Below are 144,179 nucleotides of genomic sequence, written 5' to 3'. Positions count from 1 at the left end.
GTTTAAGGAATTTGGTCCTCATTTTCCGTAGTTATCGTGTTTCAGAGTTTGAAAAGTCCCAAAAGTTGTGTGTTCGAGTACACAAAGTACTGTATTTCTAGGAAATTCAACTAGATGCAAAGTTGATGTGTTATGAATCTTAAAGGCCTCGTAGTGCTGATTAATTTGACACTTTGTTTAAGGAATTTGGTCCTCATTTTCCGTAGTTATCGAGTTTCAGTATTTGAAAAGTCCCAAAAGTTGTGTGTTCGAGTACACAAAGTACTGTATTTCTAGGAAATTCAACTAGATGCAAAGTTGATGTGTTATGAATCTTAAAGGCCTCGTAGTGCTGATTAATTTGACACTTTGTTTAAGGAATTTGGTCCTCATTTTCCGTAGTTATCGAGTTTCAGTATTTGAAAAGTCCCAAAAGTTGTGTGTTCGAGTACACAAAGTACTATTTTTCTTGGAAGTTTATCAAGATGCAAAGATGATGTGTTGTGACATTTTAAAGGCCTCGAAGAGCTGATTAATTTGACACTTTGTTTAAGGAATTTGGTACTCATTTTCCGTAGTTATCGAGTTTCAGAGTTTGAAAAGTCATAAAAGTTGTGTGTTCGAGTACACAAAGTACTATTTTTCTTGGAAATTCAACTAGATGCAAAGATGATGTGTTGTGAATCTTAAAGGCCTCGTAGTGCTGATTAATTTGACACTTTGTTTAAGGAATTTGGTCCTCATTTTCCGTAGTTATCGAGTTTCAGTATTTGAAAAGTCCCAAAAGTTGTGTGTTCGAGTTCACAAAGTACTATTTTTCTTGGAAATTCAACTAGATGCAAAGTTGATGTGTTGTGAATCTTAAAGGCCTCGTAGTGCTGATTAATTTGACACTTTGTTTAAGGAATTTGGTACTCATTTTCCGTAGTTATAGAGTTTCAGAGTTTGAAAAGTCCCAAAAGTTGTGTGTTCGAGTACACAAAGTACTATTTTTCTTGGAAATTCAACTAGATGCAAAGTTGATGTGTTGTGAATCTTAAAGGCCTCGTAGTGCTGATTAATTTGACACTTTGTTTAAGGAATTTGGTACTCATTTTCCGTAGTTATCGAGTTTCAGTATTTGAAAAGTCATAAAAGTTGTGTGTTCGAGTACACAAAGTACTGTATTTCTAGGAAATTCAACTAGATGCAAAGTTGATGTGTTGTGAATCTTAAAGGCCTCGTAGTGCTGATTAATTTGACACTTTGTTTAAGGAATTTGGTCCTCATTTTCCGTAGTTATCGAGTTTCAGTATTTGAAAAGTCCCAAAAGTTGTGTGTTCGAGTACACAAAGTACTATTTTTCTTGGAAATTCATCAAGATGCAAAGATGATGTGTTGTGACATTTTAAAGGCCTCGAAGAGCTGATTAATTTGACACTTTGTTTAAGGAATTTGGTACTCATTTTCCGTAGTTATCGAGTTTCAGAGTTTGAAAAGTCATAAAAGTTGTGGGTTCGAGTACACAAAGTACTATTTTTCTTGGAAATTCAACTAGATGCAAAGTTGATGTGTTGTGAATCTTAAAGGCCTTCGTATAGCTGATTAATTTGACACATTGTTTAAGGAATTTGGTACTAATTGTCCGTAGTTATCGAGTTTCAGAGTTTGAAAAGTCATAAAAGTTGTGTGTTCGAGTACACAAAGTACTATTTTTCTTGGAAATTCAACTAGATGCAAAGTTGATGTGTTATGAATCTTAAAGGCCTCGTAGTGCTGATTAATTTGACACTTTGTTTAAGGAATTTGGTACTCATTTTCCTTAGTTATCGAGTTTCAGAGTTTGAAAAGTCATAAAAGTTGTGTGTTCGAGTACACAAAGTACTAATTTTCTTGGAAATTCAATTAGATCAAAAGTTGATGTGTTGTGAATCTTAAAGGCTTCGTAGTGCTGATTAATTTGACACTTTGTTTAAGGAATTTGGTACTAATTGTCCGTAGTTATCGAGTTTCAGAGTTTGAAAAGTCATAAAAGTTGTGTGTTCGAGTACACAAAGTACTATTTTTCTTGGAAATTCATCAAGATGCAAAGATGATGTGTTGTGAATCTTAAAGGCCTCGAAGAGCTGATTAATTTGACACTTTGTTCAAGGAATTTGGTACTCATTTTCCGTAGTTATCGAGTTTCAGAGTTTGAAAAGTCATAAAAGTTGTGTGTTCGAGTACACAAAGTACTATATTTCTTGGAAATTCATCAAGATACAAAGATGATGTGTTGTGACATTTTAAAGGCCTCGAAGAGCTGATTAATTTGACACTTTGTTCAAGGAATTTGGTACTCATTTTCCGTAGTTATCGAGTTTCAGAGTTTGAAAAGTCATAAAATTTGTGTGTTCGAGTACACAAAGTACTATATTTCTTGGAAATTCATCAAGATGCAAAGATGATGTGTTGTGACATTTTAAAGGCCTCGAAGAGCTGATTAATTTGACACTTTGTTTAAGGAATTTGGTACTCATTTTCCGTAGTTATCGAGTTTCAGAGTTTGAAAAGTCATAAAAGTTGTGGGTTCGAGTACACAAAGTACTATTTTTCTTGGAAATTCAACTAGATGCAAAGTTGATGTGTTGTGAATCTTAAAGGCCTCGTAGTGCTGATTAATTTGACACTTTGTTTAAGGAATTTGGACCTCATTTTCCGTAGTTATCGAGTTTCAGTATTTGAAAAGTCCCAAAAGTTGTGTGTTCGAGTACACAAAGTACTATTTTTCTTGGAAATTCATCAAGATGCAAAGATGATGTGTTGTGACATTTTAAAGGCCTCGAAGAGCTGATTAATTTGACACTTTGTTTAAGGAATTTGGTACTCATTTTCCGTAGTTATCGAGTTTCAGAGTTTGAAAAGTCATAAAAGTTGTGGGTTCGAGTACACAAAGTACTATTTTTCTTGGAAATTCAACTAGATGCAAAGTTGATGTGTTGTGAATCTTAAAGGCCTCGTAGTGCTGATTAATTTGACACTTTGTTTAAGGAATTTGGTACTCATTTTCCGTAGTTATCGAGTTTCAGTATTTGAAAAGTCCCAAAAGTTGTGTGTTCGAGTACACAAAGTACTATTTTTCCTGGAAATTCAACTAGATGCAAAGTTGATGCGTTGTGAATCTTAAAGGCCTCGTAGTGCTGATTAATTTGACACTTTGTTTAAGGAATTTGGTCCTCATTTTCCGTAGTTATCGAGTTTCAGTATTTGAAAAGGCCCAAAAGTTGTGTGTTCGAGTACACAAAGTACTATTTTTCTTGGAAATTCAACTAGATGCAAAGTTGATGTGTTGTGAATCTTAAAGGCCTCGTAGTGCTGATTAATTTGACACTTTGTTTAAGGAATTTGGTACTCATTTTCCGTAGTTATCGAGTTTCAGTATTTGAAAAGGCCCAAAAGTTGTGTGTTCGAGTACACAAAGTACTATTTTTCTTGGAAATTCATCAAGATGCAAAGATGATGTGTTGTGACATTTTAAAGGCCTCGAAGAGCTGATTAATTTGACACTTTGTTCAAGGAATTTGGTACTCATTTTCCGTAGTTATCGAGTTTCAGAGTTTGAAAAGTCATAAAAGTTGTGTGTTCCAGTACACAAAGTACTATATTTCTTGGAAATTCATCAAGATACAAAGATGATGTGTTGTGAATCTTAAAGGCCTCGTAGTGCTGATTAATTTGACACTTTGTTTAAGGAATTTGGTACTCATTTTCCGTAGTTATCGAGTTTCAGTATTTGAAAAGGCCCAAAAGTTGTGTGTTCGAGTACACAAAGTACTATTTTTCTTGGAAATTCAACTAGATGCAAAGTTGATGTGTTGTGCATCTTAATGGCCTCGTAGTGCTGATTAATTTGACACTTTGTTTAAGGAATTTGGTCCTCATTTTCCGTAGTTATCGAGTTTCAGTATTTGAAAAGTCCCAAAAGTTGTGTGTTCGAGTACACAAAGTACTATTTTTCTTGGAAATTCATCAAGATGCAAAGATGATGTGTTGTGACATTTTAAAGGCCTCGAAGAGCTGATTAATTTGACACTTTGTTTAAGGAATTTGGTACTCATTTTCCGTAGTTATCGAGTTTCAGAGTTTGAAAAGTCATAAAAGTTGTGGGTTCGAGTACACAAAGTACTATTTTTCTTGGAAATTCAACTAGATGCAAAGTTGATGTGTTGTGAATCTTAAAGGCCTTCGTATAGCTGATTAATTTGACACATTGTTTAAGGAATTTGGTACTAATTGTCCGTAGTTATCGAGTTTCAGAGTTTGAAAAGTCATAAAAGTTGTGTGTTCGAGTACACAAAGTACTATTTTTCTTGGAAATTCAACTAGATGCAAAGTTGATGTGTTATGAATCTTAAAGGCCTCGTAGTGCTGATTAATTTGACACTTTGTTTAAGGAATTTGGTACTCATTTTCCTTAGTTATCGAGTTTCAGAGTTTGAAAAGTCATAAAAGTTGTGTGTTCGAGTACACAAAGTACTAATTTTCTTGGAAATTCAATAAGATGCAAAGATGATGTGTTGTGAATCTTAAAGGCCTCGTAGTGCTGATTAATTTGACACTTTGTTTAAGGAATTTGGTCCTCATTTTCCGTAGTTATCGAGTTTCAGTATTTGAAAAGTCCCAAAAGTTGTGTGTTCGAGTACACAAAGTACTATTTTTCTTGGAAATTCAATTAGATGCAAAGTTGATGTGTTGTGAATCTTAAAGGCCTCGTAGTGCTGATTAATTTGACACTTTGTTTAAGGAATTTGGTCCTCATTTTCCGTAGTTATCGAGTTTCAGTATTTGAAAAGTCCCAAAAGTTGTGTGTTCGAGTACACAAAGTACTATTTTTCTTGGAAATTCAACTAGATGCAAAGTTGATGTGTTGTGAATCTTAAAGGCCTCGTAGTGCTGATTAATTTGACACTTTGTTTAAGGAATTTGGTCCTCATTTTCCGTAGTTATCGTGTTTCAGAGTTTGAAAAGTCCCAAAAGTTGTGTGTTCGAGTACACAAAGTACTGTATTTCTAGGAAATTCAACTAGATGCAAAGTTGATGTGTTATGAATCTTAAAGGCCTCGTAGTGCTGATTAATTTGACACTTTGTTTAAGGAATTTGGTCCTCATTTTCCGTAGTTATCGAGTTTCAGTATTTGAAAAGTCCCAAAAGTTGTGTGTTCGAGTACACAAAGTACTGTATTTCTAGGAAATTCAACTAGATGCAAAGTTGATGTGTTGTGAATCTTAAAGGCCTCGTAGTGCTGATTAATTTGACACTTTGTTTAAGGAATTTGGTCCTCATTTTCCGTAGTTATCGAGTTTCAGTATTTGAAAAGTCCCAAAAGTTGTGTGTTCGAGTACACAAAGTACTATTTTTCTTGGAAATTCAATTAGATGCAAAGTTGATGTGTTGTGAATCTTAAAGGCCTCGTAGTGCTGATTAATTTGACACTTTGTTTAAGGAATTTGGTCCTCATTTTCCGTAGTTATCGAGTTTCAGTATTTGAAAAGTCCCAAAAGTTGTGTGTTCGAGTACACAAAGTACTATTTTTCTTGGAAATTCAACTAGATGCAAAGTTGATGTGTTGTGAATCTTAAAGGCCTCGTAGTGCTGATTAATTTGACACTTTGTTTAAGGAATTTGGTCCTCATTTTCCGTAGTTATCGTGTTTCAGAGTTTGAAAAGTCCCAAAAGTTGTGTGTTCGAGTACACAAAGTACTGTATTTCTAGGAAATTCAACTAGATGCAAAGTTGATGTGTTATGAATCTTAAAGGCCTCGTAGTGCTGATTAATTTGACACTTTGTTTAAGGAATTTGGTCCTCATTTTCCGTAGTTATCGAGTTTCAGTATTTGAAAAGTCCCAAAAGTTGTGTGTTCGAGTACACAAAGTACTGTATTTCTAGGAAATTCAACTAGATGCAAAGTTGATGTGTTATGAATCTTAAAGGCCTCGTAGTGCTGATTAATTTGACACTTTGTTTAAGGAATTTGGTCCTCATTTTCCGTAGTTATCGAGTTTCAGTATTTGAAAAGTCCCAAAAGTTGTGTGTTCGAGTACACAAAGTACTATTTTTCTTGGAAGTTTATCAAGATGCAAAGATGATGTGTTGTGACATTTTAAAGGCCTCGAAGAGCTGATTAATTTGACACTTTGTTTAAGGAATTTGGTACTCATTTTCCGTAGTTATCGAGTTTCAGAGTTTGAAAAGTCATAAAAGTTGTGTGTTCGAGTACACAAAGTACTATTTTTCTTGGAAATTCAACTAGATGCAAAGATGATGTGTTGTGAATCTTAAAGGCCTCGTAGTGCTGATTAATTTGACACTTTGTTTAAGGAATTTGGTCCTCATTTTCCGTAGTTATCGAGTTTCAGTATTTGAAAAGTCCCAAAAGTTGTGTGTTCGAGTTCACAAAGTACTATTTTTCTTGGAAATTCAACTAGATGCAAAGTTGATGTGTTGTGAATCTTAAAGGCCTCGTAGTGCTGATTAATTTGACACTTTGTTTAAGGAATTTGGTACTCATTTTCCGTAGTTATAGAGTTTCAGAGTTTGAAAAGTCCCAAAAGTTGTGTGTTCGAGTACACAAAGTACTATTTTTCTTGGAAATTCAACTAGATGCAAAGTTGATGTGTTGTGAATCTTAAAGGCCTCGTAGTGCTGATTAATTTGACACTTTGTTTAAGGAATTTGGTACTCATTTTCCGTAGTTATCGAGTTTCAGTATTTGAAAAGTCCCAAAAGTTGTGTGTTCGAGTACACAAAGTACTGTATTTCTAGGAAATTCAACTAGATGCAAAGTTGATGTGTTATGAATCTTAAAGGCCTCGTAGTGCTGATTAATTTGACACTTTGTTTAAGGAATTTGGTACTCATTTTCCGTAGTTATCGAGTTTCAGAGTTTGAAAAGTCATAAAAGTTGTGTGTTCGAGTACACAAAGTACTGTATTTCTAGGAAATTCAACTAGATGCAAAGTTGATGTGTTGTGAATCTTAAAGGCCTCGTAGTGCTGATTAATTTGACACTTTGTTTAAGGAATTTGGTCCTCATTTTCCGTAGTTATCGAGTTTCAGTATTTGAAAAGTCCCAAAAGTTGTGTGTTCGAGTACACAAAGTACTATTTTTCTTGGAAATTCATCAAGATGCAAAGATGATGTGTTGTGACATTTTAAAGGCCTCGAAGAGCTGATTAATTTGACACTTTGTTTAAGGAATTTGGTACTCATTTTCCGTAGTTATCGAGTTTCAGAGTTTGAAAAGTCATAAAAGTTGTGGGTTCGAGTACACAAAGTACTATTTTTCTTGGAAATTCAACTAGATGCAAAGTTGATGTGTTGTGAATCTTAAAGGCCTTCGTATAGCTGATTAATTTGACACATTGTTTAAGGAATTTGGTACTAATTGTCCGTAGTTATCGAGTTTCAGAGTTTGAAAAGTCATAAAAGTTGTGTGTTCGAGTACACAAAGTACTATTTTTCTTGGAAATTCAACTAGATGCAAAGTTGATGTGTTATGAATCTTAAAGGCCTCGTAGTGCTGATTAATTTGACACTTTGTTTAAGGAATTTGGTACTCATTTTCCTTAGTTATCGAGTTTCAGAGTTTGAAAAGTCATAAAAGTTGTGTGTTCGAGTACACAAAGTACTAATTTTCTTGGAAATTCAATTAGATCAAAAGTTGATGTGTTGTGAATCTTAAAGGCTTCGTAGTGCTGATTAATTTGACACTTTGTTTAAGGAATTTGGTACTAATTGTCCGTAGTTATCGAGTTTCAGAGTTTGAAAAGTCATAAAAGTTGTGTGTTCGAGTACACAAAGTACTATTTTTCTTGGAAATTCATCAAGATGCAAAGATGATGTGTTGTGAATCTTAAAGGCCTCGAAGAGCTGATTAATTTGACACTTTGTTCAAGGAATTTGGTACTCATTTTCCGTAGTTATCGAGTTTCAGAGTTTGAAAAGTCATAAAAGTTGTGTGTTCGAGTACACAAAGTACTATATTTCTTGGAAATTCATCAAGATACAAAGATGATGTGTTGTGACATTTTAAAGGCCTCGAAGAGCTGATTAATTTGACACTTTGTTCAAGGAATTTGGTACTCATTTTCCGTAGTTATCGAGTTTCAGAGTTTGAAAAGTCATAAAATTTGTGTGTTCGAGTACACAAAGTACTATATTTCTTGGAAATTCATCAAGATGCAAAGATGATGTGTTGTGACATTTTAAAGGCCTCGAAGAGCTGATTAATTTGACACTTTGTTTAAGGAATTTGGTACTCATTTTCCGTAGTTATCGAGTTTCAGAGTTTGAAAAGTCATAAAAGTTGTGGGTTCGAGTACACAAAGTACTATTTTTCTTGGAAATTCAACTAGATGCAAAGTTGATGTGTTGTGAATCTTAAAGGCCTCGTAGTGCTGATTAATTTGACACTTTGTTTAAGGAATTTGGACCTCATTTTCCGTAGTTATCGAGTTTCAGTATTTGAAAAGTCCCAAAAGTTGTGTGTTCGAGTACACAAAGTACTATTTTTCTTGGAAATTCATCAAGATGCAAAGATGATGTGTTGTGACATTTTAAAGGCCTCGAAGAGCTGATTAATTTGACACTTTGTTTAAGGAATTTGGTACTCATTTTCCGTAGTTATCGAGTTTCAGAGTTTGAAAAGTCATAAAAGTTGTGGGTTCGAGTACACAAAGTACTATTTTTCTTGGAAATTCAACTAGATGCAAAGTTGATGTGTTGTGAATCTTAAAGGCCTCGTAGTGCTGATTAATTTGACACTTTGTTTAAGGAATTTGGTACTCATTTTCCGTAGTTATCGAGTTTCAGTATTTGAAAAGTCCCAAAAGTTGTGTGTTCGAGTACACAAAGTACTATTTTTCCTGGAAATTCAACTAGATGCAAAGTTGATGCGTTGTGAATCTTAAAGGCCTCGTAGTGCTGATTAATTTGACACTTTGTTTAAGGAATTTGGTCCTCATTTTCCGTAGTTATCGAGTTTCAGTATTTGAAAAGGCCCAAAAGTTGTGTGTTCGAGTACACAAAGTACTATTTTTCTTGGAAATTCAACTAGATGCAAAGTTGATGTGTTGTGAATCTTAAAGGCCTCGTAGTGCTGATTAATTTGACACTTTGTTTAAGGAATTTGGTACTCATTTTCCGTAGTTATCGAGTTTCAGTATTTGAAAAGGCCCAAAAGTTGTGTGTTCGAGTACACAAAGTACTATTTTTCTTGGAAATTCAACTAGATGCAAAGTTGATGTGTTGTGAATCTTAAAGGCCTCGTAGTGCTGATTAATTTGACACTTTGTTTAAGGAATTTGGTCCTCATTTTCCGTAGTTATCGAGTTTCAGTATTTGAAAAGTCCCAAAAGTTGTGTGTTCGAGTACACAAAGTACTATTTTTCTTGGAAGTTCATCAAGATGCAAAGATGATGTGTTGTGAATCTTAAAGGCCTCGAAGAGCTGATTAATTTGACACTTTGTTCAAGGAATTTGGTACTCATTTTCCGTAGTTATCGAGTTTCAGAGTTTGAAAAGTCATAAAAGTTGTGTGTTCGAGTACACAAAGTACTATTTTTCTTGGAAATTCATCAAGATGCAAAGATGATGTGTTGTGAATCTTAAAGGCCTCGAAGAGCTGATTAATTTGACACTTTGTTCAAGGAATTTGGTACTCATTTTCCGTAGTTATCGAGTTTCAGAGTTTGAAAAGTCATAAAAGTTGTGTGTTCGAGTACACAAAGTACTATATTTCTTGGAAATTCATCAAGATACAAAGATGATGTGTTGTGACATTTTAAAGGCCTCGAAGAGCTGATTAATTTGACACTTTGTTCAAGGAATTTGGTACTCATTTTCCGTAGTTATCGAGTTTCAGAGTTTGAAAAGTCATAAAAGTTGTGTGTTCGAGTACACAAAGTACTGTATTTCTAGGAAATTCAACTAGATGCAAAGTTGATGTGTTGTGACATTTTAAAGGCCTCGAAGAGCTGATTAATTTGACACTTTGTTTAAGGAATTTGGTACTCATTTTCCGTAGTTATCGAGTTTCAGTATTTGAAAAGGCCCAAAAGTTGTGTGTTCGAGTACACAAAGTACTATTTTTCTTGGAAATTCAACTAGATGCAAAGTTGATGTGTTGTGAATCTTAAAGGCCTCGTAGTGCTGATTAATTTGACACTTTGTTTAAGGAATTTGGACCTCATTTTCCGTAGTTATCGAGTTTCAGTATTTGAAAAGTCCCAAAAGTTGTGTGTTCGAGTACACAAAGTACTATTTTTCTTGGAAATTCATCAAGATGCAAAGATGATGTGTTGTGACATTTTAAAGGCCTCGAAGAGCTGATTAATTTGACACTTTGTTTAAGGAATTTGGTACTCATTTTCCGTAGTTATCGAGTTTCAGAGTTTGAAAAGTCATAAAAGTTGTGGGTTCGAGTACACAAAGTACTATTTTTCTTGGAAATTCAACTAGATGCAAAGTTGATGTGTTGTGAATCTTAAAGGCCTCGTAGTGCTGATTAATTTGACACTTTGTTTAAGGAATTTGGTACTCATTTTCCGTAGTTATCGAGTTTCAGTATTTGAAAAGTCCCAAAAGTTGTGTGTTCGAGTACACAAAGTACTATTTTTCCTGGAAATTCAACTAGATGCAAAGTTGATGCGTTGTGAATCTTAAAGGCCTCGTAGTGCTGATTAATTTGACACTTTGTTTAAGGAATTTGGTCCTCATTTTCCGTAGTTATCGAGTTTCAGTATTTGAAAAGGCCCAAAAGTTGTGTGTTCGAGTACACAAAGTACTATTTTTCTTGGAAATTCAACTAGATGCAAAGTTGATGTGTTGTGAATCTTAAAGGCCTCGTAGTGCTGATTAATTTGACACTTTGTTTAAGGAATTTGGTACTCATTTTCCGTAGTTATCGAGTTTCAGTATTTGAAAAGGCCCAAAAGTTGTGTGTTCGAGTACACAAAGTACTATTTTTCTTGGAAATTCAACTAGATGCAAAGTTGATGTGTTGTGAATCTTAAAGGCCTCGTAGTGCTGATTAATTTGACACTTTGTTTAAGGAATTTGGTCCTCATTTTCCGTAGTTATCGAGTTTCAGTATTTGAAAAGTCCCAAAAGTTGTGTGTTCGAGTACACAAAGTACTATTTTTCTTGGAAGTTCATCAAGATGCAAAGATGATGTGTTGTGACATTTTAAAGGCCTCGAAGAGCTGATTAATTTGACACTTTGTTTAAGGAATTTGGTACTCATTTTCCGTAGTTATCGAGTTTCAGAGTTTGAAAAGTCATAAAAGTTGTGTGTTCGAGTACACAAAGTACTATTTTTCTTGGAAATTCAACTAGATGCAAAGATGATGTGTTGTGAATCTTAAAGGCCTCGTAGTGCTGATTAATTTGACACTTTTTTTAAGGAATTTGGTCCTCATTTTCCGTAGTTATCGAGTTTCAGTATTTGAAAAGTCCCAAAAGTTGTGTGTTCGAGTACACAAAGTACTATTTTTCTTGGAAATTCAACTAGATGCAAAGTTGATGTGTTGTGAATCTTAAAGGCCTCGGAGTGCTGATTAATTTGACACTTTGTTTAAGGAATTTGGTACTCATTTTCCGTAGTTATCGAGTTTCAGTATTTGAAAAGTCCCAAAAGTTGTGTGTTCGAGTACACAAAGTACTGTATTTCTAGGAAATTCAACTAGATGCAAAGTTGATGTGTTGTGAATCTTAAAGGCCTCGTAGTGCTGATTAATTTGACACTTTGTTTAAGGAATTTGGTCCTCATTTTCCGTAGTTATCGAGTTTCAGTATTTGAAAAGTCCCAAAAGTTGTGTGTTCGAGTACACAAAGTACTATTTTTCTTGGAAGTTCATCAAGATGCAAAGATGATGTGTTGTGACATTTTAAAGGCCTCGAAGAGCTGATTAATTTGACACTTTGTTTAAGGAATTTGGTACTCATTTTCCGTAGTTATCGAGTTTCAGAGTTTGAAAAGTCATAAAAGTTGTGTGTTCGAGTACACAAAGTACTATTTTTCTTGGAAATTCAACTAGATGCAAAGATGATGTGTTGTGAATCTTAAAGGCCTCGTAGTGCTGATTAATTTGACACTTTGTATAAGGAATTTGGTCCTCATTTTCCGTAGTTATCGAGTTTCAGTATTTGAAAAGTCCCAAAAGTTGTGTGTTCGAGTTCACAAAGTATTATTTTTCTTGGAAATTCAACTAGATGCAAAGTTGATGTGTTGTGAATCTTAAAGGCCTCGTAGTGCTGATTAATTTGACACTTTGTTTAAGGAATTTGGTACTCATTTTCCGTAGTTATAGAGTTTCAGAGTTTGAAAAGTCCCAAAAGTTGTGTGTTCGAGTACACAAAGTACTATTTTTCTTGGAAATTCAACTAGATGCAAAGTTGATGTGTTGTGACATTTTAAAGGCCTCGAAGAGCTGATTAATTTGACACTTTGTTTAAGGAATTTGGTACTCATTTTCCGTAGTTATCGAGTTTCAGTATTTGAAAAGGCCCAAAAGTTGTGTGTTCGAGTACACAAAGTACTATTTTTCTTGGAAATTCATCAAGATGCAAAGTTGATGTGTTGTGAATCTTAAAGGCCTTCGTATAGCTGATTAATTTGACACATTGTTTAAGGAATTTGGTACTAATTGTCCGTAGTTATCGAGTTTCAGAGTTTGAAAAGTCATAAAAGTTGTGTGTTCGAGTACACAAAGTACTATTTTTCTTGGAAATTCAACTAGATGCAAAGTTGATGTGTTATGAATCTTAAAGGCCTCGTAGTGCTGATTAATTTGACACTTTGTTTAAGGAATTTGGTACTCATTTTCCTTAGTTATCGAGTTTCAGAGTTTGAAAAGTCATAAAAGTTGTGTGTTCGAGTACACAAAGTACTAATTTTCTTGGAAATTCAATTAGATCAAAAGTTGATGTGTTGTGAATCTTAAAGGCTTCGTAGTGCTGATTAATTTGACACTTTGTTTAAGGAATTTGGTACTAATTGTCCGTAGTTATCGAGTTTCAGAGTTTGAAAAGTCATAAAAGTTGTGTGTTCGAGTACACAAAGTACTATTTTTCTTGGAAATTCATCAAGATGCAAAGATGATGTGTTGTGAATCTTAAAGGCCTCGAAGAGCTGATTAATTTGACACTTTGTTCAAGGAATTTGGTACTCATTTTCCGTAGTTATCGAGTTTCAGAGTTTGAAAAGTCATAAAAGTTGTGTGTTCGAGTACACAAAGTACTATATTTCTTGGAAATTCATCAAGATACAAAGATGATGTGTTGTGACATTTTAAAGGCCTCGAAGAGCTGATTAATTTGACACTTTGTTCAAGGAATTTGGTACTCATTTTCCGTAGTTATCGAGTTTCAGAGTTTGAAAAGTCATAAAATTTGTGTGTTCGAGTACACAAAGTACTATATTTCTTGGAAATTCATCAAGATGCAAAGATGATGTGTTGTGACATTTTAAAGGCCTCGAAGAGCTGATTAATTTGACACTTTGTTTAAGGAATTTGGTACTCATTTTCCGTAGTTATCGAGTTTCAGAGTTTGAAAAGTCATAAAAGTTGTGGGTTCGAGTACACAAAGTACTATTTTTCTTGGAAATTCAACTAGATGCAATGTTGATGTGTTGTGAATCTTAAAGGCCTCGTAGTGCTGATTAATTTGACACTTTGTTTAAGGAATTTGGTACTAATTGTCCGTAGTTATCGAGTTTCAGAGTTTGAAAAGTCATAAAAGTTGTGTGTTCGAGTACACAAAGTACTATTTTTCTTGGAAATTCAACTAGATGCAAAGTTGATGTGTTATGAATCTTAAAGGCCTCGTAGTGCTGATTAATTTGACACTTTGTTTAAGGAATTTGGTACTCATTTTCCTTAGTTATCGAGTTTCAGAGTTTGAAAAGTCATAAAAGTTGTGTGTTCGAGTACACAAAGTACTAATTTTCTTGGAAATTCAATTAGATCAAAAGTTGATGTGTTGTGAATCTTAAAGGCTTCGTAGTGCTGATTAATTTGACACTTTGTTTAAGGAATTTAGTACTAATTGTCCGTAGTTATCGAGTTTCAGAGTTTGAAAAGTCATAAAAGTTGTGGGTTCGAGTACACAAAGTACTATTTTTCTTGGAAATTCAACTAGATGCAAAGTTGATGTGTTATGAATCTTAAAGGCCTCGTAGTGCTGATTAATTTGACACTTTGTTTAAGGAATTTGGTACTAATTGTCCGTAGTTATCGAGTTTCAGAGTTTGAAAAGTCATAAAAGTTGTGTGTTCGAGTACACAAAGTACTATTTTTCTTGGAAATTCATCAAGATGCAAAGATGATGTGTTGTGAATCTTAAAGGCCTCGAAGAGCTGATTAATTTGACACTTTGTTCAAGGAATTTGGTACTCATTTTCCGTAGTTATCGAGTTTCAGAGTTTGAAAAGTCATAAAAGTTGTGTGTTCGAGTACACAAAGTACTATATTTCTTGGAAATTCATCAAGATGCAAAGTTGATGTGTTGTGAATCTTAAAGGCCTCGTAGTGCTGATTAATTTGACACTTTGTTTAAGGAATTTGGTACTCATTTTCCGTAGTTATCGAGTTTCAGTATTTGAAAAGGCCCAAAAGTTGTGTGTTCGAGTACACAAAGTACTATTTTTCTTGGAAATTCAACTAGATGCAAAGTTGATGTGTTGTGAATCTTAAAGGCCTCGTATTGCTGATTAATTTGACACTTTGTTTAAGGAATTTGGTCCTCATTTTCCGTAGTTATCGAGTTTCAGTATTTGAAAAGTCCCAAAAGTTGTGTGTTCGAGTACACAAAGTACTATTTTTCTTGGAAATTCATCAAGATGCAAAGATGATGTGTTGTGACATTTTAAAGGCCTCGAAGAGCTGATTAATTTGACACTTTGTTTAAGGAATTTGGTACTCATTTTCCGTAGTTATCGAGTTTCAGAGTTTGAAAAGTCATAAAAGTTGTGGGTTCGAGTACACAAAGTACTATTTTTCTTGGAAATTCAACTAGATGCAAAGTTGATGCGTTGTGAATCTTAAAGGCCTCGTAGTGCTGATTAATTTGACACTTTGTTTAAGGAATTTGGTACTCATTTTCCGTAGTTATCGAATTTCAGTATTTGAAAAGTCCCAAAAGTTGTGTGTTCGAGTACACAAAGTACTATTTTTCTTGGAAATTCAACTAGATGCAAAGTTGATGTGTTGTGAATCTTAAAGGCCTCGTAGTGCTGATTAATTTGACACTTTGTTTAAGGAATTTGGTACTCATTTTCCGTAGTTATCGAGTTTCAGTATTTGAAAAGGCCCAAAAGTTGTGTGTTCGAGTACACAAAGTACTATTTTTCTTGGAAATTCAACTAGATGCAAAGTTGATGTGTTGTGAATCTTAAAGGCCTCGTAGTGCTGATTAATTTGACACTTTGTTTAAGGAATTTGGTCCTCATTTTCCGTACTTATCGAGTTTCAGTATTTGAAAAGTCCCAAAAGTTGTGTGTTCGAGTACACAAAGTACTATTTTTCTTGGAAATTCATCAAGATGCAAAGATGATGTGTTGTGACATTTTAAAGGCCTCGAAGAGCTGATTAATTTGACACTTTGTTTAAGGAATTTGGTACTCATTTTCCGTAGTTATCGAGTTTCAGAGTTTGAAAAGTCATAAAAGTTGTGGGTTCGAGTACACAAAGTACTATTTTTCTTGGAAATTCAACTAGATGCAAAGATGATGTGTTGTGAATCTTAAAGGCCTTCGTATAGCTGATTAATTTGACACATTGTTTAAGGAATTTGGTACTAATTGTCCGTAGTTATCGAGTTTCAGAGTTTGAAAAGTCATAAAAGTTGTGTGTTCGAGTACACAAAGTACTATTTTTCTTGGAAATTCAACTAGATGCAAAGTTGATGTGTTATGAATCTTAAAGGCCTCGTAGTGCTGATTAATTTGACACTTTGTTTAAGGAATTTGGTACTCATTTTCCTTAGTTATCGAGTTTCAGAGTTTGAAAGTCATAAAAGTTGTGTGTTCGAGTACACAAAGTACTAATTTTCTTGGAAATTCAATTAGATCAAAAGTTGATGTGTTGTGAATCTTAAAGGCTTCGTAGTGCTGATTAATTTGACACTTTGTTTAAGGAATTTGGTACTAATTGTCCGTAGTTATCGAGTTTCAGAGTTTGAAAAGTCATAAAAGTTGTGTGTTCGAGTACACAAAGTACTATTTTTCTTGGAAATTCATCAAGATGCAAAGATGATGTGTTGTGAATCTTAAAGGCCTCGAAGAGCTGATTAATTTGACACTTTGTTCAAGGAATTTGGTACTCATTTTCCGTAGTTATCGAGTTTCAGAGTTTGAAAAGTCATAAAAGTTGTGTGTTCGAGTACACAAAGTACTATATTTCTTGGAAATTCATCAAGATACAAAGATGATGTGTTGTGACATTTTAAAGGCCTCGAAGAGCTGATTAATTTGACACTTTGTTCAAGGAATTTGGTACTCATTTTCCGTAGTTATCGAGTTTCAGAGTTTGAAAAGTCATAAAAGTTGTGTGTTCGAGTACACAAAGTACTATATTTCTTGGAAATTCATCAAGATACAAAGATGATGTGTTGTGACATTTTAAAGGCCTCGAAGAGCTGATTAATTTGACACTTTGTTCAAGGAATTTGGTACTCATTTTCCGTAGTTATCGAGTTTCAGTATTTGAAAAGGCCCAAAAGTTGTGTGTTCGAGTACACAAAGTACTATTTTTCTTGGAAATTCAACTAGATGCAAAGTTGATGTGTTGTGAATCTTAAAGGCCTCGTAGTGCTGATTAATTTGACACTTTGTTTAAGGAATTTGGTCCTCATTTTCCGTAGTTATCGAGTTTCAGTATTTGAAAAGTCCCAAAAGTTGTGTGTTCGAGTACACAAAGTACTATTTTTCTTGGAAATTCATCAAGATGCAAAGATGATGTGTTGTGACATTTTAAAGGCCTCGAAGAGCTGATTAATTTGACACTTTGTTTAAGGAATTTGGTACTCATTTTCCGTAGTTATCGAGTTTCAGAGTTTGAAAAGTCATAAAAGTTGTGGGTTCGAGTACACAAAGTACTATTTTTCTTGGAAATTCAACTAGATGCAAAGTTGATGCGTTGTGAATCTTAAAGGCCTCGTAGTGCTGATTAATTTGACACTTTGTTTAAGGAATTTGGTACTCATTTTCCGTAGTTATCGAATTTCAGTATTTGAAAAGTCCCAAAAGTTGTGTGTTCGAGTACACAAAGTACTATTTTTCTTGGAAATTCAACTAGATGCAAAGTTGATGTGTTGTGAATCTTAAAGGCCTCGTAGTGCTGATTAATTTGACACTTTGTTTAAGGAATTTGGTACTCATTTTCCGTAGTTATCGAGTTTCAGTATTTGAAAAGGCCCAAAAGTTGTGTGTTCGAGTACACAAAGTACTATTTTTCTTGGAAATTCAACTAGATGCAAAGTTGATGTGTTGTGAATCTTAAAGGCCTCGTAGTGCTGATTAATTTGACACTTTGTTTAAGGAATTTGGTCCTCATTTTCCGTAGTTATCGAGTTTCAGTATTTGAAAAGTCCCAAAAGTTGTGTGTTCGAGTACACAAAGTACTATTTTTCTTGGAAATTCATCAAGATGCAAAGATGATGTGTTGTGACATTTTAAAGGCCTCGAAGAGCTGATTAATTTGACACTTTGTTTAAGGAATTTGGTACTCATTTTCCGTAGTTATCGAGTTTCAGAGTTTGAAAAGTCATAAAAGTTGTGGGTTCGAGTACACAAAGTACTATTTTTCTTGGAAATTCAACTAGATGCAAAGTTGATGTGTTGTGAATCTTAAAGGCCTCGTAGTGCTGATTAATTTGACACTTTGTTTAAGGAATTTGGTACTCATTTTCCGTAGTTATCGAGTTTCAGTATTTGAAAAGGCCCAAAAGTTGTGTGTTCGAGTACACAAAGTACTATTTTTCTTGGAAATTCAACTAGATGCAAAGTTGATGTGTTGTGAATCTTAAAGGCCTCGTAGTGCTGATTAATTTGACACTTTGTTTAAGGAATTTGGTCCTCATTTTCCGTACTTATCGAGTTTCAGTATTTGAAAAGTCCCAAAAGTTGTGTGTTCGAGTACACAAAGTACTATTTTTCTTGGAAATTCATCAAGATGCAAAGATGATGTGTTGTGACATTTTAAAGGCCTCGAAGAGCTGATTAATTTGACACTTTGTTTAAGGAATTTGGTACTCATTTTCCGTAGTTATCGAGTTTCAGAGTTTGAAAAGTCATAAAAGTTGTGGGTTCGAGTACACAAAGTACTATTTTTCTTGGAAATTCAACTAGATGCAAAGTTGATGCGTTGTGAATCTTAAAGGCCTCGTAGTGCTGATTAATTTGACACTTTGTTTAAGGAATTTGGTACTCATTTTCCGTAGTTATCGAATTTCAGTATTTGAAAAGTCCCAAAAGTTGTGTGTTCGAGTACACAAAGTACTATTTTTCTTGGAAATTCAACTAGATGCAAAGTTGATGTGTTGTGAATCTTAAAGGCCTCGTAGTGCTGATTAATTTGACACTTTGTTTAAGGAATTTGGTACTCATTTTCCGTAGTTATCGAGTTTCAGTATTTGAAAAGGCCCAAAAGTTGTGTGTTCGAGTACACAAAGTACTATTTTTCTTGGAAATTCAACTAGATGCAAAGTTGATGTGTTGTGAATCTTAAAGGCCTCGTAGTGCTGATTAATTTGACACTTTGTTTAAGGAATTTGGTCCTCATTTTCCGTACTTATCGAGTTTCAGTATTTGAAAAGTCCCAAAAGTTGTGTGTTCGAGTACACAAAGTACTATTTTTCTTGGAAATTCATCAAGATGCAAAGATGATGTGTTGTGACATTTTAAAGGCCTCGAAGAGCTGATTAATTTGACACTTTGTTTAAGGAATTTGGTACTCATTTTCCGTAGTTATCGAGTTTCAGAGTTTGAAAAGTCATAAAAGTTGTGGGTTCGAGTACACAAAGTACTATTTTTCTTGGAAATTCAACTAGATGCAAAGTTGATGTGTTGTGAATCTTAAAGGCCTTCGTATAGCTGATTAATTTGACACATTGTTTAAGGAATTTGGTACTAATTGTCCGTAGTTATCGAGTTTCAGAGTTTGAAAAGTCATAAAAGTTGTGTGTTCGAGTACACAAAGTACTATTTTTCTTGGAAATTCAACTAGATGCAAAGTTGATGTGTTATGAATCTTAAAGGCCTCGTAGTGCTGATTAATTTGACACTTTGTTTAAGGAATTTGGTACTCATTTTCCTTAGTTATCGAGTTTCAGAGTTTGAAAAGTCATAAAAGTTGTGTGTTCGAGTACACAAAGTACTAATTTTCTTGGAAATTCAAGTAGATCAAAAGTTGATGTGTTGTGAATCTTAAAGGCTTCGTAGTGCTGATTAATTTGACACTTTGTTTAAGGAATTTGGTACTAATTGTCCGTAGTTATCGAGTTTCAGAGTTTGAAAAGTCATAAAAGTTGTGTGTTCGAGTACACAAAGTACTATTTTTCTTGGAAATTCATCAAGATGCAAAGATGATGTGTTGTGAATCTTAAAGGCCTCGAAGAGCTGATTAATTTGACACTTTGTTCAAGGAATTTGGTACTCATTTTCCGTAGTTATCGAGTTTCAGAGTTTGAAAAGTCATAAAAGTTGTGTGTTCGAGTACACAAAGTACTATATTTCTTGGAAATTCATCAAGATACAAAGATGATGTGTTGTGACATTTTAAAGGCCTCGAAGAGCTGATTAATTTGACACTTTGTTCAAGGAATTTGGTACTCATTTTCCGTAGTTATCGAGTTTCAGAGTTTGAAAAGTCATAAAAGTTGTGTGTTCGAGTACACAAAGTACTATATTTCTTGGAAATTCATCAAGATACAAAGATGATGTGTTGTGACATTTTAAAGGCCTCGAAGAGCTGATTAATTTGACACTTTGTTCAAGGAATTTGGTACTCATTTTCCGTAGTTATCGAGTTTCAGTATTTGAAAAGGCCCAAAAGTTGTGTGTTCGAGTACACAAAGTACTATTTTTCTTGGAAATTCAACTAGATGCAAAGTTGATGTGTTGTGAATCTTAAAGGCCTCGTAGTGCTGATTAATTTGACACTTTGTTTAAGGAATTTGGTCCTCATTTTCCGTAGTTATCGAGTTTCAGTATTTGAAAAGTCCCAAAAGTTGTGTGTTCGAGTACACAAAGTACTATTTTTCTTGGAAATTCATCAAGATGCAAAGATGATGTGTTGTGACATTTTAAAGGCCTCGAAGAGCTGATTAATTTGACACTTTGTTTAAGGAATTTGGTACTCATTTTCCGTAGTTATCGAGTTTCAGAGTTTGAAAAGTCATAAAAGTTGTGGGTTCGAGTACACAAAGTACTATTTTTCTTGGAAATTCAACTAGATGCAAAGTTGATGCGTTGTGAATCTTAAAGGCCTCGTAGTGCTGATTAATTTGACACTTTGTTTAAGGAATTTGGTACTCATTTTCCGTAGTTATCGAATTTCAGTATTTGAAAAGTCCCAAAAGTTGTGTGTTCGAGTACACAAAGTACTATTTTTCTTGGAAATTCAACTAGATGCAAAGTTGATGTGTTGTGAATCTTAAAGGCCTCGTAGTGCTGATTAATTTGACACTTTGTTTAAGGAATTTGGTACTCATTTTCCGTAGTTATCGAGTTTCAGTATTTGAAAAGGCCCAAAAGTTGTGTGTTCGAGTACACAAAGTACTATTTTTCTTGGAAATTCAACTAGATGCAAAGTTGATGTGTTGTGAATCTTAAAGGCCTCGTAGTGCTGATTAATTTGACACTTTGTTTAAGGAATTTGGTCCTCATTTTCCGTAGTTATCGAGTTTCAGTATTTGAAAAGTCCCAAAAGTTGTGTGTTCGAGTACACAAAGTTCTATTTTTCTTGGAAATTCATCAAGATGCAAAGATGATGTGTTGTGACATTTTAAAGGCCTCGAAGAGCTGATTAATTTGACACTTTGTTTAAGGAATTTGGTACTCATTTTCCGTAGTTATCGAGTTTCAGAGTTTGAAAAGTCATAAAAGTTGTGGGTTCGAGTACACAAAGTACTATTTTTCTTGGAAATTCAACTAGATGCAAAGTTGATGTGTTGTGAATCTTAAAGGCCTCGTAGTGCTGATTAATTTGACACTTTGTTTAAGGAATTTGGTACTCATTTTCCGTAGTTATCGAGTTTCAGTATTTGAAAAGGCCCAAAAGTTGTGTGTTCGAGTACACAAAGTACTATTTTTCTTGGAAATTCAACTAGATGCAAAGTTGATGTGTTGTGAATCTTAAAGGCCTCGTAGTGCTGATTAATTTGACACTTTGTTTAAGTAATTTGGTCCTCATTTTCCGTACTTATCGAGTTTCAGTATTTGAAAAGTCCCAAAAGTTGTGTGTTCGAGTACACAAAGTACTATTTTTCTTGGAAATTCATCAAGATGCAAAGATGATGTGTTGTGACATTTTAAAGGCCTCGAAGAGCTGATTAATTTGACACTTTGTTTAAGGAATTTGGTACTCATTTTCCGTAGTTATCGAGTTTCAGAGTTTGAAAAGTCATAAAAGTTGTGGGTTCGAGTACACAAAGTACTATTTTTCTTGGAAATTCAACTAGATGCAAAGTTGATGTGTTGTGAATCTTAAAGGCCTTCGTATAGCTGATTAATTTGACACATTGTTTAAGGAATTTGGTACTAATTGTCCGTAGTTATCGAGTTTCAGAGTTTGAAAAGTCATAAAAGTTGTGTGTTCGAGTACACAAAGTACTATTTTTCTTGGAAATTCAACTAGATGCAAAGTTGATGTGTTATGAATCTTAAAGGCCTCGTAGTGCTGATTAATTTGACACTTTGTTTAAGGAATTTGGTACTCATTTTCCTTAGTTATCGAGTTTCAGAGTTTGAAAAGTCATAAAAGTTGTGTGTTCGAGTACACAAAGTACTAATTTTCTTGGAAATTCAATTAGATCAAAAGTTGATGTGTTGTGAATCTTAAAGGCTTCGTAGTGCTGATTAATTTGACACTTTGTTTAAGGAATTTGGTACTAATTGTCCGTAGTTATCGAGTTTCAGAGTTTGAAAAGTCATAAAAGTTGTGTGTTCGAGTACACAAAGTACTATTTTTCTTGGAAATTCATCAAGATGCAAAGATGATGTGTTGTGACATTTTAAAGGCCTCGAAGAGCTGATTAATTTGACACTTTGTTTAAGGAATTTGGTACTCATTTTCCGTAGTTATCGAGTTTCAGAGTTTGAAAAGTCATAAAAGTTGTGGGTTCGAGTACACAAAGTACTATTTTTCTTGGAAATTCAACTAGATGCAAAGTTGATGTGTTGTGAATCTTAAAGGCCTCGTAGTGCTGATTAATTTGACACTTTGTTTAAGGAATTTGGTACTCATTTTCCGTAGTTATCGAGTTTCAGTATTTGAAAAGGCCCAAAAGTTGTGTGTTCGAGTACACAAAGTACTATTTTTCTTGGAAATTCAACTAGATGCAAAGTTGATGTGTTGTGAATCTTAAAGGCCTCGTAGTGCTGATTAATTTGACACTTTGTTTAAGTAATTTGGTCCTCATTTTCCGTACTTATCGAGTTTCAGTATTTGAAAAGTCCCAAAAGTTGTGTGTTCGAGTACACAAAGTACTATTTTTCTTGGAAATTCATCAAGATGCAAAGATGATGTGTTGTGACATTTTAAAGGCCTCGAAGAGCTGATTAATTTGACACTTTGTTTAAGGAATTTGGTACTCATTTTCCGTAGTTATCGAGTTTCAGAGTTTGAAAAGTCATAAAAGTTGTGGGTTCGAGTACACAAAGTACTATTTTTCTTGGAAATTCAACTAGATGCAAAGTTGATGTGTTGTGAATCTTAAAGGCCTTCGTATAGCTGATTAATTTGACACATTGTTTAAGGAATTTGGTACTAATTGTCCGTAGTTATCGAGTTTCAGAGTTTGAAAAGTCATAAAAGTTGTGTGTTCGAGTACACAAAGTACTATTTTTCTTGGAAATTCAACTAGATGCAAAGTTGATGTGTTATGAATCTTAAAGGCCTCGTAGTGCTGATTAATTTGACACTTTGTTTAAGGAATTTGGTACTCATTTTCCTTAGTTATCGAGTTTCAGAGTTTGAAAAGTCATAAAAGTTGTGTGTTCGAGTACACAAAGTACTAATTTTCTTGGAAATTCAATTAGATCAAAAGTTGATGTGTTGTGAATCTTAAAGGCTTCGTAGTGCTGATTAATTTGACACTTTGTTTAAGGAATTTGGTACTAATTGTCCGTAGTTATCGAGTTTCAGAGTTTGAAAAGTCATAAAAGTTGTGTGTTCGAGTACACAAAGTACTATTTTTCTTGGAAATTCATCAAGATGCAAAGATGATGTGTTGTGAATCTTAAAGGCCTCGAACAGCTGATTAATTTGACACTTTGTTCAAGGAATTTGGTACTCATTTTCCGTAGTTATCGAGTTTCAGAGTTTGAAAAGTCATAAAAGTTGTGTGTTCGAGTACACAAAGTACTATATTTCTTGGAAATTCATCAAGATACAAAGATGATGTGTTGTGACATTTTAAAGGCCTCGAAGAGCTGATTAATTTGACACTTTGTTCAAGGAATTTGGTACTCATTTTCCGTAGTTATCGAGTTTCAGAGTTTGAAAAGTCATAAAAGTTGTGTGTTCGAGTACACAAAGTACTATATTTCTTGGAAATTCATCAAGATACAAAGATGATGTGTTGTGACATTTTAAAGGCCTCGAAGAGCTGATTAATTTGACACTTTGTTCAAGGAATTTGGTACTCATTTTCCGTAGTTATCGAGTTTCAGTATTTGAAAAGGCCCAAAAGTTGTGTGTTCGAGTACACAAAGTACTATTTTTCTTGGAAATTCAACTAGATGCAAAGTTGATGTGTTGTGAATCTTAAAGGCCTCGTAGTGCTGATTAATTTGACACTTTGTTTAAGGAATTTGGTCCTCATTTTCCGTAGTTATCGAGTTTCAGTATTTGAAAAGTCCCAAAAGTTGTGTGTTCGAGTACACAAAGTACTATTTTTCTTGGAAATTCATCAAGATGCAAAGATGATGTGTTGTGACATTTTAAAGGCCTCGAAGAGCTGATTAATTTGACACTTTGTTTAAGGAATTTGGTACTCATTTTCCGTAGTTATCGAGTTTCAGAGTTTGAAAAGTCATAAAAGTTGTGGGTTCGAGTACACAAAGTACTATTTTTCTTGGAAATTCAACTAGATGCAAAGTTGATGCGTTGTGAATCTTAAAGGCCTCGTAGTGCTGATTAATTTGACACTTTGTTTAAGGAATTTGGTACTCATTTTCCGTAGTTATCGAATTTCAGTATTTGAAAAGTCCCAAAAGTTGTGTGTTCGAGTACACAAAGTACTATTTTTCTTGGAAATTCAACTAGATGCAAAGTTGATGTGTTGTGAATCTTAAAGGCCTCGTAGTGCTGATTAATTTGACACTTTGTTTAAGGAATTTGGTACTCATTTTCCGTAGTTATCGAGTTTCAGTATTTGAAAAGGCCCAAAAGTTGTGTGTTCGAGTACACAAAGTACTATTTTTCTTGGAAATTCAACTAGATGCAAAGTTGATGTGTTGTGAATCTTAAAGGCCTCGTAGTGCTGATTAATTTGACACTTTGTTTAAGGAATTTGGTCCTCATTTTCCGTAGTTATCGAGTTTCAGTATTTGAAAAGTCCCAAAAGTTGTGTGTTCGAGTACACAAAGTACTATTTTTCTTGGAAATTCATCAAGATGCAAAGATGATGTGTTGTGACATTTTAAAGGCCTCGAAGAGCTGATTAATTTGACACTTTGTTTAAGGAATTTGGTACTCATTTTCCGTAGTTATCGAGTTTCAGAGTTTGAAAAGTCATAAAAGTTGTGTGTTCGAGTACACAAAGTACTATTTTTCTTGGAAATTCAACTAGATGCAAAGTTGATGTGTTATGAATCTTAAAGGCCTCGTAGTGCTGATTAATTTGACACTTTGTTTAAGGAATTTGGTACTCATTTTCCTTAGTTATCGAGTTTCAGAGTTTGAAAAGTCATAAAAGTTGTGTGTTCGAGTACACAAAGTACTAATTTTCTTGGAAATTCAATTAGATCAAAAGTTGATGTGTTGTGAATCTTAAAGGCTTCGTAGTGCTGATTAATTTGACACTTTGTTTAAGGAATTTGGTACTAATTGTCCGTAGTTATCGAGTTTCAGAGTTTGAAAAGTCATAAAAGTTGTGTGTTCGAGTACACAAAGTACTATTTTTCTTGGAAATTCATCAAGATGCAAAGATGATGTGTTGTGAATCTTAAAGGCCTCGAAGAGCTGATTAATTTGACACTTTGTTCAAGGAATTTGGTACTCATTTTCCGTAGTTATCGAGTTTCAGAGTTTGAAAAGTCATAAAAGTTGTGTGTTCGAGTACACAAAGTACTATATTTCTTGGAAATTCATCAAGATACAAAGATGATGTGTTGTGACATTTTAAAGGCCTCGAAGAGCTGATTAATTTGACACTTTGTTCAAGGAATTTGGTACTCATTTTCCGTAGTTATCGAGTTTCAGAGTTTGAAAAGTCATAAAAGTTGTGTGTTCGAGTACACAAAGTACTATATTTCTTGGAAATTCATCAAGATGCAAAGATGATGTGTTGTGACATTTTAAAGGCCTCGAAGAGCTGATTAATTTGACACTTTGTTTAAGGAATTTGGTACTCATTTTCCGTAGTTATCGAGTTTCAGAGTTTGAAAAGTCATAAAAGTTGTGGGTTCGAGTACACAAAGTACTATTTTTCTTGGAAATTCAACTAGATGCAAAGTTGATGTGTTGTGAATCTTAAAGGCCTTCGTATAGCTGATTAATTTGACACATTGTTTAAGGAATTTTGTACTAATTGTCCGTAGTTATCGAGTTTCAGAGTTTGAAAAGTCATAAAAGTTGTGTGTTCGAGTACACAAAGTACTATTTTTCTTGGAAATTCAACTAGATGCAAAGTTGATGTGTTATGAATCTTAAAGGCCTCGTAGTGCTGATTAATTTGACACTTTGTTTAAGGAATTTGGTACTCATTTTCCTTAGTTATCGAGTTTCAGAGTTTGAAAAGTCATAAAAGTTGTGTGTTCGAGTACACAAAGTACTAATTTTCTTGGAAATTCAATTAGATCAAAAGTTGATGTGTTGTGAATCTTAAAGGCTTCGTAGTGCTGATTAATTTGACACTTTGTTTAAGGAATTTGGTACTAATTGTCCGTAGTTATCGAGTTTCAGAGTTTGAAAAGTCATAAAAGTTGTGTGTTCGAGTACACAAAGTACTATTTTTCTTGGAAATTCATCAAGATGCAAAGATGATGTGTTGTGAATCTTAAAGGCCTCGAAGAGCTGATTAATTTGACACTTTGTTCAAGGAATTTGGTACTCATTTTCCGTAGTTATCGAGTTTCAGAGTTTGAAAAGTCATAAAAGTTGTGTGTTCGAGTACACAAAGTACTATATTTCTTGGAAATTCATCAAGATACAAAGATGATGTGTTGTGACATTTTAAAGGCCTCGAAGAGCTGATTAATTTGACACTTTGTTCAAGGAATTTGGTACTCATTTTCCGTAGTTATCGAGTTTCAGAGTTTGAAAAGTCATAAAAGTTGTGTGTTCGAGTACACAAAGTACTGTATTTCTAGGAAATTCAACTAGATGCAAAGTTGATGTGTTGTGACATTTTAAAGGCCTCGAAGAGCTGATTAATTTGACACTTTGTTTAAGGAATTTGGTACTCATTTTCCGTAGTTATCGAGTTTCAGTATTTGAAAAGGCCCAAAAGTTGTGTGTTCGAGTACACAAAGTACTATTTTTCTTGGAAATTCAACTAGATGCAAAGTTGATGTGTTGTGAATCTTAAAGGCCTCGTAGTGCTGATTAATTTGACACTTTGTTTAAGGAATTTGGTCCTCATTTTCCGTAGTTATCGAGTTTCAGTATTTGAAAAGTCCCAAAAGTTGTGTGTTCGAGTACACAAAGTACTATTTTTCTTGGAAATTCATCAAGATGCAAAGATGATGTGTTGTGACATTTTAAAGGCCTCGAAGAGCTGATTAATTTGACACTTTGTTTAAGGAATTTGGTACTCATTTTCCGTAGTTATCGAGTTTCAGAGTTTGAAAAGTCATAAAAGTTGTGGGTTCGAGTACACAAAGTACTATTTTTCTTGGAAATTCAACTAGATGCAAAGTTGATGTGTTGTGAATCTTAAAGGCCTCGTAGTGCTGATTAATTTGACACTTTGTTTAAGGAATTTGGTACTCATTTTCCTTAGTTATCGAGTTTCAGAGTTTGAAAAGTCATAAAAGTTGTGTGTTCGAGTACACAAAGTACTAATTTTCTTGGAAATTCAATTAGATCAAAAGTTGATGTGTTGTGAATCTTAAAGGCCTCGAAGAGCTGATTAATTTGACACTTTGTTCAAGGAATTTGGTACTCATTTTCCGTAGTTATCGAGTTTCAGAGTTTGAAAAGTCATAAAAGTTGTGTGTTCGAGTACACAAAGTACTATATTTCTTGGAAATTCATCAAGATGCAAAGTTGATGTGTTGTGACATTTTAAAGGCCTCGAAGAGCTGATTAATTTGACACTTTGTTCAAGGAATTTGGTACTCATTTTCCGTAGTTATCGAGTTTCAGTATTTGAAAAGGCCCAAAAGTTGTGTGTTCGAGTACACAAAGTACTATTTTTCTTGGAAATTCAACTAGATGCAAAGTTGATGTGTTGTGAATCTTAAAGGCCTCGTAGTGCTGATTAATTTGACACTTTGTTTAAGGAATTTGGTCCTCATTTTCCGTAGTTATCGAGTTTCAGTATTTGAAAAGTCCCAAAAGTTGTGTGTTCGAGTACACAAAGTACTATTTTTCTTGGAAATTCATCAAGATGCAAAGATGATGTGTTGTGACATTTTAAAGGCCTCGAAGAGCTGATTAATTTGACACTTTGTTAAAGGAATTTGGTACTCATTTTCCGTAGTTATCGAGTTTCAGAGTTTGAAAAGTCATAAAAGTTGTGGGTTCGAGTACACAAAGTACTATTTTTCTTGGAAATTCAACTAGATGCAAAGTTGATGCGTTGTGAATCTTAAAGGCCTCGTAGTGCTGATTAATTTGACACTTTGTTTAAGGAATTTGGTACTCATTTTCCGTAGTTATCGAATTTCAGTATTTGAAAAGTCCCAAAAGTTGTGTGTTCGAGTACACAAAGTACTATTTTTCTTGGAAATTCAACTAGATGCAAAGTTGATGTGTTGTGAATCTTAAAGGCCTCGTAGTGCTGATTAATTTGACACTTTGTTTAAGGAATTTGGTACTCATTTTCCGTAGTTATCGAGTTTCAGTATTTGAAAAGGCCCAAAAGTTGTGTGTTCGAGTACACAAAGTACTATTTTTCTTGGAAATTCAACTAGATGCAAAGTTGATGTGTTGTGAATCTTAAAGGCCTCGTAGTGCTGATTAATTTGACACTTTGTTTAAGGAATTTGGTCCTCATTTTCCGTAGTTATCGAGTTTCAGTATTTGAAAAGTCCCAAAAGTTGTGTGTTCGAGTACACAAAGTACTATTTTTCTTGGAAATTCATCAAGATGCAAAGATGATGTGTTGTGACATTTTAAAGGCCTCGAAGAGCTGATTAATTTGACACTTTGTTTAAGGAATTTGGTACTCATTTTCCGTAGTTATCGAGTTTCAGATTTTGAAAAGTCATAAAAGTTGTGGGTTCGAGTACACAAAGTACTATTTTTCTTGGAAATTCAACTAGATGCAAAGTTGATGTGTTGTGAATCTTAAAGGCCTTCGTATAGCTGATTAATTTGACACATTGTTTAAGGAATTTGGTACTAATTGTCCGTAGTTATCGAGTTTCAGAGTTTGAAAAGTCATAAAAGTTGTGTGTTCGAGTACACAAAGTACTATTTTTCTTGGAAATTCAACTAGATGCAAAGTTGATGTGTTATGAATCTTAAAGGCCTCGTAGTGCTGATTAATTTGACACTTTGTTTAAGGAATTTGGTACTCATTTTCCTTAGTTATCGAGTTTCAGAGTTTGAAAAGTCATAAAAGTTGTGTGTTCGAGTACACAAAGTACTAATTTTCTTGGAAATTCAATTAGATCAAAAGTTGATGTGTTGTGAATCTTAAAGGCTTCGTAGTGCTGATTAATTTGACACTTTGTTTAAGGAATTTGGTACTAATTGTCCGTAGTTATCGAGTTTCAGAGTTTGAAAAGTCATAAAAGTTGTGTGTTCGAGTACACAAAGTACTATTTTTCTTGGAAATTCATCAAGATGCAAAGATGATGTGTTGTGAATCTTAAAGGCCTCGAAGAGCTGATTAATTTGACACTTTGTTCAAGGAATTTGGTACTCATTTTCCGTAGTTATCGAGTTTCAGAGTTTGAAAAGTCATAAAAGTTGTGTGTTCGAGTACACAAAGTACTATATTTCTTGGAAATTCATCAAGATACAAAGATGATGTGTTGTGACATTTTAAAGGCCTCGAAGAGCTGATTAATTTGACACTTTGTTCAAGGAATTTGGTACTCATTTTCCGTAGTTATCGAGTTTCAGAGTTTGAAAAGTCATAAAAGTTGTGTGTTCGAGTACACAAAGTACTGTATTTCTAGGAAATTCAACTAGATGCAAAGTTGATGTGTTGTGACATTTTAAAGGCCTCGAAGAGCTGATTAATTTGACACTTTGTTTAAGGAATTTGGTACTCATTTTCCGTAGTTATCGAGTTTCAGTATTTGAAAAGGCCCAAAAGTTGTGTGTTCGAGTACACAAAGTACTATTTTTCTTGGAAATTCAACTAGATGCAAAGTTGATGTGTTGTGAATCTTAAAGGCCTCGTAGTGCTGATTAATTTGACACTTTGTTTAAGGAATTTGGTCCTCATTTTCCGTAGTTATCGAGTTTCAGTATTTGAAAAGTCCCAAAAGTTGTGTGTTCGAGTACACAAAGTACTATTTTTCTTGGAAATTCATCAAGATGCAAAGATGATGTGTTGTGACATTTTAAAGGCCTCGAAGAGCTGATTAATTTGACACTTTGTTTAAGGAATTTGGTACTCATTTTCCGTAGTTATCGAGTTTCAGAGTTTGAAAAGTCATAAAAGTTGTGGGTTCGAGTACACAAAGTACTATTTTTCTTGGAAATTCAACTAGATGCAAAGTTGATGTGTTGAGAATCTTAAAGGCCTCGTAGTGCTGATTAATTTGACACTTTGTTTAAGGAATTTGGTACTCATTTTCCTTAGTTATCGAGTTTCAGAGTTTGAAAAGTCATAAAAGTTGTGTGTTCGAGTACACAAAGTACTAATTTTCTTGGAAATTCAATTAGATCAAAAGTTGATGTGTTGTGAATCTTAAAGGCCTCGAAGAGCTGATTAATTTGACACTTTGTTTAAGGAATTTGGTACTCATTTTCCGTAGTTATCGAGTTTCAGATTTTGAAAAGTCATAAAAGTTGTGTGTTCGAGTACACAAAGTACTATATTTCTTGGAAATTCATCAAGATACAAAGATGATGTGTTGTGACATTTTAAAGGCCTCGAAGAGCTGATTAATTTGACACTTTGTTCAAGGAATTTGGTACTCATTTTCCGTAGTTATCGAGTTTCAGAGTTTGAAAAGTCATAAAAGTTGTGTGTTCGAGTACACAAAGTACTGTATTTCTAGGAAATTCAACTAGATGCAAAGTTGATGTGTTGTGACATTTTAAAGGCCTCGAAGAGCTGATTAATTTGACACTTTGTTTAAGGAATTTGGTACTCATTTTCCGTAGTTATCGAGTTTCAGAGTTTGAAAAGTCATAAAAGTTGTGTGTTCGAGTACACAAAGTACTATTTTTCTTGGAAATTCAACTAGATGCAAAGATGATGTGTTGTGAATCTTAAAGGCCTCGTAGTGCTGATTAATTTGACACTTTGTTTAAGGAATTTGGTACTCATTTTCCGTAGTTATCGAGTTTCAGTATTTGAAAAGTCCCAAAAGTTGTGTGTTCGAGTACACAAAGTACTATTTTTCTTGGAAATTCAACTAGATGCAAAGTTGATGTGTTGTGAATCTTAAAGGCCTCGTAGAGCTGATTAATTTGACACTTTCTTTAAGGAATTTGGTACTAATTGTCCGTAGTTTTCGAGTTTCAGAGTTTGAAAAGTCATAAAAGTTGTGGGTTCGAGTACACAAAGTACTATTTTTCTTGGAAATTCAACTAGATGCAAAGTTGATGTGTTGTGAATCTTAAAGGCCTCGTATAGCTGATTAATTTGACACTTTGTTTAAGGAATTTGGTCCTCATTTTCCGTAGTTATCGAGTTTCAGTATTTGAAAAGTCCCAAAAGTTGTGTGTTCGAGTACACAAAGTACTATTTTTCTTGGAAATTCAATTAGATGCAAAGTTGATGCGTTGTGAATCTTAAAGGCCTCGTAGTGCTGATTAATTTGACACTTTGTTTAAGGAATTTGGTACTCATTTTCCGTAGTTATCGAATTTCAGTATTTGAAAAGTCCCAAAAGTTGTGTGTTCGAGTACACAAAGTACTATTTTTCTTGGAAATTCAACTAGATGCAAAGTTGATGTGTTGTGAATCTTAAAGGCCTCGTAGTGCTGATTAATTTGACACTTTGTTTAAGGAATTTGGTACTCATTTTCCGTAGTTATCGAGTTTCAGTATTTGAAAAGGCCCAAAAGTTGTGTGTTCGAGTACACAAAGTACTATTTTTCTTGGAAATTCAACTAGATGCAAAGTTGATGTGTTGTGAATCTTAAAGGCCTCGTAGTGCTGATTAATTTGACACTTTGTTCAAGGAATTTGGTACTCATTTTCCGTAGTTATCGAGTTTCAGAGTTTGAAAAGTCATAAAAGTTGTGTGTTCGAGTACACAAAGTACTATATTTCTTGGAAATTCATCAAGATGCAAAGATGATGTGTTGTGACATTTTAAAGGCCTCGAAGAGCTGATTAATTTGACACTTTGTTTAAGGAATTTGGTACTCATTTTCCGTAGTTATCGAGTTTCAGAGTTTGAAAAGTCATAAAAGTTGTGTGTTCGAGTACACAAAGTACTATTTTTCTTGGAAATTCAACTAGATGCAAAGTTGATGTGTTATGAATCTTAAAGGCCTCGTAGTGCTGATTAATTTGACACTTTGTTTAAGGAATTTGGTACTCATTTTCCTTAGTTATCGAGTTTCAGAGTTTGAAAAGTCATAAAAGTTGTGTGTTCGAGTACACAAAGTACTAATTTTCTTGGAAATTCAATTAGATCAAAAGTTGATGTGTTGTGAATCTTAAAGGCTTCGTAGTGCTGATTAATTTGACACTTTGTTTAAGGAATTTGGTACTAATTGTCCGTAGTTATCGAGTTTCAGAGTTTGAAAAGTCATAAAAGTTGTGTGTTCGAGTACACAAAGTACTATTTTTCTTGGAAATTCATCAAGATGCAAAGATGATGTGTTGTGAATCTTAAAGGCCTCGAAGAGCTGATTAATTTGACACTTTGTTCAAGGAATTTGGTACTCATTTTCCGTAGTTATCGAGTTTCAGAGTTTGAAAAGTCATAAAAGTTGTGTGTTCGAGTACACAAAGTACTGTATTTCTAGGAAATTCAACTAGATGCAAAGTTGATGTGTTGTGACATTTTAAAGGCCTCGAAGAGCTGATTAATTTGACACTTTGTTTAAGGAATTTGGTACTCATTTTCCGTAGTTATCGAGTTTCAGTATTTGAAAAGGCCCAAAAGTTGTGTGTTCGAGTACACAAAGTACTATTTTTCTTGGAAATTCAACTAGATGCAAAGTTGATGTGTTGTGAATCTTAAAGGCCTCGTAGTGCTGATTAATTTGACACTTTGTTTAAGGAATTTGGTCCTCATTTTCCGTAGTTATCGAGTTTCAGTATTTGAAAAGTCCCAAAAGTTGTGTGTTCGAGTACACAAAGTACTATTTTTCTTGGAAATTCATCAAGATGCAAAGATGATGTGTTGTGACATTTTAAAGGCCTCGAAGAGCTGATTAATTTGACACTTTGTTTAAGGAATTTGGTACTCATTTTCCGTAGTTATCGAGTTTCAGAGTTTGAAAAGTCATAAAAGTTGTGGGTTCGAGTACACAAAGTACTATTTTTCTTGGAAATTCAACTAGATGCAAAGTTGATGTGTTGTGAATCTTAAAGGCCTCGTAGTGCTGATTAATTTGACACTTTGTTTAAGGAATTTGGTGCTCATTTTCCTTAGTTATCGAGTTTCAGAGTTTGAAAAGTCATAAAAGTTGTGTGTTCGAGTACACAAAGTACTAATTTTCTTGGAAATTCAATTAGATCAAAAGTTGATGTGTTGTGAATCTTAAAGGCCTCGAAGAGCTGATTAATTTGACACTTTGTTCAAGGAATTTGGTACTCATTTTCCGTAGTTATCGAGTTTCAGAGTTTGAAAAGTCATAAAAGTTGTGTGTTCGAGTACACAAAGTACTATATTTCTTGGAAATTCATCAAGATACAAAGATGATGTGTTGTGACATTTTAAAGGACTCGAAGAGCTGATTAATTTGACACTTTGTTCAAGGAATTTGGTACTCATTTTCCGTAGTTATCGAGTTTCAGAGTTTGAAAAGTCATAAAAGTTGTGTGTTCGAGTACACAAAGTACTGTATTTCTAGGAAATTCAACTAGATGCAAAGTTGATGTGTTGTGACATTTTAAAGGCCTCGAAGAGCTGATTAATTTGACACTTTGTTTAAGGAATTTGGTACTCATTTTCCGTAGTTATCGAGTTTCAGAGTTTGAAAAGTCATAAAAGTTGTGTGTTCGAGTACACAAAGTACTATTTTTCTTGGAAATTCAACTAGATGCAAAGATGATGTGTTGTGAATCTTAAAGGCCTCGTAGTGCTGATTAATTTGACACTTTGTTTAAGGAATTTGGTACTCATTTTCCGTAGTTATCGAGTTTCAGTATTTGAAAAGTCCCAAAAGTTGTGTGTTCGAGTACACAAAGTACTGTATTTCTAGGAAATTCAACTAGATGCAAAGTTGATGTGTTGTGAATCTTAAAGGCCTCGTAGAGCTGATTAATTTGACACTTTCTTTAAGGAATTTGGTACTAATTGTCCGTAGTTTTCGAGTTTCAGAGTTTGAAAAGTCATAAAAGTTGTGGGTTCGAGTACACAAAGTACTATTTTTCTTGGAAATTCAACTAGATGCAAAGATGATGTGTTGTGAATCTTAAAGGCCTCGTAGTGCTGATTAATTTGACACTTTGTTTAAGGAATTTGGTACTCATTTTCCGTAGTTATCGAGTTTCAGTATTTGAAAAGTCCCAAAAGTTGTGTGTTCGAGTACACAAAGTACTATTTTTCTTGGAAATTCAACTAGATGCAAAGTTGATGTGTTGTGAATCTTAAAGGCCTCGTAGTGCTGATTAATTTGACACTTTGTTTAAGGAATTTGGTCCTCATTTTCCGTAGTTATCGTGTTTCAGAGTTTGAAAAGTCCCAAAAGTTGTGTGTTCGAGTACACAAAGTACTGTATTTCTAGGAAATTCAACTAGATGCAAAGTTGATGTGTTGTGAATCTTAAAGGCCTCGTAGTGCTGATTAATTTGACACTTTGTTTAAGGAATTTGGTCCTCATTTTCCGTAGTTATCGAGTTTCAGAGTTTGAAAAGTCATAAAAGTTGTGTGTTCGAGTACACAAAGTACTGTATTTCTAGGAAATTCAACTAGATGCGAAGTTGATGTGTTGTGAATCTTAAAGGCCTCGTAGAGCTGATTAATTTGACACTTTCTTTAAGGAATTTGGTACTAATTGTCCGTAGTTTTCGAGTTTCAGAGTTTGAAAAGTCATAAAAGTTGTGGGTTCGAGTACACAAAGTACTATTTTTCTTGGAAATTCAACTAGATGCAAAGTTGATGTGTTGTGAATCTTAAAGGCCTCGTATAGCTGATTAATTTGACACTTTGTTTAAGGAATTTGGTCCTCATTTTCCGTAGTTATCGAGTTTCAGTATTTGAAAAGTCCCAAAAGTTGTGTGTTCGAGTACACAAAGTACTATTTTTCTTGGAAATTCAACTAGATGCAAAGTTGATGCGTTGTGAATCTTAAAGGCCTCGTAGTGCTGATTAATTTGACACTTTGTTTAAGGAATTTGGTACTCATTTTCCGTAGTTATCGAGTTTCAGTATTTGAAAAGTCCCAAAAGTTGTGTGTTCGAGTACACAAAGTACTATTTTTCTTGGAAATTCAACTAGATGCAAAGTTGATGTGTTGTGAATCTTAAAGGCCTCGTAGTGCTGATTAATTTGACACTTTGTTTAAGGAATTTGGTCCTCATTTTCCGTAGTTATCGAGTTTCAGTATTTGAAAAGTCCCAAAAGTTGTGTGTTCGAGTACACAAAGTACTATTTTTCTTGGAAATTCATCAAGATGCAAAGATGATGTGTTGTGACATTTTAAAGGCCTCGAAGAGCTGATTAATTTGACACTTTGTTTAAGGAATTTGGTACTCATTTTCCGTAGTTATCGAGTTTCAGAGTTTGAAAAGTCATAAAAGTTGTGTATTCGAGTACACAAAGTACTGTATTTCTAGGAAATTCAACTAGATGCAAAGTTGATGTGTTGTGAATCTTAAAGGCCTCGTAGTGCTGATTAATTTGACACTTTGTTTAAGGAATTTGGTCCTCATTTTCCGTAGTTATCGAGTTTCAGTATTTGAAAAGTCCCAAAAGTTGTGTGTTCGAGTACACAAAGTACTATTTTTCTTGGAAATTCATCAAGATGCAAAGTTGATGTGTTGTGAATCTTAAAGGCCTCGTAGTGCTGATTAATTTGACACTTTGTTTAAGGAATTTGGTACTCATTTTCCGTAGTTATCGAGTTTCAGTATTTGAAAAGGCCCAAAAGTTGTGTGTTCGAGTACACAAAGTACTATTTTTCTTGGAAATTCAACTAGATGCAAAGTTGATGTGTTGTGAATCTTAAAGGCCTCGTAGTGCTGATTAATTTGACACTTTGTTTAAGGAATTTGGTCCTCATTTTCCGTAGTTATCGTGTTTCAGAGTTTGAAAAGTCCCAAAAGTTGTGTGTTCGAGTACACAAAGTACTGTATTTCTAGGAAATTCAACTAGATGCAAAGTTGATGTGTTGTGAATCTTAAAGGCCTCGTAGTGCTGACTAATTTGACACTTTGTTTAAGGAATTTGGTCCTCATTTTCCGTAGTTATCGAGTTTCAGTATTTGAAAAGTCCCAAAAGTTGTGTGTTCGAGTACACAAAGTACTATTTTTCTTGGAAATTCATCAAGATGCAAAGATGATGTGTTGTGACATTTTAAAGGCCTCGAAGAGCTGATTAATTTGACACTTTGTTTAAGGAATTTGGTACTCATTTTCCGTAGTTATCGAGTTTCAGAGTTTGAAAAGTCATAAAAGTTGTGGGTTCGAGTACACAAAGTACTATTTTTCTTGGAAATTCAACTAGATGCAAAGTTGATGTGTTGTGAATCTTAAAGGCCTTCGTATAGCTGATTAATTTGACACATTGTTTAAGGAATTTGGTACTAATTGTCCGTAGTTATCGAGTTTCAGAGTTTGAAAAGTCATAAAAGTTGTGTGTTCGAGTACACAAAGTACTATTTTTCTTGGAAATTCAACTAGATGCAAAGTTGATGTGTTGTGACATTTTAAAGGCCTCGAAGAGCTGATTAATTTGACACTTTGTTCAAGGAATTTGGTACTCATTTTCCGTAGTTATCGAGTTTCAGAGTTTGAAAAGTCATAAAAGTTGTGTGTTCGAGTACACAAAGTACTGTATTTCTAGGAAATTCAACTAGATGCAAAGTTGATGTGTTGTGAATCTTAAAGGCCTCGTAGTGCTGATTAATTTGACACTTTGTTTAAGGAATTTGGTCCTCATTTTCCGTAGTTATCGAGTTTCAGTATTTGAAAAGTCCCAAAAGTTGTGTGTTCGAGTACACAAAGTACTATTTTTCTTGGAAATTCAATTAGATGCAAAGTTGATGTGTTGTGAATCTTAAAGGCCTCGTAGTGCTGATTAATTTGACACTTTGTTTAAGGAATTTGGTCCTCATTTTCCGTAGTTATCGAGTTTCAGTATATGAAAAGTCCCAAAAGATGTGTGTTCGAGTACACAAAGTACTATTTTTCTTGGAAATTCATCAAGATGCAAAGATGATGTGTTGTGACATTTTAAAGGCCTCGAAGAGCTGATTAATTTGACACTTTGTTTAAAGAATTTGGTACTCATTTTCCGTAGTTATCGAGTTTCAGAGTTTGAAAAGTCATAAAAGTTGTGTGTTCGAGTACACAAAGTACTATTTTTCTTGGAAATTCAACTAGATGCAAAGATGATGTGTTGTGAATCTTAAAGGCCTCGTAGTGCTGATTAATTTGACACTTTGTTTAAGGAATTTGGTACTCATTTTCCGTAGTTATCGAGTTTCAGTATTTGAAAAGTCCCAAAAGTTGTGTGTTCGAGTACACAAAGTACTATTTTTCTTGGAAATTCAACTAGATGCAAAGTTGATGTGTTGTGAATCTTAAAGGCCTCGTAGTGCTGATTAATTTGACACTTTGTTTAAGGAATTTGGTCCTCATTTTCCGTAGTTATCGTGTTTCAGAGTTTGAAAAGTCCCAAAAGTTGTGTGTTCGAGTACACAAAGTACTGTATTTCTAGGAAATTCAACTAGATGCAAAGTTGATGTGTTGTGAATCTTAAAGGCCTCGTAGTGCTGATTAATTTGACACTTTGTTTAAGGAATTTGGTCCTCATTTTCCGTAGTTATCGAGTTTCAGAGTTTGAAAAGTCATAAAAGTTGTGTGTTCGAGTACACAAAGTACTGTATTTCTAGGAAATTCAACTAGATGCAAAGTTGATGTGTTGTGAATCTTAAAGGCCTCGTAGAGCTGATTAATTTGACACTTTGTTTAAGGAATTTGGTACTAATTGTCCGTAGTTATCGAGTTTCAGAGTTTGAAAAGTCATAAAAGTTGTGTGTTCGAGTACACAAAGTACTATTTTTCTTGGAAATTCAACTAGATGCAAAGTTGATGTGTTGTGAATCTTAAAGGCCTCGTAGAGCTGATTAATTTGACACTTTGTTTAAGGAATTTGGTACTAATTGTCCGTAGTTATCGAGTTTCAGAGTTTGAAAAGTCATAAAAGTTGTGGGTTCGAGTACACAAAGTACTATTTTTCTTGGAAATTCAACTAGATGCAAAGTTGATGTGTTGTGAATCTTAAAGGCCTCGTATAGCTGATTAATTTGACACTTTGTTTAAGGAATTTGGTCCTCATTTTCCGTAGTTATCGAGTTTCAGTATTTGAAAAGTCCCAAAAGTTGTGTGTTCGAGTACACAAAGTACTATTTTTCTTGGAAATTCATCAAGATGCAAAGATGATGTGTTGTGACATTTTAAAGGCCTCGAAGAGCTGATTAATTTGACACTTTGTTTAAGGAATTTGGTCCTCATTTTCCGTAGTTATCGTGTTTCAGAGTTTGAAAAGTCCCAAAAGTTGTGTGTTCGAGTACAAAAAGTACTGTATTTCTAGGAAATTCAACTAGATGCAAAGTTGATGTGTTGTGAATCTTAAAGGCCTCGTAGTGCTGATTAATTTGACACTTTGTTTAAGGAATTTGGTCCTCATTTTCCGTAGTTATCGAGTTTCAGTATTTGAAAAGTCCCAAAAGTTGTGTGTTCGAGTTCACAAAGTACTATTTTTCTTGGAAATTCAACTAGATGCAAAGTTGATGTGTTGTGAATCTTAAAGGCCTCGTAGTGCTGATTAATTTGATACTTTGTTTAAGGAATTTGGTCCTCATTTTCCGTAGTTATCGAGTTTCAGAGTTTGAAAAGTCATAAAAGTTGTGTGTTCGAGTACACAAAGTACTATTTTTCTTGGAAATTCAACTAGATGCAAAGATGATGTGTTGTGAATCTTAAAGGCCTCGTAGTGCTGATTAATTTGACACTTTGTTTAAGGAATTTGGTCCTCATTTTCCGTAGTTATCGAGTTTCAGTATTTGAAAAGTCCCAAAAGTTGTGTGTTCGAGTACACAAAGTACTATTTTTCTTGGAAATTCAACTAGATGCAAAGTTGATGTGTTGTGAATCTTAAAGGCCTCGTAGTGCTGATTAATTTGACACTTTGTTTAAGGAATTTGGTCCTCATTTTCCGTAGTTATCGAGTTTCAGTATTTGAAAAGTCCCAAAAGTTGTGTGTTCGAGTTCACAAAGTACTATTTTTCTTGGAAATTCAACTAGATGCAAAGATGATGTGTTGTGAATCTTAAAGGCCTCGTAGTGCTGATTAATTTGACACTTTGTTTAAGGAATTTGGTCCTCATTTTCCGTAGTTATCGAGTTTCAGTATTTGAAAAGTCCCAAAAGTTGTGTGTTCGAGTACACAAAGTACTATTTTTCTTGGAAATTCAACTAGATGCAAAGTTGATGTGTTGTGAATCTTAAAGGCCTCGTAGTGCTGATTAATTTGACACTTTGTTTAAGGAATTTGGTCCTCATTTTCCGTAGTTATCGAGTTTCAGTATTTGAAAAGTCCCAAAAGTTGTGTGTTCGAGTACACAAAGTACTATTTTTCTTGGAAATTCAACTAGATGCAAAGTTGATGTGTTGTGAATCTTAAAGGCCTCGTAGTGCTGATTAATTTGACACTTTGTTTAAGGAATTTGGTCCTCATTTTCCGTAGTTATCGTGTTTCAGAGTTTGAAAAGTCCCAAAAGTTGTGTGTTCGAGTACACAAAGTACTATTTTTCTTGGAAATTCATCAAGATGCAAAGATGATGTGTTGTGACATTTTAAAGGCCTCGAAGAGCTGATTAATTTGACACTTTGTTCAAGGAATTTGGTACTCATTTTCCGTAGTTATCGAGTTTCAGAGTTTGAAAAGTCATAAAAGTTGTGTGTTCGAGTACACAAAGTACTATTTTTCTTGGAAATTCATCAAGATGCAAAGATGATGTGTTGTGACATTTTAAAGGCCTCGAAGAGCTGATTAATTTGACATTTTGTTTAAGGAATTTGGTACTCATTTTCCGTAGTTATCGTGTTTCAGAGTTTGAAAAGTCCCAAAAGTTGTGTGTTCGAGTACACAAAGTACTGTATTTCTAGGAAATTCATCAAGATGCAAAGATGATGTGTTGTGACATTTTAAAGGCCTCGAAGAGCTGATTAATTTGACACTTTGTTTAAGGAATTTGGTACTCATTTTCCGTAGTTATCGAGTTTCAGAGTTTGAAAAGTCATAAAAGTTGTGGGTTCGAGTACACAAAGTACTATTTTTCTTGGAAATTCAACTAGATGCAAAGTTGATGTGTTGCGAATCTTAAAGGCCTCGTAGAGCTGATTAATTTGACACTTTGTTTAAGGAATTTGGTACTAATTGTCCGTAGTTATCGAGTTTCAGAGTTTGAAAAGTCATAAAAGTTGTGGGTTCGAGTACACAAAGTACTATTTTTCTTGGAAATTCAACTAGATGCAAAGTTGATGTGTTGTGAATCTTAAAGGCCTCGTATAGCTGATTAATTTGACACTTTGTTTAAGGAATTTGGTCCTCATTTTCCGTAGTTATCGAGTTTCAGTATTTGAAAAGTCCCAAAAGTTGTGTGTTCGAGTACACAAAGTACTATTTTTCTTGGAAATTCATCAAGATGCAAAGATGATGTGTTGTGACATTTTAAAGGCCTCGAAGAGCTGATTAATTTGACACTTTGTTTAAGGAATTTGGTACTCATTTTCCGTAGTTATCGAGTTTCAGAGTTTGAAAAGTCATAAAAGTTGTGTGTTCGAGTACACAAAGTACTGTATTTCTAGGAAATTCAACTAGATGCAAAGTTGATGTGTTGTGAATCTTAAAGGCCTCGTAGTGCTGATTAATTTGACACTTTGTTTAAGGAATTTGGTCCTCATTTTCCGTAGTTATCGAGTTTCAGTATTTGAAAAGTCCCAAAAGTTGTGTGTTCGAGTACACAAAGTACTATTTTTCTTGGAAATTCATCAAGATGCAAAGATGATGTGTTGTGACATTTTAAAGGCCTCGAAGAGCTGATTAATTTGACACTTTGTTTAAGGAATTTGGTCCTCATTTTCCGTAGTTATCGTGTTTCAGAGTTTGAAAAGTCCCAAAAGTTGTGTGTTCGAGTACAAAAAGTACTGTATTTCTAGGAAATTCAACTAGATGCAAAGTTGATGTGTTGTGAATCTTAAAGGCCTCGTAGTGCTGATTAATTTGACACTTTGTTTAAGGAATTTGGTCCTCATTTTCCGTAGTTATCGAGTTTCAGTATTTGAAAAGTCCCAAAAGTTGTGTGTTCGAGTTCACAAAGTACTATTTTTCTTGGAAATTCAACTAGATGCAAAGTTGATGTGTTGTGAATCTTAAAGGCCTCGTAGTGCTGATTAATTTGATACTTTGTTTAAGGAATTTGGTCCTCATTTTCCGTAGTTATCGAGTTTCAGAGTTTGAAAAGTCATAAAAGTTGTGTGTTCGAGTACACAAAGTACTATTTTTCTTGGAAATTCAACTAGATGCAAAGATGATGTGTTGTGAATCTTAAAGGCCTCGTAGTGCTGATTAATTTGACACTTTGTTTAAGGAATTTGGTCCTCATTTTCCGTAGTTATCGAGTTTCAGTATTTGAAAAGTCCCAAAAGTTGTGTGTTCGAGTACACAAAGTACTATTTTTCTTGGAAATTCAACTAGATGCAAAGTTGATGTGTTGTGAATCTTAAAGGCCTCGTAGTGCTGATTAATTTGACACTTTGTTTAAGGAATTTGGTCCTCATTTTCCGTAGTTATCGAGTTTCAGTATTTGAAAAGTCCCAAAAGTTGTGTGTTCGAGTTCACAAAGTACTATTTTTCTTGGAAATTCAACTAGATGCAAAGATGATGTGTTGTGAATCTTAAAGGCCTCGTAGTGCTGATTAATTTGACACTTTGTTTAAGGAATTTGGTCCTCATTTTCCGTAGTTATCGAGTTTCAGTATTTGAAAAGTCCCAAAAGTTGTGTGTTCGAGTACACAAAGTACTATTTTTCTTGGAAATTCAACTAGATGCAAAGTTGATGTGTTGTGAATCTTAAAGGCCTCGTAGTGCTGATTAATTTGACACTTTGTTTAAGGAATTTGGTCCTCATTTTCCGTAGTTATCGAGTTTCAGTATTTGAAAAGTCCCAAAAGTTGTGTGTTCGAGTACACAAAGTACTATTTTTCTTGGAAATTCAACTAGATGCAAAGTTGATGTGTTGTGAATCTTAAAGGCCTCGTAGTGCTGATTAATTTGACACTTTGTTTAAGGAATTTGGTCCTCATTTTCCGTAGTTATCGTGTTTCAGAGTTTGAAAAGTCCCAAAAGTTGTGTGTTCGAGTACACAAAGTACTATTTTTCTTGGAAATTCATCAAGATGCAAAGATGATGTGTTGTGACATTTTAAAGGCCTCGAAGAGCTGATTAATTTGACACTTTGTTCAAGGAATTTGGTACTCATTTTCCGTAGTTATCGAGTTTCAGAGTTTGAAAAGTCATAAAAGTTGTGTGTTCGAGTACACAAAGTACTATTTTTCTTGGAAATTCATCAAGATGCAAAGATGATGTGTTGTGACATTTTAAAGGCCTCGAAGAGCTGATTAATTTGACATTTTGTTTAAGGAATTTGGTACTCATTTTCCGTAGTTATCGTGTTTCAGAGTTTGAAAAGTCCCAAAAGTTGTGTGTTCGAGTACACAAAGTACTGTATTTCTAGGAAATTCAACTAGATGCAAAGTTGATGTGTTGTGAATCTTAAAGGCCTCGTAGTGCTGATTAATTTGACACTTTGTTTAAGGAATTTGGTACTCATTTTCCGTAGTTATAGAGTTTCAGAGTTTGAAAAGTCATAAAATTTGTGTGTTCGAGTACACAAAGTACTATTTTTCTTGGAAATTCAACTAGATGCAAAGATGATGTGTTGTGAATCTTAAAGGCCTCGTAGTGCTGATTAATTTGACACTTTGTTTAAGGAATTTGGTACTCATTTTCCGTAGTTATCGAGTTTCAGAGTTTGAAAAGTCATAAAAGTTGTGTGTTCGAGTACACAAAGTACTATTTTTCTTGGAAATTCAACTAGATGCAAAGATGATGTGTTGTGAATCTTAAAGGCCTCGTAGTGCTGATTAATTTGACACTTTGTTTAAGGAATTTGGTACTCATTTTCCGTAGTTATCGAGTTTCAGTATTTGAAAAGTCCCAAAAGTTGTGTGTTCGAGTACACAAAGTACTATTTTTCTTGGAAATTCAACTAGATGCAAAGTTGATGTGTTGTGAATCTTAAAGGCCTCGTAGCGCTGATTAATTTGACACTTTGTTTAAGGAATTTGGTCCTCATTTTCCGTAGTTATCGTGTTTCAGAGTTTGAAAAGTCCCAAAAGTTGTGTGTTCGAGTACACAAAGTACTGTATTTCTAGGAAATTCAACTAGATGCAAAGTTGATGTGTTGTGAATCTTAAAGGCCTCGTAGTGCTGATTAATTTGACACTTTGTTTAAGGAATTTGGTCCTCATTTTCCGTAGTTATCGAGTTTCAGTATTTGAAAAGTCCCAAAAGTTGTGTGTTCGAGTACACAAAGTACTATTTTTCTTGGAAATTCATCAAGATGCAAAGATGATGTGTTGTGACATTTTAAAGGCCTCGAAGAGCTGATTAATTAGACACTTTGTTTAAGGAATTTGGTACTCATTTTCCGTGGTTATCGAGTTTCAGAGTTTGAAAAGTCATAAAAGTTGTGGGTTCGAGTACACAAAGTACTATTTTTCTTGGAAATTCAACTAGATGCAAAGTTGATGTGTTGTGAATCTTAAAGGCCTTCGTATAGCTGATTAATTTGACACATTGTTTAAGGAATTTGGTACTAATTGTCCGTAGTTATCGAGTTTCAGAGTTTGAAAAGTCATAAAAGTTGTGTGTTCGAGTACACAAAGTACTATTTTTCTTGGAAATTCAACTAGATGCAAAGTTGATGTGTTATGAATCTTAAAGGCCTCGTAGTGCTGATTAATTTGACACTTTGTTTAAGGAATTTGGTACTCATTTTCCTTAGTTATCGAGTTTCAGAGTTTGAAAAGTCATAAAAGTTGTGTGTTCGAGTACACAAAGTACTAATTTTCTTAGAAATTCAATTAGATGCAAAGTTGATGTGTTGTGAATCTTAAAGGCCTCGTAGTGCTGATTAATTTGACACTTTGTTTAAGGAATTTGGTACTCATTTTCCGTAGTTATCGAGTTTCAGTATTTGAAAAGTCCCAAAAGTTGTGTGTTCGAGTACACAAAGTACTAATTTTCTTGGAAATTCAATTAGATGCAAAGTTGATGTGTTGTGAATCTTAAAGGCCTCGTAGCGCTGATTAATTTGACACTTTGTTTAAGGAATTTGGTCCTCATTTTCCGTAGTTATCGTGTTTCAGAGTTTGAAAAGTCCCAAAAGTTGTGTGTTCGAGTACACAAAGTACTATTTTTCTTGGAAATTCAACTAGATGCAAAGATGATGTGTTGTGAATCTTAAAGGCCTCGTAGTGCTGATTAATTTGACACTTTGTTTAAGGAATTTGGTACTCATTTTCCGTAGTTATCGAGTTTCAGAGTTTGAAAAGTCATAAAAGTTGTGTGTTCGAGTACACAAAGTACTATTTTTCTTGGAAATTCAACTAGATGCAAAGATGATGTGTTGTGAATCTTAAAGGCCTCGTAGTGCTGATTAATTTGACACTTTGTTTAAGGAATTTGGTACTCATTTTCCGTAGTTATCGAGTTTCAGTATTTGAAAAGTCCCAAAAGTTGTGTGTTCGAGTTCACAAAGTACTATTTTTCTTGGAAATTCAACTAGATGCAAAGTTGATGTGTTGTGAATCTTAAAGGCCTCGTAGTGCTGATTAATTTGACACTTTGTTTAAGGAATTTGGTCCTCATTTTCCGTAGTTATCGAGTTTCAGTATTTGAAAAGTCCCAAAAGTTGTGTGTTCGAGTACACAAAGTACTATTTTTCTTGGAAATTCATCAAGATGCAAAGATGATGTGGTGTGACATTTTAAAGGCCTCGAAGAGCTGATTAATTTGACACTTTGTTTAAGGAATTTGGTACTCATTTTCCGTAGTTATCGAGTTTCAGAGTTTGAAAAGTCATAAAAGTTGTGTGTTCGAGTACACAAAGTACTATTTTTCTTGGAAATTCAACTAGATGCAAAGATGATGTGTTGTGAATCTTAAAGGCCTCGTAGTGCTGATTAATTTGACACTTTGTTTAAGGAATTTGGTCCTCATTTTCCGTAGTTATCGAGTTTCAGTATTTGAAAAGTCCCAAAAGTTGTGTGTTCGAGTTAACAAAGTACTATTTTTCTTGGAAATTCAACTAGATGCAAAGTTGATGTGTTGTGAATCTTAAAGGCCTCGTAGTGCTGATTAATTTGACACTTTGTTTAAGGAATTTGGTCCTCATTTTCCGTAGTTATCGAGTTTCAGAGTTTGAAAAGTCATAAAAGTTGTGTGTTCGAGTACACAAAGTACTATTTTTCTTGGAAATTCAACTAGATGCAAAGATGATGTGTTGTGAATCTTAAAGGCCTCGTAGTGCTGATTAATTTGACACTTTGTTTAAGGAATTTGGTCCTCATTTTCCGTAGTTATCGAGTTTCAGTATTTGAAAAGTCCCAAAAGTTGTGTGTTCGAGTACACAAAGTACTATTTTTCTTGGAAATTCAACTAGATGCAAAGATGATGTGTTGTGAATCTTAAAGGCCTCGTAGTGCTGATTAATTTGACACTTTGTTTAAGGAATTTGGTACTCATTTTCCGTAGTTATCGAGTTTCAGTATTTGAAAAGTCCCAAAAGTTGTGTGTTCGAGTACACAAAGTACTATTTTTCTTGGAAATTCAACTAGATGCAAAGTTGATGTGTTGTGAATCTTAAAGGCCTCGTAGCGCTGATTAATTTGACACTTTGTTTAAGGAATTTGGTCCTCATTTTCCGTAGTTATCGTGTTTCAGAGTTTGAAAAGTCCCAAAAGTTGTGTGTTCGAGTACACAAAGTACTGTATTTCTAGGAAATTCAACTAGATGCAAAGTTGATGTGTTGTGAATCTTAAAGGCCTCGTAGTGCTGATTAATTTGACACTTTGTTTAAGGAATTTGGTCCTCATTTTCCGTAGTTATCGAGTTTCAGTATTTGAAAAGTCCCAAAAGTTGTGTGTTCGAGTACACAAAGTACTATTTTTCTTGGAAATTCATCAAGATGCAAAGATGATGTGTTGTGACATTTTAAAGGCCTCGAAGAGCTGATTAATTAGACACTTTGTTTAAGGAATTTGGTACTCATTTTCCGTGGTTATCGAGTTTCAGAGTTTGAAAAGTCATAAAAGTTGTGGGTTCGAGTACACAAAGTACTATTTTTCTTGGAAATTCAACTAGATGCAAAGTTGATGTGTTGTGAATCTTAAAGGCCTTCGTATAGCTGATTAATTTGACACATTGTTTAAGGAATTTGGTACTAATTGTCCGTAGTTATCGAGTTTCAGAGTTTGAAAAGTCATAAAAGTTGTGTGTTCGAGTACACAAAGTACTATTTTTCTTGGAAATTCAACTAGATGCAAAGTTGATGTGTTATGAATCTTAAAGGCCTCGTAGTGCTGATTAATTTGACACTTTGTTTAAGGAATTTGGTACTCATTTTCCTTAGTTATCGAGTTTCAGAGTTTGAAAAGTCATAAAAGTTGTGTGTTCGAGTACACAAAGTACTAATTTTCTTAGAAATTCAATTAGATGCAAAGTTGATGTGTTGTGAATCTTAAAGGCCTCGTAGTGCTGATTAATTTGACACTTTGTTTAAGGAATTTGGTACTCATTTTCCGTAGTTATCGAGTTTCAGTATTTGAAAAGTCCCAAAAGTTGTGTGTTCGAGTACACAAAGTACTAATTTTCTTGGAAATTCAATTAGATGCAAAGTTGATGTGTTGTGAATCTTAAAGGCCTCGTAGCGCTGATTAATTTGACACTTTGTTTAAGGAATTTGGTCCTCATTTTCCGTAGTTATCGTGTTTCAGAGTTTGAAAAGTCCCAAAAGTTGTGTGTTCGAGTACACAAAGTACTATTTTTCTTGGAAATTCAACTAGATGCAAAGATGATGTGTTGTGAATCTTAAAGGCCTCGTAGTGCTGATTAATTTGACACTTTGTTTAAGGAATTTGGTACTCATTTTCCGTAGTTATCGAGTTTCAGAGTTTGAAAAGTCATAAAAGTTGTGTGTTCGAGTACACAAAGTACTATTTTTCTTGGAAATTCAACTAGATGCAAAGATGATGTGTTGTGAATCTTAAAGGCCTCGTAGTGCTGATTAATTTGACACTTTGTTTAAGGAATTTGGTACTCATTTTCCGTAGTTATCGAGTTTCAGTATTTGAAAAGTCCCAAAAGTTGTGTGTTCGAGTTCACAAAGTACTATTTTTCTTGGAAATTCAACTAGATGCAAAGTTGATGTGTTGTGAATCTTAAAGGCCTCGTAGTGCTGATTAATTTGACACTTTGTTTAAGGAATTTGGTCCTCATTTTCCGTAGTTATCGAGTTTCAGTATTTGAAAAGTCCCAAAAGTTGTGTGTTCGAGTACACAAAGTACTATTTTTCTTGGAAATTCATCAAGATGCAAAGATGATGTGGTGTGACATTTTAAAGGCCTCGAAGAGCTGATTAATTTGACACTTTGTTTAAGGAATTTGGTACTCATTTTCCGTAGTTATCGAGTTTCAGAGTTTGAAAAGTCATAAAAGTTGTGTGTTCGAGTACACAAAGTACTATTTTTCTTGGAAATTCAACTAGATGCAAAGATGATGTGTTGTGAATCTTAAAGGCCTCGTAGTGCTGATTAATTTGACACTTTGTTTAAGGAATTTGGTCCTCATTTTCCGTAGTTATCGAGTTTCAGTATTTGAAAAGTCCCAAAAGTTGTGTGTTCGAGTTAACAAAGTACTATTTTTCTTGGAAATTCAACTAGATGCAAAGTTGATGTGTTGTGAATCTTAAAGGCCTCGTAGTGCTGATTAATTTGACACTTTGTTTAAGGAATTTGGTCCTCATTTTCCGTAGTTATCGAGTTTCAGAGTTTGAAAAGTCATAAAAGTTGTGTGTTCGAGTACACAAAGTACTATTTTTCTTGGAAATTCAACTAGATGCAAAGATGATGTGTTGTGAATCTTAAAGGCCTCGTAGTACTGATTAATTTGACACTTTGTTTAAGGAATTTGGTCCTCATTTTCCGTAGTTATCGAGTTTCAGTATTTGAAAAGTCCCAAAAGTTGTGTGTTCGAGTACACAAAGTACTATTTTTCTTGGAAATTCAACTAGATGCAAAGATGATGTGTTGTGAATCTTAAAGGCCTCGTAGTGCTGATTAATTTGACACTTTGTTTAAGGAATTTGGTACTCATTTTCCGTAGTTATCGAGTTTCAGTATTTGAAAAGTCCCAAAAGTTGTGTGTTCGAGTACACAAAGTACTATTTTTCTTGGAAATTCAACTAGATGCAAAGTTGATGTGTTGTGAATCTTAAAGGCCTCGTAGTGCTGATTAATTTGACACTTTGTTTAAGGAATTTGGTACTCATTTTCCGTAGTTATCGAGTTTCAGTATTTGAAAAGTCCCAAAAGTTGTGTGTTCGAGTACACAAAGTACTGTATTTCTAGGAAATTCAACTAGATGCAAAGTTGATGTGTTGTGAATCTTAAAGGCCTCGTAGTGCTGATTAATTTGACACTTTGTTTAAGGAATTTGGTCCTCATTTTCCGTAGTTATCGAGTTTCAGTATTTGAAAAGTCCCAAAAGTTGTGTGTTCGAGTACACAAAGTACTATTTTTCTTGGAAATTCATCAAGATGCAAAGATGATGTGTTGTGACATTTTAAAGGCCTCGAAGAGCTGATTAATTTGACACTTTGTTTAAGGAATTTGGTACTCATTTTCCGTAGTTATCGAGTTTCAGAGTTTGAAAAGTCATAAAAGTTGTGTGTTCGAGTACACAAAGTACTATTTTTCTTGGAAATTCAACTAGATGCAAAGATGATGTGTTGTGAATCTTAAAGGCCTCGTAGTGCTGATTAATTTGACACTTTGTTTAAGGAATTTGGTCCTCATTTTCCGTAGTTATCGAGTTTCAGTATTTGAAAAGTCCCAAAAGTTGTGTGTTCGAGTTAACAAAGTACTATTTTTCTTGGAAATTCAACTAGATGCAAAGTTGATGTGTTGTGAATCTTAAAGGCCTCGTAGTGCTGATTAATTTGACACTTTGTTTAAGGAATTTGGTCCTCATTTTCCGTAGTTATCGAGTTTCAGAGTTTGAAAAGTCATAAAAGTTGTGTGTTCGAGTACACAAAGTACTATTTTTCTTGGAAATTCAACTAGATGCAAAGATGATGTGTTGTGAATCTTAAAGGCCTCGTAGTGCTGATTAATTTGACACTTTGTTTAAGGAATTTGGTCCTCATTTTCCGTAGTTATCGAGTTTCAGTATTTGAAAAGTCCCAAAAGTTGTGTGTTCGAGTACACAAAGTACTATTTTTCTTGGAAATTCAACTAGATGCAAAGATGATGTGTTGTGAATCTTAAAGGCCTCGTAGTGCTGATTAATTTGACACTTTGTTTAAGGAATTTGGTACTCATTTTCCGTAGTTATCGAGTTTCAGTATTTGAAAAGTCCCAAAAGTTGTGTGTTCGAGTACACAAAGTACTATTTTTCTTGGAAATTCAACTAGATGCAAAGTTGATGTGTTGTGAATCTTAAAGGCCTCGTAGTGCTGATTAATTTGACACTTTGTTTAAGGAATTTGGTACTCATTTTCCGTAGTTATCGAGTTTCAGTATTTGAAAAGTCCCAAAAGTTGTGTGTTCGAGTACACAAAGTACTGTATTTCTAGGAAATTCAACTAGATGCAAAGTTGATGTGTTGTGAATCTTAAAGGCCTCGTAGTGCTGATTAATTTGACACTTTGTTTAAGGAATTTGGTCCTCATTTTCCGTAGTTATCGAGTTTCAGTATTTGAAAAGTCCCAAAAGTTGTGTGTTCGAGTACACAAAGTACTGTATTTCTAGGAAATTCAACTAGATGCAAAGTTGATGTGTTGTGAATCTTAAAGGCCTCGTAGTGCTGATTAATTTGACACTTTGTTTAAGGAATTTGGTACTCATTTTCCGTAGTTATAGAGTTTCAGAGTTTGAAAAGTCATAAAATTTGTGTGTTCGAGTACACAAAGTACTATTTTTCTTGGAAATTCAACTAGATGCAAAGTTGATGTGTTGTGAATCTTAAAGGCCTCGTAGTGCTGATTAATTTGACACTTTGTTTAAGGAATTTGGTCCTCATTTTCCGTAGTTATCGAGTTTCAGTATTTGAAAAGTCCCAAAAGTTGTGTGTTCGAGTTCACAAAGTACTATTTTTCTTGGAAATTCAACTAGATGCAAAGTTGATGTGTTGTGAATCTTAAAGGCCTCGTAGTGCTGATTAATTTGACACTTTGTTTAAGGAATTTGGTCCTCATTTTCCGTAGTTATCGAGTTTCAGAGTTTGAAAAGTCATAAAAGTTGTGTGTTCGAGTACACAAAGTACTATTTTTCTTGGAAATTCAACTAGATGCAAAGATGATGTGTTGTGAATCTTAAAGGCCTCGTAGTGCTGATTAATTTGACACTTTGTTTAAGGAATTTGGTCCTCATTTTCCGTAGTTATCGAGTTTCAGTATTTGAAAAGTCCCAAAAGTTGTGTGTTCGAGTACACAAAGTACTATTTTTCTTGGAAATTCAACTAGATGCAAAGATGATGTGTTGTGAATCTTAAAGGCCTCGTAGTGCTGATTAATTTGACACTTTGTTTAAGGAATTTGGTACTCATTTTCCGTAGTTATCGAGTTTCAGTATTTGAAAAGTCCCAAAAGTTGTGTGTTCGAGTACACAAAGTACTATTTTTCTTGGAAATTCAACTAGATGCAAAGTTGATGTGTTGTGAATCTTAAAGGCCTCGTAGTGCTGATTAATTTGACACTTTGTTTAAGGAATTTGGTCCTCATTTTCCGTAGTTATCGAGTTTCAGAGTTTGAAAAGTCATAAAAGTTGTGTGTTCGAGTACACAAAGTACTATTTTTCTTGGAAATTCAACTAGATGCAAAGATGATGTGTTGTGAATCTTAAAGGCCTCGTAGTGCTGATTAATTTGACACTTTGTTTAAGGAATTTGGTCCTCATTTTCCGTAGTTATCGAGTTTCAGTATTTGAAAAGTCCCAAAAGTTGTGTGTTCGAGTACACAAAGTACTGTATTTCTAGGAAATTCAACTAGATGCAAAGTTGATGTGTTGTGAATCTTAAAGGCCTCGTAGTGCTGATTAATTTGACACTTTGTTTAAGGAATTTGGTCCTCATTTTCCGTAGTTATCGAGTTTCAGTATTTGAAAAGTCCCAAAAGTTGTGTGTTCGAGTACACAAAGTACTATTTTTCTTGGAAATTCATCAAGATGCAAAGATGATGTGTTGTGACATTTTAAAGGCCTCGAAGAGCTGATTAATTTGACACTTTGTTTAAGGAATTTGGTACTCATTTTCCGTAGTTATCGAGTTTCAGAGTTTGAAAAGTCATAAAAGTTGTGTGTTCGAGTACACAAAGTACTATTTTTCTTGGAAATTCAACTAGATGCAAAGATGATGTGTTGTGAATCTTAAAGGCCTCGTAGTGCTGATTAATTTGACACTTTGTTTAAGGAATTTGGTCCTCATTTTCCGTAGTTATCGAGTTTCAGAGTTTGAAAAGTCATAAAAGTTGTGTGTTCGAGTACACAAAGTACTATTTTTCTTGGAAATTCAACTAGATGCAAAGATGATGTGTTGTGAATCTTAAAGGCCTCGTAGTGCTGATTAATTTGACACTTTGTTTAAGGAATTTGGTCCTCATTTTCCGTAGTTATCGAGTTTCAGTATTTGAAAAGTCCCAAAAGTTGTGTGTTCGAGTTAACAAAGTACTATTTTTCTTGGAAATTCAACTAGATGCAAAGTTGATGTGTTGTGAATCTTAAAGGCCTCGTAGTGCTGATTAATTTGACACTTTGTTTAAGGAATTTGGTCCTCATTTTCCGTAGTTATCGAGTTTCAGAGTTTGAAAAGTCATAAAAGTTGTGTGTTCGAGTACACAAAGTACTATTTTTCTTGGAAATTCAACTAGATGCAAAGATGATGTGTTGTGAATCTTAAAGGCCTCGTAGTGCTGATTAATTTGACACTTTGTTTAAGGAATTTGGTCCTCATTTTCCGTAGTTATCGTGTTTCAGAGTTTGAAAAGTCCCAAAAGTTGTGTGTTCGAGTACACAAAGTACTGTATTTCTAGGAAATTCAACTAGATGCAAAGTTGATGTGTTGTGACATTTTAAAGGCCTCGAAGAGCTGATTAATTAGACACTTTGTTTAAGGAATTTGGTACTCATTTTCCGTGGTTATCGAGTTTCAGAGTTTGAAAAGTCATAAAAGTTGTGGGTTCGAGTACACAAAGTACTATTTTTCTTGGAAATTCAACTAGATGCAAAGTTGATGTGTTGTGAATCTTAAAGGCCTTCGTATAGCTGATTAATTTGACACATTGTTTAAGGAATTTGGTACTAATTGTCCGTAGTTATCGAGTTTCAGAGTTTGAAAAGTCATAAAAGTTGTGTGTTCGAGTACACAAAGTACTATTTTTCTTGGAAATTCAACTAGATGCAAAGTTGATGTGTTATGAATCTTAAAGGCCTCGTAGTGCTGATTAATTTGACACTTTGTTTAAGGAATTTGGTACTCATTTTCCTTAGTTATCGAGTTTCAGAGTTTGAAAAGTCATAAAAGTTGTGTGTTCGAGTACACAAAGTACTAATTTTCTTAGAAATTCAATTAGATGCAAAGTTGATGTGTTGTGAATCTTAAAGGCCTCGTAGTGCTGATTAATTTGACACTTTGTTTAAGGAATTTGGTACTCATTTTCCGTAGTTATCGAGTTTCAGTATTTGAAAAGTCCCAAAAGTTGTGTGTTCGAGTACACAAAGTACTAATTTTCTTGGAAATTCAATTAGATGCAAAGTTGATGTGTTGTGAATCTTAAAGGCCTCGTAGCGCTGATTAATTTGACACTTTGTTTAAGGAATTTGGTCCTCATTTTCCGTAGTTATCGTGTTTCAGAGTTTGAAAAGTCCCAAAAGTTGTGTGTTCGAGTACACAAAGTACTATTTTTCTTGGAAATTCAACTAGATGCAAAGATGATGTGTTGTGAATCTTAAAGGCCTCGTAGTGCTGATTAATTTGACACTTTGTTTAAGGAATTTGGTACTCATTTTCCGTAGTTATCGAGTTTCAGAGTTTGAAAAGTCATAAAAGTTGTGTGTTCGAGTACACAAAGTACTATTTTTCTTGGAAATTCAACTAGATGCAAAGATGATGTGTTGTGAATCTTAAAGGCCTCGTAGTGCTGATTAATTTGACACTTTGTTTAAGGAATTTGGTACTCATTTTCCGTAGTTATCGAGTTTCAGTATTTGAAAAGTCCCAAAAGTTGTGTGTTCGAGTTCACAAAGTACTATTTTTCTTGGAAATTCAACTAGATGCAAAGTTGATGTGTTGTGAATCTTAAAGGCCTCGTAGTGCTGATTAATTTGACACTTTGTTTAAGGAATTTGGTCCTCATTTTCCGTAGTTATCGAGTTTCAGTATTTGAAAAGTCCCAAAAGTTGTGTGTTCGAGTACACAAAGTACTATTTTTCTTGGAAATTCATCAAGATGCAAAGATGATGTGGTGTGACATTTTAAAGGCCTCGAAGAGCTGATTAATTTGACACTTTGTTTAAGGAATTTGGTACTCATTTTCCGTAGTTATCGAGTTTCAGAGTTTGAAAAGTCATAAAAGTTGTGTGTTCGAGTACACAAAGTACTATTTTTCTTGGAAATTCAACTAGATGCAAAGATGATGTGTTGTGAATCTTAAAGGCCTCGTAGTGCTGATTAATTTGACACTTTGTTTAAGGAATTTGGTCCTCATTTTCCGTAGTTATCGAGTTTCAGTATTTGAAAAGTCCCAAAAGTTGTGTGTTCGAGTTAACAAAGTACTATTTTTCTTGGAAATTCAACTAGATGCAAAGTTGATGTGTTGTGAATCTTAAAGGCCTCGTAGTGCTGATTAATTTGACACTTTGTTTAAGGAATTTGGTCCTCATTTTCCGTAGTTATCGAGTTTCAGAGTTTGAAAAGTCATAAAAGTTGTGTGTTCGAGTACACAAAGTACTATTTTTCTTGGAAATTCAACTAGATGCAAAGATGATGTGTTGTGAATCTTAAAGGCCTCGTAGTGCTGATTAATTTGACACTTTGTTTAAGGAATTTGGTCCTCATTTTCCGTAGTTATCGAGTTTCAGTATTTGAAAAGTCCCAAAAGTTGTGTGTTCGAGTACACAAAGTACTATTTTTCTTGGAAATTCAACTAGATGCAAAGATGATGTGTTGTGAATCTTAAAGGCCTCGTAGTGCTGATTAATTTGACACTTTGTTTAAGGAATTTGGTACTCATTTTCCGTAGTTATCGAGTTTCAGTATTTGAAAAGTCCCAAAAGTTGTGTGTTCGAGTACACAAAGTACTATTTTTCTTGGAAATTCAACTAGATGCAAAGTTGATGTGTTGTGAATCTTAAAGGCCTCGTAGTGCTGATTAATTTGACACTTTGTTTAAGGAATTTGGTACTCATTTTCCGTAGTTATCGAGTTTCAGTATTTGAAAAGTCCCAAAAGTTGTGTGTTCGAGTACACAAAGTACTGTATTTCTAGGAAATTCAACTAGATGCAAAGTTGATGTGTTGTGAATCTTAAAGGCCTCGTAGTGCTGATTAATTTGACACTTTGTTTAAGGAATTTGGTCCTCATTTTCCGTAGTTATCGAGTTTCAGTATTTGAAAAGTCCCAAAAGTTGTGTGTTCGAGTACACAAAGTACTATTTTTCTTGGAAATTCATCAAGATGCAAAGATGATGTGTTGTGACATTTTAAAGGCCTCGAAGAGCTGATTAATTTGACACTTTGTTTAAGGAATTTGGTACTCATTTTCCGTAGTTATCGAGTTTCAGAGTTTGAAAAGTCATAAAAGTTGTGTGTTCGAGTACACAAAGTACTATTTTTCTTGGAAATTCAACTAGATGCAAAGATGATGTGTTGTGAATCTTAAAGGCCTCGTAGTGCTGATTAATTTGACACTTTGTTTAAGGAATTTGGTCCTCATTTTCCGTAGTTATCGAGTTTCAGTATTTGAAAAGTCCCAAAAGTTGTGTGTTCGAGTTAACAAAGTACTATTTTTCTTGGAAATTCAACTAGATGCAAAGTTGATGTGTTGTGAATCTTAAAGGCCTCGTAGTGCTGATTAATTTGACACTTTGTTTAAGGAATTTGGTCCTCATTTTCCGTAGTTATCGAGTTTCAGAGTTTGAAAAGTCATAAAAGTTGTGTGTTCGAGTACACAAAGTACTATTTTTCTTGGAAATTCAACTAGATGCAAAGATGATGTGTTGTGAATCTTAAAGGCCTCGTAGTGCTGATTAATTTGACACTTTGTTTAAGGAATTTGGTCCTCATTTTCCGTAGTTATCGAGTTTCAGTATTTGAAAAGTCCCAAAAGTTGTGTGTTCGAGTACACAAAGTACTATTTTTCTTGGAAATTCAACTAGATGCAAAGATGATGTGTTGTGAATCTTAAAGGCCTCGTAGTGCTGATTAATTTGACACTTTGTTTAAGGAATTTGGTACTCATTTTCCGTAGTTATCGAGTTTCAGTATTTGAAAAGTCCCAAAAGTTGTGTGTTCGAGTACACAAAGTACTATTTTTCTTGGAAATTCAACTAGATGCAAAGTTGATGTGTTGTGAATCTTAAAGGCCTCGTAGTGCTGATTAATTTGACACTTTGTTTAAGGAATTTGGTACTCATTTTCCGTAGTTATCGAGTTTCAGTATTTGAAAAGTCCCAAAAGTTGTGTGTTCGAGTACACAAAGTACTGTATTTCTAGGAAATTCAACTAGATGCAAAGTTGATGTGTTGTGAATCTTAAAGGCCTCGTAGTGCTGATTAATTTGACACTTTGTTTAAGGAATTTGGTCCTCATTTTCCGTAGTTATCGAGTTTCAGTATTTGAAAAGTCCCAAAAGTTGTGTGTTCGAGTACACAAAGTACTGTATTTCTAGGAAATTCAACTAGATGCAAAGTTGATGTGTTGTGAATCTTAAAGGCCTCGTAGTGCTGATTAATTTGACACTTTGTTTAAGGAATTTGGTACTCATTTTCCGTAGTTATAGAGTTTCAGAGTTTGAAAAGTCATAAAATTTGTGTGTTCGAGTACACAAAGTACTATTTTTCTTGGAAATTCAACTAGATGCAAAGTTGATGTGTTGTGAATCTTAAAGGCCTCGTAGTGCTGATTAATTTGACACTTTGTTTAAGGAATTTGGTCCTCATTTTCCGTAGTTATCGAGTTTCAGTATTTGAAAAGTCCCAAAAGTTGTGTGTTCGAGGTCACAAAGTACTATTTTTCTTGGAAATTCAACTAGATGCAAAGTTGATGTGTTGTGAATCTTAAAGGCCTCGTAGTGCTGATTAATTTGACACTTTGTTTAAGGAATTTGGTCCTCATTTTCCGTAGTTATCGAGTTTCAGAGTTTGAAAAGTCATAAAAGTTGTGTGTTCGAGTACACAAAGTACTATTTTTCTTGGAAATTCAACTAGATGCAAAGATGATGTGTTGTGAATCTTAAAGGCCTCGTAGTGCTGATTAATTTGACACTTTGTTTAAGGAATTTGGTCCTCATTTTCCGTAGTTATCGAGTTTCAGTATTTGAAAAGTCCCAAAAGTTGTGTGTTCGAGTACACAAAGTACTATTTTTCTTGGAAATTCAACTAGATGCAAAGATGATGTGTTGTGAATCTTAAAGGCCTCGTAGTGCTGATTAATTTGACACTTTGTTTAAGGAATTTGGTACTCATTTTCCGTAGTTATCGAGTTTCAGTATTTGAAAAGTCCCAAAAGTTGTGTGTTCGAGTACACAAAGTACTATTTTTCTTGGAAATTCAACTAGATGCAAAGTTGATGTGTTGTGAATCTTAAAGGCCTCGTAGTGCTGATTAATTTGACACTTTGTTTAAGGAATTTGGTCCTCATTTTCCGTAGTTATCGAGTTTCAGAGTTTGAAAAGTCATAAAAGTTGTGTGTTCGAGTACACAAAGTACTATTTTTCTTGGAAATTCAACTAGATGCAAAGATGATGTGTTGTGAATCTTAAAGGCCTCGTAGTGCTGATTAATTTGACACTTTGTTTAAGGAATTTGGTCCTCATTTTCCGTAGTTATCGAGTTTCAGTATTTGAAAAGTCCCAAAAGTTGTGTGTTCGAGTACACAAAGTACTATTTTTCTTAGAAATTCATCAAGATGCAAAGATGATGTGTTGTGACATTTTAAAGGCCTCGTAGTGCTGATTAATTTGACACTTTGTTTAAGGAATTTGGTACTCATTTTCCGTAGTTATCGAGTTTCAGTATTTGAAAAGTCCCAAAAGTTGTGTGTTCGAATACACAAAGTACTATTTTTCTTGGAAATTCATCAAGATGCAAAGATGATGTGTTGTGACATTTTAAAGGCCTCGAAGAGCTGATTAATTTGACACTTTGTTTAAGGAATTTGGTACTCATTTTCCGTAGTTATCGAGTTTCAGAGTTTGAAAAGTCATAAAAGTTGTGTGTTCGAGTACACAAAGTACTATTTTTCTTGGAAATTCAACTAGATGCAAAGATGATGTGTTGTGAATCTTAAAGGCCTCGTAGTGCTGATTAATTTGACACTTTGTTTAAGGAATTTGGTCCTAATTTTCCGTAGTTATCGAGTTTCAGAGTTTGAAAAGTCATAAAAGTTGTGTGTTCGAGTACACAAAGTACTAATTTTCTTGGAAATTCATCAAGATGCAAAGTTGATGTGTTGTGAATCTTAAAGGCCTCGTAGTGCTGATTAATTTGACACTTTGTTTAAGGAATTTGGTCCTCATTTTCCGTAGTTATCGAGTTTCAGTATTTGAAAAGTCATAAAAGTTGTGTGTTCGAGTACACAAAGTACTAATTTTCTTGGAAATTCATCAAGATGCAAAGTTGATGTGTTGTGAATCTTAAAGGCCTCGTAGTGCTGATTAATTTGACACTTTGTTTAAGGAATTTGGTCCTCATTTTCCGTAGTTATCGAGTTTCAGTATTTGAAAAGTCCCAAAAGTTGTGTGTTCGAGTACACAAAGTACTATTTTTCTTGGAAATTCATCAAGATGCAAAGATGATGTGTTGTGTCATTTTAAAGGCCTCGTAGTGCTGATTAATTTGACACTTTGTTTAAGGAATTTGGTACTCATTTTCCGTAGTTATCGAGTTTCAGAGTTTGAAAAGTCATAAAAGTTGTGTGTTCGAGTACACAAAGTACTAATTTTCTTAGAAATTCATCAAGATGCAAAGTTGATGTGTTGTGAATCTTAAAGGCCTCGTAGTGCTGATTAATTTGACACTTTGTTTAAGGAATTTGGTCCTCATTTTCCGTAGTTATCGAGTTTCAGTATTTGAAAAGTCCCAAAAGTTGTGTGTTCGAGTACACAAAGTACTATTTTTCTTGGAAATTCATCAAGATGCAAAGATGATGTGTTGTGACATTTTAAAGGCCTCGAAGAGCTGATTAATTTGACACTTTGTTTAAGGAATTTGGTACTCATTTTCCGTAGTTATCGAGTTTCAGAGTTTGAAAAGTCATAAAAGTTGTGTGTTCGAGTACACAAAGTACTATTTTTCTTGGAAATTCAACTAGATGCAAAGATGATGTGTTGTGAATCTTAAAGGCCTCGTAGTGCTGATTAATTTGACACTTTGTTTAAGGAATTTGGTCCTAATTTTCCGTAGTTATCGAGTTTCAGAGTTTGAAAAGTCATAAAAGTTGTGTGTTCGAGTACACAAAGTACTATTTTTCTTGGAAAATCAACTAGATGCAAAGATGATGTGTTGTGAATCTTAAAGGCCTCGTAGTGCTGATTAATTTGACACTTTGTTTAAGGAATTTGGTCCTCATTTTCCGTAGTTATCGAGTTTCAGTATTTGAAAAGTCATAAAAGTTGTGTGTTCGAGTACACAAAGTACTAATTTTCTTGGAAATTCAATTAGATGCAAAGTTGATGTGTTGTGAATCTTAAAGGCCTCGTAGTGCTGATTAATTTGACACTTTGTTTAAGGAATTTGGTCCTCATTTTCCGTAGTTATCGAGTTTCAGTATTTGAAAAGTCCCAAAAGTTGTGTGTTCGAGTACACAAAGTACTATTTTTCTTGGAAATTCATCAAGATGCAAAAATGATGTGTTGTGACATTTTAAAGGCCTCGAAGAGCTGATTAATTTGACACTTTGTTTAAGGAATTTGGTACTCATTTTCCGTAGTTATCGAGTTTCAGAGTTTGAAAAGTCATAAAAGTTGTGTGTTCGAGTACACAAAGTACTATTTTTCTTGGAAATTCAACTAGATGCAAAGATGATGTGTTGTGAATCTTAAAGGCCTCGTAGTGCTGATTAATTTGACACTTTGTTTAAGGAATTTGGTACTCATTTTCCGTAGTTATCGAGTTTCAGTATTTGAAAAGTCTCAAAAGTTGTGTGTTCGAGTACACAAAGTACTGTATTTCTAGGAAATTCAACTAGATGCAAAGTTGATGTGTTATGAATCTTAAAGGCCTCGTAGTGCTGATTAATTTGACACTTTGTTTAAGGAATTTGGTCCTCATTTTCCGTAGTTATCGAGTTTCAGTATTTGAAAAGTCATAAAAGTTGTGTGTTCGAGTACACAAAGTACTAATTTTCTTGGAAATTCAATTAGATGCAAAGTTGATGTGTTGTGAATCTTAAAGGCCTCGTAGTGCTGATTAATTTGACACTTTGTTTAAGGAATTTGGTCCTCATTTTCCGTAGTTATCGAGTTTCAGTATTTGAAAAGTCCCAAAAGTTGTGTGTTCGAGTACACAAAGTACTATTTTTCTTGGAAATTCATCAAGATGCAAAAATGATGTGTTGTGACATTTTAAAGGCCTCGAAGAGCTGATTAATTTGACACTTTGTTTAAGGAATTTGGTACTCATTTTCCGTAGTTATCGAGTTTCAGAGTTTGAAAAGTCATAAAAGTTGTGTGTTCGAGTACACAAAGTACTATTTTTCTTGGAAATTCAACTAGATGCAAAGATGATGTGTTGTGAATCTTAAAGGCCTCGTAGTGCTGATTAATTTGACACTTTGTTTAAGGAATTTGGTCCTCATTTTCCGTAGTTATCGTGTTTCAGAGTTTGAAAAGTCTCAAAAGTTGTGTGTTCGAGTACACAAAGTACTGTATTTCTAGGAAATTCAACTAGATGCAAAGTTGATGTGTTATGAATCTTAAAGGCCTCGTAGTTCTGATTAATTTGACACTTTGTTTAAGGAATTTGGTACTCATTTTCCGTAGTTATCGAGTTTCAGAGTTTGAAAAGTCATAAAAGTTGTGTGTTCGAGTACACAAAGTACTAATTTTCTTGGAAATTCAATTAGATGCAAAGTTGATGTGTTGTGAATCTTAAAGGCCTCGTAGTGCTGATTAATTTGACACTTTGTTTAAGGAATTTGGTACTCATTTTCCGTAGTTATCGAGTTTCAGAATTTGAAAAGTCATAAAAGTTGTGTGTTCGAGTACACAAAGTACTAATTTTCTTGGAAATTCAATTAGATGCAAAGTTGATGTGTTATGAATCTTAAAGGCCTCGTAGTGCTGATTAATTTGACACTTTGTTTAAGGAATTTGGTCCTCATTTTCCGTAGTTATCGAGTTTCAGTATTTGAAAAGTCCCAAAAGTTGTGTGTTCGAGTACACAAAGTACTATTTTTCTTGGAAATTCATCAAGATGCAAAGATGATGTGTTGTGACATTTTAAAGGCCTCGAAGAGCTGATTAATTTAACACTTTGTTTAAGGAATTTGGTACTCATTTTCCGTAGTTATCGAGTTTCAGAGTTTGAAAAGTCATAAAAGTTGTGTGTTCGAGTACACAAAGTACTATATTTCTTGGAAATTCATCAAGATGCAAAGATGATGTGTTGTGACATTTTAAAGGCCTCGAAGAGCTGATTAATTTGACACTTTGTTTAAGGAATTTGGTACTCATTTTCCGTAGTTATCGAGTTTCAGAGTTTGAAAAGTCATAAAAGTTGTGTGTTCGAGTACACAAAGTACTATTTTTCTTGGAAATTCAACTAGATGCAAAGATGATGTGTTGTGAATCTTAAAGGCCTCGTAGTGCTGATTAATTTGACACTTTGTTTAAGGAATTTGGTACTCATTTTCCGTAGTTATCGAGTTTCAGTATTTGAAAAGTCTCAAAAGTTGTGTGTTCGAGTACACAAAGTACTGTATTTCTAGGAAATTCAACTAGATGCAAAGTTGATGTGTTATGAATCTTAAAGGCCTCGTAGTGCTGATTAATTTGACACTTTGTTTAAGGAATTTGGTCCTCATTTTCCGTAGTTATCGAGTTTCAGTATTTGAAAAGTCATAAAAGTTGTGTGTTCGAGTACACAAAGTACTAATTTTCTTGGAAATTCAATTAGATGCAAAGTTGATGTGTTGTGAATCTTAAAGGCCTCGTAGTGCTGATTAATTTGACACTTTGTTTAAGGAATTTGGTCCTCATTTTCCGTAGTTATCGAGTTTCAGTATTTGAAAAGTCCCAAAAGTTGTGTGTTCGAGTACACAAAGTACTATTTTTCTTGGAAATTCATCAAGATGCAAAGATGATGTGTTGTGACATTTTAAAGGCCTCGAAGAGCTGATTAATTTGACACTTTGTTTAAGGAATTTGGTACTCATTTTCCGTAGTTATCGAGTTTCAGAGTTTGAAAAGTCATAAAAGTTGTGTGTTCGAGTACACAAAGTACTATTTTTCTTGGAAATTCAACTAGATGCAAAGATGATGTGTTGTGAATCTTAAAGGCCTCGTAGTGCTGATTAATTTGACACTTTGTTTAAGGAATTTGGTCCTCATTTTCCGTAGTTATCGAGTTTCAGTATTTGAAAAGTCCCAAAAGTTGTGTGTTCGAGTACACAAAGTACTAATTTTCTTGGAAATTCAACTAGATGCAAAGATGATGTGTTGTGAATCTTAAAGGCCTCGTAGTGCTGATTAATTTGACACTTTGTTTAAGGAATTTGGTCCTCATTTTCCGTAGTTATCGAGTTTCAGTATTTGAAAAGTCCCAAAAGTTGTGTGTTCGAGTACACAAAGTACTGTATTTCTAGGAAATTCAACTAGATGCAAAGTTGATGTGTTATGAATCTTAAAGGCCTCGTAGTGCTGATTAATTTGACACTTTGTTTAAGGAATTTGGTCCTCATTTTCCGTAGTTATCGAGTTTCAGTATTTGAAAAGTCTCAAAAGTTGTGTGTTCGAGTACACAAAGTACTGTATTTCTAGGAAATTCAACTAGATGCAAAGTTGATGTGTTATGAATCTTAAAGGCCTCGTAGTGCTGATTAATTTGACACTTTGTTTAAGGAATTTGGTCCTCATTTTCCGTAGTTATCGAGTTTCAGTATTTGAAAAGTCTCAAAAGTTGTGTGTTCGAGTACACAAAGTACTGTATTTCTAGGAAATTCAACTAGATGCAAAGTTGATGTGTTATGAATCTTAAAGGCCTCGTAGTGCTGATTAATTTGACACTTTGTTTAAGGAATTTGGTCCTCATTTTCCGTAGTTATCGAGTTTCAGTATTTGAAAAGTCATAAAAGTTGTGTGTTCGAGTACACAAAGTACTAATTTTCTTGGAAATTCAATTAGATGCAAAGTTGATGTGTTGTGAATCTTAAAGGCCTCGTAGTGCTGATTAATTTGACACTTTGTTTAAGGAATTTGGTCCTCATTTTCCGTAGTTATCGAGTTTCAGTATTTGAAAAGTCCCAAAAGTTGTGTGTTCGAGTACACAAAGTACTATTTTTCTTGGAAATTCATCAAGATGCAAAGATGATGTGTTGTGACATTTTAAAGGCCTCGAAGAGCTGATTAATTTGACACTTTGTTTAAGGAATTTGGTACTCATTTTCCGTAGTTATCGAGTTTCAGAGTTTGAAAAGTCATAAAAGTTGTGTGTTCGAGTACACAAAGTACTATTTTTCTTGGAAATTCAACTAGATGCAAAGATGATGTGTTGTGAATCTTAAAGGCCTCGTAGTGCTGATTAATTTGACACTTTGTTTAAGGAATTTGGTACTCATTTTCCGTAGTTATCGAGTTTCAGTATTTGAAAAGTCTCAAAAGTTGTGTGTTCGAGTACACAAAGTACTGTATTTCTAGGAAATTCAACTAGATGCAAAGTTGATGTGTTATGAATCTTAAAGGCCTCGTAGTGCTGATTAATTTGACACTTTGTTTAAGGAATTTGGTCCTCATTTTCCGTAGTTATCGAGTTTCAGTATTTGAAAAGTCCCAAAAGTTGTGTGTTCGAGTACACAAAGTACTATTTTTCTTGGAAATTCATCAAGATGCAAAGATGATGTGTTGTGACATTTTAAAGGCCTCGAAGAGCTGATTAATTTAACACTTTGTTTAAGGAATTTGGTACTCATTTTCCGTAGTTATCGAGTTTCAGAGTTTGAAAAGTCATAAAAGTTGTGTGTTCGAGTACACAAAGTACTATATTTCTTGGAAATTCATCAAGATGCAAAGATGATGTGTTGTGACATTTTAAAGGCCTCGAAGAGCTGATTAATTTGACACTTTGTTTAAGGAATTTGGTACTCATTTTCCGTAGTTATCGAGTTTCAGAGTTTGAAAAGTCATAAAAGTTGTGTGTTCGAGTACACAAAGTACTATTTTTCTTGGAAATTCAACTAGATGCAAAGATGATGTGTTGTGAATCTTAAAGGCCTCGTAGTGCTGATTAATTTGACACTTTGTTTAAGGAATTTGGTACTCATTTTCCGTAGTTATCGAGTTTCAGTATTTGAAAAGTCTCAAAAGTTGTGTGTTCGAGTACACAAAGTACTGTATTTCTAGGAAATTCAACTAGATGCAAAGTTGATGTGTTATGAATCTTAAAGGCCTCGTAGTGCTGATTAATTTGACACTTTGTTTAAGGAATTTGGTCCTCATTTTCCGTAGTTATCGAGTTTCAGTATTTGAAAAGTCATAAAAGTTGTGTGTTCGAGTACACAAAGTACTAATTTTCTTGGAAATTCAATTAGATGCAAAGTTGATGTGTTGTGAATCTTAAAGGCCTCGTAGTGCTGATTAATTTGACACTTTGTTTAAGGAATTTGGTCCTCATTTTCCGTAGTTATCGAGTTTCAGTATTTGAAAAGTCCCAAAAGTTGTGTGTTCGAGTACACAAAGTACTATTTTTCTTGGAAATTCATCAAGATGCAAAGATGATGTGTTGTGACATTTTAAAGGCCTCGAAGAGCTGATTAATTTGACACTTTGTTTAAGGAATTTGGTACTCATTTTCCGTAGTTATCGAGTTTCAGAGTTTGAAAAGTCATAAAAGTTGTGTGTTCGAGTACACAAAGTACTATTTTTCTTGGAAATTCAACTAGATGCAAAGATGATGTGTTGTGAATCTTAAAGGCCTCGTAGTGCTGATTAATTTGACACTTTGTTTAAGGAATTTGGTCCTCATTTTCCGTAGTTATCGAGTTTCAGTATTTGAAAAGTCCCAAAAGTTGTGTGTTCGAGTACACAAAGTACTAATTTTCTTGGAAATTCAACTAGATGCAAAGATGATGTGTTGTGAATCTTAAAGGCCTCGTAGTGCTGATTAATTTGACACTTTGTTTAAGGAATTTGGTCCTCATTTTCCGTAGTTATCGAGTTTCAGTATTTGAAAAGTCCCAAAAGTTGTGTGTTCGAGTACACAAAGTACTATTTTTCTTGGAAATTCAACTAGATGCAAAGTTGATGTGTTGTGAATCTTAAAGGCCTCGTAGTGCTGATTAATTTGACACTTTGTTTAAGGAATTTGGTACTCATTTTCCGTAGTTATCGAGTTTCAGAGTTTGAAAAGTCATAAAAGTTGTGTGTTCGAGTACACAAAGTACTATTTTTCTTGGAAATTCAACTAGATGCAAAGATGATGTGTTGTGAATCTTAAAGACCTCGTAGTGCTGATTAATTTGACACTTTGTTTAAGGAATTTGGTCCTCATTTTCCGTAGTTATCGAGTTTCAGTATTTGAAAAGTCATAAAAGTTGTGTGTTCGAGTACACAAAGTACTATTTTTCTTGGAAATTCAACTAGATGCAAAGTTGATGTGTTGTGAATCTTAAAGGCCTCGTAGTGCTGATTAATTTGACACTTTGTTTAAGGAATTTGGTCCTCATTTTCCGTAGTTATCGAGTTTCAGTATTTGAAAAGTCATAAAAGTTGTGTGTTCGAGTACACAAAGTACTATTTTTCTTGGAAATTCAACTAGATGCAAAGTTGATGTGTTGTGAATCTTAAAGGCCTCGTAGTGCTGATTAATTTGACACTTTGTTTAAGGAATTTGGTCCTCATTTTCCGTAGTTATCGAGTTTCAGTATTTGAAAAGTCCCAAAAGTTGTGTGTTCGAGTACACAAAGTACTGTATTTCTAGGAAATTCAACTAGATGCAAAGTTGATGTGTTATGAATCTTAAAGGCCTCGTAGTGCTGATTAATTTGACACTTTGTTTAAGGAATTTGGTCCTCATTTTCCGTAGTTATCGAGTTTCAGTATTTGAAAAGTCATAAAAGTTGTGTGTTCGAGTACACAAAGTACTAATTTTCTTGGAAATTCAATTAGATGCAAAGTTGATGTGTTGTGAATCTTAAAGGCCTCGTAGTGCTGATTAATTTGACACTTTGTTTAAGGAATTTGGTCCTCATTTTCCGTAGTTATCGAGTTTCAGTATTTGAAAAGTCCCAAAAGTTGTGTGTTCGAGTACACAAAGTACTATTTTTCTTGGAAATTCATCAAGATGCAAAGATGATGTGTTGTGACATTTTAAAGGCCTCGAAGAGCTGATTAATTTGACACTTTGTTTAAGGAATTTGGTACTCATTTTCCGTAGTTATCGAGTTTCAGAGTTTGAAAAGTCATAAAAGTTGTGTGTTCGAGTACACAAAGTACTATTTTTCTTGGAAATTCAACTAGATGCAAAGATGATGTGTTGTGAATCTTAAAGGCCTCGTAGTGCTGATTAATTTGACACTTTGTTTAAGGAATTTGGTACTCATTTTCCGTAGTTATCGAGTTTCAGTATTTGAAAAGTCTCAAAAGTTGTGTGTTCGAGTACACAAAGTACTGTATTTCTAGGAAATTCAACTAGATGCAAAGTTGATGTGTTATGAATCTTAAAGGCCTCGTAGTGCTGATTAATTTGACACTTTGTTTAAGGAATTTGGTCCTCATTTTCCGTAGTTATCGAGTTTCAGTATTTGAAAAGTCATAAAAGTTGTGTGTTCGAGTACACAAAGTACTAATTTTCTTGGAAATTCAATTAGATGCAAAGTTGATGTGTGGTGAATCTTAAAGGCCTCGTAGTGCTGATTAATTTGACACTTTGTTTAAGGAATTTGGTCCTCATTTTCCGTAGTTATCGAGTTTCAGTATTTGAAAAGTCCCAAAAGTTGTGTGTTCGAGTACACAAAGTACTATTTTTCTTGGAAATTCATCAAGATGCAAAGATGATGTGTTGTGACATTTTAAAGGCCTCGAAGAGCTGATTAATTTGACACTTTGTTTAAGGAATTTGGTACTCATTTTCCGTAGTTATCGAGTTTCAGAGTTTGAAAAGTCATAAAAGTTGTGTGTTCGAGTACACTAAGTACTATTTTTCTTGGAAATTCAACTAGATGCAAAGATGATGTGTTGTGAATCTTAAAGGCCTCGTAGTGCTGATTAATTTGACACTTTGTTTAAGGAATTTGGTACTCATTTTCCGTAGTTATCGAGTTTCAGTATTTGAAAAGTCCCAAAAGTTGTGTGTTCGAGTACACAAAGTACTAATTTTCTTGGAAATTCAACTAGATGCAAAGATGATGTGTTGTGAATCTTAAAGGCCTCGTAGTGCTGATTAATTTGACACTTTGTTTAAGGAATTTGGTCCTCATTTTCCGTAGTTATCGAGTTTCAGTATTTGAAAAGTCCCAAAAGTTGTGTGTTCGAGTACACAAAGTACTATTTTTCTTGGAAATTCAACTAGATGCAAAGTTGATGTGTTGTGAATCTTAAAGGCCTCGTAGTGCTGATTAATTTGACACTTTGTTTAAGGAATTTGGTACTCATTTTCCGTAGTTATCGAGTTTCAGAGTTTGAAAAGTCATAAAAGTTGTGTGTTCGAGTACACAAAGTACTATTTTTCTTGGAAATTCAACTAGATGCAAAGATGATGTGTTGTGAATCTTAAAGACCTCGTAGTGCTGATTAATTTGACACTTTGTTTAAGGAATTTGGTCCTCATTTTCCGTAGTTATCGAGTTTCAGTATTTGAAAAGTCATAAAAGTTGTGTGTTCGAGTACACAAAGTACTATTTTTCTTGGAAATTCAACTAGATGCAAAGTTGATGTGTTGTGAATCTTAAAGGCCTCGTAGTGCTGATTAATTTGACACTTTGTTTAAGGAATTTGGTACTCATTTTCCGTAGTTATCGAGTTTCAGAGTTTGAAAAGTCATAAAAGTTGTGTGTTCGAGTACACAAAGTACTATTTTTCTTGGAAATTCAACTAGATGCAAAGTTGATGTGTTGTGAATCTTAAAGGCCTCGTAGTGCTGATTAATTTGACACTTTGTTTAAGGAATTTGGTCCTCATTTTCCGTAGTTATCGAGTTTCAGTATTTGAAAAGTCCCAAAAGTTGTGTGTTCGAGTACACAAAGTACTATTTTTCTTGGAAATTCATCAAGATGCAAAGATGATGTGTTGTGACATTTTAAAGGCCTCGAAGAGCTGATTAATTTAACACTTTGTTTAAGGAATTTGGTACTCATTTTCCGTAGTTATCGAGTTTCAGAGTTTGAAAGGTCATAAAAGTTGTGTGTTCGAGTACACAAAGTACTATATTTCTTGGAAATTCATCAAGATGCAAAGATGATGTGTTGTGACATTTTAAAGGCCTCGAAGAGCTGATTAATTTGACACTTTGTTTAAGGAATTTGGTACTCATTTTCCGTAGTTATCGAGTTTCAGAGTTTGAAAAGTCATAAAAGTTGTGTGTTCGAGTACACAAAGTACTATTTTTCTTGGAAATTCAACTAGATGCAAATTTGATGTGTTGTGAATCTTAAAGGCCTCGTAGTGCTGATTAATTTGACACTTTGTTTAAGGAATTTGGTCCTCATTTTCCGTAGTTATCGAGTTTCAGTATTTGAAATGCCCCAAAAGTTGTGTGTTCGAGTACACAAAGTACTGTATTTCTAGGAAATTCAACTAGATGCAAAGTTGATGTGTTGTGAATCTTAAAGGCCTCGTAGTGCTGATTAATTTGACACTTTGTTTAAGGAATTTGGTCCTCATTTTCCGTAGTTATCGAGTTTCAGTATTTGAAAAGTCATAAAAGTTGTGTGTTCGAGTACACAAAGTACTAATTTTCTTGGAAATTCAACTAGATGCAAAGTTGATGTGTTGTGAATCTTAAAGGCCTCGTAGTGCTGATTAATTTGACACTTTGTTTAAGGAATTTGGTCCTCATTTTCCGTAGTTATCGAGTTTCAGTATTTGAAAAGTCCCAAAAGTTGTGTGTTCGAGTACACAAAGTACTATTTTTCTTGGAAATTCATCAAGATGCAAAGATGATGTGTTGTGACATTTTAAAGGCCTCGAAGAGCTGATTAATTTGACACTTTGTTTAAGGAATTTGATACTCATTTTCCGTAGTTATCGAGTTTCAGTATTTGAAAAGTCCCAAAAGTTGTGTGTTCGAGTACACAAAGTACTATTTTTCTTGGAAATTCAACTAGATGCAAAGTTGATGTGTTGTGAATCTTAAAGGCCTCGTAGAGCTGATTAATTTGACACTTTGTTTAAGGAATTTGGTACTAATTGTCCGTAGTTATCGAGTTTCAGAGTTTGAAAAGTCATAAAAGTTGTAGGTTCGAGTACACAAAGTACTATTTTTCTTGGAAATTCAACTAGATGCAAATTTGATGTGTTGTGAATCTTAAAGGCCTCGTAGTGCTGATTAATTTGACACATTGTTTAAGGAATTTGGTACTAATTGTCCGTAGTTATCGAGTTTCAGAGTTTGAAAAGTCATAAAAGTTATGGGTTCGAGTACTCAAAGTACTATTTTTCTTGGAAACTCAACTAGATGCAAAGATGATGAGTTGTGAATCTTAAAGGCCTCGTATAGCTGATTAATTTGACACATTGTTTAAGGAATTTGGTACTAATTGTCCGTAGTTATCGAGTTTCAGTATTTGAAAAGCCCCAAAAGTTGTATGTTCGAGTACACAAAGTACTATTTTTCTTGGAAATTCAACTAGATGCAAAGTTGATGTGTTGTGAATCTTAAAGGCCTCGTAGAGCTGATTAATTTGACACTTTGTTTAAGGAATTTGGTACTAATTGTCCGTAGTTATCGAGTTTCAGAGTTTGAAAAGTCATAAAAGTTGTGGGTTCGAGTACACAAAGTACTATTTTTCTTGGAAATTCAACTAGATGCAAAGTTGATGTGTTGTGAATCTTAAAGGCCTCGTAGAGCTGATTAATTTGACACTTTGTTTAAGGAATTTGGTACTAATTGTCCGTAGTTATCGAGTTTCAGAGTTTGAAAAGTCATAAAAGTTATGGGTTCGAGTACTCAAAGTACTATTTTTCTTGGAAACTCAACTAGATGCAAAGATGATGAGTTGTGAATCTTAAAGGCCTCGTATAGCTGATTAATTTGACACATTGTTTAAGGAATTTGGTACTAATTGTCCGTAGTTATCGAGTTTCAGTATTTGAAAAGCCCCAAAAGTTGTATGTTCGAGTACACAAAGTACTATTTTTCTTGGAAATTCAACTAGATGCAAATTTGATGTGTTGTGAATCTTAAAGGCCTCGTAGTGCTGATTAATTTGACACTTTGTTTAAGGAATTTGGTCCTCATTTTCCGTAGTTATCGAGTTTCAGTATTTGAAAAGTCATAAAAGTTGTGTGTTCGAGTACACAAAGTACTAATTTTCTTGGAAATTCAACTAGATGCAAAGTTGATGTGTTGTGAATCTTAAAGGCCTCGTAGTGCTGATTAATTTGACACTTTGTTTAAGGAATTTGGTCCTCATTTTCCGTAGTTATCGAGTTTCAGTATTTGAAAAGTCCCAAAAGTTGTGTGTTCGAGTACACAAAGTACTATTTTTCTTGGAAATTCATCAAGATGCAAAGATGATGTGTTGTGACATTTTAAAGGCCTCGAAGAGCTGATTAATTTGACACTTTGTTTAAGGAATTTGATACTCATTTTCCGTAGTTATCGAGTTTCAGTATTTGAAAAGTCCCAAAAGTTGTGTGTTCGAGTACACAAAGTACTATTTTTCTTGGAAATTCAACTAGATGCAAAGTTGATGTGTTGTGAATCTTAAAGGCCTCGTAGAGCTGATTAATTTGACACTTTGTTTAAGGAATTTGGTACTAATTGTCCGTAGTTATCGAGTTTCAGAATTTGAAAAGTCATAAAAGTTGTAGGTTCGAGTACACAAAGTACTATTTTTCTTGGAAATTCAACTAGATGCAAATTTGATGTGTTGTGAATCTTAAAGGCCTCGTAGTGCTGATTAATTTGACACATTGTTTAAGGAATTTGGTACTAATTGTCCGTAGTTATCGAGTTTCAGAGTTTGAAAAGTCATAAAAGTTATGGGTTCGAGTACTCAAAGTACTATTTTTCTTGGAAACTCAACTAGATGCAAAGATGATGAGTTGTGAATCTTAAAGGCCTCGTATAGCTGATTAATTTGACACATTGTTTAAGGAATTTGGTACTAATTGTCCGTAGTTATCGAGTTTCAGTATTTGAAAAGGCCCAAAAGTTGTATGTTCGAGTACACAAAGTACTATTTTTCTTGGAAATTCAACTAGATGCAAATTTGATGTGTTGTGAATCTTAAAGGCCTCGTATAGTTGATTAATTTGACACATTGTTTAAGGAATTTGGTACTCATTTTCCGTAGTTATCGAGTTTCAGAGTTTGAAAAGTCATAAAAGTTGTGTGTTCGAGTACACAAAGTACTAATTTTCTTGGAAATTCAACTAGATGCAAAGTTGATGTGTTGTGAATCTTAAAGGCCTCGTAGTGCTGATTAATTTGACACTTTGTTTAAGGAATTTGGTCCTCATTTTCCGTAGTTATCGAGTTTCAGTATTTGAAAAGTCCCAAAAGTTGTGGGTTCGAGTACACAAAGTACTATTTTTCTTGGAAATTCAACTAGATGCAAATTTGATGTGTTGTGAATCTTAAAGGCCTCGTATAGCTGATTAATTTGACACATTGTTTAAGGAATTTGGTACTAATTGTCCGTAGTTATCGAGTTTCAGAGTTTGAAAAGTCATAAAAGTTATGAGTTCGAGTACTCAAAGTACTATTTTTCTTGGAAATTCAACTAGATGCAAATTTGATGTGTTGTGAATCTTAAAGGCCTCGTATAGCTGATTAATTTGACACATTGTTTAAGGAATTTGGTACTAATTGTCCGTAGTTATCGAGTTTCAGTATTTGAAAAGCCCCAAAAGTTGTGTGTTCGAGTACACAAAGTACTATTTTTCTTGGAAATTCAACTAGATGCAAATTTGATGTGTTGTGAATCTTAAAGGCCTCGTAGTGCTGATTAATTTGACACTTTGTTTAAGGAATTTGGTCCTCATTTTCCGTAGTTATCGAGTTTCAGTATTTGAAAAGCCCCAAAAGTTGTGTGTTCGAGTACACAAAGTACTAATTTTCTTGGAAATTCAACTAGATGCAAAGTTGATGTGTTGTGAATCTTAAAGGCCTCGTAGTGCTGATTAATTTGACACTTTGTTTAAGGAATTTGGTCCTCATTTTCCGTAGTTATCGAGTTTCAGTATTTGAAAAGTCATAAAAGTTGTGTGTTCGAGTACACAAAGTACTATTTTTCTTGGAAAGTCATCAAGATGCAAAGATGATGTGTTGTGACATTTTAAAGGCCTCGAAGAGCTGATTAATTTGACACTTTGTTTAAGGAATTTGATACTCATTTTCCGTAGTTATCGAGTTTCAGTATTTGAAAAGTCCCAAAAGTTGTGTGTTCGAGTACACAAAGTACTATTTTTCTTGGAAATTCAACTAGATGCAAAGTTGATGTGTTGTGAATCTTAAAGGCCTCGTAGAGCTGATTAATTTGACACTTTGTTTAAGGAATTTGGTACTAATTGTCCGTAGTTATCGAGTTTCAGAGTTTGAAAAGTCATAAAAGTTGTGGGTTCGAGTACACAAAGTACTATTTTTCTTGAAAATTCAACTAGATGCAAATTTGATGTGTTGTGAATCTTAAAGGCCTCGTAGTGCTGATTAATTTGACACTTTGTTTAAGGAATTTGGTCCTCATTTTCCGTAGTTATCGAGTTTCAGTATTTGAAAAGTCATAAAAGTTGTGTGTTCGAGTACACAAAGTACTATTTTTCTTGGAAATTCAACCAGATGCAAATTTGATGTGTTGTGAATCTTAAAGGCCTCGTAGTGCTGATTAATTTGACACTTTGTTTAAGGAATTTGGTCCTCATTTTCCGTAGTTATCGAGTTTCAGTATTTGAAAAGTCCCAAAAGTTGTGTGTTCGAGTACACAAAGTACTAATTTTCTTGGAAATTCAACTAGATGCAAAGTTGATGTGTTGTGAATCTTAAAGGCCTCGTAGTGCTGATTAATTTGACACTTTGTTTAAGGAATTTGGTCCTCATTTTCCGTAGTTATCGAGTTTCAGTATTTGAAAAGTCATAAAAGTTGTGTGTTCGAGTACACAAAGTACTAATTTTCTTGGAAATTCAACTAGATGCAAAGTTGATGTGTTGTGAATCTTAAAGGCCTCGTAGTGCTGATTAATTTGACACTTTGTTTAAGGAATTTGGTCCTCATTTTCCGTAGTTATCGAGTTTCAGTATTTGAAAAGTCCCAAAAGTTGTGTGTTCGAGTACACAAAGTACTAATTTTCTTGGAAATTCAACTAGATGCAAAGTTGATGTGTTGTGAATCTTAAAGGCCTCGTAGTGCTGATTAATTTGACACTTTGTTTAAGGAATTTGGTACTAATTGTCCGTAGTTATCGAGTTTCAGTATTTGAAAAGCCCCAAAAGTTGTGTGTTCGAGTACACAAAGTACTAATTTTCTTGGAAATTCAACTAGATGCAAAGTTGATGTGTTGTGAATCTTAAAGGCCTCGTAGTGCTGATTAATTTGACACTTTGTTTAAGGAATTTGGTACTCATTTTCCGTAGTTATCGAGTTTCAGTATTTGAAAAGTCCCAAAAGTTGTGTGTTCGAGTACACAAAGTACTAATTTTCTTGGAAATTCAACTAGATGCAATGTTGATGTGTTGTGAATCTTAAAGGCCTCGTAGTGCTGATTAATTTGACACTTTGTTTAAGGAATTTGGTCCTCATTTTCCGTAGTTATCGAGTTTCAGTATTTGAAAAGTCCCAAAAGTTGTGTGTTCGAGTACACAAAGTACTATTTTTCTTGGAAATTCAACTAGATGCAAAGTTGATGTGTTGTGAATCTTAAAGGCCTCGTAGAGCTGATTAATTTGACACTTTGTTTAAGGAATTTGGTACTAATTGTCCGTAGTTATCGAGTTTCAGAGTTTGAAAAGTCATAAAAGTTGTGGGTTCGAGTACACAAAGTACTATTTTTCTTGGAAATTCAACTAGATGCAAAGTTGATGTGTTGTGACATTTTAAAGGCCTCGAAGAGCTGATTAATTTGACACTTTGTTTAAGGAATTTGGTACTCATTTTCCGTAGTTATCGAGTTTCAGAGTTTGAAAAGTCATAAAAGTTGTGTGTTCGAGTACACAAAGTACTAATTTTCTTGGAAATTCAACTAGATGCAAAGATGATGTGTTGTGAATCTTAAAGGCCTCGAAGAGCTGATTAATTTGACACTTTGTTTAAGGAATTTGATACTCATTTTCCGTAGTTATCGAGTTTCAGTATTTGAAAAGTCCCAAAAGTTGTGTGTTCGAGTACACAAAGTACTATTTTTCTTGGAAACTCAACTAGATGCAAAGATGATGAGTTGTGAATCTTAAAGGCCTCGTATAGCTGATTAATTTGACACATTGTTTAAGGAATTTGGTACTAATTGTCCGTAGTTATCGAGTTTCAGTATTTGAAAAGCCCCAAAAGTTGTGTGTTCGAGTACACAAAGTACTAATTTTCTTGGAAATTCAACTAGATGCAAAGTTGATGTGTTGTGAATCTTAAAGGCCTCGTAGTGCTGATTAATTTGACACTTTGTTTAAGGAATTTGGTACTCATTTTCCGTAGTTATCGAGTTTCAGTATTTGAAAAGTCCCAAAAGTTGTGTGTTCGAGTACACAAAGTACTATTTTTCTTGGAAATTCATCAAGATGCAAAGATGATGTGTTGTGACATTTTAAAGGCCTCGAAGAGCTGATTAATTTGACACTTTGTTTAAGGAATTTGGTCCTCATTTTCCGTAGTTATCGAGTTTCAGTATTTGAAAAGTCATAAAAGTTGTGTGTTCGAGTACACAAAGTACTATTTTTCTTGGAAATTCAACCAGATGCAAATTTGATGTGTTGTGAATCTTAAAGGCCTCGTAGTGCTGATTAATTTGACACTTTGTTTAAGGAATTTGGTCCTCATTTTCCGTAGTTATGGAGTTTCAGTATTTGAAAAGTCCCAAAAGTTGTGTGTTCGAGTACACAAAGTACTATTTTTCTTGGAAATTCAACTAGATGCAAAGTTGATGTGTTGTGAATCTTAAAGGCCTCGTAGAGCTGATTAATTTGACACTTTGTTTAAGGAATTCGGTACTAATTGTCCGTAGTTATCGAGTTTCAGAGTTTGAAAAGTCATAAAAGTTGTGGGTTCGAGTACACAAAGTACTATTTTTCTTGGAAATTCAACTAGATGCAAATTTGATGTGTTGTGAATCTTAAAGGCCTCGTAGTGCTGATTAATTTGACACTTTGATTAAGGAATTTGGTACTCATTTTCCGTAGTTATCGAGTTTCAGTATTTGAAAAGCCCCAAAAGTTGTGAGTTCGAGTACTCAAAGTACTATTTTTCTTGGAAATTCAACTAGATGCAAATTTGATGTGTTGTGAATCTTAAAGGCCTCGTAGTGCTGATTAATTTGACACATTGTTTAAGGAATTTGGTACTAATTGTCCGTAGTTATCGAGTTTCAGTATTTGAAAAGCCCCAAAAGTTGTGTGTTCGAGTACACAAAGTACTATTTTTCTTGGAAATTCAACTAGATGCAAATTTGATGTGTTGTGAATCTTAAAGGCCTCGTAGTGCTGATTAATTTGACACATTGTTTAAGGAATTTGGTACTAATTGTCCGTAGTTATCGAGTTTCAGTATTTGAAAAGCCCCAAAAGTTGTGTGTTCGAGTACACAAAGTACTATTTTTCTTGGAAATTCAACCAGATGCAAATTTGATGTGTTGTGAATCTTAAAGGCCTCGTAGTGCTGATTAATTTGACACTTTGTTTAAGGAATTTGGTCCTCATTTTCCGTAGTTATCGAGTTTCAGTATTTGAAAAGTCCCAAAATTTGTGTGTTCGAGTACACAAAGTACTATTTTTCTTAGAAATTCATCAAGATGCAAAGATGATGTGTTGTGACATTTTAAAGGCCTCGAAGAGCTGATTAATTTGACACTTTGTTTAAGGAATTTGGTCCTCATTTTCCGTAGTTATCGTGTTTCAGAGTTTGAAAAGTCCCAAAAGTTGTGTGTTCGAGTACACAAAGTACTGTATTTCTAGGAAATTCAACTAGATGCAAAGTTGATGTGTTGTGAATCTTAAAGGCCTCGAAGAGCTGATTAATTTGACACTTTGTTTAAGGAATTTGGTCCTCATTTTCCGTAGTTATCGAGTTTCAGTATTTGAAAAGTCCCAAAAGTTGTGGGTTCGAGTACACAAAGTACTATTTTTCTTGGAAATTCAACTAGATGCAAAGATGATGTATTGTGACATTTTAAAGGCCTCGCAGAGCTGATTAATTTGACACATTGTTTAAGTTATTTGGTCCTCATTTTCCGTAGTTATCGAGTTTCAGTATTTGAAAAGCCCCAAAAGTTGTGAGTTCGAGTACACAAAGTACTATTTTTCTTGGAAATTCAACCAGATGCAAATTTGATGTATTGTGACATTTTAAAGGCCTCGTAGTGCTGATTAATTTGACACTTTGTTTAAGGAATTTGGTACTCATTTTCCGTAGTTATCGAGTTTCAGAGTTTGAAAAGTCATAAAAGTGGTGTGTTCGAGTACACAAAGTACTAATTTTCTTGGAAATTCAACTAGATGCAAAGTTGATGTGTTGTGAATCTTAAAGGCCTCGCAGAGCTGATTAATTTGACACATTGTTTAAGTTATTTGGTCCTCATTTTCCGTAGTTATCGAGTTTCAGTATTTGAAAAGCCCCAAAAGTTGTGAGTTCGAGTACACAAAGTACTATTTTTCTTGGAAATTCAACTAGATGCAAATTTGATGTGTTGTGAATCTTAAAGGCCTCGTAGTGCTGATTAATTTGACACATTGTTTAAGGAATTTGGTACTAATTGTCCGTAGTTATCGAGTTTCAGTATTTGAAAAGCCCCAAAAGTTGTGTGTTCGAGTACACAAAGTACTATTTTTTTGGAAATTCAACTAGATGCAAATTTGATGTGTTGTGAATCTTAAAGGCCTCGTAGTGCTGATTAATTTGACACATTGTTTAAGGAATTTGGTACTAATTGTCCGTAGTTATCGAGTTTCAGTATTTGAAAAGCCCCAAAAGTTGTGTGTTCGAGTACACAAAGTACTATTTTTCTTGGAAATTCAACTAGATGCAAATTTGATGTGTTGTGAATCTTAAAGGCTTCGTAGTGCTGATTAATTTGACACTTTGTTTAAGGAATTTGGTCCTCATTTTCCGTAGTTATCGAGTTTCAGTATTTGAAAAGTCCCAAAATTTGTGTGTTCGAGTACACAAAGTACTGTATTTCTAGGAAATTCAACTAGATGCAAAGTTGATGTGTTGTGAATCTTAAAGGCCTCGTAGTGCTGATTAATTTGACACTTTGTTTAAGGAATTTGGTCCTCATTTTCCGTAGTTATCGAGTTTCAGTATTTGAAAAGTCCCAAAATTTGTGTGTTCGAGTACACAAAGTACTATTTTTCTTGGAAATTCATCAAGATGCAAAGATGATGTGTTGTGACATTTTAAAGGCCTCGAAGAGCTGATTAATTTGACACTTTGTTTAAGGAATTTGGTCCTCATTTTCCGTAGTTATCGTGTTTCAGAGTTTGAAAAGTCCCAAAAGTTGTGTGTTCGAGTACACAAAGTACTGTATTTCTAGGAAATTCAACTAGATGCAAAGTTGATGTGTTGTGAATCTTAAAGGCCTCGTAGTGCTGATTAATTTGACACATTGTTTAAGGAATTTGGTACTAATTGTCCGTAGTTATCGAGTTTCAGTATTTGAAAAGCCCCAAAAGTTGTGTGTTCGAGTACACAAAGTACTATTTTTCTTGGAAATTCAACTAGATGCAAAGTTGATGTGTTGTGAATCTTAAAGGCCTCGTAGTGCTGATTAATTTGACACTTTGTTTAAGGAATTTGGTCCTCATTTTCCGTAGTTATCGAGTTTCAGTATTTGAAAAGTCCCAAAAGTTGTGTGTTCGAGTACACAAAGTACTATTTTTCTTGGAAATTCAACTAGATGCAAAGTTGATGTGTTGTGAATCTTAAAGGCCTCGAAGAGCTGATTAATTTGACACTTTGTTTAAGGAATTTGATACTCATTTTCCGTAGTTATCGAGTTTCAGTATTTGAAAAGTCCCAAAAGTTGTGTGTTCGAGTACACAAAGTACTATTTTTCTTGGAAATTCAACTAGATGCAAAGTTGATGTGTTGTGAATCTTAAAGGCCTCGTAGAGCTGATTAATTTGACACTTTGTTTAAGGAATTTGGTACTAATTGTCCGTAGTTATCGAGTTTCAGAGTTTGAAAAGTCATAAAAGTTGTGGGTTCGAGTACACAAAGTACTATTTTTCTTGGAAATTCAACTAGATGCAAAGTTGATGTGTTGTGAATCTTAAAGGCCTCGTAGAGCTGATTAATTTGACACTTTGTTTAAGGAATTTGGTACTAATTGTCCGTAGTTATCGAGTTTCAGTATTTGAAAAGCCCCAAAAGTTGTGTGTTCGAGTACACAAAGTACTATTTTTCTTGGAAATTCAACCAGATGCAAATTTGATGTGTTGTGAATCTTAAAGGCCTCGTAGTGCTGATTAATTTGACACTTTGATTAAGGAATTTGGTACTCATTTTCCGTAGTTATCGAGTTTCAGTATTTGAAAAGCCCCAAAAGTTGTGAGTTCGAGTACTCAAAGTACTATTTTTCTTGGAAATTCAACTAGATGCAAATTTGATGTGTTGTGAATCTTAAAGGCCTCGTAGTGCTGATTAATTTGACACATTGTTTAAGGAATTTGGTACTAATTGTCCGTAGTTATCGAGTTTCAGAGTTTGAAAAGTCATAAAAGTTATGGGTTCGAGTACTCAAAGTACTATTTTTCTTGGAAACTCAACTAGATGCAAAGATGATGAGTTGTGAATCTTAAAGGCCTCGTAGTGCTGATTAATTTGACACTTTGTTTAAGGAATTTGGTCCTCATTTTCCGTAGTTATCGTGTTTCAGAGTTTGAAAAGTCCCAAAAGTTGTGTGTTCGAGTACACAAAGTACTGTATTTCTAGGAAATTCAACTAGATGCAAAGTTGATGTGTTGTGAATCTTAAAGGCCTCGTAGTGCTGATTAATTTCACACTTTGTTTAAGGAATTTGGTACTCATTTTCCGTAGTTATCGAGTTTCAGAGTTTGAAAAGTCATAAAAGTTGTGTGTTCGAGTACACAAAGTACTAATTTTCTTGGAAACTCAACTAGATGCAAAGATGATGTGTTGTGACATTTTAAAGGCCTCGAAGAGCTGATTAATTTGACACATTGTTTAAGGAATTTGGTACTAATTGTCCGTAGTTATCGAGTTTCAGTATTTGAAAAGCCCCAAAAGTTGTGTGTTCGAGTACACAAAGTACTATTTTTCTTGGAAATTCAACTAGATGCAAATTTGATGTGTTGTGAATCTTAAAGGCCTCGTAGTGCTGATTAATTTGACACATTGTTTAAGGAATTTGGTACTAATTGTCCGTAGTTATCGAGTTTCAGAGTTTGAAAAGTCATAAAAGTTATGGGTTCGAGTACTCAAAGTACTATTTTTCTTGGAAACTCAACTAGATGCAAAGATGATGAGTTGTGAATCTTAAAGGCCTCGTAGTGCTGATTAATTTGACACTTTGTTTAAGGAATTTGGTCCTCATTTTCCGTAGTTATCGTGTTTCAGAGTTTGAAAAGTCCCAAAAGTTGTGTGTTCGAGTACACAAAGTACTGTATTTCTAGGAAATTCAACTAGATGCAAAGTTGATGTGTTGTGAATCTTAAAGGCCTCGTAGTGCTGATTACTTTCACACTTTGTTTAAGGAATTTGGTACTCATTTTCCGTAGTTATCGAGTTTCAGAGTTTGAAAAGTCATAAAAGTTGTGTGTTCGAGTACACAAAGTACTAATTTTCTTGGAAATTCAACTAGATGCAAAGTTGATGTGTTGTGAATCTTAAAGGCCTCGTAGTGCTGATTAATTTGACACTTTGTTTAAGGAATTTGGTCCTCATTTTCCGTAGTTATCGAGTTTCAGTATTTGAAAAGTCATAAAAGTTGTGTGTTCGAGTACACAAAGTACTATTTTTCTTGGAAATTAAACCAGATGCAAATTTGATGTGTTGTGAATCTTAAAGGCCTCGTGGTGCTGATTAATTTGACACTTTGTTTAAGGAATTTGGTCCTCATTTTCCGTAGTTATCGAGTTTCAGTATTTGAAAAGTCATTAAAGTTGTGTGTTCGAGTACACAAAGTACTATTTTTCTTGGAAATTCAACCAGATGCAAATTTGATGTGTTGTGAATCTTAAAGGCCTCGTAGTGCTGATTAATTTGACACTTTGTTTAAGGAATTTGGTCCTCATTTTCCGTAGTTATGGAGTTTCAGTATTTGAAAAGTCCCAAAAGTTGTGTGTTCGAGTACACAAAGTACTATTTTTCTTGGAAATACAACTAGATGCAAATTTGATGTGTTGTGAATCTTAAAGGCCTCGTAGTGCTGATTAATTTGACACTTTGTTTAAGGAATTTGGTCCTCATTTTCCGTAGTTATCGAGTTTCAGTATTTGAAAAGTCATAAAAGTTGTGTGTTCGAGTACACAAAGTACTATTTTTCTTGGAAATTCAACCAGATGCAAATTTGATGTGTTGTGAATCTTAAAGGCCTCGTAGTGCTGATTAATTTGACACTTTGTTTAAGGAATTTGGTCCTCATTTTCCGTAGTTATGGAGTTTCAGTATTTGAAAAGTCCCAAAAGTTGTGTGTTCGAGTACACAAAGTACTATTTTTCTTGGAAATTCAACTAGATGCAAAGTTGATGTGTTGTGAATCTTAAAGGCCTCGTAGTGCTGATTAATTTCACACTTTGTTTAAGGAATTTGGTACTCATTTTCCGTAGTTATCGAGTTTCAGAGTTTGAAAAGTCATAAAAGTTGTGTGTTCGAGTACACAAAGTACTAATTTTCTTGGAAATTCAACTAGATGCAAAGTTGATGTGTTGTGAATCTTAAAGGCCTCGTAGTGCTGATTAATTTGACACTTTGTTTAAGGAATTTGGTCCTCATTTTCCGTAGTTATCGAGTTTCAGTATTTGAAAAGTCATAAAAGTTGTGTGTTCGAGTACACAAAGTACTATTTTTCTTGGAAATTCAACCAGATGCAAATTTGATGTGTTGTGAATCTTAAAGGCCTCGTAGTGCTGATTAATTTGACACTTTGTTTAAGGAATTTGGTCCTCATTTTCCGTAGTTATCGAGTTTCAGTATTTGAAAAGTCATAAAAGTTGTGTGTTCGAGTACACAAAGTACTATTTTTCTTGGAAATTCATCAAGATGCAAAGATGATGTGTTGTGACATTTTAAAGGCCTCGAAGAGCTGATTAATTTGACACTTTGTTTAAGGAATTTGGTCCTCATTTTCCGTAGTTATCGTGTTTCAGAGTTTGAAAAGTCCCAAAAGTTGTGTGTTCGAGTACACAAAGTACTGTATTTCTAGGAAATTCAACTAGATGCAAAGTTGATGTGTTGTGAATCTTAAAGGCCTCGAAGAGCTGATTAATTTGACACTTTGTTTAAGGAATTTGATACTCATTTTCCGTAGTTATCGAGTTTCAGTATTTGAAAAGTCCCAAAAGTTGTGTGTTCGAGTACACAAAGTACTATTTTTCTTGGAAATTCAACTAGATGCAAAGTTGATGTGTTGTGAATCTTAAAGGCCTCGTAGAGCTGATTAATTTGACACTTTGTTTAAGGAATTTGGTACTAATTGTCCGTAGTTATCGAGTTTCAGAGTTTGAAAAGTCATAAAAGTTGTGGGTTCGAGTACACAAAGTACTATTTTTCTTGGAAATTCAACTAGATGCAAAGTAGATGTGTTGTGAATCTTAAAGGCCTCGTAGAGCTGATTAATTTGACACTTTGTTTAAGGAATTTGGTACTAATTGTCCGTAGTTATCGAGTTTCAGTATTTGAAAAGCCCCAAAAGTTGTGTGTTCGAGTACACAAAGTACTATTTTTCTTGGAAATTCAACCAGATGCAAATTTGATGTGTTGTGAATCTTAAAGGCCTCGTAGTGCTGATTAATTTGACACTTTGATTAAGGAATTTGGTACTCATTTTCCGTAGTTATCGAGTTTCAGTATTTGAAAAGCCCCAAAAGTTGTGAGTTCGAGTACTCAAAGTACTATTTTTCTTGGAAATTCAACTAGATGCAAATTTGATGTGTTGTGAATCTTAAAGGCCTCGTAGTGCTGATTAATTTGACACATTGTTTAAGGAATTTGGTACTAATTGTCCGTAGTTATCGAGTTTCAGAGTTTGAAAAGTCATAAAAGTTATGGGTTCGAGTACTCAAAGTACTATTTTTCTTGGAAACTCAACTAGATGCAAAGATGATGAGTTGTGAATCTTAAAGGCCTCGTAGTGCTGATTAATTTGACACTTTGTTTAAGGAATTTGGTCCTCATTTTCCGTAGTTATCGTGTTTCAGAGTTTGAAAAGTCCCAAAAGTTGTGTGTTCGAGTACACAAAGTACTGTATTTCTAGGAAATTCAACTAGATGCAAAGTTGATGTGTTGTGAATCTTAAAGGCCTCGTAGTGCTGATTAATTTCACACTTTGTTTAAGGAATTTGGTACTCATTTTCCGTAGTTATCGAGTTTCAGAGTTTGAAAAGTCATAAAAGTTGTGTGTTCGAGTACACAAAGTACTAATTTTCTTGGAAACTCAACTAGATGCAAAGATGATGTGTTGTGACATTTTAAAGGCCTCGAAGAGCTCATTAATTTGACACATTGTTTAAGGAATTTGGTACTAATTGTCCGTAGTTATCGAGTTTCAGTATTTGAAAAGCCCCAAAAGTTGTGTGTTCGAGTACACAAAGTACTATTTTTCTTGGAAATTCAACTAGATGCAAATTTGATGTGTTGTGAATCTTAAAGGCCTCGTATTGCTGATTAATTTGACACATTGTTTAAGGAATTTGGTACTAATTGTCCGTAGTTATCGAGTTTCAGAGTTTGAAAAGTCATAAAAGTTATGGGTTCGAGTACTCAAAGTACTATTTTTCTTGGAAACTCAACTAGATGCAAAGATGATGAGTTGTGAATCTTAAAGGCCTCGTAGTGCTGATTAATTTGACACTTTGTTTAAGGAATTTGGTCCTCATTTTCCGTAGTTATCGTGTTTCAGAGTTTGAAAAGTCCCAAAAGTTGTGTGTTCGAGTACACAAAGTACTGTATTTCTAGGAAATTCAACTAGATGCAAAGTTGATGTGTTGTGAATCTTAAAGGCCTCGTAGTGCTGATTAATTTCACACTTTGTTTAAGGAATTTGGTACTCATTTTCCGTAGTTATCGAGTTTCAGAGTTTGAAAAGTCATAAAAGTTGTGTGTTCGAGTACACAAAGTACTAATTTTCTTGGAAATTCAACTAGATGCAAAGTTGATGTGTTGTGAATCTTAAAGGCCTCGTAGTGCTGATTAATTTGACACTTTGTTTAAGGAATTTGGTCCTCATTTTCCGTAGTTATCGAGTTTCAGTATTTGAAAAGTCATAAAAGTTGTGTGTTCGAGTACACAAAGTACTATTTTTCTTGGAAATTCAACCAGATGCAAATTTGATGTGTTGTGAATCTTAAAGGCCTCGTAGTGCTGATTAATTTGACACTTTGTTTAAGGAATTTGGTCCTCATTTTCCGTAGTTATGGAGTTTCAGTATTTGAAAAGTCCCAAAAGTTGTGTGTTCGAGTACACAAAGTACTATTTTTCTTGGAAATTCAACCAGATGCAAATTTGATGTGTTGTGAATCTTAAAGGCCTCGTAGTGCTGATTAATTTGACACTTTGTTTAAGGAATTTGGTCCTCATTTTCCGTAGTTATCGAGTTTCAGTATTTGAAAAGTCATTAAAGTTGTGTGTTCGAGTACACAAAGTACTATTTTTCTTGGAAATTCAACCAGATGCAAATTTGATGTGTTGTGAATCTTAAAGGCCTCGTAGTGCTGATTAATTTGACACTTTGTTTAAGGAATTTGGTCCTCATTTTCCGTAGTTATGGAGTTTCAGTATTTGAAAAGTCCCAAAAGTTGTGTGTTCGAGTACACAAAGTACTATTTTTCTTGGAAATACAACTAGATGCAAATTTGATGTGTTGTGAATCTTAAAGGCCTCGTAGTGCTGATTAATTTGACACTTTGTTTAAGGAATTTGGTCCTCATTTTCCGTAGTTATCGAGTTTCAGTATTTGAAAAGTCATAAAAGTTGTGTGTTCGAGTACACAAAGTACTATTTTTCTTGGAAATTCAACCAGATGCAAATTTGATGTGTTGTGAATCTTAAAGGCCTCGTAGTGCTGATTAATTTGACACTTTGTTTAAGGAATTTGGTCCTCATTTTCCGTAGTTATGGAGTTTCAGTATTTGAAAAGTCCCAAAAGTTGTGTGTTCGAGTACACAAAGTACTATTTTTCTTGGAAATTCAACTAGATGCAAAGTTGATGTGTTGTGAATCTTAAAGGCCTCGTAGTGCTGATTAATTTCACACTTTGTTTAAGGAATTTGGTACTCATTTTCCGTAGTTATCGAGTTTCAGAGTTTGAAAAGTCATAAAAGTTGTGTGTTCGAGTACACAAAGTACTAATTTTCTTGGAAATTCAACTAGATGCAAAGTTGATGTGTTGTGAATCTTAAAGGCCTCGTAGTGCTGATTAATTTGACACTTTGTTTAAGGAATTTGGTCCTCATTTTCCGTAGTTATCGAGTTTCAGTATTTGAAAAGTCATAAAAGTTGTGTGTTCGAGTACACAAAGTACTATTTTTCTTGGAAATTCAACCAGATGCAAATTTGATGTGTTGTGAATCTTAAAGGCCTCGTAGTGCTGATTAATTTGACACTTTGTTTAAGGAATTTGGTCCTCATTTTCCGTAGTTATGGAGTTTCAGTATTTGAAAAGTCCCAAAAGTTGTGTGTTCGAGTACACAAAGTACTATTTTTCTTGGAAATTCAACTAGATGCAAATTTGATGTGTTGTGAATCTTAAAGGCCTCGTAGTGCTGATTAATTTGACACTTTGTTTAAGGAATTTGGTCCTCATTTTCCGTAGTTATCGAGTTTCAGTATTTGAAAAGTCATAAAAGTTGTGTGTTCGAGTACACAAAGTACTATTTTTCTTGGAAATTCAACCAGATGCAAATTTGATGTGTTGTGAATCTTAAAGGCCTCGTAGTGCTGATTAATTTGACACTTTGTTTAAGGAATTTGGTCCTCATTTTCCGTAGTTATCGTGTTTCAGAGTTTGAAAAGTCCCAAAAGTTGTGTGTTCGAGTACACAAAGTACTGTATTTCTAGGAAATTCAACTAGATGCAAAGTTGATGTGTTGTGAATCTTAAAGGCCTCGTAGTGCTGATTAATTTCACACTTTGTTTAAGGAATTTGGTACTCATTTTCCGTAGTTATCGAGTTTCAGAGTTTGAAAAGTCATAAAAGTTGTGTGTTCGAGTACACAAAGTACTAATTTTCTTGGAAATTCAACTAGATGCAAAGTTGATGTGTTGTGAATCTTAAAGGCCTCGTAGTGCTGATTAATTTGACACTTTGTTTAAGGAATTTGGTCCTCATTTTCCGTAGTTATCGAGTTTCAGTATTTGAAAAGTCATAAAAGTTGTGTGTTCGAGTACACAAAGTACTATTTTTCTTGGAAATTCAACCAGATGCAAATTTGATGTGTTGTGAATCTTAAAGGCCTCGTAGTGCTGATTAATTTGACACTTTGTTTAAGGAATTTGGTCCTCATTTTCCGTAGTTATGGAGTTTCAGTATTTGAAAAGTCCCAAAAGTTGTGTGTTCGAGTACACAAAGTACTATTTTTCTTGGAAATTCAACCAGATGCAAATTTGATGTGTTGTGAATCTTAAAGGCCTCGTAGTGCTGATTAATTTGACACTTTGTTTAAGGAATTTGGTCCTCATTTTCCGTAGTTATCGAGTTTCAGTATTTGAAAAGTCATTAAAGTTGTGTGTTCGAGTACACAAAGTACTATTTTTCTTGGAAATTCAACCAGATGCAAATTTGATGTGTTGTGAATCTTAAAGGCCTCGTAGTGCTGATTAATTTGACACTTTGTTTAAGGAATTTGGTCCTCATTTTCCGTAGTTATGGAGTTTCAGTATTTGAAAAGTCCCAAAAGTTGTGTGTTCGAGTACACAAAGTACTATTTTTCTTGGAAATACAACTAGATGCAAATTTGATGTGTTGTGAATCTTAAAGGCCTCGTAGTGCTGATTAATTTGACACTTTGTTTAAGGAATTTGGTCCTCATTTTCCGTAGTTATCGAGTTTCAGTATTTGAAAAGTCATAAAAGTTGTGTGTTCGAGTACACAAAGTACTATTTTTCTTGGAAATTCAACCAGATGCAAATTTGATGTGTTGTGAATCTTAAAGGCCTCGTAGTGCTGATTAATTTGACACTTTGTTTAAGGAATTTGGTCCTCATTTTCCGTAGTTATGGAGTTTCAGTATTTGAAAAGTCCCAAAAGTTGTGTGTTCGAGTACACAAAGTACTATTTTTCTTGGAAATTCAACTAGATGCAAAGTTGATGTGTTGTGAATCTTAAAGGCCTCGTAGAGCTGATTAATTTGACACTTTGTTTAAGGAATTTGGTACTAATTGTCCGTAGTTATCGAGTTTCAGAGTTTGAAAAGTCATAAAAGTTGTGGGTTCGAGTACACAAAGTACTATTTTTCTTGGAAATTCAACTAGATGCAAAGTTGATGTGTTGTGAATCTTAAAGGCCTCGTAGAGCTGATTAATTTGACACTTTGTTTAAGGAATTTGGTACTAATTGTCCGTAGTTATCGAGTTTCAGTATTTGAAAAGTCCCAAAAGTTGTGGGTTCGAGTACACAAAGTACTATTTTTCTTGGAAATTCAACTAGATGCAAAGATGATGTATTGTGACATTTTAAAGGCCTCGCAGAGCTGATTAATTTGACACATTGTTTAAGTTATTTGGTCCTCATTTTCCGTAGTTATCGAGTTTCAGTATTTGAAAAGCCCCAAAAGTTGTGAGTTCGAGTACACAAAGTACTATTTTTCTTGGAAATTCAACCAGATGCAAATTTGATGTGTTGTGACATTTTAAAGGCCTCGAAGAGCTGATTAATTTGACACTTTGTTTAAGGAATTTGGTACTCATTTTCCGTAGTTATCGAGTTTCAGAGTTTGAAAAGTCATAAAAGTTGTGTGTTCGAGTACACAAAGTACTAATTTTCTTGGAAATTCAACTAGATGCAAAGTTGATGTGTTGTGAATCTTAAAGGCCTCGTAGTGCTGATTAATTTGACACTTTGTTTAAGGAATTTGGTCCTCATTTTCCGTAGTTATCGAGTTTCAGTATTTGAAAAGTCCCAAAAGTTGTGGGTTCGAGTACACAAAGTACTATTTTTCTTGGAAATTCAACTAGATGCAAAGATGATGTATTGTGACATTTTAAAGGCCTCGTAGTGCTGATTAATTTGACACTTTGTTTAAGGAATTTGGTACTCATTTTCCGTAGTTATCGAGTTTCAGAGTTTGAAAAGTCATAAAAGTGGTGTGTTCGAGTACACAAAGTACTAATTTTCTTGGAAATTCAACTAGATGCAAAGTTGATGTGTTGTGAATCTTAAAGGCCTCGCAGAGCTGATTAATTTGACACATTGTTTAAGTTATTTGGTCCTCATTTTCCGTAGTTATCGAGTTTCAGTATTTGAAAAGCCCCAAAAGTTGTGAGTTCGAGTACACAAAGTACTATTTTTCTTGGAAATTCAACTAGATGCAAATTTGATGTGTTGTGAATCTTAAAGGCCTCGTAGTGCTGATTAATTTGACACATTGTTTAAGGAATTTGGTACTAATTGTCCGTAGTTATCGAGTTTCAGTATTTGAAAAGCCCCAAAAGTTGTGTGTTCGAGTACACAAAGTACTATTTTTTTGGAAATTCAACTAGATGCAAATTTGATGTGTTGTGAATCTTAAAGGCCTCGTAGTGCTGATTAATTTGACACATTGTTTAAGGAATTTGGTCCTCATTTTCCGTAGTTATCGAGTTTCAGTATTTGAAAAGTCCCAAAATTTGTGTGTTCGAGTACACAAAGTACTATTTTTCTTGGAAATTCATCAAGATGCAAAGATGATGTGTTGTGACATTTTAAAGGCCTCGAAGAGCTGATTAATTTGACACTTTGTTTAAGGAATTTGGTCCTCATTTTCCGTAGTTATCGTGTTTCAGAGTTTGAAAAGTCCCAAAATTTGTGTGTTCGAGTACACAAAGTACTATTTTTCTTGGAAATTCATCAAGATGCAAAGATGATGTGTTGTGACATTTTAAAGGCCTCGAAGAGCTGATTAATTTGACACTTTGTTTAAGGAATTTGGTACTCATTTTCCGTAGTTATCGAGTTTCAGAGTTTGAAAAGTCCCAAAATTTGTGTGTTCGAGTACACAAAGTACTATTTTTCTTGGAAATTCAACTAGATGCAAATTTGATGTGTTGTGAATCTTAAAGGCCTCGTAGTGCTGATTAATTTGACACTTTGTTTAAGGAATTTGGTCCTCATTTTCCGTAGTTATCGAGTTTCAGTATTTGAAAAGTCATAAAAGTTGTGTGTTCGAGTACACAAAGTACTATTTTTCTTGGAAATTCAACCAGATGCAAATTTGATGTGTTGTGAATCTTAAAGGCCTCGTAGTGCTGATTAATTTGACACTTTGTTTAAGGAATTTGGTCCTCATTTTCCGTAGTTATGGAGTTTCAGTATTTGAAAAGTCCCAAAAGTTGTGTGTTCGAGTACACAAAGTACTATTTTTCTTGGAAATTCAACCAGATGCAAATTTGATGTGTTGTGAATCTTAAAGGCCTCGTAGTGCTGATTAATTTGACACTTTGTTTAAGGAATTTGGTCCTCATTTTCCGTAGTTATCGAGTTTCAGTATTTGAAAAGTCCCAAAAGTTGTGGGTTCGAGTACACAAAGTACTATTTTTCTTGGAAATTCAACTAGATGCAAAGATGATGTATTGTGACATTTTAAAGGCCTCGCAGAGCTGATTAATTTGACACATTGTTTAAGTTATTTGGTCCTCATTTTCCGTAGTTATCGAGTTTCAGTATTTGAAAAGCCCCAAAAGTTGTGAGTTCGAGTACACAAAGTACTATTTTTCTTGGAAATTCAACCAGATGCAAATTTGATGTGTTGTGACATTTTAAAGGCCTCGAAGAGCTGATTAATTTGACACTTTGTTTAAGGAATTTGGTACTCATTTTCCGTAGTTATCGAGTTTCAGAGTTTGAAAAGTCATAAAAGTTGTGTGTTCGAGTACACAAAGTACTAATTTTCTTGGAAATTCAACTAGATGCAAAGTTGATGTGTTGTGAATCTTAAAGGCCTCGTAGTGCTGATTAATTTGACACTTTGTTTAAGGAATTTGGTCCTCATTTTCCGTAGTTATCGAGTTTCAGTATTTGAAAAGTCCCAAAAGTTGTGGGTTCGAGTACACAAAGTACTATTTTTTTGGAAATTCAACTAGATGCAAATTTGATGTGTTGTGAATCTTAAAGGCCTCGCAGAGCTGATTAATTTGACACATTGTTTAAGGAATTTGGTACTAATTGTCCGTAGTTATCGAGTTTCAGTATTTGAAAAGCCCCAAAAGTTGTGAGTTCGAGTACACAAAGTACTATTTTTCTTGGAAATTCAACTAGATGCAAATTTGATGTGTTGTGAATCTTAAAGGCCTCGTAGTGCTGATTAATTTGACACATTGTTTAAGGAATTTGGTACTAATTGTCCGTAGTTATCGAGTTTCAGTATTTGAAAAGCCCCAAAAGTTGTGTGTTCGAGTACACAAAGTACTATTTTTTTGGAAATTCAACTAGATGCAAATTTGATGTGTTGTGAATCTTAAAGGCCTCGTAGTGCTGATTAATTTGACACATTGTTTAAGGAATTTGGTACTAATTGTCCGTAGTTATCGAGTTTCAGTATTTGAAAAGCCCCAAAAGTTGTGTGTTCGAGTACACAAAGTACTATTTTTCTTGGAAATTCAACTAGATGCAAATTTGATGTGTTGTGAATCTTAAAGGCCTCGTAGTGCTGATTAATTTGACACATTGTTTAAGGAATTTGGTACTAATTGTCCGTAGTTATCGAGTTTCAGTATTTGAAAAGCCCCAAAAGTTGTGTGTTCGAGTACACAAAGTACTATTTTTTTGGAAATTCAACTAGATGCAAATTTGATGTGTTGTGAATCTTAAAGGCCTCGTAGTGCTGATTAATTTGACACATTGTTTAAGGAATTTGGTACTAATTGTCCGTAGTTATCGAGTTTCAGTATTTGAAAAGCCCCAAAAGTTGTGTGTTCGAGTACACAAAGTACTATTTTTCTTGGAAATTCAACTAGATGCAAATTTGATGTGTTGTGAATCTTAAAGGCTTCGTAGTGCTGATTAATTTGACACTTTGTTTAAGGAATTTGGTCCTCATTTTCCGTAGTTATCGAGTTTCAGTATTTGAAAAGTCATAAAAGTTGTGTGTTCGAGTACACAAAGTACTATTTTTCTTGGAAATTCAACCAGATGCAAATTTGATGTGTTGTGAATCTTAAAGGCCTCGTAGTGCTGATTAATTTGACACTTTGTTTAAGGAATTTGGTCCTCATTTTCCGTAGTTATCGAGTTTCAGTATTTGAAAAGTCCCAAAATTTGTGTGTTCGAGTACACAAAGTACTATTTTTCTTGGAAATTCATCAAGATGCAAAGATGATGTGTTGTGACATTTTAAAGGCCTCGAAGAGCTGATTAATTTGACACATTGTTTAAGGAATTTGGTACTAATTGTCCGTAGTTATCGAGTTTCAGTATTTGAAAAGCCCCAAAAGTTGTGTGTTCGAGTACACAAAGTACTATTTTTCTTGGAAATTCAACTAGATGCAAATTTGATGTGTTGTGAATCTTAAAGGCCTCGTAGAGCTGATTAATTTGACACTTTGTTTAAGGAATTTGGTACTAATTGTCCGTAGTTATCGAGTTTCAGAGTTTGAAAAGTCATAAAAGTTGTGGGTTCGAGTACACAAAGTACTATTTTTCTTGGAAATTCAACTAGATGCAAAGTTGATGTGTTGTGAATCTTAAAGGCCTCGTAGTGCTGATTAATTTGACACTTTGTTTAAGGAATTTGGTCCTCATTTTCCGTAGTTATCGAGTTTCAGTATTTGAAAAGTCCCAAAAGTTGTGTGTTCGAGTACACAAAGTACTATTTTTCTTGGAAATTCATCAAGATGCAAAGATGATGTGTTGTGACATTTTAAAGGCCTCGAAGAGCTGATTAATTTGACACTTTGTTTAAGGAATTTGATACTCATTTTCCGTAGTTATCGAGTTTCAGTATTTGAAAAGTCCCAAAAGTTGTGTGTTCGAGTACACAAAGTACTATTTTTCTTGGAAATTCAACTAGATGCAAAGTTGATGTGTTGTGAATCTTAAAGGCCTCGTAGAGCTGATTAATTTGACACTTTGTTTAAGGAATTTGGTACTAATTGTCCGTAGTTATCGAGTTTCAGAGTTTGAAAAGTCATAAAAGTTGTGGGTTCGAGTACACAAAGTACTATTTTTCTTGGAAATTCAACTAGATGCAAAGTTGATGTGTTGTGAATCTTAAAGGCCTCGTAGTGCTGATTAATTTGACACTTTGTTTAAGGAATTTGGTCCTCATTTTCCGTAGTTATCGTGTTTCAGAGTTTGAAAAGTCCCAAAAGTTGTGTGTTCGAGTACACAAAGTACTGTATTTCTAGGAAATTCAACTAGATGCAAAGTTGATGTGTTGTGAATCTTAAAGGCCTCGTAGTGCTGATTAATTTGACACATTGTTTAAGGAATTTGGTCCTCATTTTCCGTAGTTATCGAGTTTCAGTATTTGAAAAGTCCCAAAATTTGTGTGTTCGAGTACACAAAGTACTATTTTTCTTGGAAATTCATCAAGATGCAAAGATGATGTGTTGTGACATTTTAAAGGCCTCGAAGAGCTGATTAATTTGACACTTTGTTTAAGGAATTTGGTCCTCATTTTCCGTAGTTATCGTGTTTCAGAGTTTGAAAAGTCCCAAAATTTGTGTGTTCGAGTACACAAAGTACTATTTTTCTTGGAAATTCATCAAGATGCAAAGATGATGTGTTGTGACATTTTAAAGGCCTCGAAGAGCTGATTAATTTGACACTTTGTTTAAGGAATTTGGTACTCATTTTCCGTAGTTATCGAGTTTCAGAGTTTGAAAAGTCCCAAAATTTGTGTGTTCGAGTACACAAAGTACTATTTTTCTTGGAAATTCAACTAGATGCACATTTGATGTGTTGTGAATCTTAAAGGCCTCGTAGTGCTGATTAATTTGACACTTTGTTTAAGGAATTTGGTCCTCATTTTCCGTAGTTATCGAGTTTCAGTATTTGAAAAGTCATAAAAGATGTGTGTTCGAGTACACAAAGTACTATTTTTCTTGGAAATTCAACCAGATGCAAATTTGATGTGTTGTGAATCTTAAAGGCCTCGTAGTGCTGATTAATTTGACACTTTGTTTAAGGAATTTGGTCCTCATTTTCCGTAGTTATGGAGTTTCAGTATTTGAAAAGTCCCAAAAGTTGTGTGTTCGAGTACACAAAGTACTATTTTTCTTGGAAATTCAACCAGATGCAAATTTGATGTGTTGTGAATCTTAAAGGCCTCGTAGTGCTGATTAATTTGACACTTTGTTTAAGGAATTTGGTCCTCATTTTCCGTAGTTATCGAGTTTCAGTATTTGAAAAGTCCCAAAAGTTGTGGGTTCGAGTACACAAAGTACTATTTTTCTTGGAAATTCAACTAGATGCAAAGATGATGTATTGTGACATTTTAAAGGCCTCGCAGAGCTGATTAATTTGACACATTGTTTAAGTTATTTGGTCCTCATTTTCCGTAGTTATCGAGTTTCAGTATTTGAAAAGCCCCAAAAGTTGTGAGTTCGAGTACACAAAGTACTATTTTTCTTGGAAATTCAACCAGATGCAAATTTGATGTGTTGTGACATTTTAAAGGCCTCGAAGAGCTGATTAATTTGACACTTTGTTTAAGGAATTTGGTACTCATTTTCCGTAGTTATCGAGTTTCAGAGTTTGAAAAGTCATAAAAGTTGTGTGTTCGAGTACACAAAGTACTAATTTTCTTGGAAATTCAACTAGATGCAAAGTTGATGTGTTGTGAATCTTAAAGGCCTCGTAGTGCTGATTAATTTGACACTTTGTTTAAGGAATTTGGTCCTCATTTTCCGTAGTTATCGAGTTTCAGTATTTGAAAAGTCCCAAAAGTTGTGGGTTCGAGTACACAAAGTACTATTTTTTTGGAAATTCAACTAGATGCAAATTTGATGTGTTGTGAATCTTAAAGGCCTCGCAGAGCTGATTAATTTGACACATTGTTTAAGGAATTTGGTACTAATTGTCCGTAGTTATCGAGTTTCAGTATTTGAAAAGCCCCAAAAGTTGTGAGTTCGAGTACACAAAGTACTATTTTTCTTGGAAATTCAACTAGATGCAAATTTGATGTGTTGTGAATCTTAAAGGCCTCGTAGTGCTGATTAATTTGACACATTGTTTAAGGAGTTTGGTACTAATTGTCCGTAGTTATCGAGTTTCAGTATTTGAAAAGCCCCAAAAGTTGTGTGTTCGAGTACACAAAGTACTATTTTTTTGGAAATTCAACTAGATGCAAATTTGATGTGTTGTGAATCTTAAAGGCTTCGTAGTGCTGATTAATTTGACACTTTGTTTAAGGAATTTGGTCCTCATTTTCCGTAGTTATCGAGTTTCAGTATTTGAAAAGTCATAAAAGTTGTGTGTTCGAGTACACAAAGTACTATTTTTCTTGGAAATTCAACCAGATGCAAATTTGATGTGTTGTGAATCTTAAAGGCCTCGTAGTGCTGATTAATTTGACACTTTGTTTAAGGAATTTGGTCCTCATTTTCCGTAGTTATCGAGTTTCAGTATTTGAAAAGTCCCAAAATTTGTGTGTTCGAGTACACAAAGTACTATTTTTCTTGGAAATTCATCAAGATGCAAAGATGATGTGTTGTGACATTTTAAAGGCCTCGAAGAGCTGATTAATTTGACACTTTGTTTAAGGAATTTGGTCCTCATTTTCCGTAGTTATCGTGTTTCAGAGTTTGCAAAGTCCCAAAAGTTGTGTGTTCGAGTACACAAAGTACTGTATTTCTAGGAAATTCAACTAGATGCAAAGTTGATGTGTTGTGAATCTTAAAGGCCTCGTAGTGCTGATTAATTTGACACATTGTTTAAGGAATTTGGTACTAATTGTCCGTAGTTATCGAGTTTCAGTATTTGAAAAGCCCCAAAAGTTGTGTGTTCGAGTACACAAAGTACTATTTTTCTTGGAAATTCAACTAGATGCAAATTTGATGTGTTGTGAATCTTAAAGGCCTCGTAGAGCTGATTAATTTGACACTTTGTTTAAGGAATTTGGTACTAATTGTCCGTAGTTATCGAGTTTCAGAGTTTGAAAAGTCATAAAAGTTGTGTGTTCGAGTACACAAAGTACTATTTTTCTTGGAAATTCAACTAGATGCAAATTTGATGTGTTGTGAATCTTAAAGGCCTCGTAGAGCTGATTAATTTGACACATTGTTTAAGGAATTTGGTACTAATTGTCCGTAGTTATCGAGTTTCAGTATTTGAAAAGCCCCAAAAGTTGTGTGTTCGAGTACACAAAGTACTATTTTTCTTGGAAATTCAACTAGATGCAAAGTTGATGTGTTGTGAATCTTAAAGGCCTCGTAGTGCTGATTAATTTGACACTTTGTTTAAGGAATTTGGTCCTCATTTTCCGTAGTTATCGAGTTTCAGTATTTGAAAAGTCCCAAAAGTTGTGTGTTCGAGTACACAAAGTACTATTTTTCTTGGAAATTCATCAAGATGCAAAGATGATGTGTTGTGACATTTTAAAGGCCTCGAAGAGCTGATTAATTTGACACATTGTTTAAGGAATTTGGTACTAATTGTCCGTAGTTATCGAGTTTCAGTATTTGAAAAGCCCCAAAAGTTGTGTGTTCGAGTACACAAAGTACTATTTTTCTTGGAAATTCAACTAGATGCAAATTTGATGTGTTGTGAATCTTAAAGGCCTCGTAGAGCTGATTAATTTGACACTTTGTTTAAGGAATTTGGTACTAATTGTCCGTAGTTATCGAGTTTCAGAGTTTGAAAAGTCATAAAAGTTGTGTGTTCGAGTACACAAAGTACTATTTTTCTTGGAAATTCAACTAGATGCAAATTTGATGTGTTGTGAATCTTAAAGGCCTCGTAGAGCTGATTAATTTGACACATTGTTTAAGGAATTTGGTACTAATTGTCCGTAGTTATCGAGTTTCAGTATTTGAAAAGCCCCAAAAGTTGTGTGTTCGAGTACACAAAGTACTATTTTTCTTGGAAATTCAACTAGATGCAAAGTTGATGTGTTGTGAATCTTAAAGGCCTCGTAGTGCTGATTAATTTGACACTTTGTTTAAGGAATTTGGTCCTCATTTTCCGTAGTTATCGAGTTTCAGTATTTGAAAAGTCCCAAAAGTTGTGTGTTCGAGTACACAAAGTACTATTTTTCTTGGAAATTCATCAAGATGCAAAGATGATGTGTTGTGACATTTTAAAGGCCTCGAAGAGCTGATTAATTTGACACTTTGTTTAAGGAATTTGATACTCATTTTCCGTAGTTATCGAGTTTCAGTATTTGAAAAGTCCCAAAAGTTGTGTGTTCGAGTACACAAAGTACTATTTTTCTTGGAAATTCAACTAGATGCAAAGTTGATGTGTTGTGAATCTTAAAGGCCTCGTAGAGCTGATTAATTTGACACTTTGTTTAAGGAATTTGGTACTAATTGTCCGTAGTTATCGAGTTTCAGAGTTTGAAAAGTCATAAAAGTTGTGGGTTCGAGTACACAAAGTACTATTTTTCTTGGAAATTCAACTAGATGCAAAGTTGATGTGTTGTGAATCTTAAAGGCCTCGTAGTGCTGATTAATTTGACACTTTGTTTAAGGAATTTGGTCCTCATTTTCCGTAGTTATCGTGTTTCAGAGTTTGAAAAGTCCCAAAAGTTGTGTGTTCGAGTACACAAAGTACTGTATTTCTAGGAAATTCAACTAGATGCAAAGTTGATGTGTTGTGAATCTTAAAGGCCTCGTAGTGCTGATTAATTTGACACTTTGTTTAAGGAATTTGGTCCTCATTTTCCGTAGTTATCGTGTTTCAGAGTTTGAAAAGTCCCAAAAGTTGTGTGTTCGAGTACACAAAGTACTGTATTTCTAGGAAATTCAACTAGATGCAAAGTTGATGTGTTGTGAATCTTAAAGGCCTCGTAGTGCTGATTAATTTGACACTTTGTTTAAGGAATTTGGTCCTCATTTTCCGTAGTTATCGTGTTTCAGAGTTTGAAAAGTCCCAAAAGTTGTGTGTTCGAGTACACAAAGTACTGTATTTCTAGGAAATTCAACTAGATGCAAAGTTGATGTGTTGTGAATCTTAAAGGCCTCGTAGTGCTGATTAATTTGACACTTTGTTTAAGGAATTTGGTCCTCATTTTCCGTAGTTATCGTGTTTCAGAGTTTGAAAAGTCCCAAAAGTTGTGTGTTCGAGTACACAAAGTACTGTATTTCTAGGAAATTCAACTAGATGCAAAGTTGATGTGTTGTGAATCTTAAAGGCCTCGTAGTGCTGATTAATTTGACACTTTGTTTAAGGAATTTGGTCCTCATTTTCCGTAGTTATCGAGTTTCAGTATTTGAAAAGTCCCAAAATTTGTGTGTTCGAGTACACAAAGTACTATTTTTCTTGGAAATTCATCAAGATGCAAAGATGATGTGTTGTGACATTTTAAAGGCCTCGAAGAGCTGATTAATTTGACACTTTGTTTAAGGAATTTGGTCCTCATTTTCCGTAGTTATCTAGTTTCAGTATTTGAAAAGTCCCAAAAGTTGTGTGTTCGAGTACACAAAGTACTATTTTTCTTGGAAATTCAACTAGATGCAAATTTGATGTGTTGTGAATCTTAAAGGCCTCGTAGTGCTGATTAATTTGACACTTTGTTTAAGGAATTTGGTCCTCATTTTCCGTAGTTATCGAGTTTCAGTATTTGAAAAGTCCCAAAAGTTGTGTGTTCGAGTACACAAAGTACTATTTTTCTTGGAAATTCAACCAGATGCAAATTTGATGTGTTGTGAATCTTAAAGGCCTCGTAGTGCTGATTAATTTGACACTTTGTTTAAGGAATTTGGTCCTCATTTTCCGTAGTTATGGAGTTTCAGTATTTGAAAAGTCCCAAAAGTTGTGTGTTCGAGTACACAAAGTACTATTTTTCTTGGAAATTCAACCAGATGCAAATTTGATGTGTTGTGAATCTTAAAGGCCTCGTAGTGCTGATTAATTTGACACTTTGTTTAAGGAATTTGGTCCTCATTTTGCGTAGTTATCGAGTTTCAGTATTTGAAAAGTCCCAAAAGTTGTGGGTTCGAGTACACAAAGTACTATTTTTCTTGGAAATTCAACCAGATGCAAATTTGATGTGTTGTGACATTTTAAAGGCCTCGAAGAGCTGATTAATTTGACACTTTGTTTAAGGAATTTGGTCCTCATTTTCCGTAGTTATCGAGTTTCAGTATTTGAAAAGCCCCAAAAGTTGTGAGTTCGAGTACACAAAGTACTATTTTTCTTGGAAATTCAACCAGATGCAAATTTGATGTGTTGTGACATTTTAAAGGCCTCGAAGAGCTGATTAATTTGACACTTTGTTTAAGGAATTTGGTCCTCATTTTCCGTAGTTATCTAGTTTCAGTATTTGAAAAGTCCCAAAAGTTGTGTGTTCGAGTACACAAAGTACTATTTTTCTTGGAAATTCAACTAGATGCAAATTTGATGTGTTGTGAATCTTAAAGGCCTCGTAGTGCTGATTAATTTGACACTTTGTTTAAGGAATTTGGTCCTCATTTTCCGTAGTTATCGAGTTTCAGTATTTGAAAAGTCCCAAAAGTTGTGTGTTCGAGTACACAAAGTACTATTTTTCTTGGAAATTCAACCAGATGCAAATTTGATGTGTTGTGAATCTTAAAGGCCTCGTAGTGCTGATTAATTTGACACTTTGTTTAAGGAATTTGGTCCTCATTTTCCGTAGTTATCGAGTTTCAGAGTTTGAAAAGTCCCAAAATTTGTGAGTTCGAGTACACAAAGTACTATTTTTCTTGGAAATTCAACTAGATGCAAATTTGATGTGTTGTGAATCTTAAAGGCCTCGTAGTGCTGATTAATTTGACACTTTGTTTAAGGAATTTGGTCCTCATTTTCCGTAGTTATCGAGTTTCAGTATTTGAAAAGTCCCAAAAGTTGTGTGTTCGAGTAAACAAAGTACTATTTTTCTTGGAAATTCAACCAGATGCAAATTTGATGTGTTGTGAATCTTAAAGGCCTCGTAGTGCTGATTAATTTGACACTTTGTTTAAGGAATTTGGTCCTCATTTTCCGTAGTTATCGAGTTTCAGTATTTGAAAAGTCCCAAAAGTTGTGGGTTCGAGTACACAAAGTACTATTTTTCTTGGAAATTCAACTAGATGCAAAGATGATGTATTGTGACATTTTAAAGGCCTCGCAGAGCTGATTAATTTGACACATTGTTTAAGTTATTTGGTCCTCATTTTCCGTAGTTATCGAGTTTCAGTATTTGAAAAGCCCCAAAAGTTGTGAGTTCGAGTACTCAAAGTACTATTTTTCTTGGAAATTCAACTAGATGCAAATTTGATGTGTTGTGAATCTTAAAGGCCTCGTAGTGCTGATTAATTTGACACATTGTTTAAGGAATTTGGTACTAATTGTCCGTAGTTATCGAGTTTCAGTATTTGAAAAGCCCCAAAAGTTGTGTGTTCGAGTACACAAAGTACTATTTTTCTTGGAAATTCATCAAGATGCAAAGATGATGTGTTGTGACATTTTAAAGGCCTCGAAGAGCTGATTAATTTGACACTTTGTTTAAGGAATTTGGTACTAATTGTCCGTAGTTATCGAGTTTCAGAGTTTGAAAAGTCATAAAAGTTGTGGGTTCGAGTACACAAAGTACTATTTTTCTTGGAAATTCAACTAGATGCAAAGTTGATGTGTTGTGAATCTTAAAGGCCTCGTAGAGCTGATTAATTTGACACTTTGTTTAAGGAATTTGGTACTCATTTTCCGTAGTTATCGAGTTTCAGTATTTGAAAAGCCCCAAAAGTTGTGAGTTCGAGTACTCAAAGTACTATTTTTCTTGGAAATTCAACTAGATGCAAATTTGATGTGTTGTGAATCTTAAAGGCCTCGTAGTGCTGATTAATTTGACACATTGTTTAAGGAATTTGGTACTCATTTTCCGTAGTTATCGAGTTTCAGTATTTGAAAAGCCCCAAAAGTTGTGAGTTCGAGTACTCAAAGTACTATTTTTCTTGGAAATTCAACTAGATGCAAATTTGATGTGTTGTGAATCTTAAAGGCCTCGTAGTGCTGATTAATTTGACACATTGTTTAAGGAATTTGGTACTAATTGTCCGTAGTTATCGAGTTTCAGAGTTTGAAAAGTCATAAAAGTTATGGGTTCGAGTACTCAAAGTACTATTTTTCTTGGAAACTCAACTAGATGCAAAGATGATGAGTTGTGAATCTTAAAGGCCTCGTATAGCTGATTAATTTGACACATTGTTTAAGGAATTTGGTACTAATTGTCCGTAGTTATCGAGTTTCAGTATTTGAAAAGCCCCAAAAGTTGTGTGTTCGAGTACACAAAGTACTATTTTTCTTGGAAATTCATCAAGATGCAAAGATGATGTGTTGTGACATTTTAAAGGCCTCGAAGAGCTGATTAATTTGACACTTTGTTTAAGGAATTTGGTACTAATTGTCCGTAGTTATCGAGTTTCAGAGTTTGAAAAGTCATAAAAGTTGTGGGTTCGAGTACACAAAGTACTATTTTTCTTGGAAATTCAACTAGATGCAAAGTTGATGTGTTGTGAATCTTAAAGGCCTCGTAGAGCTGATTAATTTGACACTTTGTTTAAGGAATTTGGTACTAATTGTCCGTAGTTATCGAGTTTCAGTATTTGAAAAGCCCCAAAAGTTGTGAGTTCGAGTACTCAAAGTACTATTTTTCTTGGAAATTCAACTAGATGCAAATTTGATGTGTTGTGAATCTTAAAGGCCTCGTAGTGCTGATTAATTTGACACATTGTTTAAGGAATTTGGTACTAATTGTCCGTAGTTATCGAGTTTCAGAGTTTGAAAAGTCAAAAAGTTATGGGTTCGAGTACTCAAAGTACTATTTTTCTTGGAAATTCAACTAGATGCAAATTTGATGTGTTGTGAATCTTAAAGGCCTCGTAGTGCTGATTAATTTGACACTTTGATTAAGGAATTTGGTACTCATTTTCCGTAGTTATCGAGTTTCAGTATTTGAAAAGCCCCAAAAGTTGTGAGTTCGAGTACTCAAAGTACTATTTTTCTTGGAAATTCAACTAGATGCAAATTTGATGTGTTGTGAATCTTAAAGGCCTCGTAGTGCTGATTAATTTGACACTTTGATTAAGGAATTTGGTACTCATTTTCCGTAGTTATCGAGTTTCAGTATTTGAAAAGCCCCAAAAGTTGTGAGTTCGAGTACTCAAAGTACTATTTTTCTTGGAAATTCAACTAGATGCAAATTTGATGTGTTGTGAATCTTAAAGGCCTCGTAGTGCTGATTAATTTGACACATTGTTTAAGGAATTTGGTACTAATTGTCCGTAGTTATCGAGTTTCAGAGTTTGAAAAGTCAAAAAGTTATGGGTTCGAGTACTCAAAGTACTATTTTTCTTGGAAATTCAACTAGATGCAAATTTGATGTGTTGTGAATCTTAAAGGCCTCGTAGTGCTGATTAATTTGACACTTTGATTAAGGAATTTGGTACTCATTTTCCGTAGTTATCGAGTTTCAGTATTTGAAAAGCCCCAAAAGTTGTGAGTTCGAGTACTCAAAGTACTATTTTTCTTGGAAATTCAACTAGATGCAAATTTGATGTGTTGTGAATCTTAAAGGCCTCGTAGTGCTGATTAATTTGACACTTTGATTAAGGAATTTGGTACTCATTTTCCGTAGTTATCGAGTTTCAGTATTTGAAAAGCCCCAAAAGTTGTGAGTTCGAGTACTCAAAGTACTATTTTTCTTGGAAATTCAACTAGATGCAAATTTGATGTGTTGTGAATCTTAAAGGCCTCGTAGTGCTGATTAATTTGACACATTGTTTAAGGAATTTGGTACTAATTGTCCGTAGTTATCGAGTTTCAGTATTTGAAAAGTCCCAAAAGTTGTGTGTTCGAGTACACAAAGTACTATTTTTCTTGGAAATTCAACTAGATGCAAATTTGATGTGTTGTGAATCTTAAAGGCCTCGTAGTGCTGATTAATTTGACACTTTGTTTAAGGAATTTGGTCCTCATTTTCCGTAGTTATCGAGTTTCAGTATTTGAAAAGTCCCAAAAGTTGTGTGTTCGAGTACACAAAGTACTATTTTTCTTGGAAATTCAACCAGATGCAAATTTGATGTGTTGTGAATCTTAAAGGCCTCGTAGTGCTGATTAATTTGACACTTTGTTTAAGGAATTTGGTCCTCATTTTCCGTAGTTATCGAGTTTCAGTATTTGAAAAGTCCCAAAAGTTGTGGGTTCGAGTACACAAAGTACTATTTTTCTTGGAAATTCAACTAGATGCAAAGATGATGTATTGTGACATTTTAAAGGCCTCGCAGAGCTGATTAATTTGACACATTGTTTAAGTTATTTGGTCCTCATTTTCCGTAGTTATCGAGTTTCAGTATTTGAAAAGCCCCAAAAGTTGTGAGTTCGAGTACACAAAGTACTATTTTTCTTGGAAATTCAACTAGATGCAAATTTGATGTGTTGTGAATCTTAAAGGCCTCGTATAGTTGATTAATTTGACACATTGTTTAAGGAATTTGGTCCTCATTTTCCGTAGTTATCGAGTTTCAGTATTTGAAAAGTCCCAAAAGTTGTGTGTTCGAGTACACAAAGTACTGTATTTCTAGGAAATTCAACTAGATGCAAAGTTGATGTGTTATGAATCTTAAAGGCCTCGTAGTGCTGATTAATTTGACACTTTGTTTAAGGAATTTGGTCCTCATTTTCCGTAGTTATCGAGTTTCAGTATTTGAAAAGTCATAAAAGTTGTGTGTTCGAGTACACAAAGTACTAATTTTCTTGGAAATTCAATTAGATGCAAAGTTGATGTGTTGTGAATCTTAAAGGCCTCGTAGTGCTGATTAATTTGACACTTTGTTTAAGGAATTTGGTCCTCATTTTCCGTAGTTATCGAGTTTCAGTATTTGAAAAGTCCCAAAAGTTGTGTGTTCGAGTACACAAAGTACTATTTTTCTTGGAAATTCATCAAGATGCAAAGATGATGTGTTGTGACATTTTAAAGGCCTCGAAGAGCTGATTAATTTAACACTTTGTTTAAGGAATTTGGTACTCATTTTCCGTAGTTATCGAGTTTCAGAGTTTGAAAAGTCATAAAAGTTGTGTGTTCGAGTACACAAAGTACTATATTTCTTGGAAATTCATCAAGATGCAAAGATGATGTGTTGTGACATTTTAAAGGCCTCGAAGAGCTGATTAATTTGACACTTTGTTTAAGGAATTTGGTACTCATTTTCCGTAGTTATCGAGTTTCAGAGTTTGAAAAGTCATAAAAGTTGTGTGTTCGAGTACACAAAGTACTATTTTTCTTGGAAATTCAACTAGATGCAAAGATGATGTGTTGTGAATCTTAAAGGCCTCGTAGTGCTGATTAATTTGACACTTTGTTTAAGGAATTTGGTACTCATTTTCCGTAGTTATCGAGTTTCAGTATTTGAAAAGTCTCAAAAGTTGTGTGTTCGAGTACACAAAGTACTGTATTTCTAGGAAATTCAACTAGATGCAAAGTTGATGTGTTATGAATCTTAAAGGCCTCGTAGTGCTGATTAATTTGACACTTTGTTTAAGGAATTTGGTCCTCATTTTCCGTAGTTATCGAGTTTCAGTATTTGAAAAGTCATAAAAGTTGTGTGTTCGAGTACACAAAGTACTAATTTTCTTGGAAATTCAATTAGATGCAAAGTTGATGTGTTGTGAATCTTAAAGGCCTCGTAGTGCTGATTAATTTGACACTTTGTTTAAGGAATTTGGTCCTCATTTTCCGTAGTTATCGAGTTTCAGTATTTGAAAAGTCCCAAAAGTTGTGTGTTCGAGTACACAAAGTACTATTTTTCTTGGAAATTCATCAAGATGCAAAGATGATGTGTTGTGACATTTTAAAGGCCTCGAAGAGCTGATTAATTTGACACTTTGTTTAAGGAATTTGGTACTCATTTTCCGTAGTTATCGAGTTTCAGAGTTTGAAAAGTCATAAAAGTTGTGTGTTCGAGTACACAAAGTACTATTTTTCTTGGAAATTCAACTAGATGCAAAGATGATGTGTTGTGAATCTTAAAGGCCTCGTAGTGCTGATTAATTTGACACTTTGTTTAAGGAATTTGGTCCTCATTTTCCGTAGTTATCGAGTTTCAGTATTTGAAAAGTCCCAAAAGTTGTGTGTTCGAGTACACAAAGTACTAATTTTCTTGGAAATTCAACTAGATGCAAAGATGATGTGTTGTGAATCTTAAAGGCCTCGTAGTGCTGATTAATTTGACACTTTGTTTAAGGAATTTGGTCCTCATTTTCCGTAGTTATCGAGTTTCAGTATTTGAAAAGTCCCAAAAGTTGTGTGTTCGAGTACACAAAGTACTATTTTTCTTGGAAATTCAACTAGATGCAAAGTTGATGTGTTGTGAATCTTAAAGGCCTCGTAGTGCTGATTAATTTGACACTTTGTTTAAGGAATTTGGTACTCATTTTCCGTAGTTATCGAGTTTCAGAGTTTGAAAAGTCATAAAAGTTGTGTGTTCGAGTACACAAAGTACTATTTTTCTTGGAAATTCAACTAGATGCAAATTTGATGTGTTGTGAATCTTAAAGGCTTCGTAGTGCTGATTAATTTGACACTTTGTTTAAGGAATTTGGTACTCATTTTCCGTAGTTATCGAGTTTCAGAGTTTGAAAAGTCATAAAAGTTGTGTGTTCGAGTACACAAAGTAGTAATTTTCTTGGAAATTCAACTAGATGCAAAGATGATGTGTTGTGAATCTTAAAGGCCTCGTAGTGCTGATTAATTTGACACTTTGTTTAAGGAATTTGGTCCTCATTTTCCGTAGTTATCGAGTTTCAGTATTTGAAAAGTCATAAAAGTTGTGTGTTCGAGTACACAAAGTACTATTTTTCTTGGAAATTCAACTAGATGCAAAGATGATGTGTTGTGAATCTTAAAGGCCTCGTAGTGCTGATTAATTTGACACTTTGTTTAAGGAATTTGGTCCTCATTTTCCGTAGTTATCGAGTTTCAGTATTTGAAAAGTCCCAAAAGTTGTGGGTTCGAGTACACAAAGTACTATTTTTCTTGGAAATTCAACTAGATGCAAATTTGATGTGTTGTGAATCTTAAAGGCCTCGTAGTGCTGATTAATTTGACACTTTGTTTAAGGAATTTGGTACTCATTTTCCGTAGTTATCGAGTTTCAGTATTGGAAAAGCCCCAAAAGTTGTGAGTTCGAGTACACAAAGTACTATTTTTCTTGGAAATTCAACTAGATGCAAAGTTGATGTGTTGTGAATCTTAAAGGCCTCGTAGTGCTGATTAATTTGACACTTTGTTTAAGGAATTTGGTACTCATTTTCCGTAGTTATCGAGTTTCAGAGTTTGAAAAGTCATAAAAGTTGTGTGTTCGAGTACACAAAGTACTATTTTTCTTGGAAATTCAACTAGATGCAAAGATGATGTGTTGTGAATCTTAAAGACCTCGTAGTGCTGATTAATTTGACACTTTGTTTAAGGAATTTGGTCCTCATTTTCCGTAGTTATCGAGTTTCAGTATTTGAAAAGTCATAAAAGTTGTGTGTTCGAGTACACAAAGTACTATTTTTCTTGGAAATTCAACTAGATGCAAAGTTGATGTGTTGTGAATCTTAAAGGCCTCGTAGTGCTGATTAATTTGACACTTTGTTTAAGGAATTTGGTACTCATTTTCCGTAGTTATCGAGTTTCAGAGTTTGAAAAGTCATAAAAGTTGTGTGTTCGAGTACACAAAGTACTATTTTTCTTGGAAATTCAACTAGATGCAAATTTGATGTGTTGTGACATTTTAAAGGCCTCGAAGAGCTGATTAATTTGACACTTTGTTTAAGGAATTTGGTCCTCATTTTCCGTAGTTATCGAGTTTCAGTATTTGAAAAGTCCCAAAAGTTGTGTGTTCGAGTACACAAAGTACTATTTTTCTTGGAAATTCAACTAGATGCAAATTTGATGTGTTGTGAATCTTAAAGGCCTCGTAGTGCTGATTAATTTGACACTTTGTTTAAGGAATTTGGTCCTCATTTTCCGTAGTTATCGAGTTTCAGTATTTGAAATGCCCCAAAAGTTGTGTGTTCGAGTACACAAAGTACTGTATTTCTAGGAAATTCAACTAGATGCAAAGTTGATGTGTTGTGAATCTTAAAGGCCTCGTAGTGCTGATTAATTTGACACTTTGTTTAAGGAATTTGGTCCTCATTTTCCGTAGTTATCGAGTTTCAGTATTTGAAAAGCCCCAAAAGTTGTGTGTTCGAGTACACAAAGTACTATTTTTCTTGGAAATTCAACTAGATGCAAATTTGATGTGTTGTGAATCTTAAAGGCCTCGTAGTGCTGATTAATTTGACACATTGTTTAAGGAATTTGGTACTAATTGTCCGTAGTTATCGAGTTTCAGAGTTTGAAAAGCCCCAAAAGTTGTGTGTTCGAGTACACAAAGTACTATTTTTCTTGGAAATTCAACTAGATGCAAAGTTGATGTGTTGTGAATCTTAAAGGCCTCGTAGTGCTGATTAATTTAACACTTTGTTTAAGGAATTTGGTACTCATTTTCCGTAGTTATCGAGTTTCAGTATTTGAAAAGTCCCAAAAGTTGTGTGTTCGAGTTCACAAAGTACTATTTTTCTTGGAAATTCAACTAGATGCAAATTTGATGTGTTGTGAATCTTAAAGGCCTCGTAGTGCTGATTAATTTGACACTTTGTTTAAGGAATTTGGTCCTCATTTTCCGTAGTTATCGAGTTTCAGAGTTTGAAAAGCCCCAAAAGTTGTGGGTTCGAGTACTCAAAGTACTATTTTTCTTGGAAATTCAACTAGATGCAAATTTGATGTGTTGTGAATCTTAAAGGCCTCGTAGTGCTGATTAATTTGACACTTTGTTTAAGGAATTTGGTACTCATTTTCCGTAGTTATCGAGTTTCAGTATTTGAAAAGCCCCAAAAGTTGTGTGTTCGAGTACACAAAGTACTGTATTTCTAGGAAATTCAACTAGATGCAAAGTTGATGTGTTGTGAATCTTAAAGGCCTCGTAGTGCTGATTAATTTGACACATTGTTTAAGGAATTTGGTACTAATTGTCCGTAGTTATCGAGTTTCAGTATTTGAAAAGTCCCAAAAGTTGTGTGTTCCAGTACACAAAGTACTATTTTTCTTGGAAATTCAACTAGATGCAAATTTGATGTGTTGTGAATCTTAAAGGCCTCGTAGTGCTGATTAATTTGACACATTGTTTAAGGAATTTGGTACTAATTGTCCGTAGTTATCGAGTTTCAGAGTTTGAAAAGCCCCAAAAGTTGTGTGTTCGAGTACACAAAGTACTATTTTTCTTGGAAATTCAACTAGATGCAAATTTGATGTGTTGTGAATCTTAAAGGCCTCGTAGTGCTGATTAATTTGACACTTTGTTTAAGGAATTTGGTCCTCATTTTCCGTAGTTATCGAGTTTCAGTATTTGAAAAGCCCCAAAAGTTGTGAGTTCGAGTACTCAAAGTACTATTTTTCTTGGAAACTCAACTAGATGGAAAGATGATGAGTTGTGAATCTTAAAGGCCTCGTATAGTTGATTAATTTGACACATTGTTTAAGGAATTTGGTACTCATTTTCCGTAGTTATCGAGTTTCAGAGTTTGAAAAGTCATAAAAGTTGTGTGTTCGAGTACACAAAGTAGTAATTTTCATGGAAATTCAACTAGATGCAAAGATGATGTGTTGTGAATCTTAAAGGCCTCGTAGTGCTGATTAATTTGACACTTTGTTTAAGGAATTTGGTCCTCATTTTCCGTAGTTATCGAGTTTCAGTATTTGAAAAGTCATAAAAGTTGTGTGTTCGAGTACACAAAGTACTATTTTTCTTGGAAATTCAACTAGATGCAAAGATGATGTGTTGTGAATCTTAAAGGCCTCGTAGTGCTGATTAATTTGACACTTTGTTTAAGGAATTTGGTCCTCATTTTCCGTAGTTATCGAGTTTCAGTATTTGAAAAGTCCCAAAAGTTGTGGGTTCGAGTACACAAAGTACTATTTTTCTTGGAAATTCAACTAGATGCAAAGATGATGTGTTGTGAATCTTAAAGGCCTCGTAGTGCTGATTAATTTGACACTTTGTTTAAGGAATTTGGTCCTCATTTTCCGTAGTTATCGAGTTTCAGTATTTGAAAAGTCCCAAAAGTTGTGTGTTCGAGTACACAAAGTACTAATTTTCTTGGAAATTCAACTAGATGCAAAGATGATGTGTTGTGAATCTTAAAGGCCTCGTAGTGCTGATTAATTTGACACTTTGTTTAAGGAATTTGGTCCTCATTTTCCGTAGTTATCGAGTTTCAGTATTTGAAAAGTCCCAAAAGTTGTGTGTTCGAGTACACAAAGTACTATTTTTCTTGGAAATTCAACTAGATGCAAAGTTGATGTGTTGTGAATCTTAAAGGCCTCGTAGTGCTGATTAATTTGACACTTTGTTTAAGGAATTTGGTACTCATTTTCCGTAGTTATCGAGTTTCAGTATTTGAAAAGTCCCAAAAGTTGTGTGTTCGAGTACACAAAGTACTAATTTTCTTGGAAATTCAACTAGATGCAAAGATGATGTGTTGTGAATCTTAAAGGCCTCGTAGTGCTGATTAATTTGACACTTTGTTTAAGGAATTTGGTACTCATTTTCCGTAGTTATCGAGTTTCAGTATTTGAAAAGTCATAAAAGTTGTGTGTTCGAGTACACAAAGTACTATTTTTCTTGGAAATTCAACTAGATGCAAAGATGATGTGTTGTGAATCTTAAAGGCCTCGTAGTGCTGATTAATTTGACACTTTGTTTAAGGAATTTGGTACTCATTTTCCGTAGTTATCGAGTTTCAGAGTTTGAAAAGTCATAAAAGTTGTGTGTTCGAGTACACAAAGTAGTAATTTTCTTGGAAATTCAACTAGATGCAAAGATGATGTGTTGTGAATCTTAAAGGCCTCGTAGTGCTGATTAATTTGACACTTTGTTTAAGGAATTTGGTCCTCATTTTCCGTAGTTATCGAGTTTCAGTATTTGAAAAGTCATAAAAGTTGTGTGTTCGAGTACACAAAGTACTATTTTTCTTGGAAATTCAACTAGATGCAAAGATGATGTGTTGTGAATCTTAAAGGCCTCGTAGTGCTGATTAATTTGACACTTTGTTTAAGGAATTTGGTCCTCATTTTCCGTAGTTATCGAGTTTCAGTATTTGAAAAGTCCCAAAAGTTGTGGGTTCGAGTACACAAAGTACTATTTTTCTTGGAAATTCAACTAGATGCAAAGATGATGTGTTGTGAATCTTAAAGGCCTCGTAGTGCTGATTAATTTGACACTTTGTTTAAGGAATTTGGTCCTCATTTTCCGTAGTTATCGAGTTTCAGTATTTGAAAAGTCATAAAAGTTGTGTGTTCGAGTACACAAAGTACTATTTTTCTTGGAAATTCAACTAGATGCAAAGATGATGTGTTGTGAATCTTAAAGGCCTCGTAGTGCTGATTAATTTGACACTTTGTTTAAGGAATTTGGTCCTCATTTTCCGTAGTTATCGAGTTTCAGTATTTGAAAAGTCATAAAAGTTGTGTGTTCGAGTACACAAAGTACTATTTTTCTTGGAAATTCAACTAGATGCAAAGATGATGTGTTGTGAATCTTAAAGGCCTCGTAGTGCTGATTAATTTGACACTTTGTTTAAGGAATTTGGTCCTCATTTTCCGTAGTTATCGAGTTTCAGTATTTGAAAAGTCCCAAAAGTTGTGGGTTCGAGTACACAAAGTACTATTTTTCTTGGAAATTCAACTAGATGCAAAGATGATGTGTTGTGAATCTTAAAGGCCTCGTAGTGCTGATTAATTTGACACTTTGTTTAAGGAATTTGGTCCTCATTTTCCGTAGTTATCGAGTTTCAGTATTTGAAAAGTCATAAAAGTTGTGTGTTCGAGTACACAAAGTACTATTTTTCTTGGAAATTCAACTAGATGCAAAGATGATGTGTTGTGAATCTTAAAGGCCTCGTAGTGCTGATTAATTTGACACTTTGTTTAAGGAATTTGGTCCTCATTTTCCGTAGTTATCGAGTTTCACTATTTGAAAAGTCCCAAAAGTTGTGGGTTCGAGTACACAAAGTACTATTTTTCTTGGAAATTCAACTAGATGCAAAGATGATGTGTTGTGAATCTTAAAGGCCTCGTAGTGCTGATTAATTTGACACTTTGTTTAAGGAATTTGGTACTCATTTTCCGTAGTTATCGAGTTTCAGAGTTTGAAAAGTCATAAAAGTTGTGTGTTCGAGTACACAAAGTAGTAATTTTCTTGGAAATTCAACAAGATGCAAAGATGATGTGTTGTGAATCTGAAAGGCCTCGTAGTGCTGATTAATTTGACACTTTGTTTAAGGAATTTGGTCCTCATTTTCCGTAGTTATCGAGTTTCAGTATTTGAAAAGTCCCAAAAGTTGTGTGTTCGAGTACACAAAGTACTATTTTTCTTGGAAATTCAACTAGATGCAAAGTTGATGTGTTGTGAATCTTAAAGGCCTCGTAGTGCTGATAAATTTGACACTTTGTTTAAGGAATTTGGTACTCATTTTCCGTAGTTATCGAGTTTCAGAGTTTGAAAAGTCATAAAAGTTGTGTGTTCGAGTACACAAAGTACTATTTTTCTTGGAAATTCAACTAGATGCAAAGATGATGTGTTGTGAATCTTAAAGACCTCGTAGTGCTGATTAATTTGACACTTTGTTTAAGGAATTTGGTCCTCATTTTCCGTAGTTATCGAGTTTCAGTATTTGAAAAGTCATAAAAGTTGTGTGTTCGAGTACACAAAGTACTATTTTTCTTGGAAATTCAACTAGATGCAAAGTTGATGTGTTGTGAATCTTAAAGACCTCGTAGTGCTGATTAATTTGACACTTTGTTTAAGGAATTTGGTCCTCATTTTCCGTAGTTATCGAGTTTCAGTATTTGAAAAGTCCCAAAAGTTGTGGGTTCGAGTACACAAAGTACTATTTTTCTTGGAAATTCAACTAGATGCAAAGATGATGTGTTGTGAATCTTAAAGGCCTCGTAGTGCTGATTAATTTGACACTTTGTTTAAGGAATTTGGTCCTCATTTTCCGTAGTTATCGAGTTTCAGTATTTGAAAAGTCCCAAAAGTTGTGTGTTCGAGTACACAAAGTACTAATTTTCTTGGAAATTCAACTAGATGCAAAGATGATGTGTTGTGAATCTTAAAGGCCTCGTAGTGCTGATTAATTTGACACTTTGTTTAAGGAATTTGGTACTCATTTTCCGTAGTTATCGAGTTTCAGTATTTGAAAAGTCATAAAAGTTGTGTGTTCGAGTACACAAAGTACTATTTTTCTTGGAAATTCAACTAGATGCAAAGATGATGTGTTGTGAATCTTAAAGGCCTCGTAGTGCTGATTAATTTGACACTTTGTTTAAGGAATTTGGTACTCATTTTCCGTAGTTATCGAGTTTCAGAGTTTGAAAAGTCATAAAAGTTGTGTGTTCGAGTACACAAAGTAGTAATTTTCTTGGAAATTCAACTAGATGCAAAGATGATGTGTTGTGAATCTTAAAGGCCTCGTAGTGCTGATTAATTTGACACTTTGTTTAAGGAATTTGGTCCTCATTTTCCGTAGTTATCGAGTTTCAGTATTTGAAAAGTCATAAAAGTTGTGTGTTCGAGTACACAAAGTACTATTTTTCTTGGAAATTCAACTAGATGCAAAGATGATGTGTTGTGAATCTTAAAGGCCTCGTAGTGCTGATTAATTTGACACTTTGTTTAAGGAATTTGGTCCTCATTTTCCGTAGTTATCGAGTTTCAGTATTTGAAAAGTCCCAAAAGTTGTGGGTTCGAGTACACAAAGTACTATTTTTCTTGGAAATTCAACTAGATGCAAAGATGATGTGTTGTGAATCTTAAAGGCCTCGTAGTGCTGATTAATTTGACACTTTGTTTAAGGAATTTGGTCCTCATTTTCCGTAGTTATCGAGTTTCAGTATTTGAAAAGTCATAAAAGTTGTGTGTTCGAGTACACAAAGTACTATTTTTCTTGGAAATTCAACTAGATGCAAAGATGATGTGTTGTGAATCTTAAAGGCCTCGTAGTGCTGATTAATTTGACACTTTGTTTAAGGAATTTGGTCCTCATTTTCCGTAGTTATCGAGTTTCAGTATTTGAAAAGTCATAAAAGTTGTGTGTTCGAGTACACAAAGTACTATTTTTCTTGGAAATTCAACTAGATGCAAAGATGATGTGTTGTGAATCTTAAAGGCCTCGTAGTGCTGATTAATTTGACACTTTGTTTAAGGAATTTGGTCCTCATTTTCCGTAGTTATCGAGTTTCAGTATTTGAAAAGTCCCAAAAGTTGTGGGTTCGAGTACACAAAGTACTATTTTTCTTGGAAATTCAACTAGATGCAAAGATGATGTGTTGTGAATCTTAAAGGCCTCGTAGTGCTGATTAATTTGACACTTTGTTTAAGGAATTTGGTCCTCATTTTCCGTAGTTATCGAGTTTCAGTATTTGAAAAGTCATAAAAGTTGTGTGTTCGAGTACACAAAGTACTATTTTTCTTGGAAATTCAACTAGATGCAAAGATGATGTGTTGTGAATCTTAAAGGCCTCGTAGTGCTGATTAATTTGACACTTTGTTTAAGGAATTTGGTCCTCATTTTCCGTAGTTATCGAGTTTCACTATTTGAAAAGTCCCAAAAGTTGTGGGTTCGAGTACACAAAGTACTATTTTTCTTGGAAATTCAACTAGATGCAAAGATGATGTGTTGTGAATCTTAAAGGCCTCGTAGTGCTGATTAATTTGACACTTTGTTTAAGGAATTTGGTCCTCATTTTCCGTAGTTATCGAGTTTCAGTATTTGAAAAGTCATAAAAGTTGTGTGTTCGAGTACACAAAGTACTATTTTTCTTGGAAATTCAACTAGATGCAAAGATGATGTGTTGTGAATCTTAAAGGCCTCGTAGTGCTGATTAATTTGACACTTTGTTTAAGGAATTTGGTACTCATTTTCCGTAGTTATCGAGTTTCAGAGTTTGAAAAGTCATAAAAGTTGTGTGTTCGAGTACACAAAGTAGTAATTTTCTTGGAAATTCAACAAGATGCAAAGATGATGTGTTGTGAATCTGAAAGGCCTCGTAGTGCTGATTAATTTGACACTTTGTTTAAGGAATTTGGTCCTCATTTTCCGTAGTTATCGAGTTTCAGTATTTGAAAAGTCCCAAAAGTTGTGTGTTCGAGTACACAAAGTACTATTTTTCTTGGAAATTCAACTAGATGCAAAGTTGATGTGTTGTGAATCTTAAAGGCCTCGTAGTGCTGATAAATTTGACACTTTGTTTAAGGAATTTGGTACTCATTTTCCGTAGTTATCGAGTTTCAGAGTTTGAAAAGTCATAAAAGTTGTGTGTTCGAGTACACAAAGTACTATTTTTCTTGGAAATTCAACTAGATGCAAAGATGATGTGTTGTGAATCTTAAAGACCTCGTAGTGCTGATTAATTTGACACTTTGTTTAAGGAATTTGGTCCTCATTTTCCGTAGTTATCGAGTTTCAGTATTTGAAAAGTCATAAAAGTTGTGTGTTCGAGTACACAAAGTACTATTTTTCTTGGAAATTCAACTAGATGCAAAGTTGATGTGTTGTGAATCTTAAAGACCTCGTAGTGCTGATTAATTTGACACTTTGTTTAAGGAATTTGGTCCTCATTTTCCGTAGTTATCGAGTTTCAGTATTTGAAAAGTCATAAAAGTTGTGTGTTCGAGTACACAAAGTACTATTTTTCTTGGAAATTCAACTAGATGCAAAGATGATGTGTTGTGAATCTTAAAGGCCTCGTAGTGCTGATTAATTTGACACTTTGTTTAAGGAATTTGGTCCTCATTTTCCGTAGTTATCGAGTTTCAGTATTTGAAAAGTCCCAAAAGTTGTGGGTTCGAGTACACAAAGTACTATTTTTCTTGGAAATTCAACTAGATGCAAATTTGATGTGTTGTGAATCTTAAAGGCCTCGTAGTGCTGATTAATTTGACACTTTGTTTAAGGAATTTGGTACTCATTTTCCGTAGTTATCGAGTTTCAGTATTGGAAAAGCCCCAAAAGTTGTGAGTTCGAGTACTCAAAGTACTATTTTTCTTGGAAACTCAACTAGATGGAAAGATGATGAGTTGTGAATCTTAAAGGCCTCGTATAGTTCATTAATTTGACACATTGTTTAAGGAATTTGGTCCTCATTTTCCGTAGTTATCGAGTTTCAGTATTTGAAAAGTCCCAAAAGTTGTGTGTTCGAGTACACAAAGTACTATTTTTCTTGGAAATTCAACTAGATGCAAAGTTGATGTGTTGTGAATCTTAAAGGCCTCGTAGTGCTGATTAATTTGACACTTTGTTTAAGGAATTTGGTACTCATTTTCCGTAGTTATCGAGTTTCAGAGTTTGAAAAGTCATAAAAGTTGTGTGTTCGAGTACACAAAGTACTATTTTTCTTGGAAATTCAACTAGATGCAAAGATGATGTGTTGTGAATCTTAAAGACCTCGTAGTGCTGATTAATTTGACACTTTGTTTAAGGAATTTGGTCCTCATTTTCCGTAGTTATCGAGTTTCAGTATTTGAAAAGTCATAAAAGTTGTGTGTTCGAGTACACAAAGTACTATTTTTCTTGGAAATTCAACTAGATGCAAAGTTGATGTGTTGTGAATCTTAAAGGCCTCGTAGTGCTGATTAATTTGACACTTTGTTTAAGGAATTTGGTACTCATTTTCCGTAGTTATCGAGTTTCAGAGTTTGAAAAGTCATAAAAGTTGTGTGTTCGAGTACACAAAGTACTATTTTTCTTGGAAATTCAACTAGATGCAAAGATGATGTGTTGTGAATCTTAAAGGCCTCGTAGTGCTGATTAATTTGACACTTTGTTTAAGGAATTTGGTACTCATTTTCCGTAGTTATCGAGTTTCAGAGTTTGAAAAGTCATAAAAGTTGTGTGTTCGAGTACACAAAGTACTATTTTTCTTGGAAATTCAACTAGATGCAAAGATGATGTGTTGTGAATCTTAAAGGCCTCGTAGTGCTGATTAATTTGACACTTTGTTTAAGGAATTTGGTACTCATTTTCCGTAGTTATCGAGTTTCAGAGTTTGAAAAGTCATAAAAGTTGTGTGTTCGAGTACACAAAGTAGTAATTTTCTTGGAAATTCAACTAGATGCAAAGATGATGTGTTGTGAATCTTAAAGGCCTCGTAGTGCTGATTAATTTGACACTTTGTTTAAGGAATTTGGTCCTCATTTTCCGTAGTTATCGAGTTTCAGTATTTGAAAAGTCCCAAAAGTTGTGTGTTCGAGTACACAAAGTACTAATTTTCTTGGAAATTCAACTAGATGCAAAGATGATGTGTTGTGAATCTTAAAGGCCTCGTAGTGCTGATTAATTTGACACTTTGTTTAAGGAATTTGGTCCTCATTTTCCGTAGTTATCGAGTTTCAGTATTTGAAAAGTCCCAAAAGTTGTGTGTTCGAGTACACAAAGTACTATTTTTCTTGGAAATTCAACTAGATGCAAAGTTGATGTGTTGTGAATCTTAAAGGCCTCGTAGTGCTGATTAATTTGACACTTTGTTTAAGGAATTTGGTACTCATTTTCCGTAGTTATCGAGTTTCAGAGTTTGAAAAGTCATAAAAGTTGTGTGTTCGAGTACACAAAGTACTATTTTTCTTGGAAATTCAACTAGATGCAAAGATGATGTGTTGTGAATCTTAAAGACCTCGTAGTGCTGATTAATTTGACACTTTGTTTAAGGAATTTGGTCCTCATTTTCCGTAGTTATCGAGTTTCAGTATTTGAAAAGTCATAAAAGTTGTGTGTTCGAGTACACAAAGTACTATTTTTCTTGGAAATTCAACTAGATGCAAAGTTGATGTGTTGTGAATCTTAAAGGCCTCGTAGTGCTGATTAATTTGACACTTTGTTTAAGGAATTTGGTACTCATTTTCCGTAGTTATCGAGTTTCAGAGTTTGAAAAGTCATAAAAGTTGTGTGTTCGAGTACACAAAGTACTATTTTTCTTGGAAATTCAACTAGATGCAAATTTGATGTGTTGTGACATTTTAAAGGCCTCGAAGAGCTGATTAATTTGACACTTTGTTTAAGGAATTTGGTCCTCATTTTCCGTAGTTATCGAGTTTCAGTATTTGAAAAGTCCCAAAAGTTGTGTGTTCGAGTACACAAAGTACTATTTTTCTTGGAAATTCAACTAGATGCAAATTTGATGTGTTGTGAATCTTAAAGGCCTCGTAGTGCTGATTAATTTGACACTTTGTTTAAGGAATTTGGTCCTCATTTTCCGTAGTTATCGAGTTTCAGTATTTGAAATGCCCCAAAAGTTGTGTGTTCGAGTACACAAAGTACTGTATTTCTAGGAAATTCAACTAGATGCAAAGTTGATGTGTTGTGAATCTTAAAGGCCTCGTAGTGCTGATTAATTTGACACTTTGTTTAAGGAATTTGGTCCTCATTTTCCGTAGTTATCGAGTTTCAGTATTTGAAAAGCCCCAAAAGTTGTGTGTTCGAGTACACAAAGTACTATTTTTCTTGGAAATTCAACTAGATGCAAATTTGATGTGTTGTGAATCTTAAAGGCTTCGTAGTGCTGATTAATTTGACACTTTGTTTAAGGAATTTGGTACTCATTTTCCGTAGTTATCGAGTTTCAGAGTTTGAAAAGTCATAAAAGTTGTGTGTTCGAGTACACAAAGTACTATTTTTCTTGGAAATTCAACTAGATGCAAAGATGATGTGTTGTGAATCTTAAAGGCCTCGTAGTGCTGATTAATTTGACACTTTGTTTAAGGAATTTGGTACTCATTTTCCGTAGTTATCGAGTTTCAGAGTTTGAAAAGTCATAAAAGTTGTGTGTTCGAGTACACAAAGTAGTAATTTTCTTGGAAATTCAACTAGATGCAAAGATGATGTGTTGTGAATCTTAAAGGCCTCGTAGTGCTGATTAATTTGACACTTTGTTTAAGGAATTTGGTCCTCATTTTCCGTAGTTATCGAGTTTCAGTATTTGAAAAGTCATAAAAGTTGTGTGTTCGAGTACACAAAGTACTATTTTTCTTGGAAATTCAACTAGATGCAAAGATGATGTGTTGTGAATCTTAAAGGCCTCGTAGTGCTGATTAATTTGACACTTTGTTTAAGGAATTTGGTCCTCATTTTCCGTAGTTATCGAGTTTCAGTATTTGAAAAGTCCCAAAAGTTGTGGGTTCGAGTACACAAAGTACTATTTTTCTTGGAAATTCAACTAGATGCAAATTTGATGTGTTGTGAATCTTAAAGGCCTCGTAGTGCTGATTAATTTGACACTTTGTTTAAGGAATTTGGTACTCATTTTCCGTAGTTATCGAGTTTCAGTATTGGAAAAGCCCCAAAAGTTGTGAGTTCGAGTACTCAAAGTACTATTTTTCTTGGAAACTCAACTAGATGCAAAGATGATGTGTTGTGACATTTTAAAGGCCTCGAAGAGCTGACTAATTTGACACATTGTTTAAGGAATTTGGTACTCATTTTCCGTAGTTATCGAGTTTCAGTATTTGAAAAGTCCCAAAAGTTGTGTGTTCGAGTACACAAAGTACTATTTTTCTTGGAAATTCAACTAGATGCAAATTTGATGTGTTGTGAATCTTAAAGGCCTCGTAGTGCTGATTAATTTGACACTTTGTTTAAGGAATTTGGTACTCATTTTCCGTAGTTATCGAGTTTCAGAGTTTGAAAAGCCCCAAAAGTTGTGTGTTCGAGTACACAAAGTACTATTTTTCTTGGAAATTCAACTAGATGCAAAGATGATGTGTTGTGACATTTTAAAGGCCTCGAAGAGCTGACTAATTTGACACATTGTTTAAGGAATTTGGTACTCATTTTCCGTAGTTATCGAGTTTCAGTATTTGAAAAGTCCCAAAAGTTGTGTGTTCGAGTACACAAAGTACTATTTTTCTTGGAAATTCAACTAGATGCAAATTTGATGTGTTGTGAATCTTAAAGGCCTCGTAGTGCTGATTAATTTGACACTTTGTTTAAGGAATTTGGTACTCATTTTCCGTAGTTATCGAGTTTCAGAGTTTGAAAAGTCACAAAAGTTGTGTGTTCGAGTACACAAAGTACTATTTTTCTTGGAAATTCAACTAGATACAAATTTGATGTGTTGTGAATCTTAAAGGCCTCGTAGTGCTGATTAATTTGACACTTTGTTTAAGGAATTTGGTACTCATTTTCCGTAGTTATCGAGTTTCAGTATTTGAAAAGCCCCAAAAGTTGTGTGTTCGAGTACACAAAGTACTATTTTTCTTGGAAATTCAACTAGATGCAAAGTTGATGTGTTGTGAATCTTAAAGGCCTCGTAGTGCTGATTAATTTGACACTTTGTTTAAGGAATTTGGTACTCATTTTCCGTAGTTATCGAGTTTCAGTATTTGAAAAGTCATAAAAGTTGTGGGTTCGAGTACACAAAGTACTATTTTTCTTGGAAATTCAACTAGATGCAAAGTTGATGTGTTGTGAATCTTAAAGGCCTCGTAGTGCTGATTAATTTGACACTTTGTTTAAGGAATTTGGTACTCATTTTCCGTAGTTATCGAGTTTCAGAGTTTGAAAAGTCATAAAAGTTGTGTGTTCGAGTACACAAAGTACTATTTTTCTTGGAAATTCAACTAGATGCAAAGATGATGTGTTGTGAATCTTAAAGGCCTCGTAGTGCTGATTAATTTGACACTTTGTTTAAGGAATTTGGTACTCATTTTCCGTAGTTATCGAGTTTCAGTATTTGAAAAGCCCCAAAAGTTGTGTGTTCGAGTACACAAAGTACTATTTTTCTTGGAAATTCAACTAGATGCAAAGTTGATGTGTTGTGAATCTTAAAGGCCTCGTAGTGCTGATTAATTTGACACTTTGTTTAAGGAATTTGGTACTCATTTTCCGTAGTTATCGAGTTTCAGTATTTGAAAAGCCCCAAAAGTTGTGTGTTCGAGTACACAAAGTACTATTTTTCTTGGAAATTCAACTAGATGCAAAGTTGATGTGTTGTGAATCTTAAAGGCCTCGTAGTGCTGATTAATTTGACACTTTGTTTAAGGAATTTGGTACTCATTTTCCGTAGTTATCGAGTTTCAGTATTTGAAAAGTCATAAAAGTTGTGGGTTCGAGTACACAAAGTACTATTTTTCTTGGAAACTCAACTAGATGCAAAGATGATGAGTTGTGAATCTTAAAGGCCTCGTAGTGCTGATTAATTTGACACTTTGTTTAAGGAATTTGGTCCTCATTTTCCGTAGTTATCGAGTTTCAGTATTTGAAAAGCCCCAAAAGTTGTGTGTTCGAGTACACAAAGTACTATTTTTCTTGGAAATTCAACTAGATGCAAAGTTGATGTGTTGTGAATCTTAAAGGCCTCGTAGTGCTGATTAATTTGACACTTTGTTTAAGGAATTTGGTACTCATTTTCCGTAGTTATCGAGTTTCAGTATTTGAAAAGTCATAAAAGTTGTGGGTTCGAGTACACAAAGTACTATTTTTCTTGGAAATTCAACTAGATGCAAAGTTGATGTGTTGTGAATCTTAAAGGCCTCGTAGTGCTGATTAATTTGACACTTTGTTTAAGGAATTTGGTACTCATTTTCCGTAGTTATCGAGTTTCAGTATTTGAAAAGCCCCAAAAGTTGTGTGTTCGAGTACACAAAGTACTATTTTTCTTGGAAATTCAACTAGATGCAAAGTTGATGTGTTGTGAATCTTAAAGGCCTCGTAGTGCTGATTAATTTGACACTTTGTTTAAGGAATTTGGTACTCATTTTCCGTAGTTATCGAGTTTCAGTATTTGAAAAGTCATAAAAGTTGTGGGTTCGAGTACACAAAGTACTATTTTTCTTGGAAACTCAACTAGATGCAAAGATGATGAGTTGTGAATCTTAAAGGCCTCGTAGTGCTGATTAATTTGACACTTTGTTTAAGGAATTTGGTCCTCATTTTCCGTAGTTATCGAGTTTCAGTATTTGAAAAGCCCCAAAAGTTGTGTGTTCGAGTACACAAAGTACTGTATTTCTAGGAAATTCAACTAGATGCAAAGTTGATTTGTTGTGAATCTTAAAGGCCTCGTAGTGCTGATTAATTTGACACATTGTTTAAGGAATTTGGTACTAATTGTCCGTAGTTATCGAGTTTCAGAGTTTGAAAAGCCCCAAAAGTTGTGTGTTCGAGTACACAAAGTACTATTTTTCTTGGAAATTCAACTAGATGCAAATTTGATGTGTTGTGAATCTTAAAGGCCTCGTAGTGCTGATTAATTTGACACTTTGTTTAAGGAATTTGGTCCTCATTTTACGTAGTTATCGAGTTTCAGTATTTGAAAAGCCCCAAAAGTTGTGTGTTCGAGTACACAAAGTACTGTATTTCTAGGAAATTCAACTAGATGCAAAGTTGATGTGTTGTGAATCTTAAAGGCCTCGTAGTGCTGATTAATTTGACACTTTGTTTAAGGAATTTGGTCCTCATTTTCCGTAGTTATCGAGTTTCAGTATTTGAAAAGCCCCAAAAGTTGTGTGTTCGAGTACACAAAGTACTATTTTTCTTGGAAATTCAACTAGATGCAAATTTGATGTGTTGTGAATCTTAAAGGCCTCGTAGTGCTGATTAATTTGACACTTTGATTAAGGAATTTGGTACTCATTTTCCGTAGTTATCGAGTTTCAGTATTTGAAAAGCCCCAAAAGTTGTGAGTTCGAGTACTCAAAGTACTATTTTTCTTGGAAACTCAACTAGATGCAAAGATGATGAGTTGTGAATCTTAAAGGCCTCGTAGTGCTGATTAATTTGACACTTTGTTTAAGGAATTTGGTCCTCATTTTCCGTAGTTATCGAGTTTCAGTATTTGAAAAGCCCCAAAAGTTGTGTGTTCGAGTACACAAAGTACTATTTTTCTTGGAAATTCAACTAGATGCAAAGTTGATGTGTTGTGAATCTTAAAGGCCTCGTAGTGCTGATTAATTTGACACTTTGTTTAAGGAATTTGGTACTCATTTTCCGTAGTTATCGAGTTTCAGTATTTGAAAAGCCCCAAAAGTTGTGTGTTCGAGTACACAAAGTACTATTTTTCTTGGAAATTCAACTAGATGCAAATTTGATGTGTTGTGAATCTTAAAGGCCTCGTAGTGCTGATTAATTTGACACTTTGATTAAGGAATTTGGTACTCATTTTCCGTAGTTATCGAGTTTCAGTATTTGAAAAGCCCCAAAAGTTGTGTGTTCGAGTACACAAAGTACTATTTTTCTTGGAAATTCAACTAGATGCAAATTTGATGTGTTGTGAATCTTAAAGGCCTCGTAGTGCTGATTAATTTGACACTTTGATTAAGGAATTTGGTACTCATTTTCCGTAGTTATCGAGTTTCAGTATTTGAAAAGCCCCAAAAGTTGTGAGTTCGAGTACTCAAAGTACTATTTTTCTTGGAAACTCAACTAGATGCAAAGATGATGAGTTGTGAATCTTAAAGGCCTCGTAGTGCTGATTAATTTGACACTTTGTTTAAGGAATTTGGTCCTCATTTTCCGTAGTTATCGAGTTTCAGTATTTGAAAAGCCCCAAAAGTTGTGTGTTCGAGTACACAAAGTACTGTATTTCTAGGAAATTCAACTAGATGCAAAGTTGATTTGTTGTGAATCTTAAAGGCCTCGTAGTGCTGATTAATTTGACACTTTGTTTAAGGAATTTGGTACTCATTTTCCGTAGTTATCGAGTTTCAGTATTTGAAAAGTCCCAAAAGTTGTGTGTTCGAGTACACAAAGTACTAATTTTCTTGGAAATTCAACTAGATGCAAAGTTGATGTGTTGTGAATCTTAAAGGCCTCGTAGTGCTGATTAATTTGACACTTTGTTTAAGGAATTTGGTCCTCATTTTCCGTAGTTATCGAGTTTCAGTATTTGAAAAGTCCCAAAAGTTGTGTGTTCGAGTACACAAAGTACTATTTTTCTTGGAAATTCATCAAGATGCAAAGATGATGTGTTGTGACATTTTAAAGGCCTCGAAGAGCTGATTAATTTGACACTTTGTTTAAGGAATTTGATACTCATTTTCCGTAGTTATCGAGTTTCAGTATTTGAAAAGTCCCAAAAGTTGTGTGTTCGAGTACACAAAGTACTATTTTTCTTGGAAATTCAACTAGATGCAAAGTTGATGTGTTGTGAATCTTAAAGGCCTCGTAGAGCTGATTAATTTGACACTTTGTTTAAGGAATTTGGTACTAATTGTCCGTAGTTATCGAGTTTCAGAGTTTGAAAAGTCATAAAAGTTGTGGGTTCGAGTACACAAAGTACTATTTTTCTTGGAAATTCAACTAGATGCAAAGTTGATGTGTTGTGACATTTTAAAGGCCTCGAAGAGCTGATTAATTTGACACTTTGTTTAAGGAATTTGGTACTCATTTTCCGTAGTTATCGAGTTTCAGAGTTTGAAAAGTCATAAAAGTTGTGTGTTCGAGTACACAAAGTACTAATTTTCTTGGAAATTCAACTAGATGCAAAGATGATGTGTTGTGAATCTTAAAGGCCTTGAAGAGCTGATTAATTTGACACTTTGTTTAAGGAATTTGATACTCATTTTCCGTAGTTATCGAGTTTCAGTATTTGAAAAGTCCCAAAAGTTGTGTGTTCGAGTACACAAAGTACTATTTTTCTTGGAAACTCAACTAGATGCAAAGATGATGAGTTGTGAATCTTAAAGGCCTCGTATAGCTGATTAATTTGACACATTGTTTAAGGAATTTGGTACTAATTGTCCGTAGTTATCGAGTTTCAGTATTTGAAAAGCCCCAAAAGTTGTGTGTTCGAGTACACAAAGTACTAATTTTCTTGGAAATTCAACTAGATGCAAAGTTGATGTGTTGTGAATCTTAAAGGCCTCGTAGTGCTGATTAATTTGACACTTTGTTTAAGGAATTTGGTCCTCATTTTCCGTAGTTATCGAGTTTCAGTATTTGAAAAGTCCCAAAAGTTGTGTGTTCGAGTACACAAAGTACTATTTTTCTTGGAAATTCAACTAGATGCAAAGTTGATGTGTTGTGAATCTTAAAGGCCTCGTAGTGCTGATTAATTTGACACTTTGTTTAAGGAATTTGGTCCTCATTTTCCGTAGTTATCGAGTTTCAGTATTTGAAAAGTCCCAAAAGTTGTGTGTTCGAGTACACAAAGTACTAATTTTCTTGGAAATTCAACTAGATGCAAAGTTGATGTGTTGTGAATCTTAAAAGCCTCGTAGTGCTGATTAATTTGACACTTTGTTTAAGGAATTTGGTCCTCATTTTCCGTAGTTATCGAGTTTCAGTATTTGAAAAGTCCCAAAAGTTGTGTGTTCGAGTACACAAAGTACTATTTTTCTTGGAAATTCAACTAGATGCAAAGTTGATGTGTTGTGAATCTTAAAGGCCTCGTAGAGCTGATTAATTTGACACTTTGTTTAAGGAATTTGGTACTAATTGTCCGTAGTTATCGAGTTTCAGAGTTTGAAAAGTCATAAAAGTTGTGGGTTCGAGTACACAAAGTACTATTTTTCTTGGAAATTCAACTAGATGCAAAGTTGATGTGTTGTGAATCTTAAAGGCCTCGTAGTGCTGATTAATTTGACACTTTGATTAAGGAATTTGGTACTCATTTTCCGTAGTTATCGAGTTTCAGTATTTGAAAAGTCCCAAAAGTTGTGTGTTCGAGTACACAAAGTACTATTTTTCTTGGAAACTCAACTAGATGCAAAGATGATGAGTTGTGAATCTTAAAGGCCTCGTATAGCTGATTAATTTGACACATTGTTTAAGGAATTTGGTACTAATTGTCCGTAGTTATCGAGTTTCAGTATTTGAAAAGCCCCAAAAGTTGTGTGTTCGAGTACACAAAGTACTAATTTTCTTGGAAATTCAACTAGATGCAAAGTTGATGTGTTGTGAATCTTAAAGGCCTCGTAGTGCTGATTAATTTGACACTTTGTTTAAGGAATTTGGTCCTCATTTTCCGTAGTTATCGAGTTTCAGTATTTGAAAAGTCCCAAAAGTTGTGTGTTCGAGTACACAAAGTACTAATTTTCTTGGAAATTCAACTAGATGCAAAGTTGATGTGTTGTGAATCTTAAAGGCCTCGTAGTGCTGATTAATTTGACACTTTGTTTAAGGAATTTGGTCCTCATTTTCCGTAGTTATCGAGTTTCAGTATTTGAAAAGTCATAAAAGTTGTGTGTTCGAGTACACAAAGTACTATTTTTCTTGGAAATTCAACCAGATGCAAATTTGATGTGTTGTGAATCTTAAAGGCCTCGTAGTGCTGATTAATTTGACACTTTGTTTAAGGAATTTGGTCCTCATTTTCCGTAGTTATCGAGTTTCAGTATTTGAAAAGTCATAAAAGTTGTGTGTTCGAGTACACAAAGTACTATTTTTCTTGGAAATTCAACCAGATGCAAATTTGATGTGTTGTGAATCTTAAAGGCCTCGTAGTGCTGATTAATTTGACACTTTGTTTAAGGAATTTGGTCCTCATTTTCCGTAGTTATCGAGTTTCAGTATTTGAAAAGTCCCAAAAGTTGTGTGTTCGAGTACACAAAGTACTATTTTTCTTGGAAATTCAACTAGATGCAAAGTTGATGTGTTGTGAATCTTAAAGGCCTCGTAGAGCTGATTAATTTGACACTTTGTTTAAGGAATTTGGTACTAATTGTCCGTAGTTATCGAGTTTCAGAGTTTGAAAAGTCATAAAAGTTGTGGGTTCGAGTACACAAAGTACTATTTTTCTTGGAAATTCAACTAGATGCAAAGTTGATGTGTTGTGAATCTTAAAGGCCTCGTAGAGCTGATTAATTTGACACTTTGTTTAAGGAATTTGGTACTAATTGTCCGTAGTTATCGAGTTTCAGAGTTTGAAAAGTCATAAAAGTTATGGGTTCGAGTACTCAAAGTACTATTTTTCTTGGAAACTCAACTAGATGCAAAGATGATGAGTTGTGAATCTTAAAGGCCTCGTATAGCTGATTAATTTGACACATTGTTTAAGGAATTTGGTACTAATTGTCCGTAGTTATCGAGTTTCAGTATTTGAAAAGTCCCAAAAGTTGTGTGTTCGAGTACACAAAGTACTATTTTTCTTGGAAACTCAACTAGATGCAAAGATGATGAGTTGTGAATCTTAAAGGCCTCGTATAGCTGATTAATTTGACACATTGTTTAAGGAATTTGGTACTAATTGTCCGTAGTTATCGAGTTTCAGTATTTGAAAAGCCCCAAAAGTTGTGTGTTCGAGTACACAAAGTACTAATTTTCTTGGAAATTCAACTAGATGCAAAGTTGATGTGTTGTGAATCTTAAAGGCCTCGTAGTGCTGATTAATTTGACACTTTGTTTAAGGAATTTGGTCCTCATTTTCCGTAGTTATCGAGTTTCAGTATTTGAAAAGTCCCAAAAGTTGTGTGTTCGAGTACACAAAGTACTAATTTTCTTGGAAATTCAACTAGATGCAAAGTTGATGTGTTGTGAATCTTAAAGGCCTCGTAGTGCTGATTAATTTGACACTTTGTTTAAGGAATTTGGTCCTCATTTTCCGTAGTTATCGAGTTTCAGTATTTGAAAAGTCATAAAAGTTGTGTGTTCGAGTACACAAAGTACTATTTTTCTTGGAAATTCAACCAGATGCAAATTTGATGTGTTGTGAATCTTAAAGGCCTCGTAGTGCTGATTAATTTGACACTTTGTTTAAGGAATTTGGTCCTCATTTTCCGTAGTTATCGAGTTTCAGTATTTGAAAAGTCATAAAAGTTGTGTGTTCGAGTACACAAAGTACTATTTTTCTTGGAAATTCAACCAGATGCAAATTTGATGTGTTGTGAATCTTAAAGGCCTCGTAGTGCTGATTAATTTGACACTTTGTTTAAGGAATTTGGTCCTCATTTTCCGTAGTTATCGAGTTTCAGTATTTGAAAAGTCCCAAAAGTTGTGTGTTCGAGTACACAAAGTACTATTTTTCTTGGAAATTCAACTAGATGCAAAGTTGATGTGTTGTGAATCTTAAAGGCCTCGTAGAGCTGATTAATTTGACACTTTGTTTAAGGAATTTGGTACTAATTGTCCGTAGTTATCGAGTTTCAGAGTTTGAAAAGTCATAAAAGTTGTGGGTTCGAGTACACAAAGTACTATTTTTCTTGGAAATTCAACTAGATGCAAAGTTGATGTGTTGTGAATCTTAAAGGCCTCGTAGAGCTGATTAATTTGACACTTTGTTTAAGGAATTTGGTACTAATTGTCCGTAGTTATCGAGTTTCAGAGTTTGAAAAGTCATAAAAGTTATGGGTTCGAGTACTCAAAGTACTATTTTTCTTGGAAACTCAACTAGATGCAAAGATGATGAGTTGTGAATCTTAAAGGCCTCGTATAGCTGATTAATTTGACACATTGTTTAAGGAATTTGGTACTAATTGTCCGTAGTTATCGAGTTTCAGTATTTGAAAAGCCCCAAAAGTTGTGTGTTCGAGTACACAAAGTACTGTATTTCTAGGAAATTCAACTAGATGCAAAGTTGATTTGTTGTGAATCTTAAAGGCCTCGTAGTGCTGATTAATTTGACACTTTGTTTAAGGAATTTGGTACTCATTTTCCGTAGTTATCGAGTTTCAGTATTTGAAAAGTCCCAAAAGTTGTGTGTTCGAGTACACAAAGTACTAATTTTCTTGGAAATTCAACTAGATGCAAAGTTGATGTGTTGTGAATCTTAAAGGCCTCGTAGTGCTGATTAATTTGACACTTTGTTTAAGGAATTTGGTCCTCATTTTCCGTAGTTATCGAGTTTCAGTATTTGAAAAGTCCCAAAAGTTGTGTGTTCGAGTACACAAAGTACTATTTTTCTTGGAAATTCATCAAGATGCAAAGATGATGTGTTGTGACATTTTAAAGGCCTCGAAGAGCTGATTAATTTGACACTTTGTTTAAGGAATTTGATACTCATTTTCCGTAGTTATCGAGTTTCAGTATTTGAAAAGTCCCAAAAGTTGTGTGTTCGAGTACACAAAGTACTATTTTTCTTGGAAATTCAACTAGATGCAAAGTTGATGTGTTGTGAATCTTAAAGGCCTCGTAGTGCTGATTAATTTGACACTTTGTTTAAGGAATTTGGTCCTCATTTTCCGTAGTTATCGAGTTTCAGTATTTGAAAAGTCATAAAAGTTGTGGGTTCGAGTACACAAAGTACTATTTTTCTTGGAAATTCAACTAGATGCAAATTTGATGTGTTGTGAATCTTAAAGGCCTCGTAGTGCTGATTAATTTGACACTTTGTTTAAGGAATTTGGTCCTCATTTTCCGTAGTTATCGAGTTTCAGTATTTGAAAAGTCCCAAAAGTTGTGTGTTCGAGTACACAAAGTACTATTTTTCTTGGAAATTCATCAAGATGCAAAGATGATGTGTTGTGACATTTTAAAGGCCTCGAAGAGCTGATTAATTTGACACTTTGTTTAAGGAATTTGATACTCATTTTCCGTAGTTATCGAGTTTCAGTATTTGAAAAGTCCCAAAAGTTGTGTGTTCGAGTACACAAAGTACTATTTTTCTTGGAAATTCAACTAGATGCAAATTTGATGTGTTGTGAATCTTAAAGGCCTCGTATAGTTGATTAATTTGACACATTGTTTAAGGAATTTGGTACTCATTTTCCGTAGTTATCGAGTTTCAGAGTTTGAAAAGTCATAAAAGTTGTGTGTTCGAGTACACAAAGTACTAATTTTCTTGGAAATTCAACTAGATGCAAAGTTGATGTGTTGTGAATCTTAAAGGCCTCGTAGTGCTGATTAATTTGACACTTTGTTTAAGGAATTTGGTCCTCATTTTCCGTAGTTATCGAGTTTCAGTATTTGAAAAGTCCCAAAAGTTGTGGGTTCGAGTACACAAAGTACTATTTTTCTTGGAAATTCAACTAGATGCAAATTTGATGTGTTGTGAATCTTAAAGGCCTCGTATAGCTGATTAATTTGACACATTGTTTAAGGAATTTGGTACTAATTGTCCGTAGTTATCGAGTTTCAGAGTTTGAAAAGTCATAAAAGTTATGAGTTCGAGTACTCAAAGTACTATTTTTCTTGGAAACTCAACTAGATGCAAAGATGATGAGTTGTGAATCTTAAAGGCCTCGTATAGCTGATTAATTTGACACATTGTTTAAGGAATTTGGTACTAATTGTCCGTAGTTATCGAGTTTCAGTATTTGAAAAGCCCCAAAAGTTGTGTGTTCGAGTACACAAAGTACTATTTTTCTTGGAAATTCAACTAGATGCAAATTTGATGTGTTGTGAATCTTAAAGGCCTCGTAGTGCTGATTAATTTGACACTTTGTTTAAGGAATTTGGTCCTCATTTTCCGTAGTTATCGAGTTTCAGTATTTGAAAAGCCCCAAAAGTTGTGTGTTCGAGTACACAAAGTACTAATTTTCTTGGAAATTCAACTAGATGCAAAGTTGATGTGTTGTGAATCTTAAAGGCCTCGTAGTGCTGATTAATTTGACACTTTGTTTAAGGAATTTGGTCCTCATTTTCCGTAGTTATCGAGTTTCAGTATTTGAAAAGTCCCAAAAGTTGTGTGTTCGAGTACACAAAGTACTATTTTTCTTGGAAAGTCATCAAGATGCAAAGATGATGTGTTGTGACATTTTAAAGGCCTCGAAGAGCTGATTAATTTGACACTTTGTTTAAGGAATTTGATACTCATTTTCCGTAGTTATCGAGTTTCAGTATTTGAAAAGTCCCAAAAGTTGTGTGTTCGAGTACACAAAGTACTATTTTTCTTGGAAATTCAACTAGATGCAAAGTTGATGTGTTGTGAATCTTAAAGGCCTCGTAGAGCTGATTAATTTGACACTTTGTTTAAGGAATTTGGTACTAATTGTCCGTAGTTATCGAGTTTCAGAGTTTGAAAAGTCATAAAAGTTGTGGGTTCGAGTACACAAAGTACTATTTTTCTTGGAAATTCAACTAGATGCAAAGTTGATGTGTTGTGAATCTTAAAGGCCTCGTAGAGCTGATTAATTTGACACTTTGTTTAAGGAATTTGGTACTAATTGTCCGTAGTTATCGAGTTTCAGAGTTTGAAAAGTCATAAAAGTTGTGGGTTCGAGTACACAAAGTACTATTTTTCTTGGAAATTCAACTAGATGCAAATTTGATGTGTTGTGAATCTTAAAGGCCTCGTAGTGCTGATTAATTTGACACTTTGATTAAGGAATTTGGTACTCATTTTCCGTAGTTATCGAGTTTCATTATTTGAAAAGCCCCAAAAGTTGTGAGTTCGAGTACTCAAAGTACTATTTTTCTTGGAAATTCAACTAGATGCAAATTTGATGTGTTGTGAATCTTAAAGGCCTCGTAGTGCTGATTAATTTGACACATTGTTTAAGGAATTTGGTACTAATTGTCCGTAGTTATCGAGTTTCAGAGTTTGAAAAGTCATAAAAGTTGTGGGTTCGAGTACACAAAGTACTATTTTTCTTGGAAATTCAACTAGATGCAAATTTGATGTGTTGTGAATCTTAAAGGCCTCGTAGTGCTGATTAATTTGACACTTTGTTTAAGGAATTTGGTCCTCATTTTCCGTAGTTATCGAGTTTCAGTATTTGAAAAGTCATAAAAGTTGTGTGTTCGAGTACACAAAGTACTATTTTTCTTGGAAATTCAACCAGATGCAAATTTGATGTGTTGTGAATCTTAAAGGCCTCGTAGTGCTGATTAATTTGACACTTTGTTTAAGGAATTTGGTCCTCATTTTCCGTAGTTATCGAGTTTCAGTATTTGAAAAGTCCCAAAAGTTGTGTGTTCGAGTACACAAAGTACTAATTTTCTTGGAAATTCAACTAGATGCAAAGTTGATGTGTTGTGAATCTTAAAGGCCTCGTAGTGCTGATTAATTTGACACTTTGTTTAAGGAATTTGGTCCTCATTTTCCGTAGTTATCGAGTTTCAGTATTTGAAAAGTCCCAAAAGTTGTGTGTTCGAGTACACAAAGTACTATTTTTCTTGGAAACTCAACTAGATGCAAAGATGATGAGTTGTGAATCTTAAAGGCCTCGTATAGCTGATTAATTTGACACATTGTTTAAGGAATTTGGTACTAATTGTCCGTAGTTATCGAGTTTCAGTATTTGAAAAGCCCCAAAAGTTGTGTGTTCGAGTACACAAAGTACTAATTTTCTTGGAAATTCAACTAGATGCAAAGTTGATGTGTTGTGAATCTTAAAGGCCTCGTAGTGCTGATTAATTTGACACTTTGTTTAAGGAATTTGGTACTCATTTTCCGTAGTTATCGAGTTTCAGTATTTGAAAAGTCCCAAAAGTTGTGTGTTCGAGTACACAAAGTACTAATTTTCTTGGAAATTCAACTAGATGCAATGTTGATGTGTTGTGAATCTTAAAGGCCTCGTAGTGCTGATTAATTTGACACTTTGTTTAAGGAATTTGGTCCTCATTTTCCGTAGTTATCGAGTTTCAGTATTTGAAAAGTCCCAAAAGTTGTGTGTTCGAGTACACAAAGTACTATTTTTCTTGGAAATTCATCAAGATGCAAAGATGATGTGTTGTGACATTTTAAAGGCCTCGAAGAGCTGATTAATTTGACACTTTGTTTAAGGAATTTGATACTCATTTTCCGTAGTTATCGAGTTTCAGTATTTGAAAAGTCCCAAAAGTTGTGTGTTCGAGTACACAAAGTACTATTTTTCTTGGAAATTCAACTAGATGCAAAGTTGATGTGTTGTGAATCTTAAAGGCCTCGTAGAGCTGATTAATTTGACACTTTGTTTAAGGAATTTGGTACTAATTGTCCGTAGTTATCGAGTTTCAGAGTTTGAAAAGTCATAAAAGTTGTGGGTTCGAGTACACAAAGTACTATTTTTCTTGGAAATTCAACTAGATGCAAAGTTGATGTGTTGTGACATTTTAAAGGCCTCGAAGAGCTGATTAATTTGACACTTTGTTTAAGGAATTTGGTACTCATTTTCCGTAGTTATCGAGTTTCAGAGTTTGAAAAGTCATAAAAGTTGTGTGTTCGAGTACACAAAGTACTAATTTTCTTGGAAATTCAACTAGATGCAAAGATGATGTGTTGTGAATCTTAAAGGCCTCGAAGAGCTGATTAATTTGACACTTTGTTTAAGGAATTTGATACTCATTTTCCGTAGTTATCGAGTTTCAGTATTTGAAAAGTCCCAAAAGTTGTGTGTTCGAGTACACAAAGTACTATTTTTCTTGGAAACTCAACTAGATGCAAAGATGATGAGTTGTGAATCTTAAAGGCCTCGTATAGCTGATTAATTTGACACATTGTTTAAGGAATTTGGTACTAATTGTCCGTAGTTATCGAGTTTCAGTATTTGAAAAGCCCCAAAAGTTGTGTGTTCGAGTACACAAAGTACTAATTTTCTTGGAAATTCAACTAGATGCAAAGTTGATGTGTTGTGAATCTTAAAGGCCTCGTAGTGCTGATTAATTTGACACTTTGTTTAAGGAATTTGGTACTCATTTTCCGTAGTTATCGAGTTTCAGTATTTGAAAAGTCCCAAAAGTTGTGTGTTCGAGTACACAAAGTACTATTTTTCTTGGAAATTCATCAAGATGCAAAGATGATGTGTTGTGACATTTTAAAGGCCTCGAAGAGCTGATTAATTTGACACTTTGTTTAAGGAATTTGGTCCTCATTTTCCGTAGTTATCGAGTTTCAGTATTTGAAAAGTCCCAAAAGTTGTGTGTTCGAGTACACAAAGTACTATTTTTCTTGGAAATTCATCAAGATGCAAAGATGATGTGTTGTGACATTTTAAAGGCCTCGAAGAGCTGATTAATTTGACACTTTGTTTAAGGAATTTGGTCCTCATTTTCCGTAGTTATCGAGTTTCAGTATTTGAAAAGTCCCAAAAGTTGTGTGTTCGAGTACACAAAGTACTATTTTTCTTGGAAATTCAACTAGATGCAAAGTTGATGTGTTGTGAATCTTAAAGGCCTCGTAGTGCTGATTAATTTGACACTTTGTTTAAGGAATTTGGTCCTCATTTTCCGTAGTTATGGAGTTTCAGTATTTGAAAAGTCCCAAAAGTTGTGTGTTCGAGTACACAAAGTACTATTTTTCTTGGAAATTCAACCAGATGCAAATTTGATGTGTTGTGAATCTTAAAGGCCTCGTAGTGCTGATTAATTTGACACTTTGTTTAAGGAATTTGGTCCTCATTTTCCGTAGTTATGGAGTTTCAGTATTTGAAAAGTCCCAAAAGTTGTGTGTTCGAGTACACAAAGTACTATTTTTCTTGGAAATTCAACTAGATGCAAAGTTGATGTGTTGTGAATCTTAAAGGCCTCGTAGAGCTGATTAATTTGACACTTTGTTTAAGGAATTCGGTACTAATTGTCCGTAGTTATCGAGTTTCAGAGTTTGAAAAGTCATAAAAGTTGTGGGTTCGAGTACACAAAGTACTATTTTTCTTGGAAATTCAACTAGATGCAAATTTGATGTGTTGTGAATCTTAAAGGCCTCGTAGTGCTGATTAATTTGACACTTTGATTAAGGAATTTGGTACTCATTTTCCGTAGTTATCGAGTTTCAGTATTTGAAAAGCCCCAAAAGTTGTGAGTTCGAGTACTCAAAGTACTATTTTTCTTGGAAATTCAACTAGATGCAAATTTGATGTGTTGTGAATCTTAAAGGCCTCGTAGTGCTGATTAATTTGACACATTGTTTAAGGAATTTGGAACTAATTGTCCGTAATTATCGAGTTTCAGTATTTGAAAAGCCCCAAAAGTTGTGTGTTCGAGTACACAAAGTACTATTTTTCTTGGAAATTCAACTAGATGCAAATTTGATGTGTTGTGAATCTTAAAGGCTTCGTAGTGCTGATTAATTTGACACTTTGTTTAAGGAATTTGGTCCTCATTTTCCGTAGTTATCGAGTTTCAGTATTTGAAAAGTCATAAAAGTTGTGTGTTCGAGTACACAAAGTACTATTTTTCTTGGAAATTCAACCAGATGCAAATTTGATGTGTTGTGAATCTTAAAGGCCTCGTAGTGCTGATTAATTTGACACTTTGTTTAAGGAATTTGGTCCTCATTTTCCGTAGTTATCGAGTTTCAGTATTTGAAAAGTCCCAAAATTTGTGTGTTCGAGTACACAAAGTACTATTTTTCTTGGAAATTCATCAAGATGCAAAGATGATGTGTTGTGACATTTTAAAGGCCTCGAAGAGCTGATTAATTTGACACTTTGTTTAAGGAATTTGGTCCTCATTTTCCGTAGTTATCGTGTTTCAGAGTTTGAAAAGTCCCAAAAGTTGTGTGTTCGAGTACACAAAGTACTGTATTTCTAGGAAATTCAACTAGATGCAAAGTTGATGTGTTGTGAATCTTAAAGGCCTCGTAGTGCTGATTAATTTGACACTTTGTTTAAGGAATTTGGTCCTCATTTTCCGTAGTTATCGAGTTTCAGTATTTGAAAAGTCCCAAAAGTTGTGTGTTCGAGTACACAAAGTACTATTTTTCTTGGAAATTCAACTAGATGCAAAGTTGATGTGTTGTGAATCTTAAAGGCCTCGAAGAGCTGATTAATTTGACACTTTGTTTAAGGAATTTGGTCCTCATTTTCCGTAGTTATCGAGTTTCAGTATTTGAAAAGTCCCAAAAGTTGTGGGTTCGAGTACACAAAGTACTATTTTTCTTGGAAATTCAACTAGATGCAAAGATGATGTATTGTGACATTTTAAAGGCCTCGCAGAGCTGATTAATTTGACACATTGTTTAAGTTATTTGGTCCTCATTTTCCGTAGTTATCGAGTTTCAGTATTTGAAAAGCCCCAAAAGTTGTGAGTTCGAGTACACAAAGTACTATTTTTCTTGGAAATTCAACCAGATGCAAATTTGATGTATTGTGACATTTTAAAGGCCTCGTAGTGCTGATTAATTTGACACTTTGTTTAAGGAATTTGGTACTCATTTTCCGTAGTTATCGAGTTTCAGAGTTTGAAAAGTCATAAAAGTGGTGTGTTCGAGTACACAAAGTACTAATTTTCTTGGAAATTCAACTAGATGCAAAGTTGATGTGTTGTGAATCTTAAAGGCCTCGCAGAGCTGATTAATTTGACACATTGTTTAAGTTATTTGGTCCTCATTTTCCGTAGTTATCGAGTTTCAGTATTTGAAAAGCCCCAAAAGTTGTGAGTTCGAGTACACAAAGTACTATTTTTCTTGGAAATTCAACTAGATGCAAATTTGATGTGTTGTGAATCTTAGAGGCCTCGTAGTGCTGATTAATTTGACACTTTGTTTAAGGAATTTGGTCCTCATTTTCCGTAGTTATCGAGTTTCAGTATTTGAAAAGTCCCAAAAGTTGTGTGTTCGAGTACACAAAGTACTATTTTTCTTGGAAATTCAACTAGATGCAAAGTTGATGTGTTGTGAATCTTAAAGGCCTCGAAGAGCTGATTAATTTGACACTTTGTTTAAGGAATTTGGTCCTCATTTTCCGTAGTTATCGAGTTTCAGTATTTGAAAAGTCCCAAAAGTTGTGGGTTCGAGTACACAAAGTACTATTTTTCTTGGAAATTCAACTAGATGCAAAGATGATGTATTGTGACATTTTAAAGGCCTCGCAGAGCTGATTAATTTGACACATTGTTTAAGTTATTTGGTCCTCATTTTCCGTAGTTATCGAGTTTCAGTATTTGAAAAGCCCCAAAAGTTGTGAGTTCGAGTACACAAAGTACTATTTTTCTTGGAAATTCAACCAGATGCAAATTTGATGTATTGTGACATTTTAAAGGCCTCGTAGTGCTGATTAATTTGACACTTTGTTTAAGGAATTTGGTCCTCATTTTCCGTAGTTATCGAGTTTCAGTATTTGAAAAGTCCCAAAATTTGTGTGTTCGAGTACACAAAGTACTGTATTTCTAGGAAATTCAACTAGATGCAAAGTTGATGTGTTGTGAATCTTAAAGGCCTCGTAGTGCTGATTAATTTGACACTTTGTTTAAGGAATTTGGTCCTCATTTTCCGTAGTTATCGAGTTTCAGTATTTGAAAAGTCCCAAAATTTGTGTGTTCGAGTACACAAAGTACTATTTTTCTTGGAAATTCATCAAGATGCAAAGATGATGTGTTGTGACATTTTAAAGGCCTCGAAGAGCTGATTAATTTGACACTTTGTTTAAGGAATTTGGTCCTCATTTTCCGTAGTTATCGTGTTTCAGAGTTTGAAAAGTCCCAAAAGTTGTGTGTTCGAGTACACAAAGTACTGTATTTCTAGGAAATTCAACTAGATGCAAAGTTGATGTGTTGTGAATCTTAAAGGCCTCGTAGTGCTGATTAATTTGACACATTGTTTAAGGAATTTGGTACTAATTGTCCGTAGTTATCGAGTTTCAGTATTTGAAAAGCCCCAAAAGTTGTGTGTTCGAGTACACAAAGTACTATTTTTCTTGGAAATTCAACTAGATGCAAAGTTGATGTGTTGTGAATCTTAAAGGCCTCGTAGTGCTGATTAATTTGACACTTTGTTTAAGGAATTTGGTCCTCATTTTCCGTAGTTATCGAGTTTCAGTATTTGAAAAGTCCCAAAAGTTGTGTGTTCGAGTACACAAAGTACTATTTTTCTTGGAAATTCAACTAGATGCAAAGTTGATGTGTTGTGAATCTTAAAGGCCTCGAAGAGCTGATTAATTTGACACTTTGTTTAAGGAATTTGATACTCATTTTCCGTAGTTATCGAGTTTCAGTATTTGAAAAGTCCCAAAAGTTGTGTGTTCGAGTACACAAAGTACTATTTTTCTTGGAAATTCAACTAGATGCAAAGTTGATGTGTTGTGAATCTTAAAGGCCTCGTAGAGCTGATTAATTTGACACTTTGTTTAAGGAATTTGGTACTAATTGTCCGTAGTTATCGAGTTTCAGAGTTTGAAAAGTCATAAAAGTTGTGGGTTCGAGTACACAAAGTACTATTTTTCTTGGAAATTCAACTAGATGCAAAGTTGATGTGTTGTGAATCTTAAAGGCCTCGTAGAGCTGATTAATTTGACACTTTGTTTAAGGAATTTGGTACTAATTGTCCGTAGTTATCGAGTTTCAGTATTTGAAAAGCCCCAAAAGTTGTGTGTTCGAGTACACAAAGTACTATTTTTCTTGGAAATTCAACTAGATGCAAATTTGATGTGTTGTGAATCTTAAAGGCCTCGTAGTGCTGATTAATTTGACACTTTGATTAAGGAATTTGGTACTCATTTTCCGTAGTTATCGAGTTTCAGTATTTGAAAAGCCCCAAAAGTTGTGAGTTCGAGTACTCAAAGTACTATTTTTCTTGGAAATTCAACTAGATGCAAATTTGATGTGTTGTGAATCTTAAAGGCCTCGTAGTGCTGATTAATTTGACACATTGTTTAAGGAATTTGGTACTAATTGTCCGTAGTTATCGAGTTTCAGAGTTTGAAAAGTCATAAAAGTTGTGGGTTCGAGTACTCAAAGTACTATTTTTCTTGGAAACTCAACTAGATGCAAAGATGATGTGTTGTGACATTTTAAAGGCCTCGAAGAGCTGATTAATTTGACACATTGTTTAAGGAATTTGGTACTAATTGTCCGTAGTTATCGAGTTTCAGTATTTGAAAAGCCCCAAAAGTTGTGTGTTCGAGTACACAAAGTACTATTTTTCTTGGAAATTCAACTAGATGCAAATTTGATGTGTTGTGAATCTTAAAGGCCTCGTAGTGCTGATTAATTTGACACATTGTTTAAGGAATTTGGTACTAATTGTCCGTAGTTATCGAGTTTCAGAGTTTGAAAAGTCATAAAAGTTATGGGTTCGAGTACTCAAAGTACTATTTTTCTTGGAAATTCATCAAGATGCAAAGATGATGTGTTGTGACATTTTAAAGGCCTCGAAGAGCTGATTAATTTGACACTTTGTTTAAGGAATTTGGTCCTCATTTTCCGTAGTTATCGAGTTTCAGTATTTGAAAAGTCCCAAAAGTTGTGTGTTCGAGTACACAAAGTACTATTTTTCTTGGAAATTCAACTAGATGCAAAGTTGATGTGTTGTGAATCTTAAAGGCCTCGTAGTGCTGATTAATTTGACACTTTGTTTAAGGAATTTGGTACTCATTTTCCGTAGTTATCGAGTTTCAGAGTTTGAAAAGTCATAAAAGTTGTGTGTTCGAGTACACAAAGTACTAATTTTCTTGGAAATTCAACTAGATGCAAAGTTGATGTGTTGTGAATCTTAAAGGCCTCGTAGTGCTGATTAATTTGACACTTTGTTTAAGGAATTTGGTCCTCATTTTCCGTAGTTATCGAGTTTCAGTATTTGAAAAGTCATAAAAGTTGTGTGTTCGAGTACACAAAGTACTATTTTTCTTGGAAATTCAACCAGATGCAAATTTGATGTGTTGTGAATCTTAAAGGCCTCGTAGTGCTGATTAATTTGACACTTTGTTTAAGGAATTTGGTCCTCATTTTCCGTAGTTATGGAGTTTCAGTATTTGAAAAGTCCCAAAAGTTGTGTGTTCGAGTACACAAAGTACTATTTTTCTTGGAAATTCAACCAGATGCAAATTTGATGTGTTGTGAATCTTAAAGGCCTCGTAGTGCTGATTAATTTGACACTTTGTTTAAGGAATTTGGTCCTCATTTTCCGTAGTTATCGAGTTTCAGTATTTGAAAAGTCATTAAAGTTGTGTGTTCGAGTACACAAAGTACTATTTTTCTTGGAAATTCAACCAGATGCAAATTTGATGTGTTGTGAATCTTAAAGGCCTCGTAGTGCTGATTAATTTGACACTTTGTTTAAGGAATTTGGTCCTCATTTTCCGTAGTTATGGAGTTTCAGTATTTGAAAAGTCCCAAAAGTTGTGTGTTCGAGTACACAAAGTACTATTTTTCTTGGAAATTCAACTAGATGCAAATTTGATGTGTTGTGAATCTTAAAGGCCTCGTAGTGCTGATTAATTTGACACTTTGTTTAAGGAATTTGGTCCTCATTTTCCGTAGTTATCGAGTTTCAGTATTTGAAAAGTCATAAAAGTTGTGTGTTCGAGTACACAAAGTACTATTTTTCTTGGAAATTCAACCAGATGCAAATTTGATGTGTTGTGAATCTTAAAGGCCTCGTAGTGCTGATTAATTTGACACTTTGTTTAAGGAATTTGGTCCTCATTTTCCGTAGTTATGGAGTTTCAGTATTTGAAAAGTCCCAAAAGTTGTGTGTTCGAGTACACAAAGTACTATTTTTCTTGGAAATTCAACCAGATGCAAATTTGATGTGTTGTGAATCTTAAAGGCCTCGTAGTGCTGATTAATTTGACACTTTGTTTAAGGAATTTGGTCCTCATTTTCCGTAGTTATCGAGTTTCAGTATTTGAAAAGTCCCAAAAGTTGTGGGTTCGAGTACACAAAGTACTATTTTTCTTGGAAATTCAACTAGATGCAAAGATGATGTATTGTGACATTTTAAAGGCCTCGCAGAGCTGATTAATTTGACACATTGTTTAAGTTATTTGGTCCTCATTTTCCGTAGTTATCGAGTTTCAGTATTTGAAAAGCCCCAAAAGTTGTGAGTTCGAGTACACAAAGTACTATTTTTCTTGGAAATTCAACCAGATGCAAATTTGATGTGTTGTGACATTTTAAAGGCCTCGAAGAGCTGATTAATTTGACACTTTGTTTAAGGAATTTGGTACTCATTTTCCGTAGTTATCGAGTTTCAGAGTTTGAAAAGTCATAAAAGTTGTGTGTTCGAGTACACAAAGTACTAATTTTCTTGGAAATTCAACTAGATGCAAAGTTGATGTGTTGTGAATCTTAAAGGCCTCGTAGTGCTGATTAATTTGACACTTTGTTTAAGGAATTTGGTCCTCATTTTCCGTAGTTATCGAGTTTCAGTATTTGAAAAGTCCCAAAAGTTGTGGGTTCGAGTACACAAAGTACTATTTTTCTTGGAAATTCAACTAGATGCAAAGATGATGTATTGTGACATTTTAAAGGCCTCGTAGTGCTGATTAATTTGACACTTTGTTTAAGGAATTTGGTACTCATTTTCCGTAGTTATCGAGTTTCAGAGTTTGAAAAGTCATAAAAGTGGTGTGTTCGAGTACACAAAGTACTAATTTTCTTGGAAATTCAACTAGATGCAAAGTTGATGTGTTGTGAATCTTAAAGGCCTCGCAGAGCTGATTAATTTGACACATTGTTTAAGTTATTTGGTCCTCATTTTCCGTAGTTATCGAGTTTCAGTATTTGAAAAGCCCCAAAAGTTGTGAGTTCGAGTACACAAAGTACTATTTTTCTTGGAAATTCAACTAGATGCAAATTTGATGTGTTGTGAATCTTAAAGGCCTCGTAGTGCTGATTAATTTGACACATTGTTTAAGGAATTTGGTACTAATTGTCCGTAGTTATCGAGTTTCAGTATTTGAAAAGCCCCAAAAGTTGTGTGTTCGAGTACACAAAGTACTATTTTTTTGGAAATTCAACTAGATGCAAATTTGATGTGTTGTGAATCTTAAAGGCCTCGTAGTGCTGATTAATTTGACACATTGTTTAAGGAATTTGGTACTAATTGTCCGTAGTTATCGAGTTTCAGTATTTGAAAAGCCCCAAAAGTTGTGTGTTCGAGTACACAAAGTACTATTTTTTTGGAAATTCAACTAGATGCAAATTTGATGTGTTGTGAATCTTAAAGGCCTCGTAGTGCTGATTAATTTGACACTTTGTTTAAGGAATTTGGTCCTCATTTTCCGTAGTTATCGAGTTTCAGTATTTGAAAAGTCATAAAAGTTGTGAGTTCGAGTACACAAAGTACTATTTTTCTTGGAAATTCAACCAGATGCAAATTTGATGTGTTGTGAATCTTAAAGGCCTCGTAGTGCTGATTAATTTGAGACTTTGTTTAAGGAATTTGGTCCTCATTTTCCGTAGTTATCGAGTTTCAGTATTTGAAAAGTCCCAAAATTTGTGTGTTCGAGTACACAAAGTACTATTTTTCTTGGAAATTCATCAAGATGCAAAGATGATGTGTTGTGACATTTTAAAGGCCTCGAAGAGCTGATTAATTTGACACTTTGTTTAAGGAATTTGGTCCTCATTTTCCGTAGTTATCGTGTTTCAGAGTTTGAAAAGTCCCAAAATTTGTGTGTTCGAGTACACAAAGTACTATTTTTCTTGGAAATTCATCAAGATGCAAAGATGATGTGTTGTGACATTTTAAAGGCCTCGAAGAGCTGATTAATTTGACACTTTGTTTAAGGAATTTGATACTCATTTTCCGTAGTTATCGAGTTTCAGTATTTGAAAAGTCCCAAAAGTTGTGTGTTCGAGTACACAAAGTACTATTTTTCTTGGAAATTCAACTAGATGCAAAGTTGATGTGTTGTGAATCTTAAAGGCCTCGTAGAGCTGATTAATTTGACACTTTGTTTAAGGAATTTGGTACTAATTGTCCGTAGTTATCGAGTTTCAGAGTTTGAAAAGTCATAAAAGTTGTGGGTTCGAGTACACAAAGTACTATTTTTCTTGGAAATTCAACTAGATGCAAAGTTGATGTGTTGTGAATCTTAAAGGCCTCGTAGAGCTGATTAATTTGACACTTTGTTTAAGGAATTTGGTACTAATTGTCCGTAGTTATCGAGTTTCAGTATTTGAAAAGTCCCAAAAGTTGTGGGTTCGAGTACACAAAGTACTATTTTTCTTGGAAATTCAACTAGATGCAAAGATGATGTATTGTGACATTTTAAAGGCCTCGCAGAGCTGATTAATTTGACACATTGTTTAAGTTATTTGGTCCTCATTTTCCGTAGTTATCGAGTTTCAGTATTTGAAAAGCCCCAAAAGTTGTGAGTTCGAGTACACAAAGTACTATTTTTCTTGGAAATTCAACCAGATGCAAATTTGATGTGTTGTGACATTTTAAAGGCCTCGAAGAGCTGATTAATTTGACACTTTGTTTAAGGAATTTGGTACTCATTTTCCGTAGTTATCGAGTTTCAGTATTTGAAAAGTCCCAAAAGTTGTGTGTTCGAGTACACAAAGTACTATTTTTCTTGGAAATTCAACTAGATGCAAAGATGATGTATTGTGACATTTTAAAGGCCTCGTAGTGCTGATTAATTTGACACATTGTTTAAGTTATTTGGTCCTCATTTTCCGTAGTTATCGAGTTTCAGTATTTGAAAAGCCCCAAAAGTTGTGAGTTCGAGTACACAAAGTACTATTTTTCTTGGAAATTCAACTAGATGCAAATTTGATGTGTTGTGAATCTTAAAGGCCTCGTAGTGCTGATTAATTTGACACATTGTTTAAGGAATTTGGTACTAATTGTCCGTAGTTATCGAGTTTCAGTATTTGAAAAGCCCCAAAAGTTGTGTGTTCGAGTACACAAAGTACTATTTTTTTGGAAATTCAACTAGATGCAAATTTGATGTGTTGTGAATCTTAAAGGCCTCGTAGTGCTGATTAATTTGACACTTTGTTTAAGGAATTTGGTCCTCATTTTCCGTAGTTATCGAGTTTCAGTATTTGAAAAGTCCCAAAATTTGTGTGTTCGAGTACACAAAGTACTATTTTTCTTGGAAATTCATCAAGATGCAAAGATGATGTGTTGTGACATTTTAAAGGCCTCGAAGAGCTGATTAATTTGACACTTTGTTTAAGGAATTTGGTCCTCATTTTCCGTAGTTATCGTGTTTCAGAGTTTGAAAAGTCCCAAAATTTGTGTGTTCGAGTACACAAAGTACTATTTTTCTTGGAAATTCATCAAGATGCAAAGATGATGTGTTGTGACATTTTAAAGGCCTCGAAGAGCTGATTAATTTGACACTTTGTTTAAGGAATTTGGTACTCATTTTCCGTAGTTATCGAGTTTCAGAGTTTGAAAAGTCCCAAAATTTGTGTGTTCGAGTACACAAAGTACTATTTTTCTTGGAAATTCAACCAGATGCAAATTTGATGTGTTGTGAATCTTAAAGGCCTCGTAGTGCTGATTAATTTGACACTTTGTTTAAGGAATTTGGTCCTCATTTTCCGTAGTTATGGAGTTTCAGTATTTGAAAAGTCCCAAAAGTTGTGTGTTCGAGTACACAAAGTACTATTTTTCTTGGAAATTCAACCAGATGCAAATTTGATGTGTTGTGAATCTTAAAGGCCTCGTAGTGCTGATTAATTTGACACTTTGTTTAAGGAATTTGGTCCTCATTTTCCGTAGTTATCGAGTTTCAGTATTTGAAAAGTCCCAAAAGTTGTGGGTTCGAGTACACAAAGTACTATTTTTCTTGGAAATTCAACTAGATGCAAAGATGATGTATTGTGACATTTTAAAGGCCTCGCAGAGCTGATTAATTTGACACATTGTTTAAGTTATTTGGTCCTCATTTTCCGTAGTTATCGAGTTTCAGTATTTGAAAAGCCCCAAAAGTTGTGAGTTCGAGTACACAAAGTACTATTTTTCTTGGAAATTCAACCAGATGCAAATTTGATGTGTTGTGACATTTTAAAGGCCTCGATGAGCTGATTAATTTGACACTTTGTTTAAGGAATTTGGTACTCATTTTCCGTAGTTATCGAGTTTCAGAGTTTGAAAAGTCATAAAAGTTGTGTGTTCGAGTACACAAAGTACTAATTTTCTTGGAAATTCAACTAGATGCAAAGTTGATGTGTTGTGAATCTTAAAGGCCTCGTAGTGCTGATTAATTTGACACTTTGTTTAAGGAATTTGGTCCTCATTTTCCGTAGTTATCGAGTTTCAGTATTTGAAAAGTCCCAAAAGTTGTGGGTTCGAGTACACAAAGTACTATTTTTTTGGAAATTCAACTAGATGCAAATTTGATGTGTTGTGAATCTTAAAGGCCTCGCAGAGCTGATTAATTTGACACATTGTTTAAGGAATTTGGTACTAATTGTCCGTAGTTATCGAGTTTCAGTATTTGAAAAGCCCCAAAAGTTGTGAGTTCGAGTACACAAAGTACTATTTTTCTTGGAAATTCAACTAGATGCAAATTTGATGTGTTGTGAATCTTAAAGGCCTCGTAGTGCTGATTAATTTGACACATTGTTTAAGGAATTTGGTACTAATTGTCCGTAGTTATCGAGTTTCAGTATTTGAAAAGCCCCAAAAGTTGTGTGTTCGAGTACACAAAGTACTATTTTTTTGGAAATTCAACTAGATGCAAATTTGATGTGTTGTGAATCTTAAAGGCCTCGTAGTGCTGATTAATTTGACACATTGTTTAAGGAATTTGGTACTAATTGTCCGTAGTTATCGAGTTTCAGTATTTGAAAAGCCCCAAAAGTTGTGTGTTCGAGTACACAAAGTACTATTTTTCTTGGAAATTCAACTAGATGCAAATTTGATGTGTTGTGAATCTTAAAGGCCTCGTAGTGCTGATTAATTTGACACATTGTTTAAGGAATTTGGTACTAATTGTCCGTAGTTATCGAGTTTCAGTATTTGAAAAGCCCCAAAAGTTGTGTGTTCGAGTACACAAAGTACTATTTTTTTGGAAATTCAACTAGATGCAAATTTGATGTGTTGTGAATCTTAAAGGCCTCGTAGTGCTGATTAATTTGACACATTGTTTAAGGAATTTGGTACTAATTGTCCGTAGTTATCGAGTTTCAGTATTTGAAAAGCCCCAAAAGTTGTGTGTTCGAGTACACAAAGTACTATTTTTTTGGAAATTCAACTAGATGCAAATTTGATGTGTTGTGAATCTTAAAGGCTTCGTAGTGCTGATTAATTTGACACTTTGTTTAAGGAATTTGGTCCTCATTTTCCGTAGTTATCGAGTTTCAGTATTTGAAAAGTCATAAAAGTTGTGTGTTCGAGTACACAAAGTACTATTTTTCTTGGAAATTCAACCAGATGCAAATTTGATGTGTTGTGAATCTTAAAGGCCTCGTAGTGCTGATTAATTTGACACTTTGTTTAAGGAATTTGGTCCTCATTTTCCGTAGTTATCGAGTTTCAGTATTTGAAAAGTCCCAAAATTTGTGTGTTCGAGTACACAAAGTACTATTTTTCTTGGAAATTCATCAAGATGCAAAGATGATGTGTTGTGACATTTTAAAGGCCTCGAAGAGCTGATTAATTTGACACTTTGTTTAAGGAATTTGGTCCTCATTTTCCGTAGTTATCGTGTTTCAGAGTTTGCAAAGTCCCAAAAGTTGTGTGTTCGAGTACACAAAGTACTGTATTTCTAGGAAATTCAACTAGATGCAAAGTTGTTGTGTTGTGAATCTTAAAGGCCTCGTAGTGCTGATTAATTTGACACATTGTTTAAGGAATTTGGTACTAATTGTCCGTAGTTATCGAGTTTCAGAGTTTGAAAAGTCATAAAAGTTGTGTGTTCGAGTACACAAAGTACTATTTTTCTTGGAAATTCAACTAGATGCAAAGTTGATGTGTTGTGAATCTTAAAGGCCTCGTAGAGCTGATTAAT

Source organism: Euwallacea fornicatus, unplaced genomic scaffold (genome assembly GCF_040115645.1).
Source record: "Euwallacea fornicatus isolate EFF26 unplaced genomic scaffold, ASM4011564v1 scaffold_69, whole genome shotgun sequence".
Classification (NCBI taxonomy): domain Eukaryota; kingdom Metazoa; phylum Arthropoda; class Insecta; order Coleoptera; family Curculionidae; genus Euwallacea; species Euwallacea fornicatus.
Note: the sequence above shows the minus strand (reverse complement) of the source record.